Source organism: Erinaceus europaeus, chromosome 23 (genome assembly GCF_950295315.1).
Source record: "Erinaceus europaeus chromosome 23, mEriEur2.1, whole genome shotgun sequence".
In the NCBI taxonomy this organism is placed as follows: Eukaryota; Metazoa; Chordata; class Mammalia; order Eulipotyphla; family Erinaceidae; genus Erinaceus; species Erinaceus europaeus.
Window position 1 is genome coordinate 12,162,160 of NC_080184.1, and position 138,565 is coordinate 12,300,724.

General features: G+C 52.9%; 4 protein-coding genes, 1 long non-coding RNA gene and 1 pseudogene across 24 annotated transcripts in view; 4 read left to right on the top strand and 2 right to left on the bottom strand.

The window, feature by feature from the left end:
- The first annotated feature begins 5,828 nt into the window (after positions 1-5,828).
- On the top strand, positions 5,829-58,495 carry SLC44A2 (solute carrier family 44 member 2). Of its 3 annotated transcripts, none has more exons than XM_060181727.1 (22): positions 5,829-5,956; positions 25,675-25,723; positions 33,645-33,718; positions 33,840-33,924; positions 35,541-35,625; positions 35,872-35,982; positions 36,614-36,674; positions 36,796-36,919; positions 37,088-37,171; positions 40,007-40,119; positions 41,517-41,648; positions 41,768-41,867; positions 44,526-44,618; positions 44,759-44,843; positions 49,164-49,426; positions 49,512-49,606; positions 50,309-50,412; positions 50,539-50,612; positions 50,711-50,781; positions 53,037-53,125; positions 56,349-56,433; positions 56,871-58,495. In XM_060181727.1, exons 1-22 carry the CDS (start codon positions 5,926-5,928, stop codon positions 56,990-56,992), a joined length of 2,130 nt encoding a protein of 709 aa, XP_060037710.1. In that variant the 5' UTR covers positions 5,829-5,925; the 3' UTR covers positions 56,993-58,495. The 3 variants fall into 3 exon arrangements, with proteins under 3 accessions (XP_060037710.1, XP_060037712.1, XP_060037711.1); XM_060181729.1 differs by lacking the exon at positions 5,829-5,956 and adding an exon at positions 23,934-24,042; XM_060181728.1 differs by lacking the exon at positions 5,829-5,956 and adding an exon at positions 23,943-24,042 and having other exon boundaries at positions 57,255-58,495.
- A 3,061-nt stretch (positions 58,496-61,556) lies between these two features.
- Positions 61,557-61,658, bottom strand: LOC132535711 (small nucleolar RNA SNORA11; annotated as a pseudogene).
- Positions 61,659-64,032: 2,374 nt separating this feature from the next.
- On the bottom strand, positions 64,033-65,843 carry LOC132535551 (uncharacterized). Its single transcript, XR_009547333.1, has 2 exons — positions 65,446-65,843; positions 64,033-65,294 (listed from the first exon to the last, which is right to left on the bottom strand). It is a non-coding gene; the product is annotated as an uncharacterized LOC132535551 (long non-coding RNA).
- A 2,114-nt stretch (positions 65,844-67,957) lies between these two features.
- ILF3 (interleukin enhancer binding factor 3) lies at positions 67,958-90,613 on the top strand. Of its 7 annotated transcripts, XM_060181738.1 has the most exons (20): positions 68,285-68,425; positions 74,018-74,108; positions 75,450-75,685; positions 75,792-75,969; positions 79,668-79,815; positions 81,628-81,719; positions 81,919-82,014; positions 82,134-82,245; positions 82,665-82,762; positions 83,458-83,569; positions 83,670-83,780; positions 83,858-84,057; positions 84,150-84,317; positions 84,455-84,592; positions 84,720-84,896; positions 85,109-85,262; positions 85,385-85,438; positions 88,163-88,534; positions 88,623-88,754; positions 90,371-90,612. In XM_060181738.1, exons 2-20 carry the CDS (start codon positions 74,106-74,108, stop codon positions 90,505-90,507), a joined length of 2,718 nt encoding a protein of 905 aa, XP_060037721.1. In that variant the 5' UTR covers positions 68,285-68,425; positions 74,018-74,105; the 3' UTR covers positions 90,508-90,612. The 7 variants fall into 7 exon arrangements, with proteins under 7 accessions (XP_060037715.1, XP_060037716.1, XP_060037717.1 ...); XM_060181732.1 differs by lacking the exon at positions 74,018-74,108 and having other exon boundaries at positions 67,958-68,425; positions 90,371-90,613; XM_060181733.1 differs by lacking the exon at positions 74,018-74,108 and having other exon boundaries at positions 67,958-68,425; positions 84,467-84,592; positions 90,371-90,613.
- A 5,540-nt stretch (positions 90,614-96,153) lies between these two features.
- Positions 96,154-103,228, top strand: QTRT1 (queuine tRNA-ribosyltransferase catalytic subunit 1). Of its 2 annotated transcripts, XM_060181730.1 has the most exons (10): positions 96,154-96,446; positions 96,561-96,629; positions 96,715-96,853; positions 98,736-98,814; positions 99,605-99,720; positions 101,429-101,567; positions 101,749-101,824; positions 101,940-102,049; positions 102,623-102,710; positions 102,843-103,228. In XM_060181730.1, exons 1-10 carry the CDS (start codon positions 96,201-96,203, stop codon positions 102,993-102,995), a joined length of 1,215 nt encoding a protein of 404 aa, XP_060037713.1. In that variant the 5' UTR covers positions 96,154-96,200; the 3' UTR covers positions 102,996-103,228. The 2 variants fall into 2 exon arrangements, with proteins under 2 accessions (XP_060037713.1, XP_060037714.1); XM_060181731.1 differs by lacking the exon at positions 102,843-103,228 and having other exon boundaries at positions 101,940-102,081; positions 102,623-102,716.
- A 5,428-nt stretch (positions 103,229-108,656) lies between these two features.
- DNM2 (dynamin 2) overlaps positions 108,657-138,565 on the top strand; it is a 57,552-nt gene continuing 27,643 nt past the window's right edge. For 5 of the 11 annotated variants that reach the window (XM_060181739.1, XM_060181740.1, XM_060181741.1 and 2 more), the window contains exons 1-5: positions 108,657-109,030; positions 131,293-131,366; positions 135,555-135,704; positions 135,847-136,050; positions 136,228-136,326. In XM_060181739.1, the coding sequence (XP_060037722.1) occupies positions 108,870-109,030; positions 131,293-131,366; positions 135,555-135,704; positions 135,847-136,050; positions 136,228-136,326 (688 nt within the window). In that variant the 5' untranslated portion in view covers positions 108,657-108,869. The remainder of the gene's footprint in view (positions 109,031-131,292; positions 131,367-135,554; positions 135,705-135,846; positions 136,051-136,227; positions 136,327-138,565) is intronic. The other 6 variants (XM_060181747.1, XM_060181748.1, XM_060181749.1 and 3 more) reach the window with 2 other exon arrangements.

Sequence of the window (138,565 nt, forward strand, 5' to 3'; positions counted from 1 at the left end):
AAAAAACAAGGGCAACAAAAGGGAAAAATATTTTTAAAGTTTTTTAATGTTTTATTATTATTATATTTATTTGTTTTCCCTTTTTATTGCCCTGGTTGTTTTTCATTGTTGTAGTATAATTTTTTTTTTTTTTAAGAGAGAAGGAGAGAGACCAGAGCTCTGCTCAGGGCTGACTTCAGATGGTCCTGGGGATTGCTACCCTTGTTTTTTTTTTTTTTTTTAATAATTATTATTGTTGTTATAGTTATTGTTGTTACTGATGTCATCATTGTTGGATAGGACAGAGAGAAATGGAGAGAGGAGGGGAAGACAGAGAGGGAGAGAGGAAGACAGACACCTGCAGACCTGCTTCATCACCTGTGAAGCGACTCCCCTGCAGGTGGGGAGCCGGGGGCTGGAACCAAGATCCTTACACTGGTCCTTGCGCTTTGTGCCACATGCACGATTTATTTTATTTTTAACTAGAGCATTGCTCAGCTCTGACTTACCCTGGTGCTGGGGACTGAACCTGGGGCCTAGAAGCCTCAAGCATGAAAATCACTTGCATAAACGTTATGCTGTCTCCCCCAAGCCCACTTAAGTTTGATTTTACAGTGCAGCTGTTCTGCAAAAGACCTTCCTGCCTGGGGAGTCGGGCTGTAGTGCAGCGGGCTAAGCGCAGGTGGCGCAAAACACAAGGACCGGCATATGGATCCCGGTTCGAACCCCGGCTCCCCACCTGCAGGGGAGTCGCTTCCCAGGCGGTGAAGCAGGTCTGCAGGTGTCTGTCTTTCTCTCCTCCTCTCTGTCTTCCCCTCCTCTCTCCATTTCTCTCTGTCCTATCCAACAACGATAACAACAATAATAACTACAACAATAAAACAACAAGGGCAACAAAAGGGAATAAATAAATAAAATATAAAAAAATTAAAAAAAAAAGACCTTCCTGCCTGAGGCTCTGAGGTCTTAGGTTCAATCCCCAGCGCCACCAGAAACCAGAGCTGAGCAGGGGCCTCTGGTATCTCTCCCTCTTTTTATTTTCTATCTCCCTCTCTCTCTCTTTTTTGAAAAATACATACATATATATATTTAAATCATAAACATTTTTTAATTGTTTGAAAGAGAGAAGAAGCTGGGACAGAATTGGGGGGAGAAGGTAGGGGAGGGAAACTGGAGGTGGGGTGGGAAAAGGGGTGTTGTGAAGGGGAGAGGGAGGGGAAATTGGGGAGGCGGGAAGGTGATAGGTGTCTTCTGGGCGAATCCAGAGCTGGTTGAATCTGAGACGTTGATGGTCCCTTGACGGTTGAACTTCAAGATTCCAGGACAGTTGGGGGTCGTTGGTTCAGACTGGGGTCTCAGGCGTGGGGATCTCATCACCGGCCCCGGGGGGTCATCCCCAGCTGTCCCGCCTATGAATCACCTGCTAAGAGGGGCTGGGGCGAGGAAAGGCCTCTAGGCCCTCAGGGTCGCTCCAGAGAGCACCATCAAGTAACTTGTCTTCAAACAGGTGTGTGTTTGAGGGGCTCAGAACCCCCACTTCCCCACCTCCGCCCCCCACCTCCCGTCTCCCCTCTCCAGAGCCCAGAGCCAAGACCCCGCCCTGGACCCTCAGAGCCCCGGGGAGGGTCGGCCGCTGCTCTCTGGTGCCCCTACAGGCAGTGACGGGTAAGACAGCGATCAGCGACCAGCTCGCGCTCTCTCTCTCTCTCTCTCTCTCTCTCTCTCTCTCTCTCTCTCTCGCCTCTCTCTCTCCCTCCCTCCCTCTCTCTCTCTCTCCCTCCCTCTCTCTCTCTGTCTCTCTCTCTCCCTTCCTCCCTCTCTCTCTCTGTCTGTCTGTCTGTCTCTCTCTTCCTTTCATTCATTCATTCACTCATTATCTTTCTTCCTTTCTCTTTTTTCTGCCATATGCGATTAACCCGCTGTGCTACCGCCCGGCCTCTCCTTTCTTTTTTCCTTTTCTTTCTCATCCCAGAGAACTATTCCCGTTGGTCCCCAGGCTCCCTATTCCACCTGGAGGGTCCTTCTGTACCCCATTTTCTTCCTGGGTAGACCTGGCTCTGAGTTTGATTCCGAGCAATATCTTATCATTCACGAGTAGTCCCTGTTATATATCTGAATTCTTAAAAATATCTTTTTATGTTTATTTGTTCCCTTTTGTTGTCCTTGTTGTTTTATTGTTGTTGTTGTTATTGATCTCGTTGTTGTTGGATAGGACAGAGAGAAATGGAGAGAGGAGGGGAAGACAGAGAGGGGGAGAGAAAGACAGACACCTGCAGACCTGCTTCACCGCCTGGGAAGCGACTCCCCTGCAGGTGGGGAGCCGGGGGCTCGAATCGGGACCCTTACACTGGTCCTTGCGCTTAAGCCGCTGCGCTACAGCCCGACTCCCCTCTAGATTTTATTTATTTCCTTATTTGTTTGTTTGTTTATTTTGACCAGAGCCCTATTCAGCTCTGGCTTGTGCTGGTGCTGGGGATTGAACCTGGGACTTTGGAGCCTCGGCAGAAGAGTCTTGTGCATCATGATGCTGTCTCCTTGATCAGAGAACTAGGTTATTTTCTCCCTCCCCCCTTTAATTTGTTTTATTTTATATGAGAGCGAGAGAGAACAGAGCGTCACTGTGGTACACACAATGCCAGGGACTGAACTCGTGACTTCAAACTTAATAGTCTCAACACTTTAGCCACTGTGCCACCTCCCAGATCACTATTCTTCACTTTTTTCTTATTTCTATTTTTAGAGGGAAATGGTCAGATAGATCCACACAGAGGAGAGAGACCACAGCTCTGCTCCACCACCTGCCAGTTCCCCCATGGGACTCGAACTCACGGCCTCCCGCGGGAGCAACAAGGTATGTGCTCTACCAGCCTGCCCCCCCCCCCCCCGTTTTTACTAGAGCTCCTGAAGCAGCAGCGGGCGGCAAAACCCTCTTTGCCTTACCCCCTTCCTGTTTCTGGCCAGGTGCACAAGCCAGTACTTAGGCCTGGTGGTACTGTACCCAGTTGATTCTTTCAGAGTGGGTGCCTGCGCCTTCTACCTCGGGTCCCTGCCTAACTTGCTGGGCACCATCCCCTATGCCTGCACCGATCTGGCAATGGGTGAGGTAAGGGGTCCCCCAAGATGGGGGGGGCTACTGGGGAAATTGGGGGAAGCTGAGGATCTGCTTCCTGCCTCACTCTTCTTCAATCTTAGCTACTCTACTGCTTCTGGCGGAAGTTAGGCAGGCAGGGACAGGGAAAGACCCTGTCCACCCCCTGCGGCCAGAAGACCCATGACCTGAGTACCCTGGTGTGCACCAGCATGTGGTCTCCAGGTCAGTGTGGGGTCCCCTTCCTCCCCAAAACCCATCTCCCAACAGATCCCCCTTTAGTCTCCTCCCCCAAACCCCAAAATACATTCCAATGGGCCTGGCTCCAAAAGGAGCTTCCCCTGATGTGGTGATATCCTCGCACTGGGTGCGGGGGTTGGATGATCCTGGTTCCCCAAACCAAGGCAGGCTGGCTCCCGGACCTTCCTTTTTTTTTTTTTTTTCCTACAAAAGGCTTCTAAGTCCTGGGAACCCAATCATACACACCCCCTCCAGCACCCCCAATATGCCAGCCCCCTCCCCCCCACACACACCCGCCTAAGAAGCTGAGACATCTCTGACTGAGTCCTGGGCTTATGTCTTCACAGATATCAAGGGCTTTTACCCCAGAATGAGGGGAGTCTTCAAGAACATTCTGCAGCCTTAGGGCTGGGTCTCCACAGAGGCCTGCTCCTCACCAGCTATGAGAACTTGAAAAAAGCCCTCGGCGTGTGGGCGGAATGGTCAGGCTACAACTAGTGGTGGGGGGAGTATGGGTCCCCAAGAGCCTGGGATTCTGCATCCAAGCCGCTTGTCACCTTGTCAACTTGTCAGAAGACACAGATTTGTGGGGAGGATTCCCAGCTCTCAAGAATTCTGGGGATAGGTCACTGGACTGATCTCCATCGTGATCTCCATCCCATTGTGACAGCCAAGAAAATAAACAAAATGATTTTTCTTCAGGTTGTGTCTAGAACTTAGATGGTTCCTGGGGGCCAGGTGGTGGCACACTTGATTAAGTACACATAGTAGTAAGCTCAAAGACTCACACAAAGATCTAGGCTCGAGCTTCTGGCTCCCCACCTGCAGGGGGAATCACTTCAGAAATGGTGATGCAGGTTTCCGCGTGTCTCTCTTTTCTCTCTCCCTCTCTCTCTTCCCCACTTCTCTCTCAATTTCTCTATATCCCGTCCAATCAAATGGAAAAAAAATGGCCTCCAGGAACAGTGGATTAATCTAGCCCCAGCGATAACCCTGGAGGCAAAAAAAAAAAAAAAAACTTGAATGGTTCCTTGCCCACAACTCAAGGAAGTTATTTGGCTGGTTACTATTTAACTTACACATATTTTTTAAATAGGCTCTTTTAAACTTTTTTATTATCTTTATTTATTGGACAGAGACAGCCAGAAATTGGGAGGGAAGGGGTGATAGACAGACAGCTGCAACACTGCTTCACCACTTGTGAAGCCTTCACCCCTGCAGTTGGGGACCAGGGGCTTGAACCCGGGTCCTTGCGCACTGTAATGTGTATGGTTAACCAGGTGCACCACTGCCTTGGCCTCAAGATTTTATTTATTCATGAAGACAGGAAGAGGGGCTAGGTGGTGGCACAGCTGGTTAAGTGCACACACTACAGTGCGCAAGGACCCAGGTTCCCACCTGCAGGGGGGAAGCTTCATGAGTGGTGAAGCAGGGCTAAAGGTGTCCCTCTTCCTCTCCCTATCTCCCCATCCCCTCTCAATTTCTCTCTTGTGCCTATCATATATATATATATATACATATATATATATATATATATATAATTTTTTTTTTGCAAAGATAAGAATCAGACATCAGTCTGGTCCATGTGCTGAGAGGGATTGAATTCAGGACCTCACATTTGAGAGTCCCAGTGCTTTATGCTTTATCTACTGCACCACTCGCTTCCTCAGGGTCATTGACCTGAGACATAAAATATGGGGACAGAGTGGGCATGAGGCCTTTCTGACAGAGGACATTCTGAAAACTAGGCTTCACCCCACCCCTGCCCGGTGTCCCCAGACTCCTGTCATCCATCTGCTGAGGGGAGAATGGCTAATTTTCATCTGTCTCCTGGTAGTGGACAGTGATCCGTGAATGTGTGTGTGTGTTGGGGGGAGGGAGTGATGGAAAGAGTGGGCGAACGGGGTGGGGTGGGTGAAAGGAAGAGAGGGATGGATGGTTGGGTAGGCGGTTGATGATTGGTGGATGAGTGGATGGATGGTGGATGAGTGGATGGATGAGTGGATGGATGCATAAGTGGATGGATGAGTGAATGGATGGATGGGTGGTGGGTGTGGTGGATGGATGGATGGGTGGTGGATGAGTGGATGGATGAGAGGATAGATGCATGGATGGATGAGTGGATGGGTGAGTGGATGGATGGATGGATGGATGGATGGATGGATGGATGGATGGATGGATGCGGTGGATGGGTGGATGGATAGATAAGTGCATGGATGGATAAGTGGATAAGTGAATGGTGGATAGATAGATGGGTGAATGAATGGTGGATGGTGAGTGGACTGATGGACTGATAGATGACAGATTGGGTGGATGGGTTAATGGGTGGGTGGATGGATGGATGGATGGATGGGTGGATGGGTAACGTGCTTCTCTTTCTTCCAAAAACATAAGCTGCAAGTGTCAGAAGCCCAGATCTGGGGAACAAAGGTCTACCTCCCCCCACAGCCGGCTCCGGCCCGGTCCCTCCCCCCGCGCTCCCATTGGCGGGGACACTGGCGACGGGGGCGTGGCCACACGGAGGGCGGGGCCGAGGGGCGGGGCGCTGCAGCCCAGAGCCTCCCGCCCGCCGGGGCTGGGGTCGCACCGGCTGGTGTCCCCTCGTTGCCCCCGTAGCCATGGACGACGGGCGCAAGGTCGGAGCCTACGGTAGGCAGCCGCGCCCGCAGATCTGGGGGTGCCAGGGGCTTGTGGGGAGAACAGCCGGGATCTTCAGCTCCAGCGCAGCCTCTGCTGCGGGGAGGGGGGAATCCCCTTCTCCCTCCCCGGGCCCCGCTGCCCTGGCACGCGAGCCCCTCACCTGGGTTCCGCGGGGTCACCCCGAGCTCCCTCCAGGGAACCCCAGTTCTTACCACCCACCGATCCCAGCTCCCCGCTGATGGGCCGGAGCGCAGGGCGCATGCTCACCCGGGCGGTCCCGTTATCTGCGCCGCTAGGATGCCGGGTGGAGGAGGGGAGGCCGGGGAGAAGGGGGGATCTATCCCCTTTGCCCCCCGCTCTCCTGGGACCCCTACTTCCTCCTGCGCTCATATTCTGCCCCCTCCCCCCCAGTTGACCCCTCCCACCACCATGACATCGCTTGGGCATCGCGTCCAGGGCATTGGGGCAGATGGGGGAAACTGAGGCACGAAAGGATGCGAGTGGGGGAGGGGGGTCCTCAGGTCTCCTTCGCCGCACGGGTTGGGGGAGAGGGAGGGAGGCGGAAACCCAGGCGCCTCCGGTGTGGAGGAGGAAAACAATTGGGTAACTTTCCCAGTTGTTTGCAAAGGCGAGGGCTTGAGGAGGCTGCCAGGAGATTGGGTACCCCTGTTCTCTGAACCCCTGATGGAGGCCTCGAGCCCCCTCCCCCCGCCTCATCCACGGGAGCCCCGCCCCCACTGTCTCGTTTTTGCGGGTTCCCACGTTTGTTGGCGGTGGTGGTAGGAGACATGCTTCGCTCTGTAGTCTTGCCTCTCTCTCTTCTCTATTTTCGTTCTATTTTGGGGGTTCACAGGGCTGAGCCGGGGGACTGGGTCCCAGGTGGCCCAGCCTTGGGGATCAGCGACCATCCCCCTCAACACCACACACACACACACACACACACACACACGCACACACACACAAGCAGAGCCTCTTCTGTGCCCGCCAAGAACTTCCTGGAAGCTTTGAGGAAGGTAGGGGCCCCGGAAACCACTTTGAAATAATAGACACAAACAAGTTGGGAGAGTGTGGGTCTTCCCCGCCCCCACCCCTCAAGCTATGAGGAGTGTTTGTGTGTGTGCTTGGGGGGGGGGGTGTTCAGTCCCTCCCTGTTGGAAGCACCAGCCCTGAGCACATCTGCACCCACCAACACCCACCCAGCAGCTCCCGGACCGGGTGGCCCAGCTGTGAGCGCACAGGTTACAAAGCCCCGGGGGCCCTACCCACACGAGCTAAAGCTTGCATGCGAGCAGGGCTGCAGATGTCTCTCTCTCTCTCTCTATCTCCCCCATCCATCTGAATTTCTGGATGTCTCTATCCAATAAATAAAGATTAAAAAAAAAAACAACCTGGAGATCAGGGTTTGAACACTAGCCTTGAACCCAACTGGACAAGGGGACCTGGATCACCCCCCTCACAGATAAGCTGGGAAGAGTGTTTAATTGACTAGTCAGGGAATTGCCGGGCTCAAGACAAGGCAGTAACCATGCCAAGAGCTTAAAGAGTCATCTGCGGAAACAGCATAATTGGAGCCTAAGGCGCCAAGCTCCCAGGTCCAGTACCCCCCCACCACCACCACCATAAGCCAGAGCTGAGCAGGACTTTTTTTTTTATATATTTATTTATTCCCTTTTGTTGCCCTTGTAGTCGTTGTTGGATAGGACAGAGAGAAATGGAGAGAGGAGGGGAGAAAGATAAGACACCTGCAGCCCTGCTTCACCATCTGTGAAGCGGCTCCCCTGCAGGTGGGGATCCATCGGGGGCTCAAACTGGGATCCTTATATGGTCCTTGAGCTTTGCCACGTGCGCTTAACCTGCTGCGTTAACCTGCCCGACTCCCTTGAGCAGGACTTTTATCTAACATTAAAGTAAATAAATAAAAAGCTTAAGATCTAGATCTTGGAAAGATCTCGAAACACCCGTGTTTCTTGTGGTGTTTTTTCTCCCTGATTCTTCTTCTTATTTATATTATTATTACCATAGCACTGCTCAGCTCTGGTTTATGGTCGTGCAGGGGATTGAACCTGTGAAGCCTCAGGCAGGAGAGTCTCTCTTTTTTTAATATTTTATTTATTTATGAGAAAGACAGGAGGAGAGAGAGAGAACCAGACATCACTCTGGCACCTGTGCTGCCAGGGATCAAACTCGGGACCTCATGCTTGAGAGTCCAAAGTTTTATCACTGCGCCACCTCGCGGACCACGAGGGTCTCTTTACATAACCATTATGCTCTCTCCCCCTTCTGCCTGATTCTTGTGGTCTCTGTTGAGAGTATGTGTCATTGTTATAATTGTTGCTATTATCATTCATATTTGACCAAATCACTGCTCAGCTCTGGCTTCCTGTGGTGCTGGGTGTTGAACCTGAGACCTCAGAGCCTCAGGCAGAGGGTCTCTGTAGAACCATCAGGCTGTGTCCCCAGCCCTTATTAATGATGTAATTATTTATTTATTAGATCATGTGTTCCAATAGTCTTCATTGTTTTTTTTATTGGGGAATTAATGTTTTACATTCAACAGTAAGTACAATAGTTTGTACATGCATAACATTCCCCAGTTTCCCATATAACAATACAACCCCCACTAGGTCCTCTGAATCCTTCTTGGACCTGTATTCTCCCCACCCACCCTCCCCAGAGTCTTTTACTTTGGTGCGATACCAATTCCATTTCAGGTTCGACTTGTGTTTTCTTTTTCTGGTCTTGTTTTTCAACTTTGGCCTGAGAGTGAGATCATCCCATATTCATCCTTCTGTTTCTGACTTGTTTCACTCAACATGATTTTTTAAAAATTTTCCCTTTTGTTGCCCTTGTTTTATTGTTTTTGTTTTTTTTTTTTAAATCATTTATTTCTTTATTGGGAAATTAATGCTTTACATCCAACAGTAAATACAATAGTTTGTACATGCATAACATTCCCCAGATTCCCATTTAACAATACAACCCCCACTATGTCATTCATCATCTTTCATGGACCTGTATTCTCCCCACCCAGCCACCCCAGAGTCTTTTACTTTGGTGTAATACTCCAATTCCATTTCAGGTTCGACTTGTGTTTTCTTTTCTAATCTTGTTTTCCAACTTCGGCCTGAGAGTGAGATCATCCCATATTCATCCTTCTGTTTCTGACTTATTTCACTCAACACGATTTTTTCAAGGTCCATCCAAGATCGGCTAAAAAAGGTGAAGTCACCATTTTTTACAGCTGAGTAGTATTCCATTGTGTATATAGACCACAACTTGCTCATCTGTTGTTGGACACCTGGGTTGCTTCCAGGTTTTGGCTATTACAAATTGTGCTGCCAAGAACATATGTGTACACAGATCTTTTTGGATGGATGTGTTGGGTTCCTTAGGATATATCCCCAGGAGAGGAATTGCAGGATCATAGGGTAGGTCCATTTCTAGCCTTGTGAGAGTTCTCCAGACTGTTCTCCACAGAGGTTGGACCAATTGACATTCCCACCAGCAGTGCAGGAGGAGGGTTCCTTTGACCCCACACCCTCTCCAGCATTTGCTGCTGTTACCTTTTATGATGTGTCTTCATTTTTTAATGTTTTATTTATTGGATCGAGACAGAAATCAAGAGGAGAGAGGGAGATAAAAACAAGAGAGACATCTGTAGCCCTGCTTCACTACTTGCTAAGCTTCCCCCTTGCAGGTGGGGACCAAGGGCTTGAACGTGAGTCCTAGTGCATGGTAACGTGTGCTCAAAACCGATTATGGGGGGCCAGACAGTAGTAGCACAGCGGGTTAAACACACATGATGCAAAGTGTAAAGACCAGCGTTAGGACCTTGGTTCGAGCCCCCGGCTCCCCACCTGCAAGGGCATCGCTTCACAGGCAGTGAAGCAGGTCTGCAGGTGTCTGTCTTTCTTTCCTCCCTCTGTCTTCCCCTCCTCTCTCCATTTCTCTCTGTCCTATCCAACAATGACATCATCAATAACAACAATAACTATAACAAAACAAGGGCAACAAAAGGGAATATATATATATATATATATATATATATATATATATATTTATGTTTTTATGTTTGGTCATGTAAGGCTGGTAGGTGACTGACAGCAATGGAGAAATTTGGGCTGTGTGTGTGTCACAGACTGATGGACCAGCAGAGAAATCAGTTTTATTACTGTTATTTCATTTTACTTTATATATATATATTTTTTTTTCTCCAAGGTTATTGCTGGGCTCGGTGCCTGCACCATAAATCCACTGCTCCTGGAGGCCATTTTTTCCCCTTTTTGTTGCCCTTGTTGTAGCCTCGTTGTGGTTATTATTATTACCATTGTTGATGTTGTTCGTTGTTGGACAGGACAGAGAACTGTGGAGAGAGGAGGGGAAGACAGAGAGGGAGAAAGAAAGACAGACACCTGCAGACCTGCTCCACCGCCTGGGAAGCGACTCCCCTGCAGGTGGGGAGCGGGGGCTCGAACCGGGATCCTTATGCCAGTCCTTGTGCTTTGAACCACGGCCCGACCCCCAACTTCTTTTTTCATGTATTTTTTCAATATTTATTTTCTCTTTTTTTTTGCTCTTGTTTTCCATTGTTGTAGTAGTTATTATTGTTGTTGTTACTGATGTAGGGGGAGTCATAAAGCCCGGTCCTCTCGTGGGTCTTTGTACTTCGTACTATGTGAGTTTAGCCACTGACCAGCCCCCTAACTATATATATTCACCTGTCACAATGCTCAAGGACCCAGGTTCAAGGCCCCAGTCCCCATCTGTAGGAGGAGAGTTTTATGAATGGTGAAGCAGGGTTGCAGGTCTCTTTCCTCTCTCTCTCTTTCTCTCTTTTTATTTATCGGATAGAGACAGCCAGAAAGAATTTGAGAGAAAGAGGGAGTCCAGAGGAAACTTCCCAAGCTGTGGAATAGTGCTGTGGTGTCTCTCCTTCTCTCTCCATCTTTCCTTTCTGTCTCTCACCTGCTCCCCAGGCTTTAAGTGGTGAGGTCAGAGAGATGCAGGTTCATATTCTGCCTCTGTCACTGGGCAGGGCCCTCAAGACTTTTCTAGTCCCCTAGGACTGAGCAAACTACAAGCACAGCTGACCAGTGCTGGCTGATGCCCTCTCCCCTGGATTGACTTTTTTTTTCATTCCCACAGAGATTCAGGAGAGATACTACAGCCCTGGAGTTTCTCCAGGTGCCAGTGGGTCTCCCATGTGGTGCCAGGGCTCCACCTTTGTTGAAGGACACCTGGCAGGGCAGGCACCCCACCTGGTTTGCCACCTCTCTGGCCCGTGGGTCGTGCTTTGCACCATGTCTGCTAAACTCTTAGGGACTCGTGTGTAGGGACACTCCTGGGGATTGGGGGTGCCCTGGTGTTTGTTGGTGGAGAAGTCCCAACTTTCTGTGGAGGCCCAGGCTTGGGGGGGATGAGGTGGGGGTGGTGGTGGGCAGTGGCTCCCAGAGGATGTTGGCTATGGGCACAGCTATTCTCTGGCCTCACCCTTGGCATGAAGTTATGGAAAAAGATTCTAGAGTGGGAAACAATAGACTGGTGTGGGTGGGCGGGGTGAGGGAGATTAAGAAAAAAACATAGATGAATGTTTAGAAGAGGTTTCTTTTATTCCAGCATAGGGAGGGGCAAGAGTGTCGCTTCCCCTCAGAGTTTCCACTGGCAAACGCTAGAAGAAGAAGAGTTTCCACTGGTGTTGTGGGGTTTGAATGTGGTGCCGGGGCTTGAACCCAGCTAAGGCGCGTGCCCTGCACAGAGTGAACTGTCTCTTGGCCGTGCTCTTTTGCTATTTCTTTCTTCCTTTCTCTCTCTCTCTCTCTCTCTCTCTCTCTCTTTTTTTTTTTTTTTTACCAGAGCCACTGCTCAGCTCTGGTTTATGGTGCTGCGAGAGATTGAACCTGGGACTTTGGAACCTTAGGCATGAGAGTCTGTTTGCAGAACCGTTATGCTATCTACCTTCGCTCCCTTTCTTCTCTGACTTATTTAATTTTTTTTGTATTTTTAAGTATTTTATTTATGTCTTTGTTTAGTTGGTGCATAGAGACAGTTGAGAGGGAAAGGGCAGATAGAGAGCGAGAGAGATAGCCCTGCTTCAACACTTAGGAAGCTTCTCCCTGCAGGTGGGGACCGGGGGCTCGAACCCATGCCCTTGTGTACTGTAATGTGTGCGCCAACCAGATATGCCACCAGCCGGCCCTGTCTCTTCCCCATTTTTAAAAAAATTTTATATTTATTTATTTTCCCTTTTGTTGTCCTTGTTTTTTATTGTTATGACTGTTATTGTTGTTGTTACTGATGTCATTGTTGTTGGATAGGACAGAGAGAAATGGAGAGAGGAGGGGAAGACAGAGAGGGGGAGAGAAAGACAGACACCTGCAGACCTGCTTCACCGCCTGTGAAGCGACTCCCCTGCAGGTGGGGAGCCGGGGGCTCACTGGTCCTTGCGCTTCACGCCATGTGCACTTAACCCTCTGTGCTACTGCCTGACTCCCCTCTTCCCCATTTTTAATACCACATGTCAATGGAGCTCACATAAATTCAGCTTGTGTGAAGCCACAGACTAAAAAATATGCCTCTTCTATTTATAAGTGGTTGTCAAGATTTAAATATACATAATAAATAAATAAATAAATAAATAAATAAATAAAATAAATAACCAGTCACAGAGGGTAGGGAATGGAGCTCTGAGCTTAGGACACATACCCTGGACACCAAAACTCACAAGTAAGACTATCGGGCAGCGATCCAGGAGGTATCCCAGTGGCTAGAGCATTGGACTTTCAAGCCTGAAGACTCAAGTTCAGTCCCCAGCATTGCCTTGTGCCAGAGGGAGGCTCTGCTTCTCCCATTAATAAGCTTATTTTATTTTTTTACTTATTTTCAATAGAGACAGAGGAGAGGAGGAGGGAGAGAGGGAGAGAGACTGAGAGACACCTGCAGACCTGAGACATCTGCAGCCCTGCTTCACCACTCATGAAAGTTTGCCCCCTGCAGATGGGGACCAGGGGCTTGAACCCACGTCCTTGTGCACTGTAATGTGAGTGCTTAATCAGGTGCACCACCACCTGGCCTCTCAGTTTTTAGTTCAGGCTGGTGGGCTGCAGGGAAAAAGGCTACAGTTCTCACAGTGGGCTACTATGTTGCCTTATACAAGAAGAAAGAAAGAAAAAAAATAGACAGGAAAGAAAACAGGAATAGAGACAAAGTGTCAGCTTAGCAGATCTTTGGGGAAACAATGTGTTGTTGTTTCTCCTGTGAATATCAGATTCTGTTGTGAGCTCAGCAAATTAAGGACCTTGGGTCTAGAAACTGAAATTGGGGGGGGGGGGACTGAATTGTTTACAAATGGCTGGTGTGCTTTCATGGAGTGTCTGGGCTTGGGGGGGGGGACCAGTGAGAGGAACAGCACTCTCCCCCTACCACCAAAAAAAACAAAAAACAAAAAAACACCCCTAGAGGAAGTGTTTGTGGGCCAGGGGTGAGAGGGAGAAAGAATTCTTCTCATGGGTTCTTCTGGTGGAAGGGTGTGTGTGTGTTACTATTTTTACTTACTGGATAGAGATAGCCAGAAATCGAGAAGGGAAGGGGGGGAGATAGAGAGAGAAACAGAGAGACACCTGCAGCCCTGCTTCACCGCTTGTGAAGCTTCCCCCTGTAAGTGGAGACAGAGAACTTGAACCCAGGTCCTTACGTACGATATGACATCTGTGCTCAACCAGGTGTGTCACCACCCAGCCCACCTGGCTTTTTTTTAAGTATATTTATTTTTGATAGACATAGAGAAATTGAAAGGAAAGGGGACTAGAGAGAGAGAGAGAGAGACTTGCAGCCCTGCTCCACCACTCATGAAGCTTTCCCCCTGCAGGTGAGGGCCGGGGGCTTGAACCCGGATTCTTGCACATTGTAATATGTGCTCTCAACCAAATGTACCACCTCTTCCCCCACCCCTCCTTTGTGTGTGTGTGTGTTTTGAATAGCTGGCAGGCAACTAAACAGGGAGTTCAGTCAGAATTGTCTTGAATTTGCATATATTTCTCTCTTTTTGAATTCAAGTTATTTAGTTTAATGAGAGTGAGAGAGAGAGCAAGAGAGCAGACCCCTACTTAGTCCTGGCTGCTGGTGGTGCTGGGGATTGAACCTGGGACCTCAAGGCCTCAGGCCAAAGTCTTTTTTGCAGAATCAAAATACTATCTCCCAAGTCCTATCTTTTGTTGTTGTTGATTCTTAAAAACTCTCTACATATGAGGCATTTCTTTTCCTTCCTTTCTTTTTTTCTTTTCTTCTTTCTTTCTTTTCTTTTCTTTTGAGGCATTTCTGTTTAATCCAGAGCCCTGCTCAGGTCTGGCTTCTGCTAGTGCTGGGGATTGAAACTGGGAGCCAGAGCATCAGGCAGGCAGGAGAGTCTTTATGCAGAACCCCTATGCTGTCTCCCTGGCCCAACCACCCCTACTTTATTTTATTTTTATTTACTAGAGAGGAAAAGATACCACAGCACTACTCTATCGCTCATGAAGCTTCACCCATACAGATAATAACAATCATTATTGTTAGCATTATTGTTGTTTTATTAGAGAGAAGACCAGAGGCCTCCCTAGGAGCTCAGCTCTAGCTTAAGTTGGTCCTAGGGCTCGAACATGCCATCTCTGGGATTTCAGGCCTGCAAGTCAAGTGCTTCAGCCCTGAGCTATTTCACTGTTCTAGTCTCTTTGACCTATAACCACTCACTCCTCCTCCCCAGAGGCTGCCCTCAGTCCCTATGGGGGAGGGGGAAGGGACCTTCTTTTGGCAGCTTCCCTTTTTTGCCCATCCCAGCAACTCTAGACTTCTGGGAAGTAGGCCTGAGGAATTTAACAGATGGCCCAAACAGATGGAATTTAACAGATGGCCTCAAGGGGGCCTGACATGAGAACTGTGCCCTGTTCCTTATCTCCTGTGTCCTCTGTGCTGGGTGGGTCAGGCCAGCAGCCCCAGGGACATTGGAGAGAGAGAGACCAAGCAGTGGTATACCTGGTTAAGTGCACACATCACAGTGTGCAAGGACCCAGGTTCAAGCCCCTGGTCCCTACCTGCAGGAAAAGCTTCATGAGTGGTGAAGCAGGACTGCAGGTGTCTCTCTGTTTCTCTCCCTCTCTACCTCTCCCTCCCCTCTCAATTTCTCTCTGTCGCTATCTAATAATAAATAAAAATTTAAAACAATGGAACAAAAAGGAAAAAAAAGGGAGGGAAAAAGAGAGGCATCCCTCTGGCACATGTGATGGCAGGATTCAAACTCAGGACCTCATGCTTGAGAGTCCAGCTCTTTATCCACTGTGCTACCTCTCAGGCTGTTCTTTTTCATTGAGGAAAAGTTTTTTTTTTTTTGGACAAGGTTTTCAGTTTCAGTTTTGTGTGTTGGGGGGACAAGCCAAAGGGTGGGGTTCCCCATCTTCTAGCTCTGTGGCTTCTGACTGACAGAAGAGGAACAGAATGTAACATGTGGGTAAACGCTCAAGCCCAGGCCACCTGCACATCCTCGCCCTCCCCCAAACCCTAGAGACTCAGGGCTGGGCTGCAGGTGTCTTTGGAGCCTTAGAGATGAAAAGGTATTGTCCCGGGTAGATAGCATAATGGTTATGCCCAGACTCTCATGCCTGTGGCTTTGACTTCCCAGGTTCAATCCCCCCCTGCACCACCAGAAGTCAGAACTGAGCAGTGCTATGGTAAAAATTAAAGAGAGAGAGAGAGAGAAAGATTAGTGGGGCCAGGCAGTGGCACACCTGGTTAACTGCTTACACTACAGTAAGCAAGGACCTGGGTTCAAGCCCTCAGTCCCCACTTGTAGGGGGAAAGTTTCACAAGTGGTGAAACAGGGCTGCAGGTGTCTTTCTGTCTCTCCCTTTCCTCTCAATTTCTCTGTTTCTATCCAATAATAAGTAAATGAAATTTTAAAAAGAGAGAGAGAGATCAAAGCTTATCGGTTTTGTCAGCTCCGCCCCACCCCCCAAGCGGTCGCAGTGGATGAAACGATAGACCGTCAAGCCTGAGGTTCTGAGTTTCACCCCTGGCATCACATGTGCCAGGAAGCATTGCTTCCTTCTCGTTCTGTCTCTTTTGTAAATACTTCTAAATAGGGCCCGGGAGACAGCATTGTGGTTCTGCAAAAAGTCTCTCCTTTGGGAGTCGGGCGGTAGCGCAGCCGGTTAAGTGCAAGTGGCCCGAAGCGCAACAATCGGCTAAGGATCCCGGTTCGAACTCACGGCTCCCCACCTGCAGGGGGGGTCGCTTCACAAGCGGTGAAGCAGGTCTGCAGGTGTCTTATCTTTTTTAAAAATTTTATTTATTTTTAGTTTTTTTACTTTATATTTTATTTAAGAAAGGATAAATTAACAAAACCATAGGGTAGGAGGGGTACAACTCCACACAATTCCCACCACCCAATCTCCATATCCCACCCCCTCCCCAGTAGCTTTCCCATTCTCTATCCCTCTGGGAGCATGGACCCAGGGTCGTTGTGGGTTGCAGAAGGTGGAAGGTCTGGCTTCTGTAATTGCTTCCCCGCTGAACATGGGCGTTGACTGGTCGGTCCATACTCCCAGTCTGCCTCTCTCTTTCCCTAGTAGGGTGGGTCTCTGGGGAAGTGGAGCTCCAGGACACATTGGTGGGGTCTTCAGTCCAGGGAAGCCTGGCCGCATCCTGATGGCATCTGGAACCTGGTGGCTTTCTAACTTCCTGGCTTCCTTGTTGGTTGGGGCCAGGCTCAATTCCCAGATTCCATTAGGAATCACTTCTCGGCCCCTATCTCTTCTCTCACTTCTGCCGCCCTCCCCCAATGCTAATGGAAGCTAATGGAACCCATCGGAAGGCTGGTGCAATGCCCCCTCTTCCTGTCTCTCCAGAGAGCCCACTGGGCGAGGCCTCAGCCACACCCCAGCCAGGCTCTCTCTCTCTCAATCCTCACTTCCACCTCCCAGAGGCCAGATTCAAGTTCACACAGCAAGGTTGAGGCCCAGAAGCCACTGAGGCCACCCCGAGAGAATGCTGAAAACCCCCCACCCCCATGCTTCCGCTCAAATGCCCTCAATAGCTCCCACCTACCCTTCCAGCCTGCAGTCGGGATGGACCGGCCTTGGTTCCTAGGTGGCTGGGCACAGCTACTTCCCTTCCCGGCCTCAGTTTCCTCCTCTGTAAATAGGTCGCTGGAGGAAGTGAAGGAGGACAGAAGGTGGGTTGAGTGTCACAGAAAACAAAGTGGGGGGGGTGGAGAAGAAAAGAAAAGCTTGATCCGACTTGGGGTGCGGGGCATCCAGGAACCCTGTGCTCTAGGTGAGAAATACCAGGGCAGGAAGTCTTTCTTCAGTCAGGATGAAGATTGGGGAGATAGCATAACAATTCTGCCAAATTATAAAAAAAAGAAACTCTCCTGTCTGAGGCTCTGCGTTCCCACGTTTAATCCCCATCATAACCAGAAGCCACAGCTGAGCAGGGCTACAAATCAAAAACAACAACACCACCAATAGCAAAACCTCACATATGTAAAGAGTTTAGAAATCAACAAGAAAAAGACAGGGCTAAGGAGACAACATCATGGTTCTGCATAAAAAGACTCCTGCCTGAGGCTCTGAGGTCCCAGGTTTCACCCTCAGCACCACCAGAAGCCAGAGCTGAGCAGGGCTCTGGGTAAATAATAATAGTAATAATAATAATAATTTAAAAAATCAACTCGGGCCCAGGTGGTGGTGCACCTGGTGGAGCGCCCGTGTGTGTGTGTGTGTGTGTGTGTGTGTGTGTGTGTGTGTGTGTGTGTGTGTGTGGCGCAGCGGAGGGTCGATAGCATAATGGTTCTGCAAATAGACTCTTATGCCTGAGGCTCCAAAGTCCCAAATTCAATCTCTCGCACCACCATAAGCCAGAGCTGAGCAGTGCTCTGGTTAAAAAATAAATAAATAGGGCAGAGGTAAGTAGCATAATGGTTATGCAAACAGATTCCCATGCCTGAGGCTCCGAAGTCCCAGGTTCAATCCCCTGCACCACCATAAACCAGAGCTGAGCAGTGCTCTGGTAAATAAATAAATAAATAAATAAATAAAAATAAATAAAAAAGAATGCAACAATGTGTAACATTGCTAGTCACTATGTTCTTTTTTTTAAATTATTTATTCCCTTTTGTTGCCCTTGTTGTTTTATTGTTGTTGTAGTTATTATTGTTGTCGTTGTTGTTGGATAGGACAGAGAGAAATGGAGAGAGGAGTGGAAGACAGAGGGGGAGAGAAAGACAGACATCTGCAGACCTGCTTCACCTGTGAAGCAACTCCCCTGCAGGTGGGGGGCCGGGGGCTGGAACCAGGAGCCTTCCGCCGGTCCTTGCACTTTGCACCACCTGCGCTTAACCTGCTGTGCTAACGCCGGACTCCCCAGTTTCTATGTTCTGCCGTTCAGACACCTCCCTGACACTCTGTCCTTATTGGGGGGGGGGCTCCTATCCCAGCTGATGGGACTCCTGCACCCCTACAAGCTTCCCCACAATATGTCCCCAAGCGGCCCCTGTGTCTTGAGGTGCCCCAGGCCGAGAAGGGTACCCCAAAGTTTTCAGTCTTATCTCTCCCTGCCTGCCTGCCAGATGTCCCCTGGCACCATGAGGTGCCAACACATGTCTCTCGGGTGTTTCCCGGCCCTCCCTGTATAATCAGCAGAATGTTTTTTTATGTGCGTGTGATTAATCCATATGGCATTTGGTTTTGCTGCTTCCGGGGGTTGGGGTGTGCATGTGCGGGCGGGGGAGGGTGGTGGTGGTGGAGGTGACTTCTAATTTCTTTCCACTTTGACAGTTGTAATTTTAAGGCGTCTGGTTGCCCAGTTAACTAACAAGCAAGTCCACTTCCTCTCTCTCTCTCTCCCTCTCTCTCTCTCCCTCTCTCTCTTTCCCTCTCTCTCTCTCTCTTTTTCCAGAGCCCTGCTCAGCTCTGGTGCTGGGGATGGAATTTGGGACCTCAGAGTCTCAGGCACAAGAGTCTTTTTTTTTTTTTTTAATTAATTTATTTGTTTCCTTTTGTTGCAGTTATTAAATGGAGAGAGATGGGGAAGACAGAGAGGGGGAGAGAAAGACACACACCTACAGACCTGCTTCACCACTTGTGAAGCGACGTCCCTGCAGATGGGGAGCTGGGGTTCGAACCGGGACCGGGACCCTTAACTCAGGTCCTTGCGCTTTGCGCTACCTGCGCTTAACTACCGCCCGACTCCCTTGGAGAGTCTTTACAGAACCGTCCTGCTATCTACCTGGCTCTCTCTCTCTCTATTAAGATTCATTTATAGTTAATATTTAAGACTTATTATTATTATTGTATTTAAGACTTATTATTATTATTGTATTTATTTATTTATATTGCCGCCTGAGTCATTGCTGGGGCTTAGTGTCTGCACTACGAATCCCCTTTTTTTGGTGGCCATTTTTTTCGAGTTTTTTTTTTTTAATTGGGACAGAGAGAAACAGAGAGAGGAGGGGAAGATATATGAGAGAGAGAGAGAGAAAGATAGACACCTGCAGACCTGCTTCACTTCTTGTGACGTGACCCCGGGGTCCTTTTGCTATGTGCGTTTAACCCGGTCTGTCACCGCCCAGCCCCCAGATTTATTATTATTTTTTATTATTTTATGTATTTATTATTGTGTAGAGACAGAGAAATTGAGAGGGGTGGGAGAGATAGGGAGACAAAGAGACACCTTCAGCCCTGCTTCACCACTCGTGGAGCTCTCCCCCTGCAGGTGGGGACCAGGGGCTTGAACCCAGGTCCTTGTGCACTGTAATGTCAGTGCTTAACCTGGTGTGCCACCACCTGGCCCCAAAGATTTATTATTATTATTATTGTTATTATTATTTATAGATTTTTATTTATTCATTAATGAGAAATGATAGGAGAGAGAAAGAACCAGACATCACTCCAGTACGTGTGCTGCTGGGGATTGAACTCAGGACCTCATGCTTGAGAGTCCAGTGCTTTAGCCACTGCATCACCTCCCGGACCACTTATTATTATTATTATTATTAGAGAGAGTGCCAGGGAGAATGAGAGGAGCACAGCCTTCCTCTGGTTCATGCGATGGCAGGGATTGAACTCGGGACCTCATGCTTGAGAGTCTAGTGCTTTAGCCACTGCACCACCTCCCGGACCACTTATTATTATTATTATTATTATTATTATTATTATTATTATTATTAGAGAGAGTGCCAGGGAGAATGAGAGGAGCACAGCCTTCCTCTGGTTCATGCGATGGCAGGGATTGAACTCGGGACCTCATGCTTGAGAGTCTAGTGCTTTAGCCACTGCACCACCTCCCGGACCACTTATTATTATTATTATTATTATTATTATTATTAGAGAGAGTGCCAGGGAGAATGAGAGGAGCACAGCCTTCCTCTGGTTCATGCGATGGCAGGGATTGAACTCGGGACCTCATGCTTGAGAGTCTAGTGCTTTAGCCACTGCACCACCTCCCGGACCACTTATTATTATTATTATTATTATTATTATTATTAGAGAGAGTGCCAGGGAGAATGAGAGGAGCACAGCCTTCCTCTGGTTCATGCAATGGCAGGGATTGAACTCAGGACCTCAGGCTTGAGAGTCTAGTGCTTTAGCCACTGCACTACCTCCCGGGCCACTTATTATTATTATTATTATTATTATTATTAGAGTGCCAGGGAGAATGAGAGGAGCACAGCCTTCCTCTGGTTCATGCGATGGCAGGGATTGAACTCAGGACCTCAGGCTTGAGAGTCTAGTGCTTTAGCCACTGCACCACCTCCTGGGACTTTTGACTTAAAAAAAATCCCATGTGGGATATGGAGAGATAGATAGAGAGAGAGAGAGAAGCAGTATATCACTCTGGCATCTGTGATGCCAGGCATCAAACTTGGAGCCTCACAGAGGCTAGTCCTACATTCTACCACTGAACTCCCTGCCCTGCCCTGCCCCCTATACCCCAAGATGTCCCAGAAGGTTCTGGCCAAGTTCATTTAGAGTCAGGAAAGGAGGCCTTGTTGACACAACTGCCCGCCCCTGTCTCTGGCATTCGAGGACAGGAAACAGAGATAGATCTTTCTTTCTCCTCTCCCCTCCCAGTCCCACTCAGCCCTGGCTACCGGTGGTGCTGGGCATGGAACTTGGGTCCTCAGAGCCTCAGGCAGGAGAGTCTTTTTTTTTTTTTTTTTTTTTTGCAGAACCACTTGGGCTGTCTCCCAGCCGTCACTTTGTTCAATCAAGAGAGGTTTTAAGGCTGCTTTGACACATCTTGGGGATAGTGGGCTGGGAGATCCAAACCTTCAAAAAGCCTGGACTTTTTCCTCTTTTGAGTAAGCCGGGAGCTGTAGAGGGTTCTAGGCAGAAGGGGGAGACATCTTGATCCAGGTGTTCATAGATTCTTCTGGCTCCTCTGGGTGGGTGGGTCAGGGCTGGTGGGAGTAAAAAGGGGTGTTTGGGATACTCCCCTTTTCTGTTCCAGGCAAGAACTTGGCACAGGGTGTTGGACTCTCAAGCGTGAGGCTCTGAGTTTGAATCCCAGCATCAAGTGCTTATGCCAGACGGAGGCGAGGCTCTGCTCCGTTCTCTCCCTCTCTCTCTCTCTCATGAATAAATGAGTCTTTAAAAAAAATTAAATGGAAGTGAGGCTGGGGTGGTGGCACACCTGGTTGAGCGCACATGTGACAATGCTCAAGGGCCCGGGTTCAAGCCCCCAGTCTCCACCTGCAGGGGGAAAGATTTGCGAGTGGTGAAGCAGGGCTGTATAGATGTCTCTCTGTCTCTCTCCCTATCTTCCCCTTCCCTCTTGATCTCTGTCTTTATCCAATAAATAAAGAAAGATACTTTAAAAATTTAAAACAAGAAAAGAGAGAGAGAGCGAGAGATTCCCAGGCCAAGCCTCTGTTTAATCACACTCAAGGCTCAGGTTTGAGTCCTGACACCACATGGAAGAAACCGTAACTCCAGGGGAAGCTCTGATGCTGTAAACTCTCTGTCTCTCTCTCTCTCTCCCACCCTCACTTCTCAATCTGGTGTTTTTGATTTCCATGTGTTTCCTCCGCGGCCGGGTACACGTGATGCTTCTCTGGAAGCAGGAGAGGGTAGAACTGGGGAATAGCTGGTGTCACTCAAGGGAAGAAAGAAGCTGTATGTCCACTGGGTGGGGTGGGACCAGTGGGCCTGGGAACCACAAGCTTTGCCTTGTGAGCCCTGGTCACCACAGGTCAAACTTGGGAAGCCTTGGGGCCCCGCCTGTTTGCTGAGGATTGTGGGCTAGGGGTCAGCTGGGGCCAGCACAGCTGGCCTCCCCCAGATGGGGCGGGGTGGGGGGTAGTGGCCTTCCTCTGGGGCCACCAGTATGGGACAGCAGCACAGCAGAGCCTCCAAATTCTTGTCCCCCCTCCCCATTTTCTACACACCGTCTGAACCCAGGCACCACATGGGAGAGATTCTCAGTACTGGGGGAAGCTCTGATCTGTGTTCTCTCACCCTCTCTTCCTCCTCTGTATGTGAATGAAAAGGTCAACACAGCAGGCAAGGGGGTGTGGCAGGAGCGGGAACAGCACAGTGGTTCTCTGCACAAAAGACTCCCCATGTCTGAGGTTCTGAGGTCCCAGGTTCAGTCCTCAGCACACACCCCCAGAAGCTGAACAGCAAGGCCCCCAGGGGCTCCAAGAAATAAAAATAGCAAAATTTTTTTTTTTTCAAATTTCGTAAACTAGCAGTGGAAGTGATTCAACTACCAGACAGCAAAGCAGTTTCCTGTCTGAGGCTCCGGGTTCAATTTCCAGCATTCCTCTCCACATCTAAAAATAACATTTTACACTTATTATGTCTTTTTTAAGAAATATTTATTTCTTCCCTTTTGTTGCCCTTGTTGTTTTATTGTTGTAGTTATTATTGTTGTTGATGATTTTGTTGTTGTTGGATAGGACAGAGAGAAATGGAGAGGAGGGGAAGACAGAGTGGGGAGAGAAAGTTAGACACCTGCAGAACTGTGAAGCACTCCCCTGCAGGTGGGGAGCCAGGGGCTTGAACCAGGATCCTTAGGCCGGTCCTTGTGCTTTGCGCCACCTGCGCTTAACCCGCTGCACTACCGCCTGACTCCCTATTATGTCTTTATTTACGTATTTTTCCACCAGAATTTTCCACTTGCATATATATATTCTCCTTTTTAAATCATTTTGTTTGTCTTCTTACCAGATCCCTGTTCAGCTCTGGCATCTGGTGGTGCCAGGCACCTGGTACCTCAGAGCCTCAGGCAGAAGAGTCTTTATGCCTTATCGCCATGGTATTGTTTTTAAATGTTATTATTATATTAAATATTTTGTTTATTTTCTTTAATGAGAGAGAGAGAAAGAGAGAAACTAGAGCCCTGCTTTGTTCTGGCTTCTGGCAGACTGAGGCTTGAACCTGGGACCTCAGAGCCTAGACAGGAGAATCTTTTTTGCAGAACCATTATACTATCCCCCGGCCCTCCATCTCTTATATTTTCTCTTCTGTAGATAGGGAGAAAGGTTCTGGGTTCAAGTCTGGTGCCAAGTTTTGCTGTCTTGCCTGGTAATCTTGAGTTTAATCTCTCTCTCTCTCTCTCTCTGACTGTGCCTCAGTTTCCCCTCCAAAGCCACCCACCAGGCTCCTATATACCCAGGCAGGGAGGTATTCTAGGCACTTCTCCTGGGGTTTGGGGGGTGGTGGCCCCAGACCACAGAGCAGCCTGAGCTAAATTGGGACAGAGGGTGACAGACAGGAGCAGGTGTGTGTGTGTCTCTGTGTGTGTGTGTGTGTGTGTGTGTGTGTGTGCGTGTCTGTGTGTGTGTGTGTCTGTGTGTGTGTATGGGGGGGGGCTCTGTCCCTTGTCCAAATCCCCAGCCCCCCCTTTTAGTCCTGAGGCCGCCGGCCTGGCTGGAGCCAGTCTGACTGGTTTGAAATCGCTCCGCCCAGCTTTGGGCTGGGAGGAGCCTGGGCCTGTCGCCTGTCCGTCCCTCCCTCCATCTCTTCTTCCCTCCCCGGGAGGGACTCTGGGAGGGACGCCGAGGGACCTAGGGACTGTCGAGGCCAGGATGGGGCGTGAGCAGAAGGATTACTATGGGAAGCACGGTAGGCAGACCCCCCCACACACACACATACACAGACATACCCAGTTATGGAAGGGAGCAAGGGGGGGTGGTGGTGGGGTGAAGGGATCAGACAGAACACACCTTCCAAGCCCCCAGCCCCAGTTCCTGCCAGCCCCCTTCTTCAGCTCAGCCTCCTCCAAGAAGTCTCCCGAGATTTCTCTCCCCCTTCTGGGCCTGTTACTTTATTTATTATTTATCTTTTTAAAAATATTTATTCCCTTTTGTTGTCCTTGTTTTGTTGTTGTTGTTGATGTTGTTGTTGTGTTAGATAGGACAGAGAGAAATGGAGAGAGGAGGGGAAGACGGGGAGAGAAAGATAGACACCTGCAGACCTGCTTCACCGCCTGTGAAGTGACTCCCCTACAGGTGGGGACCAGGGGCTTGAACCGGGATCCTTAACACTGGTCCTTGCGCTTTGCGCCACCTGCGCTTAACCTGCTGCGCCACCGCCCGACTCCTCCATTTTTATTGTTTTTGCTGTGTATGGGGAGGGCTTCATGAGAGGAGGGACACTCTGTACCCCCACCTTGTAGGTGTGTGTGTCTCTGTGTTCTGAGGTTTCTTTGGCACTTGGAATATAACTCAGGGCTAGGGCTGAACCACATACCAAGGTGCTCTGATCTGAGACCTCCCTGTGTCCTCCAGATGTGTGTGTGTGTGTGTGTGTGTGTGTGTGTGTGTGTGACCTCCCTGTGTCCTCCAGATGTGCGTGCATGTGTGTGTGTCCCCAGGTTCCATCCCTGGGCAGTTTTTTGGCCAGAGTAGTATTGAGGGCTTTTCCTGTGAAAAAATATTTTTAAAAATGAGAGAGAGAGAGGAGTCGGGCGGTAGCGCAGCGGATTAAAGCGCAAGTGGCGCAAAGCACAAGGACCGGCGTGAGGATCCTGGTTCCAACCCCCGGCTCCCCACCTGCAGGGGAGTCGCTTCCCAGGCGGTGAAGCAGGTCTGCAGGTGTCTGTCTTTCTCTTCCCCTCTCTGTCTTCCCCTCCTCTCTCCATTTCTCTCTGTCCTATCCAACAATAACAACAACAATAATAACTACAACAATAAAACAAGGGCAACAAAAGGGAATAAATAAATAAATAAAATTAAAAAAACCAAAAAATTGAGAGAGAGAGAGAGAGAGAATGGCTGGCTAGAGGCTGAATGCAGAGTAGGCAAGAGGACCAGGGTTCCAGCCCTGGTTCCCCACCTGTGGGGGTAGGGGGAGGAGTCATGATTGGTGGCATGGGGCCTACTGTTGTCTCTCTGTCTCCCTGTCTCTCTCTGCCTCAACATGAATCAGAAACAACCACAAGAAAAGAAAAAACAAAAAAAACCCAGGATATTTCAAGTCTTTTCCCAAGGGCTGGCCCCCAGGGGAGTCAGAATCACCCTTACAGACAGACCTCTCCTATTCCCTCGGTTCCCACTGGGGGCCTGGGTGTGGTCCCTCGGAAAAGGGGGTTCCAGGGAAAATCACAGTGTCGAACCTTCCTCCTCCCCATATTCAACATACAGAGGAGCGGATGGGCGGGGGTGGGGGGGAGTTTCTTGTTTTTGGGGAGATTAGGATCCCCCCAGACTATTCTAGGTCTAAATTCCCCTCCCCTTTGTTCTGTTGTATTTTCAGGCACACCACAGAAGTATGATCCTACCTTCAAAGGACCCATCTATAACAGGTAAAGGGGAGCTGGGTTTTCCTGGGGAGCGGGTCATCTCTGTAGAAATCTAGACGCCCAGACACACACATACACACACATACACACACATACACACACACACACACACATACACACACACACACACACACCCTGTACCCTATCAGTGAAACTGTTACTACACTAACTAGCTATTTCATAAAAGTCAGGGGCATGCCACCTTTTTTTTTTCTTTATAAGGGACAGAGAGAGAAAAAGAGAGACCTGACAGGAGGCGCAGTAGATAAAATGCTGGACCCTCAAGCCCGAGGTCCTAAATTCCATGCCTAGCATCACATGTGCCAGAGTGAAGTTCTACTTCTCTCTCTCCTCTTTCTCATAAAAGAATATATATATATATATATATATATATATATATATTTTTTTTTTTTTACCAGAGTGCTGCTTAACTCTGGCTTATGGTGGGACAGGGCATTGAACCTGGGACCTTTAGAGCCTCAGGCATGAGAGTCTGTTTGCAGAACCATTATGCTATCTACCTCTGCCCCAATATATTTTACTCAAATTTTATTTTTCCCAGAACCCTGCTCAGCTCTGGCTTCTGATGGTGCTGGGGATTGAACCTGGGAGCTCAGTGCCTCAGGCAAGAGTCTTTTTTTCTGTTTGTTTTTAATTTATTTTATTTATTTTACCAGAGCATTCTTCAGCTCTGGTTTATGGTGGTATGGGGGATTGAACCTGGGACTTGGGAGCCTCAATCAGGAGAGTCTCTTTGCAGAACCATTATGCTATCTACCCTCGCCTATGGGGAGTTCCCCCTCTCCCGCAGAGCAATGATACTGTCTCCCCCTAACCCCCCATAAATAAATCTTTTTTATTATTATTATTTGTTTTTTCCAGAACACTGCTCAACTCTGGCCTCTGGTGATACAGAGGACTAAACCTGGGAGCCTCAGGCACAAAAGTCTATTTGCTGAACCATTAAGCTATCTCCCCCACCCATGAATAAGTAAATCTTAGAGAAAAAAAAAACAAACTGAGAGGAAGCAGCCTGTTTGCGTTTGTGCAGGCAGACACGCACACACACACACACACACACTAATAATAATAATAATATAAACAACAAGGGCAACCAAAAAGAGGGGGCGAAAAGGAAATAATAATAATACAGGGCTGGCAAAGTAGTTCCCCTTGAACTACTGCCAGGTTCGAGCCCGGCCCCCACCACCTTGGAGGAAGTTTCAGGCTGTGGCCTCTCTTCCTTGTTCTCTCTACCTTGGGGCTGAGTGGGTTGGGGGCTCAGGGAGACAGCAGGATGGTTCTCCAAGAAGATTCTCCTACCTGAGACTCTGAGGCCCCAGGTTCAATCTCCAGCTCCACCAAACGCCAGACGTGAGCAGGGCTTCATTAAAGTAAAAGCAATATTTTAAAAGAGAGCTCTGGGGTGGGGGTGGGGAGACAGCATCATGGTTCTTTCTGCCCAAAGCTCTGAGGCCCCAGGTTCCATCCCCAGCACTACTATCAGCCAGAGTTGAGCAGGGCTCTGGGTTGAAAAGAAATATCACATGTGTAAAAAGTTTTTAGAAATCAACAACAACAAAAAGACAGGACCTAGGACCTAGGAGAGAGCATAGTGGTTCTGCAAACAGGCTTCTCCAGCCTGAGGCTCTGAGGTCCCGTTCAAGCCCCAGCACCACCAGATGCCAGAGTTGGGCAGTGTTCATCCTTGAGTAGAATTCTCTGTCTTTGGATTGGCTAGATTCAAACTGATTCGACACCTCTTGGGGTCAGAAACTAATTGGTGCCTTTAGGGAGGAGATTGGAAAACAGACTTTGATGTAAGGCAGTTTAGCTCCAAGGCAAGGAAGCTCTGAGCCATGTCCCCGCCCAGATTTTAACTTGTGTTTTTTTTTTTTTTTTTACCAGAGCACTGCTCAGCTCTGGCTTATGGTGGGCCGGGGATTGAACCTGGGACTTGACGGAGCCTTAGGCTTGCAAGTATGTTTGCATAACCATTATGCTATCTACTCCTGCCCTAATGTGTTCTTTCAAGGGAGGGAGGGGGGTGGAGAGAGAGAGAGAGAGAAGAGAAGAGAAGAGAAGAGAAGAGAAGAGAAGAGAAGAGAAGAGAAGGGAAGGGAAGAGAGACCTCAGCATGGCTTCAACATCCATGGCTCAAGTCCAGTGTTCTCGACAAGAACCTAGGTTCAAATCCAGGGACCCACAAGCAGTGAGGTAAAGTGTGTACCCCACTGTGGGGGCTATATCTCCCCTACCAGAAAATAGGGTGGGCTTGTTTATTTGTTTTTAACCAGAGGCCTGCTCAGCTCTGACTTGTTTTTTAAAAATTTTTTTAAATAGTTTATGTATTCCCTTTTTGTTGCCCTTGTTGTTTTATTGTTGTTGTAGTTATTGTTGTTATTGATGTTGTCATCTTTGGATAGAAATGGAGAGATAAGACAGAGAGGGAGAGAGGGGAAGACAGAGAAGGGGAGAGAAAGACAGACACCTATAGACCTGCTTCACCGCTTGTGAAGCGACTCCCCTGGAGGTGGGGAGCCGGGGGCTCGAACTGAGATCCTTAAGCCGGTCCTTGTGCTTGCGCCACCTACGCTTAACCTGCCGCGCTACGGCCTGATTCCCAGCTCTGACTTCTGATAATAGTGGGGATTGAACATGCAACCTCAAAAGTCTCAGGCAAAGGAGAGTCTCTTGCCTGAACCATGATGCTGTCTCCCTAGATGCAAATCAGAAAGTTCTGGATCTGTGCATCTCTTGGTTTTGAGGGAATTCAAAGCACTGAGCCCCCAAATCATTCATTCATTCATTCATTCATTCATTCATTCATTTTACCAGAGCCCTGCTGAGCCCTGGCTGATGGTGGTGCTGGGAAATGAACCTGGGACTTTAGAGCCTCAGACAAGAAAGTCTCTTTGCAGAACCTTGATGCTGTCTACTCCGCTCTTATTTATTTTGCTTTTCACCAGAACTCCCTGAGTCAGCTCTGGCTTCTGGTGCTACTGGGAATTTAATTTTTTTATTTATTTTCCCTTTTGTTGCCCTTGATTTTTTTTGTTGTTGTAGTTATTGTTGTTGTTATTGATGTCATCATTGTTAAGACAGAGGAAAAACAAGAGAGGAGGAGGGGAAGACAGAGAGGGGGAGAGAAAGACATCTGCAGACCTGCTTCACCACTTGTGAAGCGACTCCACTGTAGGTGGGGAGCCGGGGGCTCGAACCGGGATCCTTACGCCAGTCCTTGCACTTTGCACCACCTGCGCTTAACCCACTGCTCTACCATCCAACCCCCCCTTACTTTAAAAAAAAAAAAAAGCAAACAAACTAGGGAAAGAGTGTGATGCTTCTGCAAGATTCCTGCCTGAGGCTCTGAGGTCCCAGGTTCAATCCCCAGCACCACCATCAGCCAGAGCTGAGCAGGACTCTGGTCTTGGTCTCTCTGTCTCTCTCTCTCTCTCTTAGTAATAGACCAGGCTGGGGAGACAGCATGATGGTTCTGCAAACAGACTCTCTTGCCTGAAGCTCCCTGAGGTCTCAGGTTCCATCCCCAGCACCACCATCAGCTAGAGCGGAGCAGGGCTCTGGACTCTCTCTTACTCTCTGTATCTCCCTCCCAGTAAAAAAAAAAAAAAAAGAGGCGGACGTGTGGTAGTGCAGTGGGATAAGCGCACATGCGCAAAGCACAAAGACTGGCGATGGGATCCTGGTTCGAGCCCCCGGCTCCCCACCTGCAGGGGGGTTACTTCACAAGCAGAGAAGCAGGTCTGCAGGAGTCTTTCTTTCTCTCCCCCTCTCTGTCTTCCCCCCCCTCCCATTTCTCTGTTCTATCCAACAACAACGATAAACAACAAAGGCAACAAAAAAGGGGGAAAATGGCCTCCAGGAGCAGTGGATTCCTAGTGCAGGCACTGAGCCCCAGCAATAACCCTGGAGGTGGAAAAAAAAAAAAAAGCCACAGAGAGCATGAAAGTGGCCACAGTCCAGAACCTTTCTCCAAAATGGTGAGGACCAGGTTCGAACCCCGGGTCACACACATGGCAAAGCAACTTTGAGGAACTTTGTAATACACACACACACACACACACACACACACACACACACACACACACACACACACACACACACACCTCACCCTCTACCTCACCTTATCCCTCTAAAGGAAGGAAATTGTCCTCCATCCAAAGTACCCTTTCCTGCCCCAGGAAACACAGAGCCATTCTTAGCATCCAAGGCTGGGAGTTGGTTTTATTTATTTATTTTTTTCATTTATCAGCAGGCACTGAAATGTCTTTGTCTTGTCCACCCCCCAGATATAATTTATTAATTCCTTTTACTCAGAAGGTTCTAAGAATACATCCCAGAGTCAAACTCAGGACCTCTTGCTATATATATATGGGTGGAATTTTTTGTTTACTATTTTTATATTTATTTATTTATTCCCTTTTCTTGCCCTTGTTGCTTTTTTTATTGTTGTAGTTATTTTGTTGTTAGTGCTGTCGTTGTTGTTGGATAGGACAGAGAGAAATGGAGAGAGGAGGGGAAGACAGGAGGAGAGAAAGAGAGACACCTGCAGACCTGCTTCGCCGCCTATGAAGTGACTCCCCCTCCAGGTGGGGAGCCAGGGGCTTGAACCGGGATCCTTACACAGCTCCTTGCACTTTGTGCCACCTGCACTTAACCCGCTGCGCTACTGCTCGACTCCCTTGTTTACTATTTTTTGCCTACAGGGTTATCGCTGGCGGCTTAGTGCCTGCACTATGAATCCACTGCTTCTGTGGCCATTTTTTTCCCATTTTGTTGCCATTGTCATTACTGTCATAGTTGGATAGGTCAGAGAGAAATGGAGAGAGAAGGGGAGAGAAAGACAGACACCGGCAGACCTGCTTCACCACTTGTGAAGCGACTCCCCTGTAGGCGGGGGGCCGGGGATGTGAACCAGGATCCTTGTGAAAGACACAGAGAGAGATGCTCGAGCCCTGTGCGTCTCTGGACCTCAGAGCCTCAGGAAGGAGTATCTGTTTGCAGAACCACTGTGCCATCGCCCTGCCACGCCCCCCGCAAACCCCCCCCCCCCAAAGCTTTTTATAAAGAACATATAAGGGCAAGGGAGACGTAATGATTCTGCAGAAGGACTCATGCCTGAGACCCCAAGGGTCCCAGGTTCATTTCCCCAATACCACCATGAGCCAGAGCTGAACACAGCTCTGGGGAGTAACAATAAAATTAGGACTAGGGAGACAGCAAAGGACTCTCCTGCCTGAGCCGCTGAGGTCCCAGGTTCAGTTCCCAGCATCATCAGAAGCAGAGTTGAGCCGGGCTCTGGTAGTGGTGGTGGTGATGGTAATCATCATCATCATCATCATCATCATCATAATACAGAATTTTAAAAATGAGAAAAAAAAAAATCAGACCAAATTTTTGAAACGCCAATGAACACTCCTCCCCCTTAGTCTCTCTCTCTCTCTTTCTCTTCCTCCCCCTCTACTTCTCTCTCTCTCCCTAACAAATTTCAAAATTCTGAATGTCTTCCCTTGGTGATTAAGTAACATCAGTTAGCGACTGTACCCAATAGTCCTGTAGTTAGAATATTATTCAGGCGGGAGTCAGGGCGGTTGCACAGCGGGTTAAGCGCACGTGATGCAAAGCGCAAGGACCGGCGTAAGGATCCTGGTTCGAGCCCCGGCTCCCCACCTGAAGGGGAGTCGCTTCCCAGGCGGTGAAGCAGGTCTGCAGGTGTCTGTCTTTCTCTCCCCCTCTCTGTCTTCCCCTCCTCTCTCCATTTCTCTCTGTCCTAGCCAACAATGATGACATCAGTAATTACAACAATAATAACTACAACAATAATAAAAAACAACAAGGGCAACAAAAGGGAAAATAAATAAAATATAAAAAAGAATATTACGTGGTCCGGGAGGTGGCACAGTGGATAAAGCATTGGATTCTCAACCATGAGGTCCCGAGTTCGAACCCCGGCAGCACATGTACCAGAGTGATGTCTGGTTCTTTCTCTTCTCCTATCTTTCTCATGAATAAATAAATAAATTCTTTTTTTTAAAAAAAGAATATTACTCAGCCATGAACAAGTCCTAAATCACCCCAGAGTGGTGACATCGCTCCCTCCTGACGTATTCCGAGAGGAAGCCACACAGAGCAGTGGGTGGTACAGACTAACTAACACCGGAGCGCTCAACCACGAACAGTTGAAAAGCTTGATTCTTAATAAGTAACTAGAAAGCTCCTAAGAAATGCACAGTGGGGTGGGTGGGTAATGGTGTAGCCTGAGTAGCAAACAAGTCCCAGTGCGCAAGGACCTGGGTTCACGTCCCCCAGCCACCACCTGCAGAGGGAAAGCTTCACTAGTGGTGGTGTAGGGCTGCAGGTCTCTCGCTCTCTCTATCTCGTTCTTTATTTATTTATTGGATAGAGACAGAGAGAAGTTGAGAGAGACAGAGAGACCCCTGCAGCCCTGCTTCACCACTTGCAAAGCTTTCCCCCTGCAGTTGAGGACCGGGGGCTTGAACCTGGGTCCTTACGCACTGTAATGTGTGCAGTTATCCAGCTGCGTCACCACCCGGCCCCTTCTCTCCCTCTCTTTCTCCCCCTTCCCTCTCAATCCAATGTGAAATAAATATTTTGGGGGGCCAGGTGGTAGCGCAGCTGGTTAAGCGCTCACATTACTGTGCAAAAGGACCCAGGTTCAAGCCCCTGGTCCCCACCTGCAGGGGGAAAGCTTCACGAGTGGTGAAGCAGGGCTGCAGGCGTCTCTCTCTCCTCTCTACCCCTCCCCTCTCAGTTTCTCTCTGTCTCTAATAATAAAAATGAAAAAAATTAAATATAGTTTTAAAAGGTTTTACTTATTAATGAGAAAGTTAGGAGAGAGAGAAGGAACCAGACGTCACTCTGGTCCATGTGCTGCCTGGGATTGAACTCAGGACCTCACGCTTTGAGGGTCCAGTGCTTTATCCACTGTACCATCTCCCAGACAATAAGTAATCTTTTGAAAAGGAAGTACATTAAAACAAAAGAAAAAAATTCACAGAGGTCACTTATAAGAAGATACGGGGAAAGGAACTTTTGTTTGTAGATTTATTTACATATGGAGAGAGAGAGAGAGAGAAATAGAGCCTCTCTGTGTTACCTGCAATGCTGAGGATTGTACCGATCTGTAAAAAAAAAAGGGGGTGGAGTGGGGTGGGGGAGGTAGCATAGTGGTTATACAAAGAGAATCTCACACCTGAAGCTTCAAAGTCCCAGGTTCAATTCCCTGCACCACCATAAGCCAGAGCTGAGCAGTGCTCTGGTAAAAATTAAAAAGATAATAATAGGGGACAGGGACCGGGCCATAGCGCAGTGGGTTAAGCACATGTACCAAGCACAAGGACCAGCACAAGGACCCTGGTTCGAGCCCCCGGCTCCCCACCTGCAGGGGTGTTGCTTCACAGGCGGTGAAGCAGGTCTGCAGGTGTCTTTCTCTCCCCCTCTCTGTCTTCCCCTCCCTCTCTCCATTTCTCTCTGTCCTATCCAACAACAATAACAACAAAATGGAAAAAATGGTCTCCGGGAGCAGCAGATTCATAATGCTGGCACCGAGCCCAAATAATAACCCTGGAGGCAAAATAAATTATCATAATAATAATATAAAATGGATTTTAATAATACAGTCTGACAAGATGGCTCACTGAGTTAGAGACATGGTTCATGGTTCAAGCCCCAGTGCCACATTGGGGAGCCTCTGGCACCTGGAGAAACTCTGGTGTTCTGTTGTGATCTTTCTCTGTCTCTCTCTTTCTGGGTCTCTGAATATTAAACCCGTGAAATCAAAACCCGAGGGAATCTCTGACTCTGAAAAATAATAACAACCGGGGCAAGGCTCAGGCCCCAAGGTGGTGTGACGCCCCCTCCTGACTTGGCCCCTCGTCTGCAGGGGCTGCACGGATGTGATCTGTTGCGTGTTTCTCCTCCTCGCCATCGTGGGTTATGTGGCGGTGGGCGTCATTGGTGAGTGGGCTCTGGTGGCCCAAGCCTGGGTGTGTGTGTGTGTGGGGGGGCGTTCCTGGGGGTCCCTGGGGTGATGGTGGGGGTGTGCTGAGCTCACCGTGGACCCCAAATCACTTTCCAGCCTGGACCCACGGGGACCCCCGGAAGGTGATCTACCCCACGGACAGCCGCGGGGAGTTCTGCGGGCAGAAAGGCACAAAGAACGCGTGAGTCTGGGGGCTGCGGGGCTGCGGCTTCACAGCTTGTTGCCCGGGTTGGGGGCTCAGTGGGCAGAATGCTGGACTCTCAGGCCCGGGGACCCGAGTTTCAGCCCCGGAGTCACCTGGGCCAGAGGATGGCTCTGTTTCTCTGTGTGTGTGTGTGTCTCCCTCTCTCTGTGTGTGTGTCTCTCTCTCTCTCTATCCTTGTACCCTCTTTCTCTTCTCTCTGTCTCTTTGTCTTTCTCTTCTCCCCTCTCTGTCTTTGTCACTCCCTCCTTCTTAGCCTCCCTTTCTCCCTCTCTCTGTTTTTCTCCCCCTCCTTTTTTTTCTCTATCAGAGCACTGTTCAGCTCTTTGAATGAGCCTCAGGCATAAGAGGCTGTTTGCATCACCATTATATTACCCACCCTCTGCTCTCTCTTCCTCCCTCTCTTTTTCTCCCTCTCTCTCTCCCTCTTTCTGTCTTTCTCTTTCTCCTCCTCTCTGTCCATTTCTGTTCCCCTCTCTCCCTGTATTTCTTCTCTTTCTCCGTCTTTCTTTCACTCCCTCCCTGTCTCTCACTCTCTTTTTCTCTCCCTCTCTGTCTCTTTTCTTTAATTCTCTCTCTATCTCCTCTCTCTTTTTCTCCCTCTCGAAACTCACAGTATCTTGTGAGATAAAGATTTTTCTGGGGCCTGTCTAATGGTGCAGCCAATAGAGAGCACATCACCTTGCCCAAGGACCCAGGTTCAAGCCCCCCGGCCCCCACTGCAGGGGGAAAAGCTTCACAAGTGGTGAAGCAGGGCTGCAGGTGTCTCTCTGTCTCTCTCCTCTGTCTCTTCCCTTCCTCTCAATTTCTCTGTCTCTATCCAAAATAAATAAATAAATAGGAGGCATAAAGTCTTCTGACTTCTGGCGACCCGTCTTAGAGTAGAGGTAGCAGGGAAGTAAAGGAATTCAACCTACCCTCTTCCTGGCTGTGTGATCCCAGGCATATATCTCCACCTCTCTGGGCCCCCTTAATTTTCTTTTCCCTCTTCATCTCTGAAAGACGGGGCTGTGGTGATGGTTCAGAAGTGAACTGGACAAAGGGAGTCGGGCTGTAGCACAGCGGGTTAAGCGCAGGTGGCGCAAAGCACAAGGACCGACATAAGGATCCCGGTTCGAATCCCGGCTCCCCATCTGCAGGGGAGTCGCTTCGCAGGCGGTGAAGCAGGTCTGCAGGTGTCTATCTTTCTCTCCCCCTCTCTGTCTTCCCCTCCTCTCTCCATTTCTCTCTGTCCTATCCAATAACAACTACAACAATAATAACTACAACAATAAAACAACAAGGGCAACAAAAGGGAATAAATAAATAAGATAAATATTTAAAAAAAGAAGTGAACTGGACAAAGGCAGTGGCCAAGCACGCTGCCCAGGCCCGAGCCCCTGGCGTCACATGGGAGGATGTCACAGCACAGGGGGTAGCTCCAGTATCCTTATTTTCTCTCTCTCACTTTCTGGGCCTCTCCCACGAGCAGACTCTTGTCTCGAGCTGCTGTGGAAATTTTTATTGACACTGCCGTAGGTTTTTTTTGGGGGGTGGTCTCAAAAACTCTCTAATTTCCCACGTCCTCCCCCTCCAACCTCATCCCCCTCCCCCAGGAACAAACCCTTCTTGTTCTATTTCAACATCGTCAAGTGCGCCAGCCCTCTAGTCCTGCTGGAATTCCAGTGTCCCACCCCCCAGGTAACCATCGGGGAGCCTTGTGGGTGGGTTGGGGGGATTCCTCCCTGCACCCCCAGATTCTGTGTCACGCCTGCAAAAAGGATTTCTCTCTCCCAGCTTGCTCTGGGCTCAAGGGGTGGATGGGGTGGGAATGCTCCCCTGAGTCCGAGAATGGGGGTGGGGGGGTGGGTCTTCCCTGACCCTCCGACGAATCCTCCTTCACCCCCTGGCTTCCTGGCCCCCCCCCCGCCTCCACTTCCCCTCAAGATCTGTGTGGAAAAATGCCCCGATCGGTACTTAACTTTGCTGAGTGCCTCCCAGTCCACTTCGGATTTCGACTACTATAAGCAGTTTTGTGTGCCAGGCTTTCAGACCAAGGTGAGTGGGGCTGGGGCGGGGGGGGGGGGGGCGAGGGTGTCAGTGGTTAGAGCACCAGGCTCTCAGGCGTGAGGTCCCGGGTTCAATCCCTGGCCTCACAGGTGCCAGAGGGAGACTCTGCTTCTCCCCCCCTGCTCCCCCACTGTCATGTTAACAATTAGCTGAGATGGGGGAGACCGATTCCTTTTGGGGGGGACTAAGGATTAAGACCCCTATTCTCTCTCCCTTTCTCTTTCTATTCCCTTTTGTTGCCCTTGTTGTTTTATTGTTGTTATTGCTGTCATCGTTGTTGGATAGGACAGAGAGAAATGGAGAGAGGAGGGGAAGACAGAGGGGGGAGAGAAAGACAGACACCTGCAGACCTGCTTCACCGCCTGGGAAGCGACTCCCCTGCAGGTGGCGAGCCGGGGTCTCGAACTGGAATCCTTACACTGGTTGTGCGCTTAACCCGCTGTGCTACCGCCTATCATGACTCCCTATCATTCTCTCTTGATCTCTCTCCTCCGTCTATCTCCTTTCTCATTCTCTGTCACTTGATCTCACTCTCCTCTCTTCCTTTCTCCTCTCACTTACTCTCTCTTTTCTCTCTCTCTCTGTCTCTCTCACTTGGTGTATATCTCTCTCTCTCCAGAACGTACTTGAAATACTCCGGGATGGGATATGCCCAGCCGTGCTCACCCCCAGCAAGCCATGTGAGTCTCAGGCTGTGTGTGTGTGTGGGGGGGGGGGGCAGACATGACTGGGATGTGGTACCCCAGGGACGGAGAAGTGGCAGGCTGCCCCTGACCACCCCCCCCCCACCGACTCCCACAGTGGCCCGTCGCTGCTTCCCCGACATCCGTGCCCACAAGGGCATCCTGATGGTGGGGAACGAGACCACCTATGAAGACGGCCTAGGTGCCCGCAAGAACGTCTCTGAGCTGGTGGAGGGTGCCAAGTGAGGAGGGGACCCCCACTTCAGTGTCAGCGCTTGGGGGGGGGCGGGTACTGGGCCATCAGGAAAAGGGAGGGGGCCCGGGTCTGAGAATCTGGTCCCCTTCTGACATCCCTCTTCACTGTAATTCTCCGCTGCTCCCCCGTACCCCAACACTGCTCCCACCACCAGGAAAGCCAATGGTCTGTTGGAAGCCCGGCAGCTGGCCATGAGGATTTTTGAAGATTACACCGTCTCGTGGTATTGGATCATCATGTGAGTTCCTGGGGAGGGGGTCCTCTCCAGCCCCCTCCCACGACTTTTCTTTTTTAATATTTTATTTATTTATTAATGAGAAGGATAGGAGAGAGAGAAAGAACCAGACATCACTCTGGTCCATGTGCTGCTGGGGATTGAACTCAGGATCTCATGCTTGCCTTATGCTTGCCTTATGCCTGAGAGACCAACGTTTTGTCTACTGCGCCACCTCCCAGACCACGACAAATTTTATCCAACGGGAGTCGGGCTGTAGCGCAGCGGGTTAAGCGCACGTGACGCAAAGCGCAAGGACCAGCGTAAGGATCCTGGTTCGAGCCCCCGGCTCCCCACCTGCAGAGGAGTCGCTTCACAGGTGGTGAAGCAGGTCCGCAGGTATCTTATCTTTCTTTCCCCCTCTCTGTCTTCCCCTCCTCTCTCCATTTCTCTCTGTCCTATCTAACAATGATGACATCAGTGACAACAACAATAATAACTGCAACAACAATGAAAAGCAACAAGGGCAACAAAAGGGAAAATAAGTATTTTAAAAAAGTAAAAAAAAAAAAAATTATCCACCCTGAGATGCAGCCTGGAAGGAGGCACAGTGGATAAAGCATTAGACTCTTTAAAAAAAAAATTTTTTTTTAAATATTTATTTATTCCCTTTTGTGGCCCTTGTTTATTCCATTTTGTGGCCCTTTTTTTAAAAAAATTTTTTATTGTCGTAGTTCTTATTGGGATCCCTTCTAATGATAGAAGGGACCCCTCTGCAGATGGGGAGCCGGGGACTCGAACCTGGATCCTTAACGCTGGTCTTTGTGCTTCATGCCATGTGTGCTTAACCCACTACGCTACTGCCCGACTCCCAAGCATTAGACTCTTAAGCCTGAGGTCTTGAGTTCCATCCCCAGCATTGAAGGTGCTCGAGGGAGGCTCTGTGTCCGTCTGTCTGTCTGCCTGTCTCTCTCTTTTTCTCTCATTAATCAATAATTTTGTGGTGGCTAGAAGCTGGACTTATAACCACAAGGACCAGAGTTTGAGCCACGGCATTGTATGTGCCAGAGAGGTGCACTCCCCCCCTCCGCCCCCCGGTCTTTTTAAGTTTTGTTGTTGTTAATCTTTATTTATGGGGTCAGGCAGTGGTGCAGCTGGTTAAGTGCACACATGACAGCGCACAAGGACCCAGGTTCAAGCCCCTGGCCCCCACCTGCAGGGGGAAAGCTTCTTCAGTGGTGAGGTAGGGCTGCAGGTGTCTCTCTGTCTCTCTCCCTCTCTCCTCTCAATTTGTCCCTGTTTCTATCCAATAATAAATAAATACAAATGTTTAAAAAAATCTTTATTTTGGGGGGCCAGGTGGTGGCACACCAGGTTAAGTGCCCACTTTACAGTGAATAAGGACCCAGGTTCAAGCCCCTGGCCCCCACCTGCAGGGGAAACTTCACAAGTGGTGACGCAGGCCTGCAGAGGTGTCTCTGTCTCTCTCCCTCTCTAGTTCCCCTCCTCTCTCAGTTTCTCTCTGTCTCTGTCTAGTAACAAATACATAAATACCTACATAAAAAAAAAAACCTTTCTTTTGGATAGAGACAGAAATTGAGAGGGAAAGGGGAGATGAAGAGGGAGAAAGACAAGACAGACACCTGCAGCCCTGCTTCACCACGTATGACTTGTCCTCTGTTCGGGGGACCAGGGCTTGAACCTGGGTCCTTGCACACTAATGTGTGCACTCAACCAGGTATGCCACCACCTGCCCCCATCTCTCTCTCTCTCTCTCATGTAATAATACCATCCTGGGAGGTGGCGCAGTAGATAAAGCATTGGACTCTCGGGCATGAGGTCCAAAGTTCATTCCTGACATCTCATGTTCCAGAGGAGACTTTGTTTCTCTCTCTGTCTCTCAGCCTCTCTCTCTCTCTGCCTGTCTCTTTTGTCTCTGTCTGTCTCTCATGTCAAAATACCAACCTGGGAGTTAAGCGCACGTGGCACGAAGCACAAGGACCGGCTTAAGAATCCCCTTTTGAGCTCCCCGGCTCCCCACCTCCAGGGGAGTCGCTTCACAAGCGGTGAAGCAGGTCTGCAGGTGTCTGTCTTTCTCTCCCCCTGTCTTCCCCTCCTCTCTCCATTTAACTCTGTCCTATCCAACGATGATGACAGCAATAACAATAAAAACAATAAAACTGCCATAACAATAAAACAAGTGCAACAAAAGGGAGGAAAAAAACAAATAAAATAAAATATCAACCTGGGAGGGAGTGCAGTGGATAAAGCATTGGACTCTCATGTGTGAGGCCCTGAGTTCTTTTTTTTTTTTTTTTAAGATTTTTTTTTATTATTATTATTTTTATTTATTATTTATTTATTTCCTTTGTTGCCCTTGTTGTAAGATTGTTTTAAAAATATTTATTTCCTTTTTGTTGCCCTTGTTTTTATTGTTGTTATAATTATGATTATTGTTATTGATAGCGTCGTTGTTGGGTAGGACAGAGAGAACTGGAGAGAGGAGGGGAAGACAGAGGGGGAGAGAAAGACAGACACCTGCAGACCTGCTTCACTGCCTATGAAGTGACTCCCCTGCAGGTTGGGAGCCGGGGGCTCGAACCGGGATCCTGATGCCCGTCCTGTGCTGTGCACCATGTGCGCTTAACCCGCTGCACTACAGCCCAAGTCCTGAGGCCCTGAGTTCCATCTCCAGCATCGACTGGGCCAGAGGGAGGCTCTGTTTCTCTGTCTCTGTCTGTCTCTTTGCCTCTCTCTGTGTGTGTGTGTGTGTGTGTGTGTGTGTGTGTGTGTCCACCTCTCTCTGACTCTGTCTCTCTGTCTCTGTAATAAACCGACTGGCCTTTCTCTTGCCCTTAGAGGTCTGGTCATTGCCATGCTGCTGAGTCTTATGTTCATTGTCCTTCTGCGATTCCTGGCTGGTATTATGGTCTGGGTGATGATCGTCATGGTGATCCTGGTGCTGGGCTATGGTGAGTGTGACCTTCCCGGCATCCCACGGGCTAGGATGTGCCCTCCTCCTGTGACCCAAAAGTGGCCTGTGTGGAATTAAAAAACTTTTTAAAAAATAATATTTTATTTGTTTATTTTCCTTTTTGTTGCCCATGTCGTTTTGATCGTTGTTGTGGTTATTACTACTGTTGTTGTTGATGTCATTGTTGTCAGATAGGACAGAGAGAAATGGAGAGAGGAGGGAAAGATAGAGAGGGAGAGAGAAAGACAGACACCTGCAGACCTGCTTCACCGCCTGTGGAGCGACCCCCCTCCCCCCCGCAGCAGGTGGGGAGCCGGGGGCTCAAATCAGGATTCTTGGCACTTTGCACCACCTGCGCTTATCCTGCTGCGCTACCGCCCGACCCCCTGAAACAAAACTTTGAATGAAAGTTTGTTCAAGAGAGAAAAAGACATACGGAGAGAAAAGATCTGAGAGCCCTCCTCAGCTCTGGCTGATGGTGGTGCTGGGGATTGAACCTAAGAACTACCTCAGAGCCTCAGGCAGGAGACTCTGTCATTGCAGAACCATCATGCTGTCTCCTTCACCTTCAGACATTTTAATTCACTTTTTTGTTCAATCAGCTGTTCTTTTTATATGTTAAAGAGAGAGAGAGAACAGGGAGGCGGTAGCACAGTGGGTTAAAGCGCAGTTGGCATGAAGCGCAAGGACTGGCTTAAGGATCCCAGTTCGAGCCCCCGGCTCCCCACCTGCAGGGGAGTCGCTTCCCAGGCGGTGAAGCAGGTCTGCAGGTGTCTGTCTTTCTCTCCCCCTCTCTGTCTTCCCCTCCTCTCTGCATTTCTCTCTGTCCTATCCAACAACGACAACATCAATAACTACAACAAGGGCAACACAAGAGAATAAGTAAATAAATAAACATAAAAATTTTTTTAAAAGAGAGAGAAGGAACAGGAGAGAGTAGAGCCTCCTTCTAGCACAGGCAAGCTAGGAATTGAGCTTAGTGCCTCATGCTTTCTGGACCACAACATACGTTTATTTATTTACTTATTTATTTATTATTTATTTATTTGGACAGTGAGAAATTGAAAAGGGAGGGGAAACTAGAGAGGGGGAGAAAAAGACACCTGCAGACCTGCTTCCCGATTTGTGAAGCGTTTCCCTCCCCTACCACCACCACCACCACCACCACCACCGGCAGGTGGAGGGTCGGGCTCAAACCTGGACTGTCCAGACGAGCTATTTCACCGACCCCACGCGGGGGCTCGAACTCGGAGCCTCAGGCATGAGAGGCCTAGGCTTTATCCACCGGGCAACCAACCTTCCTGCCTACTGGTTTTTGCGTCCTTGTTCCCTGGGGGCAGGGGGGTTGTAGGGGCGCTGTGTGGGGCTGAGTCGCCGCGCTCCCCTGGCCCTCAGGCATCTTCCATTGCTACTTGGAGTACTCGCGCCTCCGCGGGGAGGCGGGTTCGGACATCTCCCTGGTAGACCTGGGCTTCCAGACGGATCTCCGCGTCTACCTGCACCTGCGCCAGACCTGGCTGGCTTTCAGTGAGTGCCAGACCCCCAGGGATCCAGCGGGGAGCACCCCCCCACTCACCCCCAGTCTGGTGGGCTGACTCCTGGCCCCTCCTCCGACCTTGTGGTTCCTCTACCGCACCCCCCAACAGTGATCATCTTGAGTGTGATAGAGGTGATCATCATTCTGCTCCTCATCTTTCTCCGGAAGAGGATTCTTATTGCCATCGCCCTCATCAGAGAAGCCAGCAAGTGGGTGCTGGGGTGTGTGGGGGGGAGGGAATTGGGGTGTTGGGGGGCGGGGTGGGGGCAAGACTGCCTGGCCTTCAAGGGGGGGGGCGGGAGAGAGACAGAGAGACACCTGCAGCCCTGCTTCACCACTCCTGAAGCTTTCCTCCTGCAGGTGGGGGCCAAGGGCTTGAACCTGAGGCCTTGAGCGCTGGAATGTGTGTTCACTTATCCAGGTACACCACCTGCTAGCCACATGCATATACCTTTTTAAAGATTTTAGCAGTGATTTTGAAAAAGTATTTTTCAAAACTTAATAATAAAAGACTCCCGCCTGAGGCTCCAAAGTCCCAGGTTCAACCCTCCTGCACCACCAGAAGCCATAGCTAAGAAGGGCTTGGGATATCTCTCTCTCTCTCTCTTTGTTTTTCTCTCTTTCTCGGTGTAACTTTGTCATTAAAAATACAATAAGGAAAGAATATTTGAAAATATTTAACTTTTTTTAAAAAAATATTTTCCATTTTGTTGCCCTTGTGTAACGTTGTGCTTATTGATGTCGTCGTTGTTGGATAGGACAGAGAGAAATGGAGAGAGGAGGGGAAGACAGAGGGGGAGAGAAAGACAGACACCTGCAGACCTGCTTCACCACCTGTGAAGCGACTCCCCTGCAGGTGGGGAGCCGGGGGTTCGAGCCGGGATCCTTATGCCGGTCCTTGTGCTTTGTGCCACGTGCGCTTAACCCGCTGCGCTACCTCCCGACTCCTTAACTTTGTTTTTAATAAATTGTTTTAAATTAAAAAAAAAATTAAATAGGGGCCGGGCGGTGACACACCTGGTGAAGTGTACACATTATGAATTGGGTTCAAGCCACCGGTCCTCACCTGCAATGGGAAAGCTTCGTGAGTGGTGAAACAGGGCTCTAGGTGTCTCTCTAACCCCTCTCTATTTCCCTCTCCCCTCTCAATTTCTGTCTCTATCTAATAGTATAGTTTAAAAATATAAAGTAAAAATAATTACATTTTTGGGAGAGCAGCGGGTTAAGCAGGCAGGTGGCGCCAAGTGCAAGGACCAGCATAAGGATCCCGGTTCAAGCCCCCGGCTCCCCACCTGCAGGGGAGTCGCTTCACAGGCGGTGAAGCAGGTCTGCAGGTGTCTGTCTTTCTCTCCCTGTCTCAGTCTTCCCTCCTCTATCCATTTCTCTCTGTCCTATCCGATAACGACAACATCAATGACAATAACTACAACAACAATGAAAAACAAGGGCAACGAAAGGGAAAATAAATAATTACATTTTTTAAGAATTACATTTAGGGAGTTGGGCTGTAGTGCAGCGGGTTAAGCGCAGGTGGCGCAAAGCACAAGGACCGGCATTAAGGATCCCGGTTCGAGCCCTGGCTCCCCACCTGCAGGGGAGTCGCTTCCCAGGCGGTGAAGCAGGTCTGCAGGTGTCTATCTTTCTCTCCTCATCTCTGTCTTCCCCTCCTCTCTCCATCTCTGTCCTATGCAACAATGACAACAACAATAATAACTACAACAATAAAACAAGGGCAACAAAGGAAATAAATAATAAATAAATAAATAAATAAAAATTAAAAAAGAATTACATTTTAAATTATCTTTATTTATTGGATGGAGACAGAAATCAAGAGGGAAAGGGGAGATAGAGAGACAGAGACACCTGCAGCCCTGCTTCACCACTCGTGAGGCTTTCCCCCTGCAGGTGGGGACCAGGGGTTTGAACCTGGGGCCTTGCGCACTGGAGTGTGTGCATTCAACCAGGTGCACCCCCACTTGGCCCCCACTTGCGGTTTTTAATATATATATTTTTAATTTTTCTATTTTTCAATTTTTAAAAAAATTTTTAAATTTTATTTATTCCCTTTTGTTGCCCTTTTTTTTTTTTTTATTGTTGTAGTTATTATTGTTGTTGTTGTTGGATAGGACAGAGAGAAATGGAGAGAGGAGGGGAAGATAGACACCTGCAGACCTACTTCACCGCCTGTGAAGTGACTCCCCTGCAGGTGGGGAGCCGGGGTTCGAACCGGGATCCTTATGCCAGTCCTTGTGCTTTGCGCCACCTGCGCTTAACCCGCTGCGCTACAGCCCGACTCCCTTTTTTTTTTTATATATATATTTTTTATTTATTTATTCCCTTTTGTTGCCATTGTTGTTTTATTGTTGTAGTTATTATTGTTGTTGTCGTTGTTGGTTAAGGACAGAGAGAAATGGAGAGAGGAGGGGAAGACAGAGAGGGGGAGAGAAAGACACCTGCAGACCTGCTTCACCGCCTGTGAAGCGACTCCCCTGCAGGTGGGGAGCCGGGGTTCGAACCGGAATCCTCATGCCGGTCCTTGTGCTTTGCGCCACCTGCGCTTAACCCGCTGCGCTACAGCCCGACTCCCTATTTTTCAAATTTTATCAGAGCAGTGATCAGCTCTGGCTTATGGTGGTGCTGGGGACTGAACCTGGGACTTCGAAGCCTCAGCTATGACAGTCTTTCTGGATAACCATTAAGCTATCTACCCCTGTCTGAGGTTTTTGATCTTTAAAGTGGTTAGTTATTTATGAGGAAGGTGGAGGAAAAGTGAGAAAAGCAGCACATTCTGTGCTGGGGATCGAACCTGGTACCTCCCGCGGGAGAGTCCAGCCCTTTCTCCCCGTGCCACGCCCTCTCTCCTGCAGAGCTGTCGGCTACGTGATGTGCTCCGTGCTGTACCCACTGGTCACCTTCTTCCTCTTGTGCCTTTGCATTGCTTACTGGGCAAGCACTGCTGTGTATCCTTTTTTACAAGGAGCCCACGCCAGGCCTGGGGATCCAGAGAGGAAGGGGGAGGGGGGATTGTGTGTGTGTGTGTGGGGAGAGATCCCTTTTCCACAAGCCCCGGTACCCCCAAGCTTCCTTAAGGAGCCCCCAGCTTCCTGTCCACTTCCAACGTGGCCATTTACAAGATCTTCAGCGACTTACCCTGCCCCGAGATCGGGAAGACCTGTAACCCCGAGGTGAGTATACTTGGGCTCTGAACCCCCAACCCCCCAGCCCCAATTTGGAGCGGATTCTGCTGTCAAGTTGTGTCGTGAATAGTAGGGAAGGACCTGGAGGGGAACGGACTCCACTCCCCTGTCTGGTGTACCCTGAATCACCTCCATTTATTTCTTGTTCTTTTTGTTATTGTTGTTCTCCAGTTTTTTCGATGAGACAGAGAAATTGAGATGGAAAGGGAAGAGAGAGCTAGAGAGAGGGGCTGGGCGGTGGTGCACCTGGTTAAGCGCACACGTTACAGTGAGCAAGGACCTGTGTTCAAGCCCTCGGTCCCCACCTGTGTGGGGTTGTGTCGCGGGGGGTGGGGTGGGGGGGGTGGGGGGGGACGACGACTCAACTGGAGCCAACCTGGGCTGTTGCTTACTCAGCAAACCAGGAACTCAGGAACCAGGAACTCTCGTGGCTGAGCAGGAACACAGTGCAATTCTCCTTTATTGATCAGATACAACGCCTTTTATATATCTCTTTAACTGGAAGTGACAAATGGGGAAAGGAAATGGCTAGGAGAGGGGGCGGAGCAAAAAATTTTTAAAAAGCGTGAACATAGAAAGCTTCCACAGCAGCCGTTTGGAAGGTTCTAACCAATGGGATTAAACCAATACCCTGCAGGCAGGGCGGGTCTCAGGCAAAACAGTGATTATGTAAATAGACTATATCATCAAGCAATGCAGGGCACCTGGAGTAATGACCAACACACCTGCATGGGAGGGTAACTTCACGAATGGTGAAGCAGGGCTGCAGGTGTCTTTCATGTCTCTTTCCCTCTCTAGCTCCCCCTCCCTTTCAATTCTCTGTCTCTATCCAATGATAAATAATTAAGGGATGGGGGAGACAGCATAATGGTTATGCAAACAGACTCTCGTGCCTGAGGCTCCGAGGTTCCCAGGTCAACCCCCAGTCCCACCATAAGCCAGAGCTGAGCAGGCTTCTGGTCTTTTCTCTGTTTGTGTTTCTCTGTATCACTCTCGGAATAAAACAAAATAAAGTAAAATTTAACTTTATAAAAGAGAGATCGAGAGACCTGCAGACCTGCTTCGCCACTTGTGAACTGTCCCTACCCCAAGTGGGGAGCTGGGACTCGAACGCAGGTCTTTGCGCATTGCACTGTGTGTGCTTAACTGGGTGTGCCACTGCCTGGCCTCTGTTTCTTCTTCCTGCACCTCATGTCCCTCTTGACACCCACAGGGCAATCTTGCCCACCTTGGGGACACCCCTATCCACCCCCAGTCCTTACACGTCAGCCCTCAGCCACTATTTTATTTACTTATTATTTTAAAATATTTGTTTTATAAGAAAGTGCCAAACTGTCTTCCAAATCCATCGTATCATTTTGCAGTTCGCCTGTGATGAATGGGGATTTTTGGTTGCTTCAGTCTTTCTTGGCACTTAATTTTAGTGTTTTGGAATTTAGACATTGTGATAACTGTGTATTTGACTTACTGTTTGTTAAATTTGCAACTCCCTAATAATATGCGACATACTGAAATATCTTAACATGTTCATTTCTCATCTGTACATATTATTTGGTGATGTGCCTGCTCAGATTTCTGGTCACATTTTATTGGGCTAAAAAACATCACGTTATTTATTTAGTTTTATTTAATAGAGACAGAGAGAAATCAAGAGGGAAGGGGGAGAAGGAGGAGAGAGAGAGAGAGACAGAAAGACACCTGCAGCATTACTTCACCACTCATGAAGCGTTCCCTTTGTAGGTGAGGACCTGGGGCTTGAACCCAGGTCCTTGTGCCTGGTAATATGTGTACTTCCTTCTGCTTTAGAGTCCAATGTTCTATCTACTACGACCTCTCGCAGGCTGCATCTCTTAGTCATTTTTTTTGTTTGTTTTACATTTATTTTACTTATTTCCTTTTGTTGCCATTGATGTTTCATTGTTGTATTGTTGTTATTGATGTTGTCGTTGTTGGATAGGACAGAGAGAAATGGAGAGAAGAGGGGAAGACGGGGGTGGGGTGGGGTGGGGTGGGGAGATAGACCCCTGCAGACCTGCTTCACCACTTGTGAATCGACTCTCCCTACAGGGGGGGAGCCGGGAGCTCCAACTGGGATTCTTAACGCTTGTCCTTGCGCTTTACGCCACCTGTGCTTAACCCGCTGCGCTACCACCCGACTCCCTCTCTTAGTCATTTTTAATCTTATTATCAGTATTACTATTTTAGATAGATAGATAGACGACCAAAGCTATATTTCTACTTATTCATATTTTAAAATCAGAGAGATTCAGAGAGACCAGAGTCCTGGTCAGCTCTGGCTGATGGTGGTGCTTGGGGATTGAACCTGGGACCTCAGAGCCTCAGGCATGAGAGAGCCTTTTTGCACAACCATGATGCTGTCACATCAGCCTGTAAGCTTTTTATGCATTGCCCTTTACTGAGGGATTAATGGTTTACAGTCAACAGTAAAATACAGTAGTTGGTCCATGTGTAACATTTCTCAGTTTTCCACATAACACTCTAACCCTCCACCTAGGTCCTCTACACCGTCATTTTCCAGGACCTGAATACCCCCCCCACCCCACTCCAGAGTCCTTTACTTTGGTATAAAACACCAACTCCAGTTCAAAATTATCTTTATTTGTTGGATAGAGACAGCCAGAAATTGAGGGGGAGGGGAGAGAGGAGAAAAGAGAGAGAGAGACACCTGCAGCCCTGCTTCATTTATGAAGCTTTCCCCCTGCAGGTAGGGACTGAGTTTCTAATATGGGTCCTCAAACACTGTAACATGTCCGCTCAACCAAGTACACCACCATCAACCGGCCCCCCCTTTCTTATTTTTCTACTTCTGTCTGAGTGAGATTATCCCTTATTCTTCCTTCTCTTGAGATCTCCCTTGACATAATTTCTTGAAGCTCTGTCCAAGATGAGGTGAAGAAGGTGACTTCACCATTTTTCATAGCTGAGTAGTATTCCATTGTGTATATAGACCACAACTTGCTCAGCCACTCACCTGTTGCTTCCAGGTTTTGGCTATTACAGATTGTGCTTCTATGAAGTTAGGCATACACAGATCCTTTGGGAAAGGTGTATTCTGTTCCTGTGAGCAATTTATTTACTTATTTATTTTTGATGTGACAGAGAGAGATTGATAGGGGAGGGGAAGATGGAGAAGGAGAGAGAAAGAGAATCACCTGCAGACCTGCTTCACCGCCTGGGAAGTGAACCCTCCCCACAGGTGGGGAGCCGGGGGCTCGAACCAAGATCCGTGTGTGAGACCGTCCACTTAGTACTGTGTGTGCTTAACCTGGTGCACCACCACCCGACCCCTGAGCTATTTATCTGTTTATTTAGTCTTTTTTTTTAAGTGTTCTTTTTTTTTTTATTCCCTTTTGTTGCCTTTGTTGTTTTATTGTTGTAGTTAATTGTTGTTGCTATTGATGTCGTTGATGTTGGCTAGGACAGAGAGAAATGGAGAGAGGAGGGGAAGACAGAGAGGGGGAGAGAAAGACAGACACCTGCAGTCCTGCTTCACCGCCTGGGAAGCGACTCCCCTGCAGGTGGGGAGCCAGGGCCTCAAACCGGGGTCCTTACACCGGTCCTTGTGCTTTGTGCCACCTGCGCTTAACCCGCTGCGCCACCACCCGACCCCCCTGAGCTATTTATTTTTAATGGAAGAGAGAGAAACCCTGTGGTCCGGGAGGTGGCGCAGTGGATAGGGCATTGGACTCCCAAGCATGGGGTCCTGAGTTTGGTCCACAGCAGCACGTGTGCCAGAGTGATGTCTGGTTCTTTCTGTCTCTCTCCTTTCTTTCTTGTTGATAAATAAATACAATCTTAGAGGGAGTCGGGCTGTAGCTCAGCGGGTTAAGCGCAGGTGGCGCAAAGGACAAGGTCGGTATAAGGATCCCGGTTCGAGCCCCCGGCTCCCCACCTGCAGGGGAATCGCTTCCCAGGCGGTGAAGCAGGTCTGCAGGTGTCTGTCTTTCTCTGCCCCTCTCTGTCTTCCCCTCCTCTCTCCATTTCTCTCTGTCCTATCTAACAACGACAACATCAACAACAATAATAACTACAACAACAACGAAAAACAACAAGGACAACAAAAGAGAAAATAAATAAATAAAATATTTATTTAAAAAAAAAATACAATCTTAGAGAGAGAGAGAGGCCAGAGATCAAACCTGGAGCCTCACTTGTGCCGGCCCTGCGTGCAGTCACCGAGCTCTCGCTGTCTCATGTCGCTCCACCTCCCACCCCCTCGGGGGCTCGGTGGCCCACAGCCCCCTGTGATCTCTGAGTACTGACTGAGCTCCGTGTTCCTGCCACCAGACCTTCCCCTCTTCCAACGAATCCCGCCTGTGCCCCGCCGCCCACTGCCAGTTCGCCTTCTACGGCGGCGAATCGAACTACCACCGGGCCCTGCTGGGGCTCCAGATCTTCAACGCCTTCATGTTCTTCTGGTTGGCCAACTTCGTCCTGGCGCTGGGCCAGGTCACCCTGGCCGGGGCCTTCGCCTCCTACTACTGGGCCTTCGACAAGCCGGATGACCTCCCCGCCTTCCCGCTCTTCTCTGCCTTCGGGCGGGCACTCAGGTAGCAGCCCCGATAGGCTCTGGGGGAGCCGGGGCCGGAGGAATCCCGGCTCGGACCCCTTGCCACCTCCGCTGCCCTCCTGCAGGTACCACACGGGCTCTCTGGCCTTCGGCGCCCTCATCCTCGCCATCATCCAGATCATCCGAGTGATGCTCGAGTACCTGGACCAGCGCCTAAAAGGTACCGCCCACCCGCCGCTCTGATTGGCTCCCGCGGGAGGGGTGGGGTCAAGTGCCGAGTTGTGATTGGTTGCATTGTGGAATGGGTGGGTCCAGGCATACGGGCTGCGATTGGTTGCTGTGGCTGAAGGGGCGTGGCCAGGAGGCCTTGATTTTTATTTTTATCACTGAGTGTCTCGGAGCGGGCTAGGTTTGTTTGTTGTGTTATATATATTGAAGTTATTATTATTGTTGTTGATGTCATTATTGGATAGGACAAGAGAGAAATGGAGAGAGGAGGGGAAGACAGAGAGGGGGAGAGAAAGACATAGACACCTGCAGACCTGCTTCACCGCCTGTGAAGCGACCACCCTGCAGGTGGGGAGTTGGGGGCTCGAACCGGGATCCTTAAGCCTTAAGGTCCTTGTGATTTGCCCCACCTGTGCTTAACCCGCTGCACTACCGCCCGACTCCCTTTTTTTTTTTTTTAAGGAAGGGAGGAGTGGGTGGTGGCACCCTTAGTTGAGGGCACATGTTCCCATGCTCAAAGATCCAAGTGCAAGCCTCCAGTCCCCACCTGCAGAGGGGAAGCTTCAGAAGGGGTAGAAGAGGGCTGCAGGTGTCTGTCTTTCTTCCTCTGCTTCTGGTGAAAGGGTGAGGGTAGGGGCCCCCTCCCAGGCCAGGCAGGGCCTATAACCCTTTGCTATTCTCCCCCTTCTCCCAGCTTCGGGGAACAAGTTTGCCAAGTTCCTCATGACCTGTCTCAAATGCTGCTTCTGGTGCTTAGAGAAGTTTATCAAGTTTCTCAACAGGAACGCCTACATCATGGTAAGAGCATCTGGGATGCCCCTTATTGCCCTCCCCCCACCAACACACACACACACACACACACACACACACACACACACACACACACACACTCCTGGTACCTCTGCCTCTCTCCCCTTCCCCCAGATCGCCGTCTATGGAACAAACTTCTGTACCTCGGCCAGGAACGCCTTCTTCCTTCTCATGAGAAATATCATCAGGTCTGGGCCTAACACCCGCCCTCTCCTCAGTTACCACTTCCTTCCAAACCCCTGATGCCCTGATGACACCAACCAACTCTCATCTTCCTCTGATGCAGGGTGGCTGTTCTCGATAAGGTCACTGACTTCCTCTTCCTGCTGGGCAAACTCTTGATCGTGGGCAGCGTGGGTGAGTGTGAGAACCCTGGGGCTGTGGGGTGTGACCAGTTAGTCACTTTTTTTTTTCTTTTTGTTGCCCTTGTTGTGGTGAGTCACTTTTATTTATACACACACACACACACACACACACACACACCTGTGAGGGAGAGAGATAGAAAGGGCCTGGAGGTGGCACACCTGGTTAAGTGCACATGTTACAATGTGCAAGGAACTGGGTCGAGCCCCCGGTCCCCACTTGCAGGGGGAAAGCCTCACGAGTGGTGAAGCAAGGTTGCAGGTGTCTCTCTGTCTCTCTCCCTCTCTATCACCCAAATCCCACTTGATAGCTTGCTGTCTATCCTATAAATAAATAAAGATAATTAAAAAAATTTAAATAAAAAAATAGTAGTCTAGGAGAAGGCGCAGTGGATAAAGCATTGGACTCTCAGGCATGAGGTCCTGAGTTCGATCCCTGGCAGCACATGGACCAGAGTGACGTCTGGTTTCTCTCTCTCTCTTCCTATCTCCTCATTAATAAAATAAATATTGGGAGTTGGGTGGTAACATAGCGGGTTAAGCACATGTGGTGCACAAGGATCCCGGTTCCAGCCCCAGCTCCCCACCTGTGGGGGGGGAGGGTCACTTCATGGGCGGTGAAGCAGGTCTGCAGGTATCTATCTTTTTCTCCCCCTCTCTGCCTTCCCCTCCTCTCTCCATTTCTCTTTGTCCTATCTAACAACAACAATAATAACTACAACAACAATAAAAAGGACAACAAAAGGTAATAAATATTTAAAAGGTTTTTTTTTTTAATTTCACATTATAAGACGTTTTGTGTTATTTACTTATTGATAGAGTCAGAGATAAATTGAGAGGAATGGGGGGAGGATTTTAGGGAGGGAAGGGGAGAGAGAAAGAACAGAGAGACCCCTGCAGCCCTGCTTCACCCCTTGTGAAGCTTCCCCCCTGCAGGTGAGGACCAGGGGCTTGAACCCGGGTCCTTGTACCTGGTAACCCAATGCATCACCACCCAGTGCCTGTATTTTAATTTTTAAAATTATCTTTATATATTTATTGAATAGAGACAGGCAGAGATCGAGAGGAGAAGGTTGATAGGCAGAGAGAGACAGAGAGACCCCTGCAACCCTGCTTCATCACTCGCAAAGCTTTCCCCCTGCAGGTAGGGACCAGGGACTCGAACCTGCTTCCTTGCGCACTGTAATGTGTGTGCTCGACCAGGTGTACCACCACCCGACTCCCTATATTTTAATTTTTGTAATATTTATTTATTTACTTATTCCCTTTTTGTTGCCCTTGTTTTATTGTTGTAGTTATTATTGTTGTCGTCGTTGCTGGAAAGGACAGAGAGACATGGAGAGAGGAGGGGAAGACAGAGAGGGGGAGAGAAAGACAGACACCTGCAGACCTGCTTCACCGCCCGTGAAGTGACTCCCCTGCAGGTGGGGAGTCGGGGGCTCGAACCAGGATCCTTATGCCGGTCCTTGTGCTTTGCACCACGTGCGCTTAACCCACTGCGCTACCGCCCGACTCCCCCTGTATTTTAATTTTTAACCAAAGCGTTGCTCAGTGCTGTCATCTGATGTTGCTGGGGATTGAACCTGAATCCTCAACCTAATGCAGGAGAGTCTCTTGACCGATCACCTTGCTATCTCACCAGCTCCAGCTTTTCATTATTTATTATTATTATTATTATTATTATTATTATTATTATTATTATTAATTATCTTTATTTATTCATGGGTAGAGAAAACCAGAAATCAAGAAGGAAGGGGGAGCTAGAGAGGGAGAGACAGAGAGACACTGGCATCCCTGCTTCATCACTTGTGAAGCTTCCCCCCCTGCCTGCAGGTGGGGACCAGGGGCTTGAACCCAGGTCCTTGAACACTGTAGTGTGTGCACTCAACCATACACCTAACCCCTAACCCAAACTACACCTAGACCCTGACCCTAGCCCTAACCCTATTTACTTATTTATTTATCTATTGCTTCCAGTATTATCTGTGGGGCTTGGTGCCAGCACTACAAATCCACTGCTCCTGGTGGCCATTTTTTTCCACATTTTATTGGATAGGACAGAGAGAAACTGAAAGGGAGGGATACAGGGACAGAGACAGGGAGACCCCTGCAGAACCTGCCTCGCCACCTGCAAAGCTTTCCCCCTGCAGGTGGGGACGGGGGGCTCAAACCTGGGTCCTTGGGCACTGTGCCGTGAGCTCCACCAGGTACACCGTCATCCATCTTTATTTCCTCCCCCTGCCTCTCCAGGGATCCTGGCTTTCTTCTTCTTCACCCACCGGATCAAAATTGTGCAAGACCCAGCGCCATCTCTCAACTATTACTGGGTCCCTATACTGGTATGAAAAACTTTGGGGTGACAGGGATGTGTGGAATGGGGAAGCAGGGAGCAGCTCTGAGCCCCCATTTCCTGCCAGGCCCATCTCCATGACCCCCAAAAGGTTATTTTCCTTGCAATCTTTTATTTACTTGTATAAAGCATGAGAGAAATCAAGAAGGGAGATAGGGAGAGAGAGAGTGTGTTGCGTTTAACCTGCCACGCTACCACCCTTAGGATACCACTTCTTTTTTTTTTTTAAAGATTTTATTTATTTATGAGAAAGATAGGAGGAGAGAGAAAGAACCAGACATCACTCTAGCACATGTGCTGCCGAGGATCGAACTCAGGACCTCATGCTTGAGAGGCCAAAGCTTTTTCACTACGCCACCTCCCGGACCACAGGATACCACTTCTATGGCGAGCATGAGGTCCCCAAGTTTGGTCTTTGGTATCAGGATGGGGTTGGGAGCTAGTTTGCCAAAGAGACCTCACTTCCCCGTGCCCGGGTAAGCTTCACAAATGGCAGAGCAGAAGGAAGCAATTCTCAGTCGTACGAGGTCCACCAGGCTTCCCTCAATGAACTCAAATAATTCAACTGAAAGAGACATTATGGGCAGGGCACACAGTAGAACCGTCCTGAAAAATAAATAAATAAATAAATAAATAAATAAATAAATAAATAAATAAAAGGGGGGGGTCAGGCGGTAGCACAGCAGGTTAAGCGCAGGTGGCGCAAAGCGCAAGGACCACCATAAGGATCCTGGTTCAGGCCCCCGGCTCCCCACCTGGAGGGGAAATCGCTTCACAGGCGGTGAAACAGGTCTGCAGGTGTCTGTCTTTCCCCCTCTCTGTCTTCCCTCCTCTCTCCATTTCTCTTTGTCTTATCCAACAACGATGACATCAATAACAACAACAATAATAACTACAACAATAAAACAACAAGGGTAACAAAAGGGAATAAATAAATACTAAAAAAAAAAAAAAAGACGGGGACTGGGCAGTGGTGCACTGGGTTAAGCGTAAGGATCCCAGTTTGAGGCCCTGGCTACCCCCCCAGCCCCCAGCCCCCAGCCCCAGCAGATGGGAATTGCTTCACAAGTAGTGAAGCAGGTCTGCAGGTGTCTTGTGTCTGTCTTTCTCTCTCCCTCTCTGTCTTTCTCTCCTCTCAATTTCGCTCTGTCCTATCCAATAAGATAAGACCCCTGCCTGATACTCTGAGGTCCCAGGTTCCACCCTCAGCACCATCAGAAGCCAGAGAGAGAGAGAGAGAGAGAGAGAGAAGAGAAGAGAGGAGAGGAGAGGAGAGGAGAGGAGAGGAGAGGAGAGGAGAGGAGAGGAGAGGAGAGGAGAGGAGAGGAGAGGCAGAGAAATAATGAAGCTGAATGTGTAGTTACAAGGATTGGAGGGAATTGTTAGGATCCACGATCTGGGTAGAAGTGGAGGCACGGTGGTTTCACAGTCCAGGTGATGTCACAGCTCAGGACCTTGTGCTTGAGAATTCCAGATTTTATCCACCTGCTACCCCCAGGCCTCCCTGTCACCAAGATTTATATCTGACCTCTGGCCGGCTGTTAGAGGTCACTGAATCTGGGCTACTTCTTTGGTGTCCCTACGCTCTATTCACTTCGGTTAATCACAGGCTCTGCTTAGTCCCTGTGAGTCTCCAGATTGCCGGGGACAGAATAAGATGAAAGAAAGGGGAAGGGAGTCGGGTGGTAGTGCAGCAGGTTAAACACACATGGCGCAAAGCGCAAGGACCTGCGTAAGGATCCCAGTTGGAGCCCCCGGCTCCCCACCTGCAGGGCAGTCACTTCACAGATGGTGAGGCAGGTCTGCAGGTGTCTGTCTTTCTCTCCCCCTCTCTGTCTTCCCCTCTTCTCTCCATTTCTCTCTGTCCTTTCCAACAACAACAACAGTGGCTTACACTATTCTGATAGATCAAGAATTTCAGGGGGCCAGGCGATGGAAGAGCTGGTTAAGCGCTCACATCACAGTGAACAAGGACCCAGAGTCAAGGGGGAACCCTCGTCCCCCTCTGCAGGGGAGAGACTTCACCACTGGTGAAGCAGGTCTGCAGGTGTCTCTCTCTCTCTCCCCCTCTCTGTCTTCCCCTCCTCTCTGCATTTCTCTGTCCTATCCAACGATGACATCAATAACAACAACAATAATAACTACAACAATAAAAAAACAACAATGGGGGGTGTCTGGGAGGTGGCACAGTAGATAAAGCGCAGTGAACTCTCAACCATGAGGTCCCAAGTTCAATCCGTGGCAACACATGTACCAGAGTGATGTCTGGTTCTCTCTCTGTCCTCCTACCTCCTATCTTTCTCATGGATAAATAACTAAAAATCTTTAAAAAAAAAAAAAAAAAAAAGCAGGGAGTTGGGCGGCAGCGCGCAACACGTTAAGCGCAGGTGGCACAAAGTGCAAGGACTGCTTTAAGGATCCCTGTTTGGCCCCAGGCTCCCCACCTGCAGGGGAGTCACTTCATAGGTGGTGAAGCAGGTCTGCAGGTGTCTTGTCTTCTCCTCTCTCCATTTCTCTCTGTCCTATCCAACAACGACGACATCAATAACAACAACAATAGTAACTACAAGCACAGTGAAAAACAAGGGCAACAAAAGGGAAAAATAAGTAAATATAAAAAAGAATTAAAAAGTGGTCTGGGAGGTGGTACAGTGGTAAAGCTTTGGACTGTCAAGCATGAGGTCCCGAGTTTGATCCCCGGCAGCACATGTGCCAGAGTGATGTCTGGTTCTTTCTGTCTCCTATTATTTCTCATAAATAAATAAAAATTAAAAAAAAAGAAACAGTTATGTCTTTAAAAAAAAGGAATTAAAAAAACAAACAAACAAGGGCAACAAAAGGGAAAACGAATAAATAAATAAATGAGACAAGAAAAAGAATCTCCCAGCCAGCACCAGAGTTGCTGTGTGATGACACTTTTTTTTTTTAAAGATTTTATTTATTTATTAATGAGAAAGATAGGAGAAGAGAGACAGAACCAGACATCACTCTGGCACATGTGTTTCGGGGGATCGAACTCAGGACCTCATGCTTGAGAGAGTCCAAAGCTTTATCACTGCGCCACCTCCCGGACCACGTGATGACACTTTTTGATAACCACCAAGATTTGCAGTATTTATGGGCTGTAGGTATGTGCGGGGTGGAGGGAGGGGGGCTGCTGGTCTTTGCCTGGAAGCTTCAAGTCTCTGCCGCCCCCCCCCCCACACCCCCAGACAGTGATTGTCGGCGCCTACCTGATAGCCCACGGCTTCTTCAGTGTGTACGGCATGTGTGTGGACACCTTATTCCTCTGCTTCTGTAAGTCAGCCTTCTCTCCTGGGAGCTTTCTCTGGGGACCCCTCCCCTCCCCCCAGTCCCCAAGACCTGACATCACCTTCCAACTTCTTTCCTGGGCCTCTGCTGCCCCCCCCCAGGTGCCCTCCCCTGCCCCTCCATCAGCATGCGCTGTCCACTCTCTCGCCCCTTCCTTGGCCCATGGAAGCTTCTAGAATCTCTAGCTTTGCTGGGGGGGGGTGGGGGTGGCGGGCAGGGGGTGGGGGTATGAGCCTGGCACTAACTCTGGTCTCTCCACCTGTTTTCTTGTGTTTTTTTTTTGTTGTTGTTGTTTTTGTTTTTATTTTGTTTCTTCTTGCCCTCCCCTCCATGCCTGCGGGTTCCTCCCCTGCCTTCCTCCCCACCCACCCTCACTCCCACCCCCACCCCCACGCCCCTGCCGCTTCCTGGGGGGAGCCCAGGTGAGGACCTGGAGAGGAATGATGGTTCTCGGGAACGGCCGTACTTCATGTCCCCCGAGCTGAGTGACATTCTCTTGAAGGGAAATTCGAAGGAGGGGAAGGAGGCAGAAGCGGAGGAGTAGCAGGACAGAAGGGAGGATGGGGGGGTGTTTGGGGGAGGGTGGGCTGTGTGTCCTCCCCTGTAGTGGGATGCATGTTGTCAGACTTCCTCGCCTGCCGGTGTGGTGTGGGGAGCGCGGGTCTGGCCCCTGTGTCTCTCGCTTTCCTAACCCTCCTAACCCTAAGACTCCTCTGTGTACCCCCACCCCCATTTGAAGGGGGAGCTTCCCTCACACACACACACACACACACACACACACCCCACTCTGGGAAATCTCTCCGCAGTGGAGGACTTGGAGCGGAATGACGGCTCAGCCGAGCGGCCCTATTTCATGTCTTCCAATCTCAAAAAACTTCTCAACAAAAGCAACAAGAAGCCAGCGGCATCATAAGCGGCCCCCCACACTTCTTCCTCGGTACCCCCGAAAGTCTCTGGCGTTTCCCAGCTGCATCGGAGGAGTTGTCTAAGGTCTCATCACTGCCGATTCCTCTCCCACTCCCCTGCAGTAGTTTCTGGACACCTGATGATCTTTTTTTTTCTTTTTTTTTTTTTGGGAGGGGTGGTTGTCTCTTGGTGCCAAGAGCCCAGCAGTTACTTACTTCCCACCCCCCAAAGACTGGCATCAGTCCAGGGATTCCTGTCCTCACTGACCCAGGGGGAGGACACACCCCCCTTTTGGCCTCTTGGGGTGTCTGCCAGGTGTTGGGGTTCAGTCTCTTGTCTGGAAGAAGCTTCCGGCCGGCTGCCTCCTCCAGGGAGGAAGTGGGGGCCCTATTAAATTCGGAGGAGGGGGTAGTTGCCAAATCTTTTTGCTCCTGCCTGTGCCCTGGTCAGCCTCAACATTTCTGTGGCTGGGTCAACTGATTTCCTGGGCATTACCTTTCCTTCTAGATTCTTCTTAATATATGATATATATTTTTTAAATCTTGTATTAAAGCCCCCCCCCCTTTTTTTCTGTTTGAACAGGAGTGCCTTCCCTTTGTCCCCCTTCCCCAGCTGGGTGTGGCTGGGATGGTAATATGTCTGTCCTGTGATTGAGGGGCGCCTGGGAAGAAAGGGGGAGGGTACTGGGAGGAGGGGCAGCCTGGAGCAGGCTGTGTAGACAGCAGACTTGGATGGAAGAAATGGGGAGAAATGGACTCCGTGAGCCGCTTAATGGAAACCGGCCGGCTGGGTAAAGAGATTGAGCTGGCCACCCCCCCCCCCATTTTCTGACACAGCCCTCTTTATCAGAGCAAAGAAACCCCATCTGCCCTAGAGACCTTACTTGATGGGAAAGGGAGGGTTGGGGCCGGCTGTGTGTGTGTGTGTTTGTAAAGGGTGGAGTGGTTTCAGGTCCCCCATCTCCTCTGCTTGAGGATCCTTTTGCCAAACTTGAACTCAGGGGAACCCCCACCCGTCTCTGGGTTCCTCTCTAGGCCATTTCCCAAGCCCTCCCTCCCCCAAATGTGTCTGTGTACACACACACACCCCCAAGCGTGTAATTTGCATTCCAGCCACGAATATTAAAGTGCCTACAACACAAGAGTTGGGGTCTTTTTTTTTTTTTTTAAAGGGGTGGGGTATATGGGGAGAGTGGTTTCAGTTTGCACGGTTCTGGGACCCCGCCCCCAGATGTGCGGGCACCCCCAGATAGGGTGCACAACAAGAGAATCCTTTGTCCTGCTTTTCAGTCCTGCACCGCCAGCTCAGGTTGCTCAGAACAAATGCTTCTTGTTGGGCTCAACTCCCCGGAGGAGCTGCGCCACATGATTGGGTCACATGTCAGACTGTCCCCAAAGTCACTTAGCGACCTCAGAGCTGTGCCAGGCTGTTCGTTGCTGCTCTCTGGTGGCGACTGTTGTCACTGCCTCTACAGCCAAGTTGATTGGATAGAGTCAGAGAGAGACCCCTTCTTCTAGCGTTTGCCCTTCTTCCGTAGCCAGTCAACAGCGTCAGGTTGAGCCTGATGTCAAGTTTCGAGACCTCCTTTGAATCTGGAGAGGTGGAGTCGTTGACCATGTGGGTCATAGTCTGTCTGTAGCCGCAGGGGCAGTTCGGGTCGTCTCTGGCTCCCCAGCAGTGGGACATAGCGGCGCACCGGCCATGGCCTGTTCGATAGCAATTGAGGAGGGCCCGATCATAACGTGACAGCCGGCCCCCTAATTATTATCAGATCACTACTTCACTTCTAGCTTCCAGGGGTGCTGGGGATAGAATCTGGGACCTCAGAGCTTCAGGCGAAAGAGTCTTTTTGTCGAACCATGATGCTATCTCCTTGGTCCTGTCTTTCTTACTTGTTGATTTCTAAAAAAAAAAAAAAGATCTTTACTTATTGAATAGAGGCAGTCAGAAATCGAGAGTGAAAGAGGAGATAGGGAGAGGGAGAGACACCTGCAGCCCTGCTTCACTTGCAAAGGGACTGGACATTCGAACCTGGGTCCTTTCATAACATGTGTGTTCAACCAGGTGCGCCAACACCCGGCCCAGCGGCCCCTTGTTGATTTCTAAAATCTTTATTTTCCTCCCTCTCCTTTTTTTTTTTCTCTTTCGATTTTATTGATTGATGAGAAGTGATATAAGAGAAAAAGAACCAGACATCACTCTGGTACACGTGCTGCCAGGGATTGAACACAGGACCTCATGCTTGAGAGTCCATTGCCTTATCCACTGAGCTACCTCCCAGACCACTATTTCTAAAAACTCTGCATGTATGTGGCTGGGTTTTTTTGTTTGTTTGTTTTTGCCTCCAGGGTTATCGCTGTGGCTCGGTGCCTGCACTATGACTTCAGCTGCTCCTGAAAGCCATTTTTCCCCCTTCTGTTGCCCTTGTTTATTTTTGTTATTGCTGTCATTGTTGTTGCATAGGACAGAGAGAAATGGAGAGAGGAGGGGAAGACAGACAGGGGGAGAGAAAGACAGACACCTGCAGACCTGCTTCACCGCCTGGGAAGCGACTCCCCTGCAGGTGGGGAGCCGGGGTCCTTGTGCCTTGCTTAAGCCGCTGCACTACCATCCAACTTCCGCCATGTGCTCTTAACCTGCTGCACCACCACCCAGTGGCTATTTTTTTTTTAATTTTTAAATTATTTTATTTATTTAGTGGATGACAGCCAGAAATCAAGGGGGAGGGGTAGACAGAGAAGGAGAGAGAAACACTGCAGACCTGCCTCACTCACCACTTGCAAAGCTTTCTCCCTGCAGGTGGGGACCAGGAGCTCCAACGTGGGTCCTTGAGTTCTGTAACACGTGCGCTCAACCAGATGCGCCACCATCCGGCTCCTATTTTCGATCCTCTTTATTTATTGGATAGACAGAAATCGGGAGGGTAGGGGGAGAGAGACACCTGCAGCCCTGCTTCACCACTTGCAAAGCTTTCTCCCTGCACAGCTCTGGTTTCTGGCGGTGCTGGGGACTGAACCTGGGACCTCAGAGCCTCAGACAGGGAAGTCTTTTTGCAGAACCACTGTGCGGTCCCCCTTGCTTGTTTTCCTTATTTGCTTCCAGGATTATCACTGGGGCTCAGTGCCTGCGTGGATTCCACCACACCTATTAACTTTTTTCTTTCCTTCTTTCTATTTTTTATACAAAAATTGAGGATAAAGGGCCCTCTTGTTTATTGCTTCTCTCTCTTTTTTTTGTCTCCAGGAAGTCTCCAGGAATATTGCCTGGGCTCAGTGCTGGCACTACGAATCCATTGTTCCTGGCAGCTTTTCCTTCTTTTTGACAAGATAGAAATTGAGGAGGGAGACAGAGGGAGAGATATACCTGCAGATCAACTTTGGAGAGCCAGGGACTCGAACCCAGACCCTTGCAATTAATACTATGCGTGCCACCACCCCTCCCCCTCTTTATCTTTCTTTCTTTAGCCTCCAGGGTTATCGCTGGGGCTCATTGCCTGCACTACGAATCTACTGCTCCTGGCGGACATTTTTTCGATTTTATTGGATAGGACAAGGAGAGAGATGGGGGAAATAGGAGACATGCCTACAGGCCTGCCTTGCCACTTTTAAAACGACCCCCCCCTGTAGGTAGGGAGCGGGGTGTGTGTGTGTGTATGTGTGTGTGTGTATGTGCTCAAACCTGGATGTCCGTGAGGGTCCTTGCGCTTCGTACTATGTGCGTTTAACCAGGTGCACCCCCGCCTAACCCCCTTAATTTCCTTTTGCCTCAAGGGTTCCGCGGGGGCTGTAGTCACATTACAGACCCATCGCTCCTGTGGGGCTTTTTTTTTTTTACTGGATAAGACAGAGAAATTGAGAGGAGGGGAAGATAGGGCGTGGAAGAGAAAGATTAGACACTTGCAGACCTGCTTCACCGCTTGTGAAGTGACCCCCCGAAGGTAGGCAGCCGGGGGCTCGAACCGGGATCCTTAAGCTGGTCCTTGCACTTTGCGCCATGTGTGCTTAACCCGCTGTGCTACCACCCGACTCCCCTCAGCCCTTATTTTAAGACCCAGCACTGAGAGCAGCAGAACCTCTCTGGGGCACAGCGTGCGATGCTGAGGATAAAACTTGGGACCTCACTCAGACTTGAGAACCCAGCACGTTAGCCACTGTACCCAGTCCTGCAGCTGCCTGTGAGGGGTTCTGGGCTCAGGCCAGGCTCTTTGTGGCCTTCCTTTCATCATCGAACCCATCCATGATCCTGTTGGGTGTGTTGTAAACAGAGGAGCCATATATTCAGGCTTCCTGCTCTGATCACACCCGATTCCTTCTGGTTTTGTTTGCTTATTTGTTTCTCTGAGTCCTACTCATCTCTGGTTCCTGGTGGTGCTGGGGATTGAACCTGGCATCTCAGTGTTTTAGGCAGGAAGAGTCTCTTTGCAGAACCATGGTGCTGTCTCCCCAGCCCTTCATTTATTTATTGTTAATGAAAGAGGGCGAGAGAGAGAGAGAGACCAAAGTCCTGCTTAGTTCTGATCCTGGTCCTAGAGACTGAACCTGGGGTCTCAAAAGCTTCAAGCAAGAAGAGTGTCTTTGTAGAACTATCCTGCTGTCTTCCCTGAACCCTCTGGATTATTTTTAAGTGATTTTTTTTTTAATTTAAGAATATCTTTTTAAAATTAATTTTATTGAATCGGAGAGAAATTGAGAGGGAGATAGATGAGACACCTGAAGACCTCCTTCATCCCTTGTGAAGATTTCCCCCTGCCGAGTGGGGACCGGGGGCTTGAACCCATGTCCTTGTATGCTGTAATGTGTGTACTTAACCAGGTGTGCTACCACCTGGCCCCTGGATTTTTCCAGGGTTGGGAAATAAACTCAGAAACACTTGCTTCGCCACCAAGGAGATGCCTCCCTGCCTCATTTTCTTTTTAAAATTTTTTTTATATTTATTTTTCCTTTTGGTGCTCTTGTTGTTTAATATTGTTGTGGTTACTACTGATGTCATTGTTGTTGGATAGGACAGAGAGAAATGGAGAGAGGACGGGAAGACAGAGAGGGGGAGAGAAAGACAGACACCTGCAGACCTGCTTCACCGCCTGTGAAGCGAATCCCCTGCAGATGGGGAGCCGGGGGCTCCAACCGGGATCCTTTCACAGTCCTTTTGCTTTGCACCAGGTGCGCTTAACCACCAGACTCCCCCGCTGCCTCATTATCATACTGTATATATATTTTTTGCCTCCAAGTAATTGCTGGGTCTCGGTACCTGCACTACAAATCCACTGCTCCTGGAGGCCATTTTTCCCATTTTGTTGCCCTTGCTGTAGTCGTTACTGTTATTACAGCTGTTGTTGGATAGGCCAGAGAGAAATTGAGAGGAGGGAAGAAGGTGCTGGGTGGTGGTGCACCTGGTTGAGCGCACGTGTTACAGTGCACAAGGACCCAGGTTCAAGCCCCGGGTCCCCACCTGCAGGGGGAAAACTTCACAAGTGGTGAAGCAGGGCTGCAGGTGTCTCTCTTCCTCTCTATCACCTCCTTCCCTCTTGATTTCTGGCTCTATCCAGTAAATAAACAGATTTAAAAAAAGAGAGACAAAGGAAGACAGGAGAGAAAGATAGACACCTGCAGACCTCCCTGCTGGTGGGGAGCCGGGGTCTCGAACCAGGATCCCTGCCCTGGTTCTTGCACTTTGCATCATGTGCACTTAACCCACTGTGCTACCGCCCTGCCCCCATACCACTAATAAAGAAATCATATACATATATATATATATATATATATGATTTCTTTATTAGGGGATTAATATTTTACAGTCAGCAGTAAATACAATAGTTTGTACATGCATAACATTTCTCAGTTTTCCACACAACAATACAACCCCCACTAGGTCCTCTTGTCATCCTTTTCCACGATCTGTACTGTATTCTTAAGAGAAGGGAGGGGGATCCGGGCGGTAGAGCAGCGGGTTAAGCGCAGGTGGTGCAAAGCACAAGGACCGGTGGATCCCGGGTTCGAGTCTCTGGCTCCCCACCTGCAGGGGAGTCACTTCACAAGTGGTGAAGCAGGTCTGCAGGTGTCTATCTCTCCCCTTCTCTGTCTCAGTAATAACTACAACAATAAAAACAAGGGCAACAAAAGGGAATAAATAAATAAAACAAATATTTAAAAAAAAAGTGAGACAGGAAAGCACTTTTCCACCAAGTGGGGGGAAACCAACCCCCCCCATGCTGTCCAGGGTGCTGGGGGCCAGCCATGTACCCTACCCCATCCTAGAATCACCTCCATTTAAAAGTTTTTTAAGGGAGTCGGGCGGTAGCGCAGCGGGTTAAGCGCATGTGGCACAAAGCACAAGGACGGGTATAAGGATCCCGGTTTGAGCCCCCGGCTCCCCACCTGCAGGGGAGTCGCTTCCCAGGCGGTGAAGCAGGTCTGCAGGTGTCTGTCTTTCTCTCCCCCTCTCTGTCTTCCCCTCCTCTCTCCATGTCTCTCTGTTCTATCCAACAACGATGGCATCAATAACAATAATAACTACAGCCATAAAACAAGGGCAACAAACGGAAAAATCTTTAAAAAAAATTTTTTTTATTCATTTATTTATTCTTGGATAAAGAGAAATTGAGAACGGGGGAGATGTAGAGACACCTGCTGAGTCCCCCTCAGCCCCTCTAGTTAAGTCAGTAAATAAAACAAACCACTATTTAAAAAAAAAGATTTATTTATGTACTTGTAAGGAGAAGCAATGCCTTACTCTGGTACATTCAATGCTGGGGATCAAACTCTGGACCTCAGGCTTGAGAGTTTGATCCAGAGTTTTATCTACTGCGCGCTCCTTCAGGAGTCCTTTAGAGGTAAAGCCTTGGAGAGGGGTGGCTCCCCCCTCAAGGGTTGTGGGGATGGGGGTGGTGAAAGAAATAGCCCCAGGTTGTGATGTTCTGGGGGATGCTTAGACTTACCAAGGATGGTAGGCCCTGTGTCAGCTGAGGGACCGACCGACCGTAGGACCTGGGGACAGATGACCATCTTCCATCAGTGCAGAGGGCTTGGCGCTTCAGGCCAGCAGGTGAGAGAAGGAATAAAATCAGGAGTGGTGGGAGTCGGGCGGTAGCGCAGCGGGTTAAGCGCACGTGACGCAAAGCGCAAGGACCGGCGAAAGGATCCCGGTTCGAGCCCCCGGCTCCCCACCTGCAGGGGAGTCGCTTCCCAGGCGGTGAAGCAGGTCTGCAGGTGTCTGTCTGTCTCTCCCTCTCTCTCTCTCTGTCTTCCCCTCCTCCCTCCATGTCTCTCTGTGCTATCCAAAACGACGATATCAATTACAACAATAAAACAACAAGGGCAACAAAAGGGAATAAATAAAAAAAAAAAAAAAAAAGAAAGTCTTTTAAAAAAAGAGTGGTGGGGCTGGGCGGTGGCCCACTCAGTTAAGCACACATAGTAGGAAGCACAAGGACCTGTGGTAGGATCCTGGTTCGAGCCCCCCGGCTTCCCACCTGCAGGGAGGGTTTGCTTCACTTGCAGTGAACCGGGTCTGCAAGTGTCTCTCTGTCTCTATCCCTCTCTATCTCCCCCTTCCCCTTTCAGTTTCTCTCCGTCCCATCCAATAAAAATAGGGGCAGGGGAGCCGGCATGCATAATGATTCTGCAAACAGATTCTCCTGCCGGAGGCTCTTAAGTCCCAGGTTCATTCCCCTACACCACCAGAAGCCAGAGCAGTAATCTGGGGGTGGGGGAAATGATAATAAAATATAAAATAAAGGGTCCGAGTGGTGGTGCATCAGGTTGACCGCATATGTTACAATGCGCAAGGACCCGGGTTCAAGCCCCTGGTCCCCACCTTCAGGGGGGATGCTTCAGATGGGGTGAAGCATTGCTGCAGGTGTTCTCTCTCCCTCTCTATCACCACCCTCAATTACTGGCTCTTTTCCATAAGTTAAGATAATGAAAACTAAATACAAATGACTACTTAAAAAAATAACGAATGTGGTCCAGGAGGTGGCGCAGTAGATAAAGCAGTGAACTCTCAAGCATGAGGCCCTGAGTTCAATCCCTGGCAGCACATGTATCAGAATGATGTCTGGTTCTTTCTCTCTTCCTATCTTTCTCATTAATAAACAAAATATTAAAAAAAAAAAATGAAAAATGATCTCTAGGAGCTGTGATACACCTGGAGGTAACAGAAATGAACGAACAGGAGTGGCTGTTTTTCTACTTGGACAGTGACAAAACACTCCAGGGTTGGGGCTTCCCCAGCTGCTGTGGTGCTCCCACATGGTGTGTCTGGCCCACACGCATGGTAGGTAGGCAGGTGCCCTTGCCAGTGAGCTATCTCTTACCCCACCCCCACCCCCAGGAAGACTGTTAAGCAGAGGATGGAGAGAAGGCAGGGACAAGAACAGACGGCCTTCTCTCTTCTTGGTTGGTGGAGGGCACCTGTTTTATTTTTTCTGTCTCTAATATGTAAATAAGAAACAAATTAGACAAGGAGAAAAAGAGGCAGAGACATCATAATGGTTCCGCGGCACCACCAGAGGCTACAGCTGAGCGGTGCGCTGGTAATAAAGAAATAAGTCAAAGAAATAAGTGAAAGGAGACATCTTCGGCCCTTCTACCACTTGGGGGCGCTGTGAAACCACCCAGGCCTGTTGCCGCGAGTGTCCCGGAGGCGCAGGGAAGGACAGCTGTGTCTGAATACTTTGTCCCAAAGGAGGATGGAGAAATGGAGAAAGTTGCTGAGTCTCTACAAACTTTGCAGTTTCCCCCCCCTCAAAAAACAAACAAACAAAAAAGATAGGAATAACATAACCGAATATTTCTGGAGTAAGAAAAAAAAAATCTCTGCTTCTACAAGAAAAAAAAATCCTTTTAGATAGGACAGAGAAAAACTGAGAAGGGTCAGGGAGACAAGGAAGAAGAGAGAGAGAGAGACTCAACCTGCTCACCACTCGTGAAGTTTTTCCCCCCTGCAGGCAAGGGACCGGGGGCTTGAACCCTCCTTGCGCTGTGATAACACGTTCGCTCAACCGCCAACCAACCACCCTGGCTCCTTGTTGATATATATATTTTTTTTTTGTCGAAAGTAACTGTGTTCAACCTCACTCCGCACACCTGCTATTTTGCTATTATCTTTATTGATTGGATAGAGACATCCAGAATTCGTTGAGGGACGGGGAGAAGAACAGAGACACACCTGCAGCCCTGCTTCAACCACTCGCGAAGCTTTCCCCCCCCTGTAGGTGGGGGCCGGGGGCTCGAACCTGGGTCCATAATTCAGCATTGTCACCTGTGCGCTCCACCGGGCTCCCACCGCTGCTATTTTATATATCGAGGAAACTTAACCTTCTGTAAAATGGTAAACAAGGCAGAAAATTGCTGTAGGCAATCAATCCCCTTCCGTAGCGGCTTTTTTTTGAACACCTTACCTTTTGGGAGAACTCATCTCTCCTTCTGTGCAAACAATTGGGCCAAACATTTTTGTTGGATTAGCGAAATAAAGAAAAGCACCATCTGGGGGTCGGGCGGTAGCGCAGCGGCTTAAGCGCACGTTGGGCAAAGCGCAAGGACTCACAGTAGGATCCCGGTTCGAGCCCCCGGCTCCCCACCTGCAGGGGAGTCGCTGCCCAGGCGGTGAAGCAGGTCTGCAGGTGTCTGTCTTTCTCTCCCCCTCTCTGTCTTCCCCTCCTCTCTCCATGTCTCTCCGTGCTTTCCAAAACAGCGATATCAATAACTACAGCAATAAAACAACACGGGAAACAAAACGAAATAAATAAATAACAATGTGTTTTTTTTTTTTCTTTTAAAGCGCCATCTTGGGGGCTACATAAAAAGAAGAGAGGCGGAGAAAGCTGATGGCTCGAGTCTCGGGCGCGCAATCCACCGCGCGTCTTCTGTTTTCTATTTTTGATGTTTTCCTTGGCAGGGAGATGCTTTCTCCGGCCGGAGGTCTGGCCTAACGGGGAGGACCGACTCCCTTCCCCGGGACGTCCCGCAGAGGCCCCCACAGCCGCGCCCGTGGGGCGATCGATCCCGCACTGCCCGGGGCGGGGGTTCAGCTGCCGCGATCGAAGGTCCGGGGGGAGGGGGGGAAGGAACCAGATCCCCCCCCCATGGTAACAAACAGGCGACCGATCCCCGCTGCCTTCACTTCAGCGGCCCCCCCACCACCACCCCCGTGTTTCCACGCCGGGGTCTCGGCTCCTCCCGGGAGAGGCCGCTGGGGAGATCGGCAGCCGGAGGCCCCCGACCCCGGGGGCTGGGGGGAGTCGGGAGCAGGTGCGAGCTTGGGGGGGCTCGGCGGCTCCTGCACCTCGGCTGTCCTCCGCCTTCCTCGGGCTACCGCGGAGCACCCCGGTAGCTACCGTGCAGTGGGGTGGAGAAAGCTCAGGGCTGGGGGCACGGCTTCCGCTCCAGGCCGCACCCCCTCGATCGCCGCGCCGCCCCTACCTTGGGGAGCCGCTCTCCCACCCACGTGGGCGGGCTCTCCCAGCCGCTTCCGCCAACGTCCTCCTGACGACCGCCGCCGCGCATGCGCGCGAGCGCTCGGCCCCGGACCCCCGTCGGCTCCGAGGCCCAGAACACGATCGGCAAGGGGAGAAAAAAAAAAAAAAAGCCAGCGGTCCGCAGCACGTGACGCGGATCGACCAATGGGACTGAGGGTGGAGGGGGCGTGGCCCGGCGGACTGCTCACGTGGTCCCGGAGCCCCGCCCCGCGGGGGAGGGAGCCTGCCACGCGGTCTCTCCGCCTCCGGTCACGTGCCGCAGGCCGGGTCCCCTTCCGCCCTCCCCATTGGCCCCGCCTCCAGCGTGCGTGCGTCGCGCGGCGGCCGGCGAGGGGGCGGGGCTCCGGGCGGTCACGTGGGGGGCCGCATCTCCCCCTCCCTCCCCGGCGCGCGCGCCCGCCCGCCCGCCCGCCCGCCCGCTCGCCCGCTCGCCCCCGGCCCCCGGGCTCCTCCTCCTGCTCTTTTCGCCATTGCAGTTGGCGGCTCGGCCGGCCCGGTGTGCACCGCGTGGCTCTGCTGGCCGAGGCGGCGGGGGGGGGGACGGCGGAGAGCCCCGGCGGGCTGCGGCAGGAGGGGCGGCGGCGGGACGCCGAGCAGGTAAGCCGCAATGTGGCGGCGCGGAAAGCGGGGGGGGGGGGGGCGCCCTGCGTGATCCCCGTCGGGGCGCGGGGGGCCCCCTGCGACGACGGGGGGCGGGAGACAGGCCTCCCCGCGCGGAAGGGGGTGTCCCTCGCCCTCCCTCCACCACCCCCCACCCCAGCCCGGGGCTGCCGGGCCCCCGCCCCCGCCCGCCTCGCTCCCGCGCCCGGCCGTTAACTCTTCCCCCATTGTGCCGAGGAAACAAGATGGCGGCGCTGGCAGCGGCGGCGAGGGCCCGGTGCGCGCGCATCCGTCTCCCCCCTCTCCCCCCCCCCCCCCGGCCCCGCGCGCGGCCCCTCGGCCGCCGCAGCCTCGCGCGCGAGGGGGCTGCGCGCGCACCCGGGGGCCTCGCCGCGCGCCCCCCCCCCCGCCCCGGGCTTTTGTCTGCGCTTCCCGCGCGCACGCGCACACGTGCCGCCCGCACACGCCCCCTCGGGCCCCCTCGCGGCCACGGGTCTCTCCTTGCCTGGGTGTCCTCCCCCCCCCCCTTTGCCCTCCGAGGCGGGAAAACGGCGCCTCCTTTGTCCAGAAAGCCTGGCGTGCACGGGAACGGGGGAGACTCCCCCCTTAACATCATGCTCCAGCCACGCGGGCGGCCGCCTCTGGGGGTGCGGGAGGGTTCTGCGCACGCGGAGGTGCTTTCCACGCCGGCCCCCCCCCCCCACACCCCTCAGCCAGAAGAAAGATGATCATGGTGTGTGGGGCTTTTTCGTTTGGTGCCCGTGAGCCGTTTCTGGTTTCCCCAAAACTCACCCGCACACGCCCACCCAGATCCTGAAGCTCAAACTTGGGGTTGTGGGGTGGGGGGTGGGGAGGAGGCTTGCTGCAAAAAAAAAAAAAAAAACACCCCCCGCGTTTGTTTGCTTTCTTTAAGCCTAGCGGCGTGTCTTTTTGTTTTATTTACTAATTTATTTTTATTTTCTGATCTGTCGAGCTTGGCTTGTCTGCCCCGGGTAGGATCTATGTCATTTATCACGTGCAGTCAAACCCCCCCCCCAAAAAAAAAAAAAAAAAGAAAGAAAAGAAAAGAGACAGACAGACGGTGGCAATCCGGGAAGCTATCAGGCTTGGAAATTGGGGTGCAGGCTGGAGGGGGCAAAGCTTTCACTGAACCCTTGGGCTATTCCAAGGGGGTGTGTTAAGTCAGTGGCACCCCTGTCCGGGGTGTAAGATGAGGGGTTCAGGCATCAGCACCCTCTCCCTGCCAGCGGGGTCTTTAGGACATTAAAGGAAAGAGGGCCCAGAGGGCTTCTCCCTTCTCTCCCCCCCCCCCTTTTCTGGCCTCCCTCCAATCGCTCAGACACCTGTAGTGTGGTCTGCGGAAACCCCCACCCCCCAGCTGTCTGGACCGGCTGGGAAGCAAGTGTCTACACCCCCCCCATGGCCACGCCTCCCCGGTTGCTGTCAGCAGGAGGGGTGTGGAGAGCTGTGTGCTGTCCCCTCTGGCCAGGGCACCTGTCCCTCCCTCAAGTGGCGACAGTCCCCATCACTGTTGCCTCTAGACATCAGCATGTCAGAGTCCTGGGTGAGAGAGATCCCACTTGCTTCCAGTGGGACAGCTCCCCACCCCCACCCGTGCTTGGTCTTGGGGCTGGGGCTAGATAGCGTACTGGTTATACAAACAGCCTCTCGCGCCTGAGGCGCCAAAATCCCAGGTTCAATCCCTCACACCACCATAAGCCAGAGCTGAGCAGGACTCAGGTAAAAAAAAAACAAAAAAAAAGTTATGCTTGGAAATGCAGGCTGTCCCCAAGATGACAGAGCTGTCCCACATGACACCCCCAGCACCCAGCTGATGTGACAAGTGCCGGGCTTACGCCCAGAGCCTGCTAGGTAGAAGCCTGAAGGCCCCAGGGACCTTTGCAGGAAGCAGCCTTGATTCACCATACTTTCCCCATAGAGAGGAGAGACCCTTAGTTCTGCTCCGCCTGGCCCCCGCCGAGTGAAAGTCTCGTGTGCAGGAGAGAAGGCAAGAGACCCCTCTCAGGGTCTCTGTTCCGTGCAGCGCTGGGGATGGAACCAGGAGCCTTGGAAAGATTTGTTGCGGGCAGAATCAGCATTCCTGGGAGACCTCACAACTCCCAAGGGCCATGAGATAGCGCCCCTGGCAGAGCACCCGCCTTATCAAGCAGAATGCCCTTGGCACCGCACAGGATGGCCGCAGCACTGGGGGGAGGTCCTGAGATGACGAGTCTGAAATACAGAGAGTGAGAGCCAGCCCATACCTGGAGGGGTGGGTAGTGTGTGCGCAGCGGACTGGTGGCACCTGCAGCTAGCACGCTTTTGTTTTTGTTCTTTGGTCCTTTTTCAGAGCTCGCTCTCCTTAGCTCTGGCTTTCTGGCGGTGCTGGAGATTGAACCCAGGACCTCAGGGCCTCAGGCAGGAGAGTCTGACCTGCTGTCTCCCCTGCCTGTGTGATTCCACAACTCCCAAGAGGAAGAGACGCAGAGGAGAGGAGAGGAGAGACATCCCAGCACTGCTCCACCGTAGACAGAGCTGCTTCTGTTTAGGGGGCTGGAACCCCAGGGCCTCGGGAGTGGCGGGGTGTGCTCCGTCCTCAAAGGGTTGTGAACTCGGGGTTGTTTGAGCATGACACACCAGAGCCTCACCTGTTCTCCTGGTCCATGTGTGCTCTCTGTAGAGGTCCGGAGTTGGAGGTCCCAATGTCGCCATAGCGCCTTCCATGTGGTGCTGGGCCTTGAGTCAGGTCTCACATGTAGCTTGTACTCCGACCCTAGTCCCGGTTGGTTTGAGGTGTGCTAAACAGCGAGTAGCAGGAGAGGTCAGTCTTGCCACCAAATACTGACCAGCGTCTGGGTTTTCCCTACAGTTCTTGCTTTTAAAAGTCAAGTGATAAGAGTCAGACCCAGAGCAGTGCTCCAGCGGTGGCATCCCGGGAATCGAGTTCAGGACCTGACGCTCCCAAGCTCCACACTGGGCTTGTTGCTCCAATTAGAGAGTGGAGAGGCATGAGAGAAAGTCAGGAGCCTCCCTGTGGCTCACGCAGTGCTGGGGATTGAACTCAGGGCCACTTGCCTCAGTGTCCAAAGGCTTTCATCCACTGCGCTCTGACTACAGACTTGTTGGTCAGTTCAGGTTTTTTGGAATAGTAGATTTTTTTTTTTAAATAGTTATTCCCTTTTGTTGCCCTTGTTTTATTGTTGTAGTTACTGTGGTCATCGTCGTTGGATAGGACAGAGAGAAATGGAGAGAGGAGGGGAAGGCAGCGGGGGGAGAGAGACAGACACCAGCAGACCTGCTTCACCGCCTGGGAAGCGAGTCCCCCGTAGGTGGGGTGTTGGGGACTGAGACCCTGCTGTACTGTATGGGCCTCCCCAGAAGGACACTGACCCATCTTTCCCAGAAGGCCCTGCTCCTACTTAACAGAGCAGCCTGTCTTCTGGATGATTCCCCAGCACTTGCCGGGGTTCCTGCTCTAGGTCCTTCACTCAGTTGGAAGGATGCAGTGCCCACTGGCCTGGGCGGGGCCTCTCTCAGCACCTTGGACAGCACCCAGGGAGCCCCATGGAGGGTGGGCAGGGCTGTGGGGTCTCCTCTCTCAGCACCAGGCACAGCACCCAGGGAGCCCCATGGAGGGTGGGCAGGGCTATGGGGTTTCTCCTCTCTCAGCACCAGGCACAGCACCCAGGGAGCCCATGGAGGGTGGGCAGGGCTGTGGGTCTCTCCTCTCAGCACCATGCACAGCACCCAGGGAACCCCATGGAGGGTGGGCATGGCTGTGGGTCTCTCCTCTCTCAGCACCCAGGGAGCCCATGGAGGGTGGGGCAGGGCTGTGGGGTCTCTCCTCTCTCAGCACCCTGCACAGCACCCAGGGAGCCCATGGAGGTCTGCCCCTCTATCTCTGTGCATGTTAGCACCATGGACAGCAGTCAAGGAGCCCCATGGGTGGGGTTGTGGGGTCTCTCCCCCACGTCTGAGCCCCTGGGGGTGCCATTTAAGTTTGTTCTCTTTAGTGCTGGGAGAATCTCCTTGGTGGTGGTGTTGGGGGGTCGGGGCTGTGAAGCACAGTGATTGGGCCCTGCTCGGGCTCGGAGACACAGGCTGAGCTATTGAAGCACCAAACTTCAATGGGGGGAGCGGGACTTGAACCTGAGTCCCACGCGAGATAAAGCCGCATGTGATAGCTCCAGTGGAACTGCCTTTCTGAGCCCAGGCAGGCACGGACGGGGCGCCAACAACCCAAGTTCGATCCCTGCCAGAAGCCAGAGCTGAGTGGGGCTGTGGTGTCTCTCTGGAAAATTCTTTTTTTATTTATTTTTATTTATTCCCTTTTGTTGCCTTGTTGTTTTATTGTTGTAGTTGTTGTTGTTGTCGTTGTTGGATAGGACAGAGAGAAACGGAGAGAGGAGGGGAAGGCGGGGAGAGAAAGACAGACACCTGCAGACCTGCTTCACCGCCTGGGAAGCGACTCCCCCTGCAGGTGGGGAGCCGGGGTTCGAACCGGGATCCTTATTCTGGTCCTTGTGCTTTGCGCCACCTGCGCTTAACCCGCTGCGCTACAGCCCGACTCCCCGGAAAATTCTTATTTTACCTTTTTTTATATATATACTTGGCTTATAAGAGAGAAAGCGGGGGGGGGGGGTCAGGCGGTGGCGCAGTGGGTAAGCACATGCGGTGCAAAGCACAAAGACCGGCGTCAGGATCCCGGTTCGAGCCCCCGGCTCCCCACCTGCAGGGGAGTCACTTCCCATGCGGTGAAGCAGGTCTGCAGGTGTCTGTCTTTCTCTCCCCCTCTCTGTCTTCCCCTCCTCTCTCCGTTTCTCTCTGTCCTATCCAACGACAGCAATCACAACAATAATAAAAATGATGACAATAAACAAGGGCAACGAAAGGGAGAAAATATTAAAAAGTTTTTTTTTTAAATTCTCTTTGTGGGGGTCGGGCGGTGGCGCAGTGGGTTAAGCACATTTGGCACAAAGTGCAGGGACCGGCGTAAGGATCCTGGTTCGAACCCCTGGCTCCCCACCTGCAGGGGAGTCGCTTCACAGGCGGTGAAGCAGGTCTGCAGGTGTCTGTCTTTCTCTCCCCTTCTCTGTCTTCCCCTCCTCTCTCCATTTCTCTCTGTCCTATCCAACAAAGAATTGCGTCAACAAGGGCAAAATAATAACCACAACGAAGCTACAACAAGAGCAACAAAAGGGGGAAAAAATGGCCTCCAGGAGCGGTGGATTCATGGTGCAGGCACCGAGCCCAGCAATAACCCTGGAGGAGGAAAAAAAAAAAGATCTCTTTGTGTTAGTGAGAGGTGAGAGAAAAGTGGAGCCCAGGGTGTGAGGTGACCTTAGAGCCAGTGTCCAGAGTCAGCTCTTGGCTGTGGGGAGATAGTGTAATGGTTTGTGCAGAAACTCTCATGCCTGCGGCTCCCAGATTTAATCCCCTATTACCATCCTAAGCCAGAGCCGAGCAGAGTGAAAGGAGGGAAAAAGAATGAGCTCTTCTGGTGTGCCTCGTTGTCTGGCCCACTGAGCATCCGTCCGTCTGTCTGTCTGTGGGAGAAATCACTGACTAAAGCATCCTCTGCTGTTATAGATAAGCTAGTTTCCAGCTGCTCGGAACTCTGGCTCGATTTGGCAAGATACGCACCAGCCTGCCCGCCAGACACTACAGAGCCGTAAAGATGGTGAGAGGACTTTCACTTCCCTCCCTTCCTTTTTCTTTTTCATTCTTATTTATTTGCTTATTAGGGACAGAGAGAGATTGAAGGGGGGAGGAGATGGCGAGGCAGAGGCAGAAACACCCGCAGCCCCGCTTTACCCACCACTCCTGAAGCTCCCCCTGCAGGTGGGGACCAGGGGCTCGAACCTGGCGCATTGTAACGTGCACTCAGCCAGGTGCGCGACCACCTCGAGCCTTCCTTTCTTTTCTTTTAAGGGTAGATTCTATTTCCTTTATTTATTTATTTATTTTTAAAAAGTATTTATTTATATTTTAGCCAGAGCACTGTTCAGCTCTGGCTGATAGTGGTGCGGGGGGGGGGGGGGGGGGGCTGAACCTGGGACTTTGGACCCTCAGGCATAAGAGTGTGTTCGCATAACCATTATGCTATCTATCCTCCACCCTGATTCTCCTATTTCTGTATAAGGGACCCAGACCCTCCCTCTGGGATCTCTAATCGCAGGAATGGAACTCAGGACCTGAGAGTCCAATGCTTTATCCACTGCACCGCCTCCTGAGACACCACCCCCTCCACAAGAAAAAAGAAAGAAGGGAGTCGGGCTGTAACTCAGCGGGCTAAGCGCAGGTGGCGCAAAGCACAAGGTTGGCATAAGGATCCCGGTTCGAGCCCCCGGCTCCCCACCTGCAGGGGAGTCGCTTCACAGGCGGTGAAGCAGGCCTGCAGGTGTCTGTCTTTCTCTCCCCCTCTCTGTCTTCCCCTCCTCTCTCCATTTCTCTCTGTCCTATCTAACAACGACAACATCAATAACAATAATAACTACAACAACAATGAAAAACAACAAGGACTACAAAAGAGAAAATAAATAAATAAAATATTGAAAAAGGAAAAGAAAGAAAGAAACCTCCGGTCATCTCTCGGGCCACATTTCACTTTTTTTTTTTTGTCTCCAGGGTTGGTTATCCTGGAGCTCAGTGCTCACTATGAATCCACTGCTCCTGGAGGCCTTTTTTTTTTTTTTTTTGGTCCATTTGACTGGATAGGACAGAGACAACAAGTTGAGGGAGAGAGACACCCGCAGACCTGCTTCACCGCTTGTGAAGCTTTCCCCCTACAGGTGGGGAGCCGGGGTCTCGAACCCGGGATCCTTGTGCTTGTTACTATGTGCGCTCAACCCGGTGTGCCACCACCCGGACCCCATAAAAACTTGGTTTCGACAGAGGAGTTTGAAGCTGTCCCGGACAGAGACGGACAGAGACAGGCAGACAGCCTGGGGTGCCTCGGGGTGCTCTCCGTCCCGTGCTCGACCCCCATCGGGCGCCCGTAACCGCCTCCCCCCGCCCCCAGCGTCCCATGCGGATCTTCGTGAACGACGACCGGCACGTGATGGCCAAGCACTCGTCCGTGTACCCGACGCAGGAGGAGCTGGAGGCCGTGCAGAGCATGGTGTCCCACACGGAGCGGGCCCTGAAGGCCGTGTCCGACTGGATCGACGAGCAGGAGAAGGGCAGCGGGGGCGGTGAGCACGCCGAGGCCGAGAGCCCGGACGCTGCCCCCGAGGACGAGGCCAAAGACGGCGCCGGGTAGGGCCGGGGAAGGGAGGAGCGGAGGTTGGGGAGCTCCCCTCCGGCAGTGCCGTGCCCCCCCTCACCCCTGCATCTCCTCCCCCCTTCCCCCTTCCCCCCCCAGGGAGCAGAAACCAGAGCACATGACCAGGACGCTGCGGGGTGTGATGCGTGTGGGGCTGGTGGCAAAGGGCCTGCTGCTCAAGGGGGACCTGGACCTGGAGCTGGTGCTGCTGTGTAAGGAGAAGCCCACCACCACCCTGCTCGACAAGGTGGCCGCCAACCTGGCCGTGCAGCTCACTGTGAGTCCACCGGGGCTGCCCGTGCGCCGGCCCTCGCGGCCGCCTCCTGGGCCGACGTTCTCTTCCTATGTTGCAGTGCCAGAGGGGGGGCCAGGGGAGACACAAGGCCCAGGGCCCTGCTCTCGGCTCTGGCTGCTGGTGGTGCCGGGGATTGAACCCTGGACTTCAGAGACTCAGGCAGGAGAGTCTTTGTCCAGAAACATTGTGCTTCCATCGGGACTCTGACCTCGCCTGTGTCGACGAGGGAGGGAAAGGGAGGTTTTCGGCTTTTTTTTTTTTTTTCCAGTAGGGGACAGAGAAGCAGAGCCTCCCTCTGTCATAAGCAGTGCGGGGGGGGGGGGGAGGGGGGGGGCGGGGGCGTGTGGAACCTGGGACCCCAAGCCTGAGCGAGCGCTGTGTCCCTGCGTCCTGTGTCGCTGTGTACCAGCAGCGAGGAGCTAGGCCTTGGGTGTCTCTAAAGAGTTGGGTGTGGGCGATTCAGGAACCCTCGCTCGCTCGCCCTGTGGACGAAATTCAGGGTGTCATTGTCTTGGTCCCCGCCCCTTTAAGAAGCACTGTTTGTGGGAATCAGGCGCAGCGGGTTAAGCGCACGAAGCGCAAGGACTGGCATAAGGATCCCGGTTCCAGCCCCCGGCTCCCCACCCGCAGGGGAGTCGCTTCCCGGGCGGTGAAGCAGGTCTGCAGGTGTCTGTCTTTCTCTCCCCCTCTCTGTCTTCCCCTCCTCTCTCCATTTCTCTCTGTCCTAGCCAACAATGACATCAATAACAACAATAATAATAACAAAACGAGGGCAACAAAAGGGAATAAATAAATATTTTAATTTTTTTATTTAAAATTTTTTTTTATATTTGCCCGACGACTCCCCCATAAATAAATATCTTTTAGTAATCTAAAAAAGCACTGTTCCCATTCTGTGTCACCTGTCAGCTAGCGGGGAGAGGACTTGGCTATGTGGGGGTGGGGGGGTATTTTTTTGTTTATTTTTTTATTAACTTTCCCTTTTGTTGCCCTTTTTTTTATTGTTGTGGTTATTGTTGCTGTTGTTTTTGGATAGGACAGAGAGAAACTGAGAGAGGAGGGGAAGACAGAGAGGGGGAGAGAAAGACAGACACCTGCCGACCTGCTTCACTGCCTGGGAAGCGACTCCCCTGCAGGTGGGCAGCCGGGGGGCTCGAACCGAGATCCTTACGCCGGTCCTTGCGCTTGGCGCCACTTGTGCTTAATGGGTTGGGCTACCGCCCAACTCCCAGGAAAATTTGGACAGAAAGGGAGGAAATGTGGCACAGTAGAGAAAGCATCAGCCTCTCAAGCATGAGGACCCGAGTTCAATCCCTGTCAGCACATGTGTCAGAGGAATATCTGGTTCTCTCTCTCTCCCTCCTTGATGAATGAAATCTTGGGGGGGGGGATTGGGAGAGTAGAGCGAGAGAGTGGGACAGATAGAACCACCTGCAGGTGGGGGCCGGGGGCTTGAACCCAGGTCTCTGTGCCCCTCCCGCCTCCCATACTGTGATGTGTATTCCCGCCTTCCTGCCTCTTTTTTTTTTTTTTAACTCTGTTGTTTATTTGGTAGAGAGAGGTGGAAATTTGGGGGGGGGGGGGCGAGTGCCGGTGCTTCTGGTGAGTGCGTGTTGCAACGCGCCAGGGCCCAGGTTCGAGCCTCCAGTCCCCACCTGCGGGTGAAAGCTTTGGAAGTTACGGAACAGGGCTGCGGGCGTCTCTCTGTCTTTCTCCCGCTCTGTCTCCCTTTCTTCTCTCCGTTCTTGGCTTTTCCTCTCCATTTTTGTTTGTCATCCAATAAATAAAGATAGTTAAAAACCGTTGGGGGAGTTTGGCGGTAGTGCAGCGGGTTAAGCGCAGGTGGTGCAAAGCGCAAGGACTGGTGTGAGGATCCCGGTTCGAGCCCCCGGCTCCCCACCTGCAGGGGAGTCGCTTCCCAGGCGGTGAAGCAGGTCTGCAGGTGTCTGTCTTTCTCTCCCCCTCTCTGTCTTCCCTCCTCTCTCCATGTCTCTCTGTCCTAGCCAACAATAAAAAGAAAAGGGCAACAAACGGGAATAAATAAATAAATAAATATTTTTATTTAAAAAATGCTTGATGGCCAGTGGTGGCACACCCTGTTCGAACCCCTGGGCCCCACCTGCAGGGTGAAGTGGTGAAGCAGGGCTTCAGGTGTGTCTCAGATCTCTTCCTCTCTATCTCCCCTCCTCACTTTCTGACTGTCTCTACCCAATAAAATAAATAAAGATAATTAGAAAAAAAGAAAAAAATATTTAATTTTTAGAGGAAGAAGAAGAGGAGGGGGTGGTCACTTCAAGGAAGGAAACAGAAAAAATCGGTTGTGGGACACAGGGCGCCTGGGTTCCTTCCTCAGTGCCTCAGGTGCCAGACACAAGCATGCTTCTCTTTGCCCTCTCTTTATCTTTTTTAGAGCCCTGCTCAGCTCTGGCTGCTGGTGGTGCGGGGGATTGAACCTGGGGATTCAGTCTCAGGCAGGAAAATGTTTTTACAGAACCCTGATGTGACCTCCTAGGTTCTGTCTTTTTTTTCATGTTGATTTCTTTATTTTTGAAACAGAGCACTGCTCAGCTCTGGCTGATAGTATATACAGAGAAATCGAGAGAAGAGGGCAAGACACCTGCAGACCTCCTACACCTCTTGTAAAGCGATCCCACCCCCCCGCAGGTGGGGAGCCGGGGGCTCGAATCGGGATCCTCCCGCTGTGCCCCGCCACCCAAAAAAAAAAAAATCTTGATTTTTGCTAAGGTTTCGTGGGTCTTGAGGAAAAGGACAGAGTACAGCTTCAGAGCACAACAGTGGATTGCTGGCGGGCCCTCCTCCGTGTAGCACGCGCTGATGCGAAGGCAGCCTCAAACCCTTGCCCAACCCATTCCCCGCCACCCCCACTCCCCACCCCACCCCAGACGCTCAGGCAGCCTGGAGAAAAGGCACTGGACTCTCAGGCCTGAGGAGCCAAGTTCCATCCTCTTCATTGCATGTGCCAGAGGCGGGCTCTGTTTCCATCTGTCTGTCTCTCTGTGTCTGTCGTCAAACAAGTCGTTATTAACCCGCGAGCCAGAGCATATGCAGTTCCAAAGTTCGAAGCAGGGCTTCTCTCAGGCACAGAGCCTAGCTGCTGGCCCCCACCCCCAGCCTGCGCTCCTGTCGGTCCTGAGGGCCCAGTCGCTGTTGGCTCTGATTTTAGGAGGGTCCAGAGCCTCAGTCAGTCTCTGGCGGGTACGCGCTGCTGAGATCAGCCGCTGCCTGGGACTTCCCCAGAGTGCCCACATCACACCCACCCCGTCTGCCTTCCCACAGTCATCAGGGCAGAGCTGGGCCCCAGAATCAGTAAACCCAGAGCCCTGCTCAGCTCTGGCTTCTGGTGGTGCGGGGGATTGAACCTGTGAAGCCTCAGGCGGGAGAGTCTCTTTGCAGAGCCACAATGCTGTCTACCCCCTCCTTGGTTTCCTTTTTCTTCATTTTATTTATTTGTGGGTAAGAGAGGGAGTGGCAGAGAGAGGGGCGAGGGCAGGCGCACCTGCAGCCCTGTCTCACCTCTTGTTTTCAAGCACCGCCAAGAAGTCGCCCCTTGGAGAGATGATCCCCCCACCCACCCCCCCCCGCCTCTTCCCGGGAATCTTGATCTTCCCGGGCGGCGGGAAGGCAGCGGCTGAGCATGGCCCTGTGTCCCTTGTCTCCAGTCTGTCACAGAGGACAAATACGAGATCGTGCAGTCCGTGGATGATGCGGCCATCGTCATCAAGAACACGAAAGAGCCCCTCCTCTCCCTCACCATCCACCTCACGTCGCCCGTCGTCCGAGAAGAGATGGAGAAGGTGTCCGCCGGAGGTAGGAGGCGGGCCGGGCCGGCCTGGGGTGTGCCCCTGTGGGCTTGTCCCTGCAGCCCGAGAAAGGCCGGGTGCGTCCCGGGGGTGTAAGTGCCACTGGGACCCCAAGGCCTCCTCCTGCATGAACTTGGAGCTCTCCCCCCTGCCCCCAGGGTTATTTGTGGGGCTCAGTGCTGGCACTGCGAAGCCTCGACTTCCCCCTCAGCTTTTTTTTTTTTTAATCCCTTTGCTTTTATTTATTTCTTTATAGCTAGCGGCAGCCAGAAATGGAGAGGGAAGTAGGTGACGGGGAGAGAGACCCCTGCAACCCTGCTTCACCACTCGTGAAGCTTTCCCCCTGCAGGTGGGGACCGGGCCCTCGAACCCGAGTCCCTCCGCAATGTAGCACGTGCACTCAGCCAGGGGCGCCACCGCCCGGCCCCTTTCCCGTTGCGTCTTCATTAGCTAAGACAGAAATGGAGAGGAGCCCCAGCGGTGGCGTACCTGGTTGAGCGCACACATCACAGTGCACAAGGACCCCGGCTCAAGCCCCTGGACCCCACCTGCAGGAAAGCTTCACAAGGGCTGAAACAGGGCTTCATGTCGTATCTTTGCCTTCTCTATTCCTCTGTCTCTACCCAGGAATAGATAAATCATGTTTTAAGGGGGTGGGCGGGTGGTGGTGCACCTGGTTGGGAACACGTTACAGTTCTCAAGAATCTGGAGAGTGGGGCGGTGGCGCAGCGGGTTAAGCGCAGGTGGCACAAAGCACAAGGACCGGCGTAAGGATTCCAGTTCGAGCCCCGGCTCCCCACCTGCAGGGGAGTCGCTTCCCAGGCGGTGAAGCAGGTCTGCAGGTGTCTGTCTTTCTCTCCCCCTCTCTGTCTTCCCCTCCTCTCTCCATGTCTCTCTGTCCTAGCCAACAACGACTTCAGTAACCACAACAATAATTACAGCAACAAAATAAAGAATAAAAGAATCAGGGTTCGATCCCCCAGTCCCCACCTGCAGGGGGAAAGCTTAAGCTTTGCGAGTGGTGAAGCAGAGCTGCAGGTGTCTGTCTCCCCCCTTCCTCCTCGAATTCTGGCTGTCTCTCTCCAATAAATAAATACACGTAAGAGGAGAAAGGGGAAAGGGGCTAGTAGACACCTGCAGCCCTGCCCCACCACTCATGAAATTTCCACCCCGCCGGGTCGAGGGCTTGAACGTGCGTCCTTGCACGTGGTGATGACAAATGCCTTCCCCGTGCTGTGCTACTGCCCGACCCCGTGGGTGGTCTCTGATCAGACCCCCCCCCCCCCCCACCGGCCCCTTGGCCATTCGATGAGGGTCTTTAGCTTCGCTGCCTGGCCCTGACACAAGCGCCCCTGATGGAGTCGGGGGTGTTTTTGGACCTCAGGGCTATGTCGAGGGCTGGGGCCAGGGTGCTGTCTTGACACCGGCGACGGGGCTTCCTGCCCTTCTAGCAGCCCCTTCTCTCTACTGCGTGCCCTTTTGTCTGTGCCTTTTTCCTGCTGAGTTTTCTCTCTATTATATTTCCCCCGAGCCCTGCTCAGATCTAGCTTCTGGTGGTGCCGGGGATTGAACCTGGCACGTCAGAGCCTCCAGCGGAGAGTCTCTGTGCTGTCTGTCCAGCCCCTATTGGGGTTTACAGCCTAGCCACCTCCCAGGGAGGAGTGTGACTCTCTTTCTTTTCCTGTGAGACCTTCATTTTGGTTCTCTGAAGGCGGGGGGGGGGGGGGGGGGGCACGAGGTCGGCACACTGTGTGTACACACGCACACGCCGGGACTCCCTGGGGCAGTCACATGGCGCCTTCTCTCCCTCCTCCTGCAGAGACGCCCGCAGTTACCGACCCCCCAGATGTCCTGGACCGCCAGAAATGCCTAGCTGCCCTGGCGTCCCTCCGCCACGCCAAGTGGTTTCAGGTTGGCATTTTCTCCTCCTCTTTCTCCTGCTTGTCTGGGCGCCCGGGGCTCAGAGTGATCTGTCAGCCTATTTCGCCCCCCAGAGGCGAGCCTCCTCCCAAAAACTCTGACTCCCAGCATGGGGGGGGGGGGGCGGCGGGCAGGCAGGCGTGTGCACCAGTTTCCAGAAGCTGAAGGGCCTGTGCTTTTGCCCCTCCAGGCCAGGGCCAACGGGCTGAAGTCCTGTGTCATCGTCATCCGGGTCCTACGGGACCTTTGCTCCCGAGTGCCCACCTGGGGGCCCCTGCGAGGATGGGTAAGGCAGCTCGGGGTCCTTGGGGAAGGGGCAGGGGCCCATGAGGCCGTGCCTCTCTCCCCCCCCCCCCCGTCCGTCCCCCGCCCTCCTCTCACGCCCCGTCCGTCTTGCCTTCGCAGCCCCTCGAGCTTCTCTGTGAGAAGTCCATCGGCACGGCCAACAGACCCATGGGCGCCGGCGAGGCCCTGCGGAGGGTGCTGGAGTGCCTGGCGTCGGGCATCGTCATGCCAGGTTGGCTTCTCGCGCGCTCGCGCTCGGCAGGCGCAGGGCCATGCCAGGGAGCAGCAGCAGCAGCAGCAGCAGCACGCCCCGTCCCCCTAGGGCTGACGCATGCGTCTCCCCTCCTGCCCCATCATATCCAGCGCTGTGCCAGCCGCGCCGCAGCTGTGGCTCAGGGCCCCGGGAGGCCCCCGCGAGCGCCGGGCTCTGAGACACACGCACACGCGGCTTGAGTGCCCTGCGGGGCTGGTGGGCCGGGCCATCGGCCCCCTATCGGGGGGGCCCCCCCGGGCCCGGCGTGTTTGCCAGAGCTGGCTGTGGATGGGGCGCAGGGGGGGTTGACGGCCCGGGTCCCCTCAGCCGGCAGCGAGTCTTCCGAGGCGGCGCTCAAGGATAATCCTCTGCATATCTTCCTTGTTTCCTGCCTTCAGATGGTTCTGGCATTTATGACCCTTGTGAAAAAGAAGCCACTGATGCCATTGGGCATCTAGACAGACAGCAACGGGAAGATATCACACAGAGCGCGCAGGTATAGTGATCGCCTTTGCCCGCCCGCGCGAGCCCCTGCCCAGTCCGTGAGCCGCTGGCTTCCAGTTCCGTGACTGGCTGATGCTCAGGGTCGCCACTGGACGGACTCGGAGGCTCGGCTCGGCTCCGGGACCAACGGCGCAGGGCCCGAGACAGGACGCCCCAACCTGGGCGGCCTCCCGCCCCCCCCTCTGCCCGCTCAGTGCAACCCCGAGATGGGGGCACCGAGCCCAGCGGGGGAGCCGTGGTGGGCTTTTGGTGTTTTTGGTGTTTTTTTTTTTTTTTTTTTGGTTTTTGTTTTTTCTTTTGCTTTTTTTTTTCTTTTGCTTTTTCTTACTTTTTTAAAAAACTCTGGTGTCCACTGTGCCGGCCTGCCCGCCCCGTGGCTCCGAGTGGCAACCAGCCCTCCCTCCTCCCAGGTTGGGGTCTCCTGTCCTCCTCCCCAGGGGGGTGGTCACAGACTGGCCTCTTCCCCCACAGCTCGGCGGGGCCCTGGCACTCAGGTGCTTCCCCTGGCTGTTGGGGGACCCCCTCGCTGTCGCCTCAGGAGACCCAGTAGCAGCTCCCGCCATCGCCACCCCCACCACCAGACAGTAGTGAGCGCACACACTCTGGGCCAGGCGCCCAGGCCGCCACCTGACACTGCCTCTTCCCTCCTTCCCTCCCTCCCCCCTCCCTCGCCCCCTCCTCCCCCAGCATGCACTGCGGCTCGCCGCCTTCGGTCAGCTCCACAAAGTCCTGGGCATGGACCCGCTGCCCTCCAAGATGCCCAAGAAACCAAAGAACGACAACCACGTGGACTACACGGGTAGGCGGCCACTCGGGGCCGGGGGCTCCGGGGCTGCCCCTCCTCTCGACCCCCCCCCACAAGTGTGCCACCCCCCACCCCTGGGGCGTCTCTCTTCCAGTCCAAATCCCCCCCAGCACGACCTACGCCGTGGCCCCCGTGAAACGGCCGATGGAAGAGGACGCCGAGGAGAAGTCCCCCAGCAAGAAGAAGAAGAAGATCCAGAAGAGAGGTAAGTGGGGTCGCGGCCGGGGGGGCGGGGTGTCTGCCGGGCACCGGGCCTCCTGACCCCCTCCCCCCCCCCCCCAGAGGAGAAGGCCGACCCCCCGCAGGCCATGAACGCGCTGATGCGGCTGAACCAGCTCAAGCCCGGGCTGCAGTACAAGCTGGTGTCGCAGACTGGGCCCGTGCACGCCCCCATCTTCACTATGTCCGTCGAGGTGGACGGCAGCTCCTTTGAGGCCTCGGGCCCCTCCAAGAAGACCGCCAAGCTGCACGTGGCCGTCAAGGTGAGCCTCGAGCCTCGGGGTGGGCCGCCTGGGGGGGGGGGGGCGCGCGCCTGTGCGGGCGGGCGGGTGCCTCACCCCTACCCCACCCCCAGGTGTTGCAGGACATGGGGCTGCCCACGGGCGCCGAGGGTAGGGACTCCAACAAGGGCGACGACTCGGCTGAGGAGGTGGACGCCAAGCCGGCCGCGGTGGCCCCCCCGCCCATGGCAGAAGCCGTGTCAGCCCCCAGCGCCCCCTTCACCTCCGATCCCACGGCCGAGGTGAACAGGCCTGGGCCTTGGGTGTGTGTGGGGGGGACTGGGTGGGTAGGGGGGCGGGAGGCAGGAGGGGGGGTTCCTGGGGCCCGTGACTGAGCTGGCCGGGCCACCCCCCCCCTCCCCTCCCGCTTCCCCCCGAGAACGGCAAGCAGCTGGGGCCCATCCTCACCAAGCACGGCAAGAACCCGGTCATGGAGCTGAACGAGAAGCGCCGCGGCCTCAAGTACGAGCTCGTCTCCGAGACGGGGGGCAGCCATGACAAGCGCTTCGTCATGGAGGTGAGCCGAGCCCCACACGAGCCCGCACGCTGGCCCCGGGGGTACCGCCACAGCTGGCCACAGCTGGCCCCGCTCACCACCCTCCCCTGCTTTCCTCTCCCCTCCCTTTCCCTCCCCCGGCCGCCAGGTGGAGGTGGACGGACAGAAGTTTCAGGGCGCCGGCTCCAACAAGAAGGTAGCCAAGGCCTACGCCGCCCTCGCCGCCCTGGAGAAGCTCTTCCCCGACACCCCCCTCGCGTTGGACGCCAACAAGAAGAAGCGCACCCCGGTGCCCGTCCGGGGGGGCCCCAAATTCGCCGCCAAGGTAGGTCGTCCAGGGTCCATGCTGGCCGCCCCTCCCCCGCCTGAGACCCACCGCCAGCCGCCCAGGAGGCTGAGGTGTGACCTGCCCCCCTCTCCATCCCCCCTCTCCCATCCCCCCTCTCCATCTCCCCTCTCCTCTCCCCCCTCCATCCCCCCCTCCATCCCCCCTCTCCATCTCCCCTCTCCATCTCTCCTCTCCTCTCCCCCTCGCAGCCACACAACCCGGGCTTTGGCATGGGCGGCCCTGTGCACAACGAGGTGCCCCCGCCCCCCAGCCTCCGGGGGCGCGGCCGGGGCGGCAACATCCGGGGCCGAGGCCGAGGGAGGGGCTTCGGCGGCGCCAACCACGGGGGCTACATGAACGCCGGTAAGAAGCGGGCACCCGGAGGGCAGGGAGGGGGGGCCCGGGGCTGGGGGGGGCGGCAGGCCGGCCCCCGGGCCAGCCCGCAGCCCCGCCCGGTGACCCCGTCCCCCTTCCTTCTCTTCCAGGCGCGGGCTACGGCGGCTACGGCTACGGAGGGAACTCGGCCACGGCCGGCTACAGTAAGTGTGTTTCTCTCTCTCTGTGCGCTGATCCGGCCGGGGACGCAGTCTGAGTCAGGGCAGGTGGCCCCAACTCGAGGGAGGAGACCCCCGCCCCACCCCGCAGAACCCAGCTAAGCCCCTCGGGGACCCGCCTTGAGCGGCCCGCCCCCATCCCCCGTGTCCCCGCCGCCCCTCCCCGAGAGAGCCCCCCCACTTTTAAATTCCTCTGCTTTGAGCCGAGCAGGCACCAGCCCTGTGGGCACCACGCCCCTGGCAGCGCCCCCCCACTCTTGTCCTGAAAAAGCAGCGTTCACCTGGGGGGGGGGTGACAGGAGCAGAGAAATCTAAAATGAAAAATTTATTATAATAATAAAATTTAAAAAATCCACCCGCGTTTCAGATGTGGCGCTTCCGGGCCCTTTTTCCAAAGAGTTCTAATTTTTGTTCTCTGCTCTGTCTCCCCCTTTTGTAGGTGACTTTTTCTCAGACTGCTACGGCTATCATGATTTTGGGTCCTCCTAGAGCATCTAAAAGTATTGCACACACACAAAAGCGCCACCTTTTACTCCACTTGCCACCAACTCCAAACAAAACAAAAACAAAACAGCCCAAGTTGCCCGAGCCTCCTGGGGCGGGGCCCTGGCTTCCACGGGGACTCTCTCGACCGCTGCCCGCCCGAACCTCTTAGCCTGCAGAATTTTCAGACACTGGCAGTTGTGTTTCGGTTTTTGTTAAAACTGGCAAGTGGGTCCTCTCTCTCTCTCTCTCTCTCTCTCTCGAAGCTGACACACTTTAAGTGGAAAGCAGTTCTCAGAGCAAAACCCTTGGCGCCCGGTGCGTGTGCGAGCGAGCAAGCGAGCGAGCGAGCGAGCGCACGCAGGATCCTAGCGCCAACCTGGTCTCCGTCTCCGTCGGGGCCAGACACCACCCCCACCCCCCACCCCGCCTCCAATTTTTCTGAGTTTAACCCATAAAAGAGACAAGACGATTATGACCTGGGCTAGTCTGCCTTTGTCTTAAGTGACGGAAGGTTTTGTGTGAATTTGTAACACCTACACACAGGCACCCCTCCTTGCTCTCCCCCCCATCAAAATCGGGGGGCTGGGGGGGTGGCCTTTTTGATGGTTACCAGTACGATCCACCACCCTGATGCCTGCCAGAACAGCCGGCTTTTTTTGTTTGATGGGGTTTTTTGTTTGTATTTTTGTTTGCTTGCTTGCTTGGTTCCTAAGCATGTGAAGCCTTGGGGAACCAGGGTGATTTTTTAATTTTATTTTATTTTTTGTGTGTAAAGCGGACCTCACCTCTCTCCCACCTCCTGTAAAAGCCTTGCTCAGGGGGATCGAGGGGTGGGGTGGGGTGGCCACCAAGACCCCGCCAAGAGTGTTGGCCTTTTGAAGTCGCAGCTCCAGACACCCAGGATTCTACGCCCCCCCCCCCCCTTTGAAATAAAAAACTAGCGGGGGCCGCCTGGCTCTTATGAGATGACACCTCCACACACACCCGCACACTTCTCCCCCCACTCCCCAGATATCCCAGGCCCCCCTGGGGATCCCTCTCAGAAAGAAGCAAGTCTAGTTTGGGATTTCTGGACTTTTTGAAATTGTGTGTTGATTTCAGTGGGCAAAAATAATAATAAAATAAAGGTCACAATAGAGCTTGTTCTCAGAGCTTTGAAATATACAGTGAAGCTTTTTTGAATTTCTCCCAAGACTTTGACAGCATGATGTGGGGTTTTTTGTGTGTTTTCTTTTTTGTGTGGGGGGGGGGGTTTTGGTAGGTTCCCCCCCCCTTTTAGGAAGATCTCATTTGCGAATAATGTCTTTTTTTTTATACCAGGAAAAATAGTCCACCCGGATGACGTTTGATAACTCTTCCCCTCCCTGTTATTTTTAAATCAATACATGTTCAAGTAACAAGTCCATGGTCCTTGGCGTCTTCATTCATTCCTCCCTCCCTGCCTCCCTCCCTCCCTCCCTCCTTGCCTGCCCTTTCTCCCCCTGCTTTTGACGAGGGCTGGGGGCTGCTGCCTTCGGTGGTATGGGGGTGGTGGGGTGAGGGCGCTGGGTGGTCCCCAGCAGTGGTGGTGTCTCAGCCCGGTGACATGGGGGGGACCTGGGGGAAACTCACCCAGAGGCCAGGGGTGGGGGATAGACCGGAGACGGGCCCGAGGACCACCACCCACATCACCGCCCCCCACGGGCTGGCCTGGGGTGGGGTGTGACCAGGGCTCCCCCCCCCACTTGGGAAGGGCCGTGGCATTCTCAGCCCGATAGAGGATGCTCGGCCCCCGCCTCGCTGTGGTGCCCTCTCTGCACCCCGCCCACCCCGGGGGCTGTGCTGGAAGGCGGATGCCCCCCCCCCCACCCCCGGTACCCCGACAGAGGGCCCCGGCCCGAGGACTCGCCGCCCCCACCCTCCCCCCCCCACCCCAGGCTGCAGCGGCCTCTCCCGGCCCCCAGCACCCAGCACGGCGGGGCCCCGGGCGGGCGGGGGCACGGGGGCTGCTGCGCTGGGGCTTTTGGCTTTTCTCGCCACGTTGGGGACATCGGGGTGTCACCGCGCTGCGGCCCATCTCATTGTGCTGTTGACATCCGCTGCCACCCGCGCTGCTTGCCCCCGGCCCGTGCCCGCCCGCGGTGAGTGGCGCCCGGGGCTGGGCCCTCGCTCGCTGGGGTGCAGGGGGGCCTCTCCCGCCCCGCCGCCCTCGGCCGGCCTGACCCCGCTGCCTCCCTGTCCTAGGTCAGTTCTACAGCAACGGAGGCCACTCGGGCGGCACCGGGGGCGGGGGCGACGGGGGCTCGTCGGGGTACGGCTCCTACTGCCAGGGCGACAGCTACAGCGCCCCGACGCCCCCCAAGCACGCGGGCAAGAAGCAGCTGCACGGCCCCCCCCAGAAGGCCGGCTACGGCGGCGGCGGCGGCGGCGGCGGCGGCTACCAGGGCCAGCAGGCCCCCTACGGGCAGGGCCAGTACGGCGGCTACGGCGCCTCCCAGGGCAAGCAGAAGGGCTACGGGCACGGCCAGGGCGGCTACTCGTCCTACTCCAACTCCTACGGCTCCCCGGGCGGCGGCGGCGGCGGCGGCTCCGACTACAGCTACGAGAGCAAATTCAGTGAGTGCCTGGCGCGGGGCGGGGCGGCGGGCGCGGGGCGGGGCGCACTAACCCCTGAGCTACCCGGCCCGCACCCCCCTTTCCGCAGACTACGGCGGTGGCGGCGGCGGCGGAGGCCGGAGCGGCGGCAACAGCTACGGCTCGGGCTCGGCCTACAACCCGGGTTCGCACGGGGGCTACGGCGGCTCCGGGAGCGGCTCTTCCTACCAAGGCAAACAAGGTGGGTCTGGGGGCGACGGGCAGGCAGGGCGCACTTGACATTTCACAGTGCTCCGGGCAGCTTCCATTTTGATAACGAGGGGAGGACTTGAGAGGCTATAGCGAGTTAAAAACCAAAGGGCCAGGGCCAGAGAGCAGAATGGTTCTGCAAAGAGATTCTCATTAAAGGCTTCCAAGTCCCAGGTTCAATCCCCCCGCACCAGCTCAACTAGAGTTGAGCTCCAGTTTAAAAAAAAATCAGGGAGTCGGGAGGTAGGTTAAACACAGGTGGCGCCAAGCACAAGGACTCGCCTAAGGATCCCGGTTCCAGCCCCCGGCTCCCCCATCTGCAGGGGAGTCGCTTCCCAGGCGGTGAAGCAGGTCTGCAGGTGTCTGTCTTTCTCTCCCCCTCTCTTGTCTTCCCCTCCTCTCTCCGTTTTCTCTGTCCTAGCCAGCAACAGCATCAATATCAACAACAATAAAACAAGGGCAACAAAAGGGGGGAAAAAAACATATATATATATATATATATATACACACACACACACACACACACACACACACAGAGGCTTCCATTGTGCCCCACTAGGTGATAAGACTGGGTTATGAGCACCAACTCTTGCAAAGTGAGATCCCGGGTTCAGTCCCTGACCCGCATATGCCAGAGGGAGGCTCGCTGATTCTCCTCCTCCTATTCTTTTTCCTCTTGCTTGAGGAAATACGGTTTTTTGTTTGTTTTTTTGAGACAGTTCTTTCATATACACTTGTTTACTGATTGGCTAGAGACAAATGGAGAGGCCATGTGTGCTTAACCTGCCTTACTACCACCAGGTTACCTTCTGGTTAAGATTTTTAATTGTCGGGGTCGGGCGATAGCACAGCAGGTTAAGCGCAGGAGGCGCAAAGCACAAGGACCGGACTAAGGGTCCCGGTTCAAGCCCCCAGCTCCCCACCTGCAGGGGAGTCACTTCCCAGGCGGTGAAGCAGGTCTGCAGGCGTCTGTCTTTCTCTCCCCCTCTGTCTACCCCTCCTCTCTCCATTTCTCTGTCCTATCCGCCAACGAAGACATTAGTAATAACTACAACAATAAAAGGAGTACATTTAAAAAAAAATTATCTCTGTTAGATAGGAACAGCTAGAAATTGAGAGGGGAGAAGGGGTTGAAAGAGAGAGAGTGAGAGACCGCTAGTGCTGCTTCACCAGTTGCAAAGTTTTCCCCTGCAGGTGGGGATCGGGGCCTTGAACCGGGGTCCTTGCGCACCACAGCGTGTGCTTAGCAAGGTGCACCACCACCCGGCTCCCTGTTTACTTCTTGTTCATTTGACGGTGGAGAGATAGAGAGAGACTTATATAGGCCTGTTTCTGCTAGTTTGAACGGTCAGGCAGACCCAGCACCTCGCCCGGCCAGAGAAAGTCCACACTGCTGTCCCCTGGGGCCAGTAGGGCCTAGACAGCTTGACCTGTGACCTCTGGGAGGCTGGGGGCAGCTCCAACTACTAGCCAAGCCGCACCCCCCCCCTCCCCCCAGTGCAGCCCTTCCCTGCTTTCCCTGGCTTCACCCTCAGAGGAGGAGGAGGCCTGCCCCGCCCAGCCTGTCCCTCACTGTGGGCCACCCCCCTCCCCTCTTCTCTCCCGCAGGCGGCTACTCATCACAGTCAAACTACAACTCCCCAGGCTCGGGGCAGAACTACAGCGGCCCCCCCAGCTCCTACCAGTCCTCGCAGGGTGGCTACGGGCGGAGCGCGGACCACAGCATGAACTACCAGTACAGATAGAGCCCTGGGCGGGCACCCCTCCCGTTCCTCTGCGCCCCGGTGCAGGACCCAGCCCTCTATCACAGTCCGTCACCACGTCCGTCGGCCCACCGGGGCCCCTCGCCCCACCCCGTCCACGTCACTGTGTCGCGCGGTGTCAGGCGTCCGTGTTGTCAGTGGTTCCTTAGTTGTCATGCTCACTTTGTCCACAGAGTAGCCCCCCCGTGTCCCCCCTGGTCCAAGCCCAGCACCGCCGTAGCGCGTCCCGGGCCCAGACGGCCGCGGGTGTTGGGGGCTGGGGGCACCCTGTCACCCCGTCGACGCTTTTCGTGAAGTGAGTTCCACGAGAGCTTTTTCTGTATTTTAACGCTTTAGTGTTTTTCAGTTTTTATATAAGTGAAGATTTTATTTTCGACAACCAGCGGGAAGAGAGTGGGTGTGTTCGTGTCTCTGGGTCTGTTTGCCGTCTCTCTTTCCTTCTGTGTGTGTTTCTGTTTTCATTTTGTTTTCTTTTTTTCTTTTTTTTTTTTTTCTTTTTCCACGGATGTCTGGCTACTTTGCACAGTACATCCAGATTCAGCTGAATGTAGACAAATAAAACAAAAAGAAAAACAAAAAAAGAAAACACCACGCCTGTCCCCGACCTGGGTGTCCGGCAAGCCAGTGGTTACTAGTTGGGTTGGTGGGGGGGGGCACCTAGAGGCCTGGCCGCCTCCTCCTCCTCCTCCTCCTCCTCCCAGAAGTTGTCCTCGCGGCTTGGCACCTGTGACCTGGTTGGGAAGAGGGCCACTCCATCTGCCTAGAGCATCCAGGAGACCTGGCGGGGTGGGGGCCGCCCACCCCACTGGCCTTCTCCCTGGCTGCACAACTCTCATTGCCCCGAGCCTTACCAGGGGGAAATGGTTAGTGGCTACTTGTACTGACGGCCATTCTGGAGCAGTCTCCCAACATCTGGGGGTGGGCATTCCAGCCTCTCGACTCACCCCACAACACACCCCCGCTGACAGACAACGAACGCCAGGATGACGGGACTTCAACAAGAGAGAAGGCGGGTTGCCGTCCCAGGAGAGACAGGCTGAAGAGCTGCGGGGCTCGCAGCCAAGAGGCATCCCCACCCCCACCTTCCCGGGCTCTGGAAAAGCACAAGAACGGTAACTCACCTAAGCAGCAAGTCTTCAAAGTGTCCCTGAGGATGACAGCTCCCAGCTCCACCACCTCAAAAGATTTCGCTTTGCCAGCCATCCTCACGGCGGTTCCCTGAGACGGGGTCAGCGTGCTCCAGGCGCCCAGCTAGCATGTGGGAAGTCTGACCTTGGGGAAAGCCAACCCAGGCTCCCGGAGGTGGAAGCCACTTACTTCCACCACGGTGTGACGGTTCAACACAACCAACCCTTTGGTTCCTGTCCGAGCTCGGGAGGGGGAAGCCCGCACTCCTTGGCTTGTGGCAGCATCCCACCCAACTCATCTCACCTATGCCTTAAGAACCGTCTCCAAACTTAAACCTTCCATCCAGCACTAGTGCACAGGGTTTGGATGCAATCGTGAGAGGCCACTCCATGCAGCTGGCAGAGCAAGGAGCCACCGACAGGGCCAGGCCCCTGTCCTGAAGTGACTATGTATGTGGCAAGACAGTAGCCACGGACCAGCCCCGTGAGCATCAGCCACAGGCAGTTGGACCCTGGATGCGCCAAAGATCTGGGCTTGGGCACATCAGCCTGGGGTATGGGCAGGACGGATGCCCCACAGAGAAGGGACCCTAGGAGGTCTTGGGGTTCCCTTGGAGCTGGCTGCAGAGAGTAGTGGGGGTGGGGCCAGAGGTTAAGCTCATGGGCCTTGTTAGGGAATTTTATTATTTTTTTTTGGGGGGGGGGATTGTATTAGAGATTCCTGGCCTATAGGGGTACACAAGAAGTTCCACTCCTGAATTAATATTTTTTTATATTTTGTGAAAGAGACACCAGAACCCTGCTTAACTCTTGACTTAACAACGGCACGGGAAGGTTTTTACAGAAGCGTGGCGCTGTCTCCACAGCCCCCAAGCTAGTAGTCACAAGGGCCCTGCCTTTGTCCCTCTGGACCCGAGTCCCCTCTGACCTAGCCGCCTGCTGGACACGACCACCCCAACCCACCCACCACCACTAGCCTAAGCACCCGGGTGGGGGCCTCAGGCTGAGTCCTAATGCTGGCCCTTGCACCTGCTCACATCGGGGCCGGCACTGCAGGAAGCTCCTGGGTTCATCCGATGGAATTTATCCCAACCTGGAATAAACGGGGCTTGGTGTGTCGGTGATGTTACTTGTCGAAGGATACGTTCACCTGGTGGTGTGTGATCGGGGGATTGCGAGGCCCCAGTGACTAGGAATGAAGGGGGTCTGGCTGTTGGGAGCCAAGTGGGTTGGGGGGGGGGGGGAGGAACTCAGTTGCAGGTGAGTGGTGCAAAATAACGTGGCCCCGAACGACTTTGCGGAGATTCCCAGGCGAAAGAGGTGACTAGGCGACGCCCATTTACACCCAACTTGGTAAATTTATACTCCAGGGACTAGGGAGGACAGGGGGGCAGTTGACCACCCAAGCCAGCCGGCGCCAAGCAACCCCAAGCCGACTGCCTGTCCGTCAGCCCCGCCCCCTGCGTGCGGCTCGTCCAATCCGCAGGCCGCGCTTTCCGCGAAGCCGCCCGGCCCCGCCCCGTCGGAGGCGGCCTAGGTCATTGGCGCTCCGCGGCCGCAAATTCTCGTGACGTAGTGGCTCCGCCCACGAACGTGCGCCCGTAGGCTGCACGCGGCCCGCCCTTCCTCTAAGGGCGCTTCCTAAGCCCCGCCCCCAGGCGGCGTCTGCGGTCTCCAGGGCAACGGCTGGGCGCTGGCCAGGGTGCTGAAGGCGCGCTCCAGGCGCCCTGAATCCCAGGCAGATGTCTCGGGGCTCCACCTGCTCTTAGGTCCTTCGTGCTCAGGGCGACACCCCGCTATCCGATCGAGCTTGGAGCCCCATCACAAGTGATCCCCCCCCCTCCACCCAACAAGCATCCACCTTCGGCGCCACAAATAACGCACACCCTCCCTTGCCCTTAATTTTCTTTGAGGCCGGGAGGTGGCACGCACGATTAAGCACACATATGAACCAAGCTTCAGGGTCTAAGTTCGAGTCCCCCGCTCCTCAGCTGTAGGGGGTCTGCTTCACGAGCGACGAAGCCGGTCTACTTTGGAGCCTCAAGCATGAGATTCTCTTTGCGTAGCCATTATGCTATCTTCTCCCCCCCCCCACCACCACCACCCTAAAAATAAATTTGTAATAAGAGGAATAGAGGAGCCAGCTGCTGGGTCAGACACATAGGAAGACTAGAGCACTCTGGGACTGATTAAGCTGACACATAAGCTCTAAGCAACAGAAAGCATTTAACATGGGACAGGTGGTTAAGCACTCCTATCACTGTGCACATGGACCCGGGTTCAAGCCCCTGCTCTCCACTTGCAGAGGTAAAGTTTCACACGTAGTGAAGCAGGGCTGTAGGTGTCTCTCTGTGTGTCTATCTCCCTTCCCATGTCAATTTCTCTCTGTCCTATCCAAGAAAAGAAAATGGCCAAAGGAGCAGTGGATTTGTTGTGCCAGCTCAGAGCCCCAGGGAAAACCCTGGAGGCAAAATTAAAAAAGGGAGTGGGGAACCAGGATTATCACTGGGGCTGGCTCCTGCCTGTGCTATGAATCCACTACTCCTGGAGGCCTTATTTTCCGTTTTACTGGATAGGACAGAGAGAAATTGAGAGGAGTGCGGGAGAGAAAGATAAACACCTGCAGACCTGCTTCACTTCGAGTGGGGAGCCGGGAGCTCGAACCACGATCCTTGACAGGGTCCTTGCACTTTGTACTATATACGCTTAACCCAGCGTGCCGCATCCTGGCCTCTATCTTCTTTTACTTAGAGACAGAAATTGAGAGGAGACAAGGAGAGAGAGAGAAAGAGAGAGAGAGAGAGAGAGAGACCTGCAACACTACTTCACCACTTGTGAAGCTTCCCCCCTGCAGTTGAGGACTGGGGACTTGAACTTGGGTCCTTGTATACTGTAACGTGTGTGCTCACCAGGTGTGCCACCGCCCAGCCCCAGTTTCCCCTCTCCAAGCTGATATTTCCAGACCAAAGGAGACAAAGACAGACATCGCAGCATTGAAGCCTCCTCCAGCTCCAGGCTCCTGGAGGGGAAGTTTTGCTGGGATCAGCCCAGTTTAGACCAGTCTCCTACAAGGATTCTGGGGCGAATGCGCCCTCTGCTGGCTACAGGAGCAGCTACAGTCTCAACAAAAGCACAGTGACTTTTTAATTTTTATTAGTGATTTAATATTGATTTACAAAATTATAAGATAAGGGGCCTGGTGGTATTATACTGATTTCTTGAATAACAGACAGCTAGAAATTGAGAAGGGGTAGATGGAGAGAGAGACAGACAGACAGACAGACAGACACATGCAGCCCTGCTTCACCATTCGTGAAGCTTTCCTCCTGCAGGTGGGGGACCAGGGGCGGGAACCGAGGTCTTTGCACACTGTAATGTGTGTGTTTAACCAAGTGCGCCACCACCCAGCTTCTAAACTCTACTTTTAAAAAATCATCTTTATTTATTTGTTGCATAGAGACAGCCAGAAATCGGGAAGGAAGGGGAGACAGAGAGGGAGAGAGAAAGAGAGACACCTGCAGACCTACTTCACAAAGCTTTCCCCCTGCACGTGGGAACTGGAGGCTTAAACTCAGGTCCTTGTGCACTGTAACATCTGTGCTCAACCAGATGCATATTATCGTCTTTATTTATTTACTGGACAGACAAACAGAAATCTAGAGGAAGGAGGTGATAAAGACAGAGAGAGACCCCTGCAGCCCTGCTTCACCACTCGCAAAGCTTTCCCCTGCAGGTGGGGACCAGGGGCCTGAACCCGGGTTCTGGCTCATTGTAATATGTGCACTCAATCAGATGCACCACCACCTGCCCCCCAACCCTTTTTTTTTCCTTTTTATTTATTTTATTTATTTATTCCCTTTTGTTGCCCTTGTTGTTTTATTGTTGTAGTTATTATTGTTGTTGTCATTGTTGGATAGGACAGAGAGAAATGGAGAGAGGAGGGGAAGACACAGGGGGAGAGAAAGATAGACACCTGCAGACCTGCTTCACCGCCTGTGAAGCGACTCCCCTGCAGGTGGGGAGCCGGGGCTCGAACCGGGATCCTTATGTCGGTCCTTGTGCTTTGCACCACCTGCGCTTAACCCGCTGCCCTACCTCCGGACTCCCGCATCTCCTTCTTTTAAAAATATTTATGGGGGGGGGGGGCAGGGGTAGATAGCAGGATAGTAATGCAAAGACACTCTCATGCGTGAGGCTCCGAAGTCCCAGGTTCAATCCCCAGATCAATGCTCTGGTAAAAACAAGTAAATAAATAAATGTTTAAAAAAATTAAATATATATGTATTTAATATAATTTAATTAAATACATAAGTAAATATATAGATTTAATCTCTCTCATTTGAATAAAATCTTAAAAAAATAATAATAAAGCTTGGCAAGGTTGATCCCAGCTAACTTGTCTCCTAGGAGAACCAGCGTGGGGCTCAGTGCGTTGCCGTGGTAACCGGAAGTTCGCCGGCTCGCTGCTTCCGCGTCGCGCGTCGATGACGTCAGCAGAGATGGCGCCCTCCAGAACGCTGCACCGCCCACGTGGTTCCGACAGGCAAGATGGCGGCGGCGGCGGCCAGCCCGAGCTCGGTGGAGTCGGCCCCGCGGATCCTGCGGCTGGTGGCCGAGTGCAGCCGCTCCAGAGCCCGGGCCGGCGAGCTGCTGCTACCCCACGGGCCGGTGCCCACCCCGGTGTTCATGCCGGTGGGCACGCAGGCCACCATGAAGGGCATCACGGCCGAGCAGCTGGACGCGCTGGGCTGTCGCATCTGCCTGGGCAACACCTACCATCTGGGGCTCAGGCCGGTGGGTGGGCGGCCCTGGGAGGAGGGAAGTGGACGGAGGGCATCCTGTCCCCCAACATGAACCCCAGAGAGTCGCGGTCACCCCTAAGCCGAGCCTCCGTCACTCCCTCTCCAGGGCCCCGAGCTGATCCAGAAAGCCCAAGGGCTCCACGGCTTCATGAACTGGCCCCACAATCTGCTGACGGTGAGACGCTGGGGGAGCCGGGGGTGGGGACTCGCCCCCCATCACCACACCCCTGCGGGTGTTTGCAGCTGACCGGCTCCCCCAGGACAGCGGCGGCTTCCAGATGGTGTCCCTGGTGGCCCTGTCCCAGGTGACCGAGGAGGGTGTCCGCTTCCGCTCCCCCTACGACGGCCAGGAGACCCTGCTGAGCCCGGAGAGGTCCATGGAGATCCAGAACGCGCTGGGTGAGCCGAGCCTTCCCTGCCCTCCCTGCCTCTGCCGGGAGGGGCTGCTGGGGAGGCGGCGCCCTGGTCCTCGGGGGCTGTGTGTCTTTGGGCAAGTCACTCCCCCTCTCTGAACTATAACGTCCGGGAGGACAGCTCAGCCACCTCTAGCTATTCAGAGACTGCCCAGTTCTCACTTCAAGGTATGTCTCTCCCTAACCAAGTTTTATTGATCTTTATAGTTGATTCATTGTTTTCATTTTTTAAATTATCTTTTTAAAATTTTATTTCTTTTTATTTTTTAAAAATACTTTATTTATTTATTTATTTATTTATTTATTTATTTATTTATTAATGAGAAACATAGGAGGAGAGAGAAAGAGCCAGACATCACTCTGGTACATGAGCTGCCAGGGATTGAACTCAGGACCTCATGCCTGAGAGTCCGCTGCTTTATCCACTACGCCACCTCCCGGGACCACTATTTATTTTATTTCCTTTATTTATTTATTTATTGGTTAGAGACAGCCAGAAATTGAGAGAGAAGGGGGAGATAGAGAGGAAGAGAGAGAGGCCAGGTGGAGACTCAGCTGGTTAAGCACACACACCAGCTCAAGCCAACAGCAGGGGGAGAGCTTCACGAGTGGTGAAGCAGGTCTGTCTCTCTGCTTCTCTCCCTCTCCCCTATCAATTTCTCTCTGTCTCTGTCCAATAATACAATTAAATTTTTAAAAATTTAAAACGAAGTTTTTATCCTATTTATCTACTTTAAGATTATGTATTTATTAGAAAGGGAGAAGGAGTGAGAGAAAGAACCAGAGATCACTCCGGTACATGTGATGCTGAGGATTTGAACTCAGGACCTCATGCTTAAGAGTCTAATGCTTTACCCACTGTGCCACCTCCCAGACCACTATTTTTATTTTTTTTAATTTATTTCTTTATTGGGGAATTAATGTTTGACATTCAACAGTAAATACAATAGTTTGTACATGCATAACATTCCCCAGTTTCCCATATAACAATACCACCCCCACTATGTCATTTATCATCCTTCATGGACCTGTATTGTCCCCACCCACCCCAGAGTCTTTTACTTTGGTGCAATACGCCAATTCCATTTCAGGTTCTACTTGTGTTTTCTTTTCTGATCTTGTTTTTCAACTTAGGCCTGAGAAGTTTTTTATTTTATTTTTTTATTCATGATAGACACACACACACACACAGAAGCAGAGCCTTCCTCTGGCCCCTGTAATGGAGACTTGAATTTGGTCATTTGGAACCTTGAATCTAACCGCCCAATGCTGCTGCTCTTCTTCCTCCCAGGTTGCCAGACTGTTAATTGATGTTGCTGTGGTTGGATAGGACAGAGAAATGGAGAGAGGAGGGGAAGACAGAGAGGGGGAGAGAAAGACAGACACCTGCCGACCTGCTTCACCGCCTGGGAAGCGACTCCCCTGCAGGTGGGGAGCCAGGGGCTTGAACCGGGATCCCTCTGCTGGTCCTTGCGCTTTGCGCCACGTGCGCTTAACCCGCTGCGCTACCGCCCGACTCCCCCTCACTTTTTTGTTTTGTTTTGTTTCAGATAGAGAGGGAAATACACAGAGAGCAGAGACACCACAGCTCCACCCAGTGTGAGGCCTCCCATGTACTGTCCGTGGTGCTGCCATGCAGTGCTGGGACTTGAACCCGGAACCCTGCATTGGTAAGGGACACTTCTTGGTAGCTGGGCTCACTCCTGGCCTGCATGCAACAGGGTGTGGGGAACGGCGCTCCCTGGCTGCCCTTGGGGCAGAGTGGCGGCTCTGAGTGGCAGGCAGCAGGACACAGGGTCACCCGGTGTGTCACTAGTAGGGGGGGGGGTGGCATCTGTCAGTGTATCCCCTGCTGTCCCCTTCCTCAGGCTCCGACATCATGATGCAGCTAGATGACGTAGTGAGCAGCACAGTGACGGGCCCGCGTGTGGAAGAGGCCATGCACAGGTGTGTTTGGGTGTGTCTAAGTGTATGTGTGTATGTGTGTGCGCGTGCCTGCAATACATCTGTCTGTTTCTCTGTGTGTGTGTGTCTGTTTGTCTCTGTGTCTGTGTCTGTGTCAAAGTCTGTTTGTGTGTGTGTGTCTGTCAGTATAAGTCTGTGTCTTTTTTTTAAATATTTATTTATTTATTCCCTTTTGTTGCCCTTGTTTTATTGTTGTGGTTATTATTTTTGTTGTTCTTGATGTCATCGTTGTTGGATAGGACAGAGAGAAATGGAGAGAGGAGGGGAAGACAGAGATGGGGAGAGAAAGACAGACACCTGCAGACCTCTGTTCACCCCCTTTCCTGTGAAGTGACTCCCCTGCAGGTGGGGAGCCGGGGGCTCGACCCGGGATCCTTAAGCTGGTCCATTAAGGCTTTGCACCACGTGCGCTTAACCCGCTGTGCTACCACCCGACTCCCAGTCTGTGTCTTTTTAAGTCTGTGTCTGTCTGTCTGTGTAAGACTATCTAAATCTGTCTGTCTGTCCCCCTGTGTGTATCTGCCCAAGTCTGTGTCTGCCTGCCTGCCTGCCTGTCTGTGTATGTCTATCTGTCTGAGTCTGTGTGTGTATGTGGGGGGAGGTCTCTGGTGTGAGCATGCCCGGTGGGAGTTGTGTGTGTGGTTTGACGGGGAGGCGTCTGTGGGTTGCGCACGGAGGAGTGGGTGTGTGGTGTGTGCCGTGCAGCCCGGGTGGCATTTGGATCATGGGGGGGTAGTGGAGTGTGAGCCCCGCCCTCCACCCTGTCCCGCAGGTCTGTGCGCTGGCTGGACCGCTGCCTCTCCGCTCACCGGCGTCCAGACAAGCAGAGTCTGTTTGCCATCATCCAGGGAGGGCTGGACGCCAAGCTCCGCGCCACCTGTCTTGACGGTGGGGCCCCAGGGCTGTTCCCGCTTTTAGAGACTGAGAGAGACAGAAAGACCAAAGCCCCAAAAGGGTGGGGGGTCGGGCTCAAACCTGGGTCACACACATGGCAAAGCTGCTTCTCTGGCCAAGGGAGCTATTTCTCTCCCCCCCCCCTTGAAAAACAACTGTTTTGTTGTTGTTTGTTTGTTTTTGTTTGAATTTAAAGATTTATTCACGTGGTCTGGGAGGTGGCGCAGTGAGAAGGCTTTGGACTCTCAAGCATGAGGTGCCGAGTTCGATCCCCGGCAGCACATGTGCCAGAGTGATGTCTGGTTCTTTCTCTCTCCTCCTATCTTTCTCATAAATCAATAAGATCTTTATTTAAAAAAAAAAGATTTATTGATGTATAAGCGAGAGGAGCAGAGCCTCCCTCTGGCTTCAGCTTGAGAGTTTGACACTTTATCTACTGTGCCAACTCTGAATTTTTGTTTATTTATTTATGCATTTATCTGTCTCGTGGCTATCACTGGGGCCTGGTACCCACACTACAAAACCCACAGCTCCTGGTAGCCTTTTTTTTTTTTTTTTGAATAGGACAGAGAGAAATTGAAAGAGGAAAGGAAGACAGAGGGGGAAAGAGAGAGAGAGAGAGAGAGACACCTGCATACCTGCTTCACCACTTATGAAGTGACCCCTCCCATGCAGGTGAGAAGCCAGGGGCTGGAACCCAGATCCTTGAGCAGGTGCTTGCACTCGGTACTATGTGCGCTTAACCTGGTGCACCACGGCCCAGCCCCCCTATTTATCTATTTTAAAAATGTCATTCAGTTAATTTCTTTTGGAAAGAGAGAAATTGACATGGAAAAGGGGAGGGCAAGAGAGATTGTGAGGCTTCCCCCTGCAGGGGCTTGAATCGGGGTTTAATTTATTTATTTTAATGAGAAAGGGAGCGACCAGAGCCCTGCTCAGCTGGGGATTGAACCTGGGACCTTAAGAACCTCAGGCAGGAGAGTCTTTTGCAGAACCACTGTATCTCCCTGTTTTTTTTTTTTGTTGTTGTTGTTGTTTGTTTGTTTGTTTTGATTTTAATGAAAGACACCTCTCCCTGGGGCCCGCTAGTGGCGCAGCTGGTTAAGCGCACACATTACAGTGTCCAAGGACTACAATTCAAGCCCCCAGCCCCATCGCTTGGGGGGAAATGGTTCACAAGTGGCGAAGCAGGGCTGCATGTGTCTCTCTGTCTCTCCCTCTCTATCTCCCCCTACCTTTATTTCTGGCTGTCTGTATCCAATATATAAGAATTTTAAAAATATTTAAAACAAACACACACACAGACACACCCCGTCTGGCTGTCTGTCTCAAATATATAAAAATTTTGAAACACACACACACACACACTCTCTCTCTCTCTCTCACACACACACACACACACACACACACACTCTCTCTCTCTCTCTCTCACACACACACACACACACACACACACTCTCTCTCTCTCTCTCTCTCTCACACACACACACACACTCTCTCTCTCTCTCTCTCTCATCAAACAAACAGGAACCTCAACCATCCCACTGCTGTTGCCAGCCACCTGCAGTTCCCACACGCACCACCAGGGGCCGCTGCAGCAAAGCCGATCCTGGGCGGCCAGGCGGGTGGGGGGGGGGGGGCTCTGCTCTCCCTGCACCCCGCCCTGAGCGCCTGTGTCTCCCCCCCATCCCACCCTCCCCAGAAATGACCAAGAGGGACGTGCCCGGCTTCGCCATCGGGGGCCTGAGCGGGGGCGAGAGCAAGGAGCACTTCTGGCGGATGGTGGCGCTCAGCACGGCCCGCCTGCCCCGGGACAAGCCGCGCTACCTGATGGGGGTGGGGTACGCGGGGCTGGGCCCCCCAGATTCTGCGGGTGCAGGCATGGCCTGGGAGGCAGGCGGAAGAAGGACCCAGCCCTGTCTGCTCCTACGGGCTCCCCCAGCATCTCGAGATAGAAAGGGGGGGGTTATGGGGGGGGGCTCTGTTCACCCCCTTTCCTGACCCCCCCCACCCCCTCCCCAGATATGCCACCGACCTGGTGGTCTGCGTGGCCCTCGGGTGCGACATGTTTGATTGTGTCTTTCCCACGCGGACGGCGGTGAGGTTCTAGACCCTGGGGGGGGGGGTGGAGCCTGCCGGGGTGGGGTGGGCTGGGGGGGGAGACCCCCACTGACCTTTGCCCCCGCCGCGCCCCCTCCTCTCCCCTCCTGTAGCGTTTTGGCTCCGCCCTGGTCCCCACCGGTAACCTGCAGCTGAAGAAGAAACAGTTCCAAAAGGACTTCGGCCCCATCGACCCCGAGTGCACCTGCCCTACCTGCCAAAAGTAGGAGCGACAGTGGCGAGGCGGGAGTACAGGTGGGGGTGGGGTGGGGGGGCGTCTCTCCCTCTGTGCCCCCCCTCTCCCTCGGACCTCGCACCTCGCATCTCCCTCCCCCATCGATGCCACCCAGGATCGACTCTTTATTTTTATTTATTTATTTATTTTTTAATTAATTTATTTATTCCTTTTTGTTGCCCTTTTTTTTTTTTATTGCTATAGTCATTATTGTTGTTGTTACTGATGTCATCGTTGTTGGATAGGACAGAGAGACATGGAGAGAGGAGGGGAAGACAGAGAGGGGGAGAGAAAGACAGACACCTGCAGACCTGCTTCACCGCCTGGGAAGCGACTCCCCTGCAGGTGGGGAGCCGGGGGCTCGAACCGGGGTCCTTACGCCGGTCCTTGTGCTTTGCGCCACGTGCGCTTAACCCGCTGCGCCACCGCCCGACTCCCAAGATCGACTCTTTAACCCCCCGCCCCGTCCCCCCCGATCGGTGATGGAGGCCCCATCGGTTATCGATCGGCTATCGATCGGCCCGTCGAGGGGTTGATTGATGGATGGTGGCTCCATCGCAGGCACGGCCGGGCCTTCCTGCACGCCCTGCTGCACAGCGACAACCCGGCGGCCATGCACCACCTCACCGTGCACAATATCGCCTATCAGGTGCGCCCCCCTACCATCACCAGCACCACCAGCACCCCCGGGGTCTCTTGGTTGCTGGGGGTGGGGGCCGAGGGGCGGATTCGGGGCACCCAGATCCCCCCGCTGACGCACACTGCCCGCCGCGCCCCGCAGCTCCGGCTGATGAACGCCATCCGCACCAGCATCCTGGAGCAGCGCTTCCCCGCCTTCGTGCGGGACTTCGTGGCCACCATGTACGGGCACCCGGCGCGCTGTCCCCAGTGGGCGGTGGACGCCCTGGGCTCCGTGGGCATCACGCTGGACTGAGGGCGGGGGAGAGGAGAAGACAAAAGGCTTTCCCATGGCAATGAGGGTCATTTTTGTTTTTGAATTTTGAGTCGTCTTGGAGTGTTGGCTCCTCTTGGTCTCGGTCACCTTCTGTGTTATGTTCCCACACCGCCAGGATATGCTTGTCTTTCAAATTTGGTCCCTTGGCATATGAATGTTTTTGGGTTTTGTTTTTTTTTTAAGTTTTTAAAAATATTTATTCCCTTTTGTTACCCTTGTTTATCGTCGTTGTGGTCATTATTGTTGTTATTGCTGTCGTCGTTGTTGGATAGGACAGAGAGAAATGGAGAGAGGAGGGGAAGACAGAGAGGGGGAGAGAAAGACAGACACCTGCAGACCTGCTTCACCGCTTGTGAAGCGACTCCCCTGCAGGTGGGGAGCCGGGGGCTCAAACCGGGATCCTCACGCCGGTCCTTGCGCTTCGAACCACGTGGCTTAACCCGCTGCGCTACTGCCCGACTCCCCATATGTCTTTTTTTTTTTTTAATTGTTTTCATTCGTTATTTATGGACTGGATAGAGACAAAAAAAAAAAAAAAAAAAAAAGGAAAGTAGTAGGCAGCATCATGGTTCTGCAAAGAGACTCTCTCCTGCCTGAGGCTCCAAAGTCCCAGGTTCAATCCCCAGCACCACTGTAAGCCAGAGCTGAGCAGGGCTCTGGGGAAATAAATAAATAAATAAATAAATAATAACAACAAAAAAAAGACAAAAAGGGAGAGGGAAGGGGAGATAGAAAGAGACAGAGGTGGGCCAGGCTGTGGTACACTTAGTTAAGTGCACATTCTAAGTGCTGAACCCACTCAAGGATCTGGGTTGAAGCCTCCGGCTCTCCACTTGCTGGAGGACACTTAGCAAGCAGTGAAGCAGGGCCGCTGGTGTCTTTCTATCTCTAGCTCCCCTTCCTCTCTCAGTTTTTTTTGTCCTACCCAATAAAAATGGGGGGAAAAAAGTCCTATCCAATTTAAAAAAAAAAAAAAAACTGCAGGATGGGTGGTGACGCACCTGGTTGAGTGCATATGTCACAGTGCCCAAGGACCTGGGTTCAAGCCCCTGGACCCCACCTGCAGGGGGAAAACTTTGAATGTGGTGAAGCAGTGTTGCAGGTCTGTCTGTCTCCCTCTCTGTCTCCCCTTTCCCTCTGGATTTCTGGCTGTCTCTATCCAGTAAGTAAAGAGAATTTAAAAAAAAAGGCAAAACAATTACAAAAATCATTCGCTACTAGGAGCAGTGGATTTGTATTGGTGGCACTGAGCCCCAGGAATAACCCTGGAGGCAAAAAACAAAAACAAACAAAAAAATAACCCTGGAGGCAAAGAAAACCTGCAGTTGTTTTTTTTTTTTTAATTATCTTTATTGGCTAGAGACAGCCAGAAATCCACAGGGTAGGGGAGACAGAGAGACACCTGCAGCCCTGCTTCACCACTCACAAAGCTTACCCCCTTGCTGGTGGGGAGCCAGGGGCTGGAACTGGGAAACTTAACGCCAGTCCTTGTGCTTGACCCACTACGCTACTGCCTGGCCCCACAGTCCAGCGTTTTATCCACTGCACCACCCCCAAGTCGCTATCTTTTTCATTTCTAGAGGGCTGAGCCCAAGTGAATGGGGATATGAACTCCTAAGTCTGAACTTGAGTTTCCCAGTTCCATAGCTGGGAGAATGGCCCAACTGGTTAGAGCAAAGGGCTAGCATGCTCAGGGCTGTGTTCAATTCCCGGGGCGACATGTCTGTGTGATACACTGGTTCTCTCCCTTTCTCTTTCTCCACAATTGGTGCCTCAAATGAATTTTTGCATAACCATTATGCTATCTGCCCAGCCCCTATGTATCTTTTTTTAAATATATATTTATTTTATTTATTCATTCCCTTTTGTTGCCCTTGTTGTTTTATTGTTGTAGTTATTATTGTTGTTGTCGTTGTTGGATAGGACAGAGAGACATGGAGAGAGGGAGGGGAAGACAGAGGGGGAGAGAAAGACAGACACCTGCAGACCTGCTTCACCGCCTGGGAAGCGACTCCCCTGCAGGTGGGGAGCCGGGGTTCGAACCGGGATCCTTATTCCGGTCCTTGTGCTTTGCGCCACCTGCGCTTAACCCGCTGCGCTACAGCCCGACTCCCTCCTATGTATCTTTATAAAAATATTTTATTTGAGCATCGGGCGGTAGCGCAGCAGGTTAAGCACACCTGGCACGAAGCGCAAGAACCAGCCTAAGGATCCCGGTTCGAGCCCCCCGGCTCACAGGCGGTGAAGCAGGTCTGCAGGTGTCTGTCTTTCTCTCCCCCTCTCTGTCTTCCCCTCCTCTCCATTTATCTCTGTCCTACCCAACAACGAGGACATCAATAACTACAACAATAATAATAAAAAACAAGGGCAACAAAAGGGAAAATAAATACCAAACAAAAATAAGAAAAAAAATTGTTATTGGGTAGAAACAGAGAGAAATTGAGTGGGAGAGGGAGACAGAAAGGGTCAGAGACGCCTGCAGCCCTGCTTCACTATTCCTGAAACTTCCCTCCTACAGGTGGGGGGGACCAAGGGCCCGAACCTGAGTCCTTGCGCACCTTCATGTGAGCGCTTCACCAGATGCGTCACCGCCTGGCCTGATCACTCCCTGTCTTTTTATCATTGAAATACATTTAAAATACAGAGCCAAGCGCGTAAGAATTGTTTGCATTGACTGGGACTTGACAGCAATGGCCATGGAGCACGCCGAAGGCTTTAGAGGCAGTAAAACAGCTGCTTTGCAAGCCTGTTTTGGGGGTGGGGACCCAAGGTGCATTCTGGAAATTATAGTTTTTTTCCGAGGACCCGGAAAGGAAGCTCAGGTGAGGGGTTCGCCACTAGGTGTCGCCCTTGGGGCGGAGTTAGGGGCAGCTATCTTCGCCTCCCTCCCCGCCTGCTCTGTGTCTCTATTTCTTTAGAGAGAGATCTGAGGCGGGGCAAGTGGTGGCACACCTAGCTGAGCACACATTGGTTGCGATCAACAGGGGACCCAGGTTCAAATCCGGGGGTTCCCGCCTGGAGAGGGGTCACTTTCTGAGCAGTGCCGCAGGTGTCTGTCTCTTCTGCTCTTAAAGTCTATATGTCCTATCCAATTAAAATAATAATCATTATTGGGAGTCGGGCGGTAGCGCAGCGGGTTAAGCGCACGTGGTGCAAAGCGCAGGGACCGGCATAAGGATCCCGGTTCGAGCCCCCGGCTCCCCACCTGCAGGGCAGTCGCTTCCCAGGCGGTGAAGCAGGTCTGCAGGTGTCTGTCTTTCTCTCCCCCTCTCTGTCTTCCCCTCCTCGCTCCATTTCTCTCTGTCCTATCCAACAACGACAACATCAATAACAACTACAACAATAAACGAGGGCAACAAAGGGGATACATATTTCTTTAAAGAGAAATGAAGATTTAAAGAAATCTTAAGATTTAAAAATGTATATCTTTATTACTTTTTAAATTTATTTGATAGTGCCAGAAATAAAACGAGAGGGAAGGGGGTAATACAGGACAGAGAGGCAGACAACAGGAGCCAGGCAATAACACGCCAGATTCAGTTTCACACCCTGGTGACCACCTGCAGGAGAGACGTTTTCACGAGTGGTGAAGCAAGGTTACAGGTTTCTCTCTGTCTCTATTCAGTAGTAAATAGTTTTTCTTTTAATATTTATTTATTCCCTTTTGTTACCCTTGTTGTTTTATTACTGTTGTTATTGATATCGTCGTTGTTGGCTATGACAGAGAAAAATGGAGAGAGGAGGGGAAGACAGAGAGGGGGAGAGAAAGACAGACACCTGCAGACCTGCTTCACCGCCTGGGAAGCGACTCCCCTGCAGGTGGGGAGCCGGGGGCTCGAACCGGGATCCTGGCGGTTCGTGCCACCTGCTCTTAACCTGCTGAACCTGGCGTTCAAGCCCCTAGTCCCCACCTGTGCAGGGGGAAAGCTTCATGAGTGGTGAAGCATAGCTGCAGCTGTCTCTATCTCCTCTCTCCCCTTCTCTCTTTGACCAATAATAAATAAATAATATTTAAAATATTGATTCATCGTGAAGCGCAAGGACCGGTGTAAGGATCCGAGTTCAGGACCCCGGCTCCCCACCTGCAGGGGAGTCGCTTCCCAGGCGGTGAAGCAGGTCTGCAGGGGTCTGTCTTTGTCTCCTCTTCTGTCTTCCCCTCCTGTCTCCATTTCTCTGTCCTGTCCAACAACGATGACATCAATAATAACAACAATAATAACTACAAATAAAAAATAACGGCAACGAAAAAGGGAAAAAATAAATAAAAAAATTTTAAAAATTGATTCATGGGAGTCGGGCTGTAGCACAGCCGGTTAAGCGCAGGTGGCGCAAAGCGCAAGGACCGGCATAAGGATCCCGGTTCGAACCCCCGGCTCCCCACCTGTAGGGGAGTCGCTTCACAGGCAGTGAAGCAGGTCTGCAGGTGTCTGTCTTTCTCTCCCCCTCTCTGTCTTCCCCTCCTCTCTCCGTTTCTCTCTGTCCTATCCAAAACAACAACAACAATAATAGCTACAACAATAAAACAAGGGCAACGAAAGGGAATAAATAAAATAAATATTTTAAAAAAAGATTCATTAGTAATTAAAAGAGGAGAGGGAGAGTGAAACAGATTAGCCCCATCAACTCTGCTGGGATATTTTTTTAAAAAATTAATATTTATTCCCTTTTGTTGGCCTTGTTTTATTGTTGTAGTTATCATTGTTGTGGTTGATGTCGTCGTTGTTGGCTAGGACAGAGAGCAATGGAGAGAGGAGGGGGAGAGAAAGACAGACACCTGCAGACCTGCTTCACCGCCTGGGAAGCGACTCCCCTGCAGGTGGGGAGCCGGGGGCTCGAACCGGGATCCTCACGCCTTTGCGGGGATGCGCTTAACCCGTTGCGCTACCGCAGATTCTGTGCCTGCAGGATTCCTGTGTACGCCTCCCTCCCGCCCCATTAAGGGTGAGAAGCAGGGGGAAAAATAAGAGTGAGAATGAGAAAGCAGAGCCCTGTTCAGCTCTGGCTAATGCTGGTGCTGGGGATTGAACCTGGGACCTCTGAGGCTTGAGGCGTGCAAATGTTGTTCGCAAATTTGCCCTGCAATCCCCGCGGCCCACAGGAGGAGGTTCCACCTGAGAGACAAAACAAAGCCAGGAGACAGACTTGGACTGGGGCTCGAACCCACATCCTCCAGCATCCAAGTCCTGCGCTCCCCTGTCTGAGCTACTTCCCTATCCTGGTTCTCCATTGGGGTCACGTTTTCTTTAGGGAGCCTACCCCCTCTCGCTCCATTGGCTGGAACCACAGAGGGATCCCGATAGCAGCCAATGGGAGCATTTTACGGAAGTAGCTAGTGTCACGTGACCGGTCAGCCGCTCCGCTCGGATTCCGATTCTCATTGGGTAGCTACCTTGAGTGGCGGCTCTGCTATCCAATCATATCTTCCGTTCGCCCTGCGACTGGGCGGGCTGGGCCAAAACTCCGCCCTACGGCCTTGACAACTCGCCTCGCTCCGCCATTGGTTCCTGCTTCCCAAGCCCCGCCCCCAAGGCGCGTTCCTCGCCGTGATTGGGTGAAACTTTTGATCGACGGCTCAAGCGTCCAGTCGCGGCCGGCGTGATGCCTGGGGCCCCGCCCTCTCCCGGGGGCGCCGGGGCGGGAGGTCGCGGGGTCGGGTGCCGCCCGGCGAACCGGATGCGGCGGCGACCGTGAGGCCGAGCCGGGTGCGGACGTCGACGCCGAGCGTCGGGGGGCGGGGGGGGGCAGGGCTCCCCGGGAGGAGGAAGAAGCAACGGCCGCGGGCGGCGGGGGAGCGGCGGGAAGGCGACAGCGAGGCCAGGCCGGGGCCGGGCCGCGGGGGCCGCGGGGGCCGCCATGGGCAACCGGGGGATGGAGGAGCTGATCCCGCTGGTGAACAAGCTGCAGGACGCCTTCAGCTCCATCGGCCAGAGCTGCCACCTCGACCTGCCGCAGATCGCCGTGGTGGGCGGCCAGAGCGCCGGCAAGAGCTCGGTGCTGGAGAACTTCGTGGGCCGGTGAGCGCGGCCACCCCCGGGAGGCTCCCCCGACTCTCCCTCGGGGCCGTGGGGGGAGGACAGGGGGCCGTGACGGTCGTGACGGCCGGGCAGGTCCTGCCCCCGCCGCCGCCGCCTCTTCCTCCTCCCGCTCCCCCACCCCCCGCCCCGACTTCCTGGTCCCCAGCTTGGTGCTAGTATTCAAGCTTTATCTGTGGTTGGATAGAGATCGAGAGAGAGAGAGAGAGAGAGAGAGAGAGAGAGACACGCCTGCAGCCCTGCTTCGCTTGCTTGCAAGGCTTTTCCTCTAGCAGGTGGGGACCGGGGGCTCGAACCCGGGGCTTTGCGCGCCGTCGTGGCGATGTGTGTGCGTAACCAGGTGCGCCGCCGCCTGCTCCCCCAGCCTTCTCTGCAAATTCATCTTCAGGGCGGTGGTCTGAAGGCGATCGCTGCCCTCTAAGCCTCCTCCATTCCTCCTCCTCCTCATTTCTCTTTCTCCCGCCCCTGCCCCATGCCCCATGCCCCTAACTCCTCCGTCTGTCTGTCTGTCTGTCCACATCCTGCTGCCATCGCTCTCTCGCTCTCGCTCTCTTTTAATATTTTCTTTATCAATGAGAGGGATAGAGAGAGAGACAGAGAGAGAAAGAACCAGACAGCACTCTGCTACATGTGCTGCGGGGGATCGAACTCAGGACCTCATGCTTGAGTGTCCAAGTGCTTGATGCCCTGCGCCCCCTTCCGGACCACTTTCTCTCTGTTTTGTTTTGTTTTGGTTTTGTATTTATTTATTTATTTAGTTTCCCTTTGTGTTGCCTTTGTTGTTTAACATTGTTGTGGTTATTATTGTTGTTGTTATTGGTGTCGTCGTTGTTGTTGGCTAGGACAGAGAGACATGGAGAGAGGAGGGGAAGACAGAGAGGAGGGAGAGAAAGACAGACACCTGCAGACCTGCTTCACCGCCTGGGAAGCGACTCCCCTGCAGGTGGGGAGCCGGGGGCTCGAACCGGGATCCTTAGGCCGGTCCTTGCGCTTTGCGCCCCTTGCGCTTAACCGGCTGCGCGACCGCCCGACTCCCCTCTTTCCATTTTTTTTAACCAGACGCCTTCTCAGCTCCGGCTGCTGGTGGTGCTGGGCCCTGAACCCGGGACCTCAGAGCCTCAGGCAGGAGAGTCTCTTTGCAGAACCCTCCTGCTGGTCTCCCCGGCCTTACCTCTCTCTTTTGAAATTAAAAAACGTTACTACTCACGAATTATTGAATGGAAACAGCCAGGAATTGAGAGGGAAGGGGAGACAGAGAGACACCTGCAGCCCTGCTCCACCGCTCGTGAACCCCCCCCCCCCCGCAGGTGGGGACCAGGGGCTCGAACCCCGGTCCTCCCTAACGGTGACGTGAGCTCTTAGTCAGACGCCCACCACCCGGCCCATCTCCCCACCCCGTGGGGGTCACCGCCTGCCTCACCCCAGACCCGTGGCCACCCATTTGGGGCCCAGACTCCCCCCTTTTCCTGAAGGGGTGTTGGGGGGCCTTCCAACATCTTCCCGGGATCTTGTGTAGGTCTCCCCTTCCCTCTGTCTGCATCTTGTGTTGACCTGCCCGGCCGGCGAGCACTGGGGGTGGTCACGGGTCGGTTTCTCCCCTTTTCTGTTTGAAACAAGCCTCCTGGGCCCCCCCAGACCCTGCTGGGAATCTGGTTGCCTTGGGGGGTCTCGGCCGTGAACCCCGGGAGGGGTGGGGGACCTGTCCTCTGCACGGGCGCCTCTGCCTAACCAGCTCTGTCCCCCCCAGTCGCTGAACCGTTCTGTCTGGTCGTGGTGGGGGTCCAGGAGAGGGGGTGGCACAGGCAGGAGCCCCCCCCCCCATTTTCTGTGTTTTGAAATTTGCTGCTGCTGGGTGTTCAGTGCTACAGCTGGGGGGGGGCTGCCATGCTGCCTCCTCTTTCCCTGGGGCGCCCTTTTGGGTGGGGACGCCCCACTCTTCAGGCCTGTGGTGAGAACTGGGGTTCGTTCCCCTGCTGCGTCCCCCCACAGCCCCCTCCCTGTGTCCAGTGGGCAAATTCCTACCATACTTTGAGGGTTCAGTGAATTAGGCCGTCTAGCCTCCCCCTCCACCCCCTGCAGCCACCCGGGGTAGTGCCTGCGGCCTCCCTTCTCTGTTCTGGGGAGATCTCTCTTTGCCACTGTGACCTCACGAGTGACAGGTGCCGTTGTTATTACTGCTGCTGCTGTCGATGTTGTTTTCCGGGTGGTTTGAACCCCCAGCCTTGGTTCAGCGGCTGCAGTCCCAGAGGAATGAGTGGGGTGTGACGGACCCCAGTGTGGCTCAGAGACACCGGCTGGGGCTCAGGGGGATCCCTCCCTTCTGGCCCTGAGACACCCCCCCACACACACACACCTCCAGGAACTTGCTCCTGGCCTGAGCCCTGGGTCAGCGCCCTGTCCACGGGGCAGAGCTGTGTGGCCGCGGGCTGACCACGCCTCCTGGGGTGAGCACCGGGACCCCCGCTGCCGTGTCTGGGGGGTGTATGTTTCCATGTTCAGGGACCCGGGTTCGAGCCCCCTGGGAAAGTCTAGTCTGTCATTTATTTGGGGAGGGAGGGAGGGAGAGAGGGTGGAAAGGGCTGGGGAGACAGCAGGGTGGTTCTGCAGTAGGCTCTCCTGCCTGAGGCTCTGAGGGCCCAGGTTCAGTCCCCGTCTCCGGCACCACCATCAGCCAGAGCTCAGCAGGGCTCTGGGGAAATAATAATAATAACAACAACAACAGTAATAATGGGGCTGGGGAGACATCACAGTGGTTCTACAAACAGATTCTCCTGCCTGAGGCTCTGGACCCCCAGGTTCAATCCCCCGCAGCCCCAGAAGCCAGCTCTCGGGGGGAAAAAATAATAATAACTAGGAGCAGAGAAGAGACAGCATCATGGTTCTGCAAAAGGCTCTGAGGTCCCAGGTTTAATCTGGGAGAGAGAAAAAAAAAATGTAGAAGAGAGAGGAAGAAATCTGTCTGTCTTACACACATACAACACACACACACAGGCACACAGGCACACACAGTGTGTGGGATCCCAGCCTGGAACAAGATACCAAAAGAGGGGGAAAAAAAAGCAGAGAAAGAAATGTGTCTTTTTTACACACACACACACACACACACACACACACACACACACCCATGGTATTTGGGATCCAGGCCTGGAACAAGATACCAAAAGCCCAGCCCCAGCCCCAGCCCCAGCCCCAGCCCCAGCCCCAGCCCCCTGGGGGAGGCAGGTCAGATAAGGGAGAGAGAAAGTGGGAGGTGATAGGTCTGGGGGGAGAGAGCCTTGGGCTGGTGAGGCTCTGCTTACCGAGGTCCTTGTCTCTTTCTTTGTCCCTTTATTTAATCCCTATCATTTCTGATTGATAACAAAGGGCCTGGAGTTAGCTCACTCTGGAGAGGACCCATATTCAGACCCTGGCACCAGGGGGAAGACCGTAGCACCGGGGGAAGATCCAGGGCTTATGGAACAGTGCTGCAATTTCTCTCTCCCTCTCTCTCCCCGATGTAAAAGGCTGAAGAAGTTGGCTCTTGCCTGTGTGAGAATCTGACACCCCCCTTCAAAGAGAGAGAACACAGCACAGCTTGGGCTCGAACCCAAGACCTCAGGGACCTTCTGCCTCTGGGCCACTGGCTTCCCAGCTAAAGAAGATGGGAGAATGGGATGAGAGAAGGGGCTGAGCAGGGTGGGAACGTGAGGCAGAGTGAGCCTGACTCTCTGAAAATAACTTCACGCCGGAGGGGGAGAGAGAGAGAGAGAATGGAGACAGCATTTGTAATTACACCGTCACTCTGAGAGACGCTCGAGCGTAAACTCCAGAGCCTTGTCAGGGCTTCCAATCTGGGGGTGCAGAGCCTGGGAGGGAGCAGCTGCAGGGATGCCGGGGGCTGGGGCTGGGCTGGGCTGGGCAGGTGAGGTCCAGGGTGACCAGCGGTGGGGAACTGGCTGGCCAACGAGCTGCCAGCCGCCCAGAGCCAGCAAGGAACAAGTTGAATGTCCCCGGAATGTCTCCAGAAAGCTGTTGGGTTCCCACACAGAAAGGATAGCCATTAAGGATCCGGGTTCAAGCCCCCGGCTCCCCACCTGCAGGGGAGTCGCTTCACGGGCTTCGGTGAAGCAGGTCTGTAGGTGTCTGTCTTTCTCTCCCCCTCTCTGTCTTCCCCTCCTCTCTCCATTTCTCTTTGTCCTATCCAACAACAGAGACAACAACAATAATGACAATGACGATAAACAACCAGGGCAACAAAAGGGAAAAAACAGCCTCCAGGAGCGGCCTGGGTAGCCTCAGTGATAACCCTGTAGGCAAACAAACAAAACAAAACAAAACAAAACAAAACAAAAACTAAGGGACAGCTCTTAGCTTGGGACAAGTTGTGTTTGAGAAGTAAGAGAGAGAGAGGGACCTGGGTGGAGGCACACTGGGTCAAGTGCATGTATTACCATGGACAAGGACCCGGGTTCAAGCCCTCAGCCCCCACTTGCATGGGGAAAGCTTCAGAAGTGGTGAAGCATTGTTGGAGGAATCTCTGTGTCTCTCTCCTCCTCTCTACCTCCCCCACCCCCTCAATTTCTCTGGGTTCTCGCAAATAAAATAATGTTAAAAGAGAGACAGAGAGAATATGAATCCGGGAGAGAGAGAGAGAGAGAGAGAGAGAGAGAATCAATCCCGCCGTTGCGAGTGTGGACTGCTACCCACATGACCCTGGGGGGAATCTCTGTTTGTCTGGGGATTATGTCCCTAACCCGGAAGTTGGATTGGCCTCCCGGCTGCTTTTTATTTTTTCTTTTCTTTTTTTTTTTTTTCTCTTCTTTCCAGGTCACTTGTCTGGAATAATGGCCCTCAGGAACACAGACTTGAAATCCTCTGGTCAGAGGCAGCCGAGCGGCAGCCAGAACGGACACGGCTCTCCCAGCCCAAAGCCCTGGGCTCCCTCCATACAGGGAGGGGGGGAGGGAGAGCTTGAGCTCCCCCTGGTGCCTCGGCCCCTCCCATGTGGTGCTGGGGATAGAGCCCAGGCGGTGATCTTGGCAAATAGGCTAAGGATTTATGTATTTACTTTTTAAATTTTTTTTAAATGTTATATTTATTTTCCCTTTTGTTGTCCTTGTTGTTTTTTATTGTTGAAGTTATCATTGTTGTTGTTATTGATGTCGTCGTTGTTGGATAGGACAGAGAAATGGAGAGGGGAGGGGAAGACAGAGAGGGGGAGAGAAAGACAGACACCTGCAGACCTGCTCCACCGCCTGTGAAGCGACTCCCCTGCAGGCGGGGAGCCGGGGACTCGAACAGGGATCCTTAGACCGGTCCTTGCGCTATGCACCATCTGCGCTACCACCTGACTCCCTATGTATTTACTTTTAAAAGATTTTTTTAAATGATAGGACAGAGAAGTGGAGAGAAAGAGATAAAGACACACACATGGAGACACCTGCAGCCCTGCTTCACTGCGTATAAAGCTTCCTCCCTGCAGGTGGGCAGGGACTTGGGGTGCTTGAAGCAGGGTCCTTGTGCATGCTAACATGTCTGCTCCACCCAGTACACCGCCGCCTGGCTCCCCTCACTATGTATGTGGAGAGAGGCAGAGAGGAAAAAAGAGTCCACGCACAGTGTGGTGGAGGCCTGGCTCAAACTGGGACCACTCACTTGGCAAAGCAGCACATTGTCCAAGGAGCTATTTTACCAGTCCTCTCTTAAAAGAAAATTAAATTTATTATTTTTTTATTACCTTTATTGATTGGATAGAGACAGCCAGAAATCAAGAGGGGAAGGGGTGATAGAGAGAGAGAGAGAGAGACAGAGAGAGACCTGCAGCCCTGCTTCCCCACTCATGAAGTTTTCCCCCATGCAGGTGGGGACCGGGGCTCGAACCCAAATACGTGCGCTCAACCAGGTGCGCCACCACCCGGCCCCTATTTTCTTTTAACGATAGACACACAGAGAAACACCAGAGCCCCGCTGAGCTCTGGCTGCTGGTGGTGCTGGGGATTGAACCTAGAGCCTCAGGCAGGAGAGTCTGTTTGCAGAAGCATCCTGTTCTCTCTTTGGTCCTGTCTTTTTGCTTGTTGATTTCTAAAAAAAAAAAAAAACTCCTTACATATGTACTGTTTCTTTTGAATCCAGAGCCCTGCTCAGCTCTGACTGCTTGCTGGTGGTGCTGGGGATGGAACCTGGGGCCTCAGATCCTTGGGCAGATCCTTTCCCCCCCTCCTTGGCTGAGTCTCCATGAAAGATTCTAGACCTCCTCTTGGTTGTTGGACTATGTGTATTCCTTGCTCCATCCCCAGAAATTTGGGGGGGAGGACGCAGCTCTGATGTGCGTGAAAGAGACAGAGAGAAAGAACCCACGGCCTTGAAGTGCAGTGGGGGCCTGGCTCGAACCCAGGTCACACTTGGCAAAGCAACACACTGAACATTTGCCAGTCCTCTCTTTCAAAAAAACAAAAAATTTATTTTAAATTTCTTTTTTTTTTAATATTTATTTTATTTATTCCCTTTTGTTGCCCTTGCTGTTTTATTGTTGTAGTTATTATTGTTGTTGTCGTCGTTGTTGGCTAGGACAGAGAGAAATGGAGAGAGGAGGGGAAGACAGAGAGGAGGAGAGAAAGACAGACACCTGCAGACCTGCTTCACCGCCTGGGAAGCGACTCCCCTGCAGATGGGGAGCCGGGGGCTCGAATCGGGATCCTTACACCGGTCCTTGTGTGTAGCACCACATGCGCTTAACTACTGCGCTGCCATCCGACTCCCGATTTATTTTATTTTAATGATAGACATACACAGAGTATACAATTCCTGAGGCCTTGGGGATCCTGCTTAGAACCCCCTCCCCCAGAATACTAGGATGTCCTCCCCTTGGGGCCTCCTTGAGTAGCTGGGGAAGGGGATGAATGGCTTTAGCTTCCCAAGGGGTAAACTGAGGCAGGAGAGGGGGCTTGAGAGAATGCTTTAGAGCCAGAAGTACTAGGAATGGAAGAGGGGGACTTGGGCTCCCCCAGAATGGAACAAGGTGGTAGATTTTTTTTTTTCTTCCATGAAGATTTATTTGTACCAGTTTTGTTTGTACCTGGTTATCCTGGGAGTTTGAGCTTTCCTTGTTCAGGGCTGCATAGTACTCCCAGGCCCCGTTGGTTTCCCCCTGTGTCTTGGTGAGTTTCCAACTGTCCAGTAGGGGAAGTTGGTGCCTCTTCTAGTCTTGCTTGTCCCCTCCTCCCTGGCAGCCCCTCCCTCCATGTCTCCCAGCCTCTCCCCAGCACGCAGAAACAGTGTGTGTCTATCACTTCTCTACCTATAAAGCCTCTATAGTTCCCACCTACCCTGGGGAGGAAGAAACCCAAGGCCCCTTTCACCTCTGTCTCCAGCATGTCCCTTCCCTCCAGCCACACTCCCTTTCCACTGAAGCCTGGAATCCCAAAACTTGCTTGGGGCTGCCCTGCCTTTTACCCCAGTGGTTGATGGCAGGGTGTTGGGGGTGGCCCAGGGCAGAGAAACCCCAGGATCTGACCTTGCTCTCACCCCGCCCAGAGATGGGGGACAGGGTGCCAGTGCCCCCCCCAGGCAACCCACTGCCAGGGACACCCCCACACCCAGAAAGGGAGGCGGCCTGGGACACTCTGGCTGTGTGACACATTTTCCCAGCGATAAGTGCAGGGCAGGCTGGCGGCGGGTGGAGCCGGCTGACACGCCCTGGTACTATAGGAGACACAGCACCATCTGTCCCCAAGTCCGAGGCGCCTCCAGCTTCAGCGTCAGGGGGCTGGGTCAAGGGCAGGAATCCTGCAGCAGTTTGGGGCTTGGAGGTGGCACGACACTTCCTCCCCCCATAACAGGGCTGGGGGGCGGGGGGTCAGGGGATGAAGCCTCACACTCTCAGGCTTAAGGTCCCAAGTTCCATCCCTGGCATTGCATGTGCCAAAGGGAGGCCTTTCTCTCTCTCTCTCTCTGTGTTACTAATTAAATAAGTCTTTAAGAAATTAGAATGTTAGAAATGGTGAAGCCAGTCTAAGCCCACCTGCAGGGGGGAAGCTTTCTTTTTTTTTTTTTTTTTTTTTTTTTTTCCTCCAGGGTTATTGCTGGGCTCGGTGCCTGCACCATGAATCCACTGCTCCTGGAGGCCATTTTTTTTTTCCCCCTTTTGTTGCCCTAGTTGTTGCAGCCTCGTTGCGGTTATTATTGCCATTGTTGATGTTGCTTTGTTGTTGGATAGGACAGAGAGAGAAATGGAGAGAGATGGGGAAGACAGAGAGAGAGGGGAGAGAAAGACAGACACCTGCAGACCTGCTTCACCGCCTGGGAAGCGACTCCCCTGCAGGTGGGGAGCCGGGGGCTCGAACCGGGATCCTTACGCCGGTCCCTGCGCTTTGCGCCACGTGCACTTAACCCGCTGCGCCACCGCCCGACTCCCGGGGGGAAGCTTTCTAAGCAGTAGAGAGGGCTGCAGGTGTCTCTGCTCGCTCTCTCTTTTTAAAGATTTAAAAAAATATTTATTTATTCCTTTTTGTTGCCCTTGTTGTTTTATTGCACTAGTTATTATTGTTGTCATTGATGTCGTCGTCGTTGGATAGGACAGAGAGACATGGAGAGAGGAGGGGAAGACAGAGAGGGGGAGAGAAAGACAGACACCTGCAGACCTGCTTCACCGCCCGGGAAGCGACTCCCCTGCAGGTGGGGAGCCGGGGGCTCGAACCGGGATCCTTATGCCGGTCCTTGCGCTTCGTGCCACGTGCGTTTAACCCGCTGCGCCACCCCCCGACTCCCCTCTCTGCTCTCTTTTCACGATTTATTTATTTATAGGATAGGGACAGAGGGGAGGGGGAGATGGAGAGACAGAGAGAAGTCCTCATCCCCCAGAGTTCCCTCCTCCCCTCCTCCCTCCCCCAACCTTCCTTCCTCAGGACTGCAGCCCGCCGCCTTGCACCCTCCTGCCCTCCACCTGTAGAGCTGGCGAGTCACAGGTCACCTTCAGCCCAGATTCACAGAGCCTCCCTACCCCATCCCCCGCGCGTGGACGGAGTTGATTGTCTGGACCCAGCCGGGGACAGGCCACATGACGCTCCCGGACCCCACCCCTGGCACCACACCTGGCATGTTCACCCCCTTCCGGAAGCCTCTTATTTCCCAGCACCAGCCGGGCCCTTGTCACGGCAATGCCTCTGCTGTCTCTCTTCTTTTCCTTTCGTTTGGATCTGTGTTCCGTTGTTCATTTCTTTATTGGATAGAGGCAGAGAAATGGAGACGGGGAGGGGGAGCCAGAGAGGAGGAGAGACAGACACCTGTAGCGCTGTCACGTGACCTTGGGGGCTGTCATGTGAGCACCTGAACCAGGTCTGTCGCTGCCGGGCCCCCATCTTTTTATTTATCGGAGAGACATAGTAAAGGGGGCTGGTTGTGCGACAGACTCTCCCACCTGAGGCTCTGAGGCCCCAGGTTCAGTCCCCAGCACCACCAGCAGCCAGAGCTGAGCAGGGCTCTGGTATTAAAAAAAAAAAAAAGGTTAAATTAATAGTAGATATAAAGAGAGGGGAGAGAGGTCTGGTGATAGTTCACTGGCTAGAGCACATTATCTTGCACAAGGACCCAGGCTCAAACCCCCAGGTCTCCACCAGCAGGGGAAAGTGTCATGAGCAGTGAAGCAGGGCTGCAGGTATCTCTCTGTCTCCTTTTCCCTAGAGGGAATGACTTCATTGCTTTTTTTTTTTTTCTTTTCTTTTCTTTTTTTGTGCCTCCAGGGTTATCTCTGGGGCTCAGTGCCTGCATTACAAATCCACTGCTCCTGGAGGCTATTTTTCCCCTTTTATTGCCCTTGCTGTTTATTGTTGTTGGATAGGATGGAGAGAGGAGGGGAAGACAGAGAGGGAGAAAGACAGACACCTACAGACCTGCTTCACCGCTTGTGAAGCGACCCCTCGGCAGGTGGGGAGCCAGGGGCTCGAACTGGTATCCCTATGCCGGTCCTTGCGCTTTGTGCCATGTGCACTTAAGCCACTGCGCTACTGCCCGACTCCTCTGGTTCATTTCTTAATGAGAGGGAGAGGGGGAGAGGGAAAGAGAGAGAGAGAGAGAGGAGCAGAGTTTCCCTCTGGAACATACGATGCCAGAGTACTTAAAGCCCAGCACTTAATCCACTGCGCCCTCTCCCGGGCCACTCACTCTGCTTCTCTGTGCTGGCAAGACTCATTCCTGAGATGCCACTGGGAGGTCTCTGTAAGCTGTGGGTCTCTTTGGGGAGCCTGGCTGGCTTAAGGGGACTCAGTCTTCCAGGCAGAGTTCAGATGGCATCTAGGCTATTGGGTACCGTCTGTCTGTCTGTCTTTTTATAATATTTTTATTTATTGTTGGACAGAGAGAAATTGAGAGGAGAGGGAGAGATAGGGAGAGAGACAGAGAGACACCTACAGCCCTGCTTCACCACTCATGAAGCTTCCTCCCTGCAGGTGGGGACCTGGGGCTAGAACCCGAGTCCTTGCACACTGTAATGTGCACCACCGCCTGGTCCCTTGGGAACCATATTTCTCCTTCCCCTAAGGGAGCATGAATGTTATTACAGTCCAGCGCCGGTTTAATTTGTTCTGTTGAGCTCTGCCTGTAGCCTGTGTGTAACTGCAGTGCTCTTGTCATTCAAGAGAGAGACTTGGAGAGACCCAAGCACCAGAGAGCTTCCTCTAGGGCCATTGGGTCCTCCCATGTGGAGCCAGGGCTTGCACCCAGGTTGCCCCACCCAAAGTTCTCTTCCGTTCACCATGAGATTACTCACAGCCCAGGAATCTGCTGGCGACTCTAGTTTGTTTGATGTCCTGCAGCCTTAACCCACACCTTCTCTCGTGGGAGTTGTTTTGGTCACTGCCTTAGCTTAATGAGAGAGAGAGAGAGAGAGAGCTCTGCTCAGCTTCGGATTATGATGGGGACTGAACCTGGGACCTCAGAGCCTAATGTGTGTGTGTGTGTGTGTGTATTTATTATTGGGTAGAGACAGAGGGAAATTGAAAGGGGAGGGGGAGATAGAAAGGGAAAGAGACAGAAGGAGAAACACCTCCACCACTCTTGAAGCTTTCCCCCTGCACTTAGGGACCAGGGGCTTGAACCTGGATCCTTGTGCTTTAATTGTGGTGTGCCACCACCTGGTCCTGTTTTTTTTATTATTATTACTATTTTGCCTCCAGGGTTATTTCTGGGGCTCAGGGCCTGCTTTACAAATCCACTGTTCCTGGAGGAAATTTCTTCCCCATTGTTTTTTATTGTTGTTGTTATTCCCGTCATTGTTGAATAGGAAAGAGAGAAATTGAGCGGACAGGGGAAAAGAAAGACACTTGCAGACCTGCTTCACCGTTTGTGAGGCAACCCCCCTGCAGGTGGGGAGCTGGGGGCTTGAACCAGGATCCTTACGCTGGTGCTTGCACTTAACGACATGTGCGCATAACCCGCTGTGCTACCGCCCAGCCCCGTCTCTGTTTTGCCAAATTGTCTTGGCTTGAATCTCCAGTGAAACACTCAGTGGGTCCCCCTGCACAGTGTGCTGCGTTGGCGGGCGCCCCCAGTTCAAACCTGACCTCTACTGCATTGGAGGAAGCTTTGGTTCTGTGGCCTCTCTCCCTCTCGCTCACCCTCCACCTCTTTGTCTCATCAAAGAAAGTCATCCTGAAGTGGTTAAGGCCAGTAATGACAGAGGGTAGGGAGAGGGGAAGAAACAACAGAGGAAGTTAAGAAGAGATACTGGGTAGACAGCATCATGGTTCTGCAAAGAGACTCTCCTGCCTGAGGTTCCAAGTCCCTGATTCAACCCCTTGCACCACCATCAGCCAGAGATGAGCAAGGTTGTGGTGGTGTGGTGGTGTCACTCTCCTCTCAGCACCTAGGGAGCGCTATGAGGCATGGGCAGGGCTGTGGGGTCTTTCAGCACCATGGACAGCACCCAGGGAGCCCATGGAGGGTGGGCAGGGCTGTGGGGTCTCTCCTCTCTCAGCACCAGGCACAGCACCCAGGGAGCCCATGGAGGGTGGGCAGGGCTGTGGGGTCTCTCCTCTCTCAGCACCATGCACAGCACCCAGGGAGCCCCATGGAGGGTGGGCAGGGCTGTGGGTCTCTCCTCTCTCAGCACCCAGGGAGCCCATGGAGGGTGGGCAGGGCTGTGGGGGGTCTCTCCTCTCAGCACCATGGACAGCACCCAGGGAGCCCATGGAGGGTGGGCAGGGCTGTGGGGTCTCTCCTCTCTCAGCACCATGGACAGCACCCAGGTAGCCCATGGAGGGTGGGCAGGGCTGTGGGGTCTCTCCTCTCTCAGCACCAGGCACAGCACCCAGGGAGCCCCATGGAGTGTGGGCAGGGCTGTGGGGTCTCTCCTCTCTCAGCACCATGGACAGCACCCAGGGAGCCCATGGAGGGTGGGCAGGGCTGTGGGGTCTCTCCTCTCTCAGCACCATGGACAACACCCAGGGAGCCCATGGAGGGTGGGCAGGCTGTGGGGTCTCTCCTCTCTCAGCACCATGGACAACACCCAGGGAGCCCATGGAGGGTGGGGCAGGGCTGTGGGGTCTCTCCTCTCTCAGCACCCTGCACAGCACCCAGGGAGCCCATGGAGGGTGGGCAGGCTGTGGGGTCTCTCCTCTCTCAGCACCAGGCACAGCACCCAGGGAGCCCATGGAGGGTGGGCAGGGCTGTGGGGTCTCTCCTCTCTCAGCACCATGGACAGCACCCAGGTAGCCCATGGAGGGTGGGCAGGGCTGTGGGGTCTCTCTTCACCCTGGGGGTGGTGTCTTCACCATCACCGAAGCCGGGTGTGCACTTTTAGTACCTTCCTTCTTCCTGTTATCAGGGCACCTGCTGTGCTCAATGCCTGCGCACCTCCACTATTTCTCCTGTCCCCTCCTTTTTATTTTTTCTTTTCCAACAGAGTGGGAGAGAGCTCTGCTCCACCACTCATGAATCTTTCCCCTGTGCAGGCAGGAACCAAGGGCGTGACCCTAGCCACGTGTGCCATTACCTGGCCCTAGTTTGTTTTACTATAATAAGTGAGAGAAGAACATTAAATTTCCCTTTTGTTGCCCTTGTTGTTTCTTGTTGTTGTTGTATACGACAGAGAGAAATGGAGAGAGGAGGGGAAGACAGAGAGGGGGGAGAGAAAGACAGACACCTGCAGACCTGCTTCACCGCCTGGGAAGCGACTCCCCTGCAGGTGGGGAGCCGGGGGCTCGAACCGGGATCCATCTGCCGGTCCTTGTGTTTTGCGCCACGTGAGCTTAACCCGCTGCGCTACCGCCCGACTCCCAGTATTTTCCTTTTTTTCCCTTTTCCCAGAGGCCTGCCCAGCTCCAACCACAGGACCAGCCAAGGGTTGAACCTTTGCACTTAAACCTCTGAGGCCTGAGGCCTGTGATCGTCAAGCTTGAACCATCTCTCCAGCTGTCCTGTTCTCAGTATTGACATACTTGTCTGCTAGTCATGTGTGAATGCCTTTCCACCTACCCTCCCTCACTCTAGTTTATTTATTTATTTTCCTAAGTTTTTTTTTTTTTTTTTGCCTCCAGGGTTATTGCTGGGGCTCTGTGCCTGCACCTTGAATCCACTGCTCCTGGAGGCTATTTTTTCCCCCTTTGTTGCCCTTGTTGTTTAAGCCTTGTTGTGGCTTTTTTTTTTCTAAGTTTTTAGTTCTTTTTATTTGTTGGAGAGAGCCAGTTAGAGCCTGAGAGGAGGGCGAGATAGAGAGGGACAGAGACAGAGAGACACCTGCAGCCCTGCTTCATTGCTCGCAAAGCTTTCCCCCTGCAGGTGGGGACCGGGGGCTTGAACCTCGGTCCTTGCGCACTGTAACGTGCGCTCAGCCAGGTGCGCCACTACCCAGCCCCTCCCCTCTCCTCCCCTTTTTCAGCCAGTACTTTTAGTCTGCAGTCCCTTCACTCCCAGCTGACTTCTCCCCCTTTTTATTGGTATTTGTCTGTGTGACAGAGATAGGGAGAGATGTTGAGAGGAGAGATACCTGTTATCCTACTTACTCCTCCACTCGTGAAGCTTCCCCCTCTGCAGGTGGGGAGCGGGGGGCTTGAACCCAGGTCCTTGCACATTGCACTGTGCAATCTGGCGTGCCACTGCCGGGCCCCGTTTCTGTCTTTGCCTGCCTGCCTGCCTGCCTGCCTTCCTGCCTGCCTTCCTTCCTTCCTTCCTTCCTCTCTTCCTCTCTTTCTTTCTTCTTTTTGTTTCTTTTTTAACATCTTTAAAAATTGTCTTCATTTGGGGGCCCGGCGGTGGTGCAGCGGGTTAACCACATGTGGCGCAAAGTGCAAGGAGACCAGCATAAGGACCCTGGTTCGAACCCCCCGGCTCCCCACCTGCAGGGGAGTCGCTTCCCAGGCGGTGAAGCAGGTCTGCAGGTGTCTGTCTTTCTCTCCTCCTCTCTGTCTTCCCCTCCTCTCTCCATTTCTCTCTGTCCTAGCCAACAACGACAACAACAATAACAACAGATAATAACCACAACAATGATAAAAAAAATGGCTATAAAAGAGTAAAAGAAGAAAAAAATTTAAATATCGTCTTTATGGGATAGTGACAGGGAGAGGCCCAGAGGGCAGGGAGAGATAGAAAGAGACACCTCTCAAAGCGTCTCCACTCCATGGGCTCCCTGGGTGCTGTGCCTGGTGCTGAGAGAGGAGAGACCCCACAGCCCTGCCCACCCTCCATGGGCTCCCTGGGTGCTGTCCATGGTGCTGAGAGGAGAGACCCCACAGCCCTGCCCACCCTCCATGGGGCTCCCTGGGTGCTGTGCAGGGTGCTGAGAGAGGAGAGACCCCACAGCCCTGCCCACCCTCCATGGGCTCCCTGGGTGCTGTCCATGGTGCTGAGAGAGGAGAAACCCCACAGCCCTGCCCACCCTCCATGGGCTCCCTGGGTGCTGTGCATGCTGCTGAGAGAGGAGAGACCCCACAGCCCTGCCCACCCTCCATGGGCTCCCTGGGTGCTGTCCATGGTGCTGAGAGAGGAGAGACCCCACAGCCCTGCCCACCCTCCATGGGCTCCCTGGGTGCTGTCCATGGTGCTGAGAGAGGAGAGACCCCACAGCCCTGCCCACCCTCCATGGGGCTCCCTGGGTGCTGTGCATGGTGCTGAGAGAGGAGAGACCCCACAGCCCTGCCCACCCTCCATGGGCTCCCTAGGTGCTGTCCAGGGTGCTGAGAGAGGAGAGACCCCACAGCCCTGCCCACCCTCCATGGGCTCCCTGGGTGCTGTGCCTGGTGCTGAGAGAGGAGAGACCCCACAGTCCTGTCCACCCTCCATGGGGCTCCATGGGTGCTGTGCATGGTGCTGAGAGAGGAGAGACCCCACAGCCCTGCCCACCCTCCATGGGCTCCCTGGGTGCTGTCCATGGTGCTGAGAGAGGAGAGACCCCACAGCCCTGCCCACCCTCCATGGGCTCCCTGGGTGCTTTCCATGGTGCTGAGAGACCCCACAGCCCTGCCCACCCTCCATGGGGCTCCCTGGGTGCTGTCCGTGGTGCTCACAGTAGCGTTAGCCCCGTAAAGACTTAACTCTGGGCGTTTGGATGGTAGGGTTCCCTGTGGAATGTGCCTGTTACTGCACACAAGGACCCAGGTTCAAGCCCCTGCTCCCCACCTGCAATGGGAGAGCTTCACAGGTGGTGCTACGGTGTCTGCTCTTTGTGTTTCTTGGTCTATCACTAATTTCTCTCTCTCTCTCTCCTAATAGTAATGAGTCTGCTAGGAGTTTGGGAATCTTGATAGCTGGGAGTCTCAGCAGTTACTTTAGTGTCAGTGAGAAAGTTAGAGAAAAAACAGGCCAAGCTGGTTGGCTGGGCGGTGGTGCATCCAGCTTAGTGCACGTGGTGCAAAGTGGAAGGACCCGCTCAGGGATCCCGGTTCGAGTCCCCGGCTCCCCACCTGCAGGGGAGGTCACTTCACAAGCGATGAAGCAGGTCTGCAGGTGTCTGTCTGTCTCTCTCCCTCTCTATCTCCCCCATCTGTCATCTGTCTCAATTTCATTCTGTCCTCCTCAATAAAATGAAAAAATGGCCTCCAGGAGCAGTGGATTTGTAGTGTCGGCACCAAGCCCCAGTGATAACCCTGGAGGCCAAGAACAAAAGAAACAGGCCAAGCTCTAGTTTCTTTCTCTCAGATAGTCTTTTCCAAAAGGGGAAGTGGGGCGCCTGGTTTAGGCCAAGTGAAGTCTGGTGACATCACCACAGCCTGTATCTATTTTGGGGGCTTCCTGGATGGGCTGTGCAAATTTTTTTTTTTTGGTGGGAGGGGGGCATTGGCAATTGGCAGGCACAGTAAAGAAACATCAACAGTAAGACGGGATGCCAGAGTGCTGCCCTGCTCCTTCCTCTCTCTCTCTCCCTCCCTCTGTCTCTGTCTCTGTCATTAATAAGTCAGCCTAAAACATAAATGAAATCTCAGTAGGGCCAATAGGGCCTCCCCTTTGCCCTGCACATGGACCAGATTCAAACCCCGGCGCCACATGGCAGGATCACAGCACTAGAGGAAGCTCTGGTGTTACAGCTTCAGTTCCTCTGACTCTGGAGCCTCGAGACCACGCCTGTGGAAAGCTCCATCCAGGATACTGAGGCACAAGCAGCTGCCCTCCCCCCCCCCCACCGGAACTGGCAACTGGAGATTCTGCAGAAGTGACCGTATCCCAATGACAGGCTGCATTTCCTGCTCCGGGGAGCAGGTGACCCCCTGGCGGAGTGCCAGGGCAGTGGCTGGCAGGCTTCCTGGGCTGGGAGGAGGTGGCAGCCAGGGGCGGGGCGGATATAGGAGGCACCGGCCCACCCCCAGCCCCCGGGAACCTGCTGTGCTGGGCAGAGACGGGGGCAGAGGGGGGCAGACCAGCCTTCTAGAAGTAATTCCAGTGGGGAGGAGGTCTAGAGTTCTAGCTCCCGGGGCAGGGTGACTGGCCTTGCCAAGTCTGAGGGGTTCTGTGTTCAAGCCCTGGCACCACACGGGAGTCCCACAGCACCAGAGGAAGCTCTGGGGCTCCTGTGTCTCATCTGCTCTCTTTATTTCTCGGGGGGGGGGGGGGAGTAGACGGAACAGGGACTGCTGGGCCAGGCCCCCAAGCCCCAACTGTCAGGTCTCATTGTATTTAGGAAACAGACAAAGGAGGGCCAGCGTAACCCGGGTTCAAGCCCCCGGCTCCCCACCTGCAGGGATGAAGCTTCCCAAACAGTGAAGTGGGTTGCAGTTGTCTCTCTGTCTCTCTCCCTCTCAAGCTCCCCCCTCTGGTCTCTCTGTTTCTTTCCATTACTAAACAGACGCCATGTAAGAAAAAAAAGTGATATAAGAAAGAGAGAAGCAGAGCCTGTGTCTGGCACCTGCTATGCCAGGATTCAAACTCGGGACCTCACCCTTGACAGGTGAAGGTTTTATGCACTGCACCCCCTCCCAAGCTGCTGTGCTGCGGATTTGTGTCCTCTCCACCCACCCACCTCTGCTGTCTCTCTGTTTTCCCTCTTCAGGGAAGCCTGGGCTCGGCCCTCCTCCTTCCCGCTAACAGATGTGCCCCCACCCCCCCCTTAAGGGGTGGCAGCAAGGAAGGGGGGGGCTGCAGTCAAAGGGGTTTATACAGGGGCTTGTCCTGCTTTCCCAGAAATAACAGCCCCGGCTTTCTGATCTGCTACTAGGATCACCCCTGTTTTACTGAGAGAAAGAGAGAGAGAGACAGACAGACAGGCCGGCCATGTGCTGCTGGGGATTGAACTCGGGACCTCGTGCTCGAGAACCCAGTGCTTTATCCTCTGCACCACCTCCCGGACCACAAAACCTTTGATACCTTGCATATTAAAAACCAAACTGACGAGGAAGCTCTCCAAAGCCCTGAATTTACTCCCTGGCACACTGCAGTATAAAATAATAATAGGTGTGGTCCAGGAGGTGGCGCAGTGGCTAAGGCACTAGACTCTCAAGCATGAGGTCCTGAGTTCAATCCCTGGCAGCACATGGACCAGAGTGATGTCTGGTTCTTTCTCTCTCTCCCCTATCTTTCTCATAAATAAGTAAAAATAAAAAATAATAATAATAGGTGGTGCCAAGAGCAAGGACCAGCATAAGGATCCCGGTTGGAGCCCCCCGGCTCCCCCACCTGCAGGGGTGGGTCGCTTCACAAGTTGTGAAGCAGGGCTGCAGGTGTCTGTCTCTCTCTCCTTCTCTAGCTCCCCCTCCCCTCCCATTTCTCTCTTGTCTCAATCCAAAATACGTAAGTAAAGTAATTCTGAAAAAGAAATGATCATTTTTAAAGATTTTATTTATTTATTTTAAAGATCTTATTTATTTATTCATGAGAAAGATAGGAGGGAGGGGGAGAGAGAGAGAGAGAGAACCAGACATCACTCTGGTCCATGTGCTGCCAAGGGATTAAACTCGGGACCTCATGCTTGAGAGTCCAATGCTTTATCCACTGCACCATCTCCCAAACAAGAGATTGAAGGGAGGAGAGACAGACAGACAGAGGAAGGGAGGACGGACTGGAAGAAAGGATTGGGGTGCAGGTGGTGGCACACCTGGTTGAATACACGTTACAGTGCACAGGAGCTGGGTTTGAGCCCCTGGTCCCCACCTGCAGTAGTGGGGGGGGAGCTTCAGGAGTGGTAAATCAGGGCTGCAGGTGTCTCTGTCTCTCTCCCTCTCAGTTTCTGGCTGACCTACTAATACATACAGAAAAATAATAAAATTGCAAGAAGGAATATTAGAAAGACAGAGAAAGCATTAAGAAGGGGGGGACGGTTTGTTCTCCCAGCACACGTGCGCTATGTGATGTTGTCGACTTTTGACGTGATTTGATTTTTTTTTTCCTTTCTTCCTCTCTCTTGTTTTCTCCAGGGTTGAGCGCAGACAGATTTCTTGCCCCACACCCCCTACCCCAGCACGCCCAGAAGGAAAGATCCTGTCAGATCAGAAGCTCTCTTTTGTTCTTTGAGACATGAAAGGGTACCAATTTATTTAATTAACACACACACACACACACACACACACACACACATATCCCTAGTTGTCAAGTCCTGTTTCCTGTAGTCAGCCTCAGTTCGTGCCTTTTCGTGGGGAACTCCCCAAATCCTAACGGGTTCCCAGGAGAGAAAGGGTCTCATGCATCCTGCTGCCATTTGTTACTTTGCTTTTTTTTATTTTAATTTTAATCTTGTTCATCTTTTACTTATCAGCTAGAGACAGCCAGAAATTGAGAGGGGAAGTGAGGAGAGAGAGAGAGAGAGAGAGAGAGAGAGAGACACAGAGGGACACCCGCAGCCCTGCTTCACCACTTGCAAAGCAGGTGGGGACCGGGGGCTTGAACCTGGGTCCTTGCGCATTGTAACATGTGCTCTCCACCAGGCATACCACCACCCAGCCCCTTTCTTTTTAATGTTAACTAATTCCCCTCCTCTCCCTCCTCTTTCTCCTCCTTTTTCTTCTCCTTCTCCTCCTCCTCTTCATTTTAAATAATTTCTATAGTGGGGGCTTAATTTTAAGTTTAAGTTTTTAATATTTATTTATTCCCTTTTTGTTGCCCTTGTTTTTATTGTTGTAGTTATTATTGTTGTTGTTACTGATGTTGTTGTTGGATAGGACAGAGAAATGGAGAGAGGAGGGGGAGAGGGGGCTCCATCACGGGTCCTTGAGTGTGGTGACATATTCTCTCTACTGGGTGTTTCACTGCCTGGCCCCTTGCTGTTGAGTGAGTAACTTCCCTCAGAGCCTCAAGTAGGAAAGTTTGCAGAACCATCATTGCTATCTCCTTGGCCCTGTCTTTTTTTTTTCTTATTGATTTCTAAAAACTCTTTACATATGTGGCATTTCTTTTTTTTTATTGTTGTTCTTCATGTCGTCATTGTTGGATAGCACAGAGAGAAATGGAGAGAGAGGGAGAGAAAGACACCTGCAGACCTTCTTCACTGTCTGTGAAGCGACTCCCCTGCAGGTGGGGAGCTGGGGGCTCAAATCGGGATCCTTGTGCTTTGCGCCACATGCGCTTAACCCGCTGCACTCCCATATGTGGCATTTCTTTTGAATCCAGAGTCCTGCTCAGCTCTGGCTTCTGGTGGTGCTGGGGATGGAACCTGGGGCCTCAGAGCCTTAGGCAGTGTCTCCCCTCCAAGGTCCAGTGTTTGAGCCAATATTCCCCCTCCTGGGTTGCTTGTATTATTATCATTCTGTTTTTTGTTTTTTTTTTTTAAACCATGTATTTATCATGGATCTGAGAAAATTCAGAGCCCTGCTCAGCTCTGGCAGGAGGTGTTGCTAGGACTTGAACCCGGGGCACTCTGCCAGGCTGAACTCATTCCCTAGTGAGGGGGCAAGCGGAGCCTCTCTCTGACACACTCGGTGCCGAGACTCGAACTCGGGGACCTCCAGCTTTAGACTCCAGCGCTCTATCCACTGCACACCCCTCCGGGGACAACCACAGTTACTGTGTCCCCCAGCACTCATGTCCTTTCCTCTCCAGCTCTATCCTGCCTTCCTGTGACCATCCCGGCCCTCCCACCCCATTGTGCCCCCCCCCCCACACACACACACAGGGCGTTGTTGGAGGGGGGTGTTGGGAAAGCCAGTTGCCCTGATTTCTATCACCTGAGACGGGTTCTGCCTGTTTAAGTCCAAGTCCCGCCCGTGACTTAGGGCTGGAAGTACCCCATCTGAGCTGGGGGACTGGGGGGGGGGGGTCGGGCCCTTCCATCTCAGATACCTTCTGCTTCAGTGACAAAGAGGCTTTTTTCTCTCTTTGATTTTATGGGAGGAGGGAAGTTCGGTGGTTCAGACATTGGCCTGTCGAGCGGGAGCGCCTGTCTCTGCCTCTCTCTTTCTCTGTCTTCCCTTCCCTTTTGCTTTCTGGCTGTCTTGGATCAATAAACAAAGAAGATAAAAAAAAATTAAAAGAAAAATTTTAAGAGACACCACAGCCCTGCCACACCTTCCGTAGAGCTTCCCCTTGTGAGTGGTGGCACTGTGATGTGGAGCCAGGGCTCGAATCGAGGGCTTCTTTTGTGTTTTTCCCCATGCTCTGCTGAGTGAGATGTCTCCCGGCCCCTTGGAAGTGGAAGTAGTTTGTGTTAGGAAGCCATTCTCTGAGGGGTCGTTCCTCTGAAAGGAACCCCATCTGTTTCCACTTGATAAGTTTATTTATGAGGGAGAGAACAAAGCAGAGCCTGCCTGAATGTCAGGACTCAAACCCGGGACCTCACGCCTGAGAGTCCAGTGAATGCTTTTATCCACTGCTCGCCCTCTCGAGCCTTGAAACCTATCCAGTTAGGGAGTCGGGCGGTAGCACAGCAGGTTAAGCGCACGTGGTGCAAAGCGCAAGGACCCGCATAAGGCTCCCGGTTCGAGCCCCCGGCTCCCCACCTGCAGGAGGGTCGCTTCCCAGGCGGTGAAGCAGGTCTGCAGGTGTCTGTCTTTCTATCCCCCTCTCTGTCTTCCCCTCCTCTCTCCATCTCTCTCTGTCCTAGCCAACAATGACATCAATAACAACTTCAACTATAAAAAACAAAAAAAAAAAGAAAGAAAGAAACCTATCCAGTTCAAAGGCAGGCAGCCTTCAGAAGTGCTCAGCGTGATCGAGCCTCAGCCCCGTCCACGTCCACCTCAGGAAGCATGCCCTCCCTCCCCGCCCAACCCCCAGCCCGGGCAACCACTGACCCGCTTCCTGTCCCCAGCTGACCCACTTCCTGTCCTCAGCTGCCAAGACCCAGCTCTTGGTCCTTTTCTTCCTTTTGAGTCTTTGCCGTGGATAAAAAAAGGAGACACCGGCAGTGTTGCCTAGTGGTCAGCCCCGGAGATGTGTTCGTGTGAGAGCCCTGCTTGGTGCTTGCTCCCTATAACCCTTTCCCTCTGGCTCATAAAATAAATAAAACCACCCAGGAGGGAAAAGGAAAATAAAATAAATTAAAAAAAAAAACTCCCCACGCCTGCAGGAAGCATCTCCTGAGGCCTGTGGGGTGTGGGGGAGCTTGTCCAAATATTTGTCCCCATTAGGGGTGGGGCTAGAGCCCTGGTCCCCAAGGGGATGTGGTTCTCTTGGTCACCAACCTTCTGGCCCAGGCCTCCTGGGTCTGCATCCCCTCCTCGCCCCTCCTTTCCCCCCCCAACCCCACACGTCCAGAGTCTGGCTTCCCATCGCCTGTGTTCGGGCAGGGGTGGGGTGGGCAGGGCACGACATCTCAGCCCAGGTCTCCCAGCACCAGGAGGGCCATAGCCCCATGGGGCGGTCACACTTCCTGGCGGTCTGAGTCACCTCTGTCTCTGTCTCCCTCTCCCTCCCCACAGAGACTTCCTCCCCCGAGGTTCTGGAATCGTCACCCGGCGGCCTCTCATCTTGCAGCTCATCTTCTCCAAAACAGGTAGGGCTCCCCGGAGCCGGCATTCCCGCGCCCCTCAGCTCACACCCCGGGCCCTCGCCCAACCGGCCCGTCAGGGGCGAGAAGCAACACCCGAGCTTGCCCCAGTGCCACAGGGCCTCCCAGGTGGTGCCGGGGCTCAACCCTGGTGACTGTGACCTGTCACAAGCCTTCCCCAGTGAGCTGTCGCACCGGTGTGGCTGATGCTGGCGCTGGGGCTTGAACCCAACCCCAGAATCTGTGGTCTTCTCGTTCGATCGTTTTTTCATTCATTACTTTTCAGTGCCTGCCTGATCCCACTTCTGGTCATTTCTCTCTCTCTCTCTCTTTATTTTTCTCCACTTTTATTTATTGGAGAGACACAGAGAGACCCCTGCGGCCCTGCTTCCCCACTCATGAAGCTTTCTCCCTGCAGGTGGGGACCGGGGGCTTGAACCTGGGTCCTTGTGCCCTGGAATGTGAGCGCTTAACCATCAGCGCCACCGCCTGGCCCCCATTTCCTTCCTACCTTCTTTCCTTCCTTCCTTCTTTCCAGCTAGGGAGGGAGAGAGAGCAAGAAACACCACAGAGCCTTCTCCTCTCTTGGAGGGCCTCCTATGTGGTGGTGTGGGGGCTCAAACTCAGGTCCTCACGCGTGCGCTCTACTCGGTGGGGAGGGAGCAGCCACCAGCATCTACATTTTAGTAAAAAGATTCGCACGACTGAACTTATTCAGTTTGGCACAGGACAGAGAGAAGCTGAGAGAGAAGAGGAGAGAGAGGAGACACAGACAGACAGACACCGTCAGCCCTGCTTCACCACTCGTGAAGCTTCCTCCCTGCAGGTGGCGAGCAGGGGCTGGGACCCGGATGCACGACTGTCCGCCACACACACACCCTGGAGAACCCCTCTCTCCCCTGGGCCCACCGGTGAAGGAAGCCAGGCCCAGAGGGCAGGCAGCCTGTGACTCTCTGTCCCCACTTCCTGTGAGGACAACACAGATAATAATAGCACTCACTCAGGGCCCCCCCGACACACACACACACACACACACACACCCCCGTGACACCCCAGCTCCCCTCTGCCTGCTGGCGGGAGGGGGGAGGCTGATGGCTTTGTGTCAGCAGCGGAAGACAGCGGGTGGGGCCTTCGGGCAAAGCCGAGCGTGGATCCCTAACCTAGCACAGGAAGTGACAATCCTTGGTGCAGGGATCAGGGAACGAAGGGAGGTAACGGAGGTGTCATGGGTGGCCCTTGTGAGTTCAAGGGAGAAAATCGTGGCCCACGAGGGGGCACAGTGGATAAAACGCTGGACTCCCAGGCGTGTGGTCCCTAGCCTGGCATGTGCCAGAGAGAAGTTCTGCTTCCTCTCTCATGGGGTGAAGACAGAGAGACGGCGTGGAGGAGGTGGCCAGTAGGATTCCCCACTTGCACTGTGCTGGGAAGACCTCCCCAGACCCCTGGAAGAGAGAGCTGGGGGGAGGGTTTAAGAGACAGTCTTTTTTTTTTTTTTTTTGCCTTTTGTTAAACTTACTGTCTTTTTTTTTATTGTTGTACTTGTTGTTGTTATTGATGTCGTCCTTGTTGGATAGGACAGAGAGAAATGGAGAGAGGAGGGGAAGACAGAGAACGGGAGAGAAAGACAGACACCTGCAGACCTGCTTCACCGCCTGAAGTGACTCCCCTGCAGGTAGGGAGCCGGGGGCTCGAACTGGGATCCTTCTGCCGGTCCTTGTGCTTTGTGCCACCTGCGCTTAACCTGCTGTGCTACCGCCTGACTCCCAAGAGACGGTCCTATGGGACTTGGCGGTAGGGATCTGAGAGACATTAGAGAGACAGCAGGCAGAGGAGGGAGAGACACCACAGCCCCACCTCGCCATTCCAAGGAGCGCCCATGGGTGGCGCTGTCTGTGGTGCCGAGCCTGGAACCCAGGGCCTCCCCCGAGCGATCTCCCAGCCCGAGGGAGCTAGAGAGAGGACCTGGCTTGAAAGCCTTGTCCTCCTCCCCTTCCTCTTATTTTTGAGGAGCTAGAGACAGAAATTGAGAGGGGAGGGGGGAGAGAGAAGAAGGAGAGACACCTACACCCTGCTCCACCTCTTGTGAAGCTTGGCCCCTGCAGGTGGGGACCGTGGACTTGAACCCAGCACCTTGTGTGCACAGCGCTCCATTATTTTTTGCCTCCAGGGTTACCTTTGGGGCTCAGTGCAGGCATTATGAATCCACTGCTCCTGGAGGGGTTTTGTTTGTTTGTTTGTTTAATTGGCTAGGACAGAGGGAAATTGAGATGGTGATAGGGAGACAGAGACACCTGCAGACCTGCTTCACCGCCTGGGAAGCGACTCCCCTGCAGGTGGAGAGCCGGGGGCTCGAACCGGGATCCTTATGCCAGTCCTTGCACTTTGCACCACGTGCGCTTAACCCTCTGCGCTACCGTCCGGCTCCCCTCGCCCATATATCTTAAAATTCCGAGAGAGAGAGAGAGAGAGAGAGACGTTGACCAGGAGTCTCGGATTATGCAGGCTCCAAGCCCTAATGGCAGAAGCAAAAGGCTTAGAAAGTCCTGTCTCCTCTGGTTAAGAGAAGGAAGGATACCGGGAGCCTTCTGGAAAAGAAGCCGAGAGGATTCTGGCATGGACAGGAGGCTTGGCCCCTAGGCCAGTGGCTGCAGAATCCCAAAGAAGGGAGCAGGGGAAGAGGAAGAGGCAGGCAGCACTGTCTTCTCAGGTGGGGCCCCTGCGGGCAGAGGTTGTGCAAAGGCCCTGGGGCAGACGAGCTGGGAATAAGGGGGTCAGGGCAGGCCTGCACAGCTGCAGGGCAGTGGACTGCAAGCAGAAGGTGGGGGAGGGGGCTGGGAGAGGGTGTTTGTAGGTGCCAAGGTGTGTGATCGGGACTTCGGCTGGGGTTTGGGTGAGGTGGCATCTATAGAAGTTTCAGTGGAGAAGGGAGGGTCCCCGCCGGAATGTGGGGGGGGGGAGGCTTCCAGAGTGTCTAGTCTGGTGTTCTGTTTTGCACAATTTCCCAACAGTTGTGTGCAGGGGTGGGGTGGGGTGTGGGGCCCTGCTTCTGCTGGCGGTGGGGGCAAGTGGGGCGACCTCAGAACTCTGCAGCTGGGGTTCAGGGAGGTTGAAGAGGCCCACGGGGGCTGGGAACCTCACAGAGGGCTTGGGACACCTGTTTAAAAAAAGGGGGGGGGAGTTGGCAGTAGTGCAGCGGGTTAAGCGCACAGGGTGTGAAGCACAAGGACCGGCGGAAGGATCCCGGTTCGAGCCCCCAGCTCCCCACCTGCAGGGGAGTCACTTCACAGGCGGTGAAGCAGGTCTGCAGGTGTCTCTTTCTCTCCCCCTCTCTGTCTTCCCCTCCTCTCTCCATTTCTCTCTGTCCTATCCAACAACAACGATATCGATAACAACAAAAATAACTACAACAACAGTAAAAAACAAGGGCAACAAAAGGGGAAATGAATACATAAAATAAATAAAAAGAAACCACAAGTTTCTTAAAAAAAAAAAAAATGACACAAAAGGTGGGAGACACTGCTGGAACCACGTAGACATTCCCCCCATCACGTAGGTGGCCCGCACCCCACCCCCGTATCACACTACCCAGGCCCCCTGAGGATGACACAAAACCGCCCACACCCCAATTCCTCCTGCCAAAGCCACATTCCCCAGCCAGGGTCCCCTGCACTTCCAGACCCTGCCCACTACCGGGCCCCGCCCACCAGCTCAGCCCCGCCCACAGGCCCTGCCCACTCCCCAGGGACCCCTTTTCAGGCCCCGCCCACTGACAAGCCCCGCCCACCACCTCCTGTCCTGGTCCAGGGCCCCTTCCAGGACAGGCCCCGCCCACTGCGCAGGGCCCCGCCCACCAGCCGGGCCCCCACCAGTCCAGCCAGTCCAGCTCTTTCTCCTGGCAGGGCCCCTCTGCTCCACACAGCCCTCCCCATTCCGTCTGTCTCTCTCCCTGTCTCCCTCCCTCTCCCTCTCCCTTTCCCTTCTCTCATCCTCTCTCTATTCCTCTCTCTCCCTCTCTCTCTCTCTCTCTCTCCCTCTCCCTCTCTCTCTCTCTCTTCCTCTCTCCCCCTCCCTCTCCCTCTTTCTCTCCCTCCCTCTCTCCCTCTCTCTCTTTCTCCCTCTCCCTCTGTCTCTCTCCCTTTCTCTCTCGCCCTCTCTCTGTCTCTCTGTCTCACCGAAGGCTCCCTCGCTCCCCAGAATATGCTGAATTTCTGCACTGCAAGTCCAAAAAGTTTACAGACTTCGATGAGGTGCGGCAGGAGATCGAAGCAGAGACCGACCGGGTCACGGGGACCAACAAGGGTATCTCCCCGGTGCCCATCAACCTGCGGGTCTACTCGCCCCACGGTAGGCGGGGCTGGCCCCGGGGAGGGGGAGGGGCGGTGAGCTCCCTGGCACCACATGGGCAGACCCGTGGGCCCCAGAGGAAGCTCTCTGGTGCTCACGTGGTATGACCACCTTCCCCCCCTCCGTCACCCTCACCGTCCAGTGTTGAATCTGACCCTCATCGACCTCCCGGGCATCACCAAGGTCCCCGTGGGGGACCAGCCCCCTGACATCGAGTACCAGATCCGGGAGATGATTCTGCAGTTCATCAGCCGGGAGAGCAGCCTCATCCTGGCCGTCACCCCCGCCAACATGGACCTGGCTAACTCAGACGCCCTGAAAATGGCCAAGGAGGTGGACCCCCAAGGTGAAGCCCCTGCGCCCAGCCTCCGGGGCGGGGGGAAGGGGGAACCTTGAACCCAGAGCCCCTGCTCCGCGTCCCCTGCAGCAAGGACCTTGTTCACATGTGTTCTGGATGGGTGGACTCCCCGCCTAGTGCTCCCTTTGCACATGCGCCCTCTGCCCCACGGGCTCCCTCCCGCAGGCCTGCGGACCATCGGCGTCATCACCAAGCTGGACCTGATGGACGAGGGTACCGACGCCAGGGACGTCCTGGAAAACAAGCTGCTCCCCTTGAGAAGAGGTGGGGGTGTCTGGGGGGTGCCGCAGGGGCGGGGGGGGGGCAGGAGTGTGGAGGACAGAGACAAGCAGGGAGAGGACAGGCTCCACAGCACCACTCTGCATCCAGGGATCTCTCCCAGGTGCTGTAGTGGTTCTTCCATGTGGTGCCAGGGCTCGAAGCCAGGCCGCCCATGCAGACTAAGGCAGGTGGGCATTCTACCTGCTGGCCTGGCCTCCAGCCAGGTAACCTTTACGATTTATGTATTTATGAGAAGAAGAAGCAAAGCTCCACTCGGGCACACGCAACGCTGAGGGTCCAAGTGAACGTGACTCCGTTTGACCGCTCCACAGCCAACTTTTCCAAAACGCAAAAGAGAGAGAGGGAGAGAAACCCCAGCACCTGAGCTTCCTCAGGTGCCACGATCCCACCCATGTGACGCCGGGGCGCAAACCTGGTCTGAGGGGCCTGGTGGTGGAGCACCTAGTTGAACACACGTTACAGTACATAAGGACCTGGGTTCAAGCCCCCGGTCCCCACCTGCAGGGGGAAAGCTTCCCAAGTGGTGAAGCAGGGCGGCAGGTGTCTCTCTCTCTTTTTCCCTTTTCTCTCACCTCTTCCCTTTGGATTTCACTCTAACTCTATCCAGTAAGTAAAATACTTTAGGGGGCCGGGCGGTAGCGCAGTGAGTTAAGCGCACGTGGCGCAAAGTGCAAGCACCGGCGTAAAGATCCCAATTTGAGACACCGTCTCCCCACCTGCAGCGGTGAAGCAGGTCTGCAGGTGTCTTTCTCTCCCCCTCTCTGTCTTCACCTCCTCTCTCCATTTCTCTCTGTCCTATCCAACAACAACGACAGCAATAACAACAATAATAACCACAGCAAAGATAAAACAACAAGGGCAACAAAAGGGGGAAAACAATAAAATAAAAAATACTTTTCAAAAACAAATTAAAACCAAAGAAACCTGGTCTGACCACTTACCTAACCGGGTGAGCTGCGTCTGGCCCAGCTCATGTTTTAAGCTACATAATAGTAGTCGGGTCAATAATCTTTCATTCATTAGTCAGACGTCACACTAGCTGTTTTTTTTTTTTTAATTGCTGGGGCTTGGTGCCTGAAACACCAGCTGTTATTACTTCATGTTTCTGTCCGTTGCTTTGCCACTCACAAAGCTCCCCCCACACACACACTGCAGGTGGGGACTGGGGGCTTGAACCCTTGTCCTTGTGCATTGTAATATGTGCACTCAACCAGGTGCGCCGCCACCCAGCCCCAATCTGTCTTTTCTTATTCAGATTTCTTTATGATTGGGTCATCAGGAAAGTCATGAGTTGTGAGAGAGTCTAACAGGGAGAGAAACAGAGAGAGAGGCCAGAGCCCTGCTCAGCTCCGGCTGATGGTGATGTTGGGGCTTGAACCTGGGACCTCAGAGCCTCAGGCAGGAGAGTCTGCAGAACCCCTGTGCCTTTTCCCCAGCCCTCCAGACAAGCCTGACTCTCGCACCTGGCAAAGTAGCACACTGCCCAGGAGAGCTGTTTCCCTGGTCCATTTGCATTAGCTAGAGTTAAAGAAATCTGCCAATCCATGTCAAGTTGAGAGAGAGAGAGAGAGAAAGAGCCAGCCAGCCGGTATCTCTAAGCTAGGTAGGAGGCGTGCGTTGGCGGCCTGGGGGACTGGGAGTGAACCCCGGTACCACATGGGAAGCACTTTGGCACCACAGAAAGCTCCAGTTCTGAAAACACACGCACACACATGCGTTCTTCTCCTTTGTGTGTCTCTCTGGTTCAGGAACTTTAACAGCGGCCCCGGTGGAATCTCCCCACGGGTGCGTGACCTTCTTCCCCGCCCACTGAAGATTCAGGTGTTTTCCTGTTGAAAATTTCTTTCTTTTCTTGCCTGTAAAAAAAATAATAAAATGGCCAGAAAAAAAAAATTCAGGGAGAGGTGTTGGGGTTGGCGCACCCGATTCAGCGCACACAGTAGGAAGTTCAAGGGTCTGGGTTCGAGCCTTCAGCTTCCCACCTGCAGTTGGGGAAGCTTCACAAGCAGTGAAGCAGGTCTGGAAGTGTCTCTCTATTGCGCCAGCTCTCTCAAGTTCTCTCTGTCCTAGCCATTAAAATGGAAAACATGGCTGCCAGGAGCAGTGGATTCGTAGTGTTGGCACCTAGCCCCAGTGAGAACCCTGGAGGCAAAAAAAAAAAGGCTTTTTTCTTTTAAGATTCATTTTGGATAGAGATAGACACTTGTAGCCCTGCTCCACC

Coding starts and splice junctions, on each gene's coding strand:
- SLC44A2 (XM_060181729.1), top strand. CDS start 24,006: ATGGGGCGTGAGCAGAAGGATTACTATGGGAAGCACG. Junction 49,427..49,511: donor GCCTTCGGGCGGGCACTCAG/GTAGCAGCCCCG, acceptor GCCCTCCTGCAG/GTACCACACGGGCTCTCTGG. Junction 50,413..50,538: donor ACAGGAACGCCTACATCATG/GTAAGAGCATCT, acceptor CCCTTCCCCCAG/ATCGCCGTCTATGGAACAAA.
- ILF3 (XM_060181732.1), top strand. CDS start 67,973: ATGGGACTGAGGGTGGAGGGGGCGTGGCCCGGCGGACTGCTCACGTGG. Junction 83,781..83,857: donor GAAGAAGATCCAGAAGAGAG/GTAAGTGGGGTC, acceptor CCCCCCCCCCAG/AGGAGAAGGCCGACCCCCCG. Junction 88,755..90,370: donor TTCCTACCAAGGCAAACAAG/GTGGGTCTGGGG, acceptor TCTCTCCCGCAG/GCGGCTACTCATCACAGTCA.
- QTRT1 (XM_060181730.1), top strand. CDS start 96,201: ATGGCGGCGGCGGCGGCCAGCCCGAGCTCGGTGGAGTCGGCCCCGCGG. Junction 96,447..96,560: donor ACCATCTGGGGCTCAGGCCG/GTGGGTGGGCGG, acceptor CTCCCTCTCCAG/GGCCCCGAGCTGATCCAGAA. Junction 96,854..98,735: donor GGAGATCCAGAACGCGCTGG/GTGAGCCGAGCC, acceptor CCCCTTCCTCAG/GCTCCGACATCATGATGCAG.